The sequence below is a fragment of the Paramormyrops kingsleyae genome, chromosome 1, assembly GCF_048594095.1.
Source record: "Paramormyrops kingsleyae isolate MSU_618 chromosome 1, PKINGS_0.4, whole genome shotgun sequence".
Classification (NCBI taxonomy): Eukaryota; Metazoa; Chordata; class Actinopteri; order Osteoglossiformes; family Mormyridae; genus Paramormyrops; species Paramormyrops kingsleyae.
In genome coordinates this window covers 14,481,307-14,625,182 of record NC_132797.1, presented here as the reverse complement: position 1 = coordinate 14,625,182, position 143,876 = coordinate 14,481,307, and the positions used below count along the sequence as shown (strand labels likewise).

Below are 143,876 nucleotides of genomic sequence, written 5' to 3'. Positions count from 1 at the left end.
TGTTGACGTGCTTTTATATTCCCACGTGCCAGTCGGCGAAACAAAGGCCTTTTCAACCTTTGACAGTTATCGTTTCCACAGGGGGAAAGGAGCGCTCGTCTCTGTGTGGGAGGTGTCTCTGCCTAAACACATCACTGGGGAACGAGCCGCCGTGCATTGAAGTAACGGCACCCTCTGGCTCCGCTGAGGAGAGGCTGTAAGAGTGAATTACGGCAGAGCGACGGCGGTATCGGTAATATATATGCCGATTCGCATTGACGGCCGTATGTCCGAGTATCGTGGAATGTGGGGCCAGAATTTATGACTTTGTTGAAAATAATGCAGATCAGGAACACCTGCAGTGATACATGTTACTAACGGCATCATTAAATCACCAACTAACGCAAATGACATGTTTTCTTCTCTGGCGGGGAGATGATTTCAAAGAGCTTATAACTCTTCACCATGCAGGACACCAAATTAACCCAAATATTTGGCCCAAGACGTCTTTTCACTTAAAGCTAATTGGGGAACAATCATTCCTCCCTTTGCTAGTCACATTGCTTCACAATATGCTGAAGATGCACTTAATACCTCCCATACAACGAGAACTGAGGAATCTTTTCTGGGCTGTGACTGTAAACTGTGCACGCAATACGTTACTATTTATTGTCTATTTTTTGTTGCATTCTACTAATGTCTAAATGTCTTGTTAGTGTCTAAATGTGTGTATTGCGCTACTGTAAACTTGCAATTTCCTTCGAGATTAAGGAAAGGAAATTGTAATGAGTAAAAATGGGACATTCCTGGGGATTGAAAACCTGAGGAAATAACTAAAAGAGCAGCCAATACAATCCCCACTCTCTCTCTGCCCACAGCAACTCATGGTTTCCTTTCATATAAATCAGACCTTTTAATAATCCAACCAGGGGTACCCATCTAAATTTTACAAATGAAATTACATTTCTATGCATATAAATACACCAACAAACTGCATTTTGTTTGCTGGAATGTGGATATTTTCATGTTTTGAATTATTATTGCTTACTCGACGATCAGCAGATCTGCAATTACAAACGCTTTCAACTTTCATGGTCCAGATTCTGATTAGAAATTCTGGGTCATTACTCAATTCTTCTCTGTTGTACTTGGGAGGGGTAATTTAAGTGATGCTTTTCCTTTTCATATCGGAGTGAAAAGATGAATGCCATCGCCATGGATACGAAGCAGGGATTGATCACATTGGGATGGGGGGACTCGGCAGACAACGCACCGTTTAAGATGGCTGTATGAATCCAGGGCAGTGCAATTCGGCCTCGCGGGTGTCTCACTGCCGATGGGACAGGAAGTCTGACTATCTGTGTCATTCTCAGACCACATCTCTTCACTCCAACAGGTGTGTCTGCTCAGCGTTGCACATCCCTCTTCACTTTCATCCATCCATTCTCCATACCTGCTTATCAAGGAGTCACGAGGGTCCCGAGCCAATCCTGGAAGCTATGGGCACAAGGCGGGGAATACCCCAGGATGAGGGGAAACCCCACGATGACACGGGGAGAACATGCAAACTCCACACACATAGAGATGAGGGCAGAAATGCAAACCCTGGTCTCCAGAAGCAGGAGGTAACTGCTCTAAGTACCATGCAACGGTGTCCATACTCAGCTCCACTTACTGCTGAATATTTTTGCATCAAAAGTATTACAGGTGTGGGATTATACCATAAAAGTTAAGGCATTCTGACACAAAATGTTTGACGCTAAAACATTAATACCGGGTGTGACCTGAAACTAAAGATTTCAATTAATATTCAGAAAATGGATAAAATATACTTATTTTACGGAAACAAATATACTCGTTTTTAAAAATAAAACATAGGTGAAGTCAAATGCTTTGAACGTTTATCTGTCCTTTTTCCAACACTGGCTCCAAGTAAAAAAACCAAATTCACCATCTATCACCCCTCCAAATTTGAAAAATGCTGATCTGGTAGAGTTTTTGTGGTGAGCCTGGAGCCTGACCCAGCACATGAGGACGCAAGGCAGTGGATGGGACAGGCTGTCCAATCACACAATTAGCATCCTAGGCCTGGGGTTAGAACATATTGACAGATTAAGCACCAACAAGCCGATTAGACTTAGAATATAGATCATGTTACCAGACACCCTAATGTACACAATATACATGCTTTTCAGCAAAAACAGACTTTCTAGGAATAAGCACACAAAAGGAATATACAGTGAAACCTGTATATTGTACAGGCATACAAATGTTCTAGGATTTCAGAACAATTTTCAGAGATGCCGTACTGACTGATTAACAGCTTTTAATCAGCGATAGGCAGAAGCATTCTTTCTTCAGAATAAATCTGTCCTCGCCTGGATCACTTCATTATTCAATGCGCAATATGCACAGGGCTTCAGTACGTTGCTGCTTTCGCTGCCCCACCAGAAACGACAGCAGGTGCGATTCTTGGTTCTGAGGAATGGGTTTTTCTTCCTGGCCATCTGGTACACCTTTAAAAAAAACCTACAACCAAATGAAGCAGTAGCAGCCAGCTTTATCTTACACTGTTTTCAGAAGCTTCAAGTCAGATTTATTGTATGTACTGTACTTCATGGGGACGTTTGGAGACAGAAAACTGAGTTACAAAAGGCAAACATGCTAAATTAATCTATCAATAGGGAGACAGTGTGATTTATTTGTGAATAAAGAAAGAATTTGTTGATGTGTAAATAAATTTACGGGATCTCATGGGAGCAGATTTCATAATATTAAATATTTGCTTTGAACTTTTAGTAAACCAGGTACCTAAAACAAATCACACCACTAACTATAAAGTGTAACTATGTAACGCTGTGTAGCATCTGCTGAGAGATAAGAGGCAATAATGGAGAGTAATGGTGTCTAAATATGCTCTCAGCAGAGGCCCAGCTCTACCGTACCGTGAGCACAGCAGCTAATGTTGTGTAAATGACTCTCCCTATCCATACATTATCCATACTTTACCAGACTCTTTGTGCGCAGTTGGCAGGCACCACGGGTAATATGGTCAGGCATAATATTCTGCGTCTGTGTTGAGTTTTGGAGATGTGGGTGGCTGTAACACATCACTTTAGGACCAAAGTCCCCCCCCCCCCCCGCCCTCCCCGTTGACATGTGACGTGAGCACAGAGTGGCGGCTACAGTGCCTTTCACAAGTGGGTTTCCGTAACATCTGGTGCTCACGGGAGCACTGGCAGTCGAGGCCTCCAAGCAGCAGCTCTAAGTCATGTGATTCGATGTTGCCATGACGACCTCAAAAATAATAATTCACCAAGGCTGCTGACATCTTCATCTGGGGCAGGTCTGAAAGACAGCTGAGTATAGTGTGTGTGTGTGTGTGTGTGTTTTTTTTTTCATATTTACTTGTTTTTGTTTTCTAAAAACCACGCAGTCAGTTCTCTTTCCTCACCCAATCCCACCCTTCCACAACTGATCTTATTCAAACCCAACCAGCTTCCTGGGAGGGGAAATGTAATGGGAATGATTTCTTGGAAAAAGCCACACGCACCAATTCAAATTAACAAAGCTTCTTGTTTCTGAAAGGCGGTTTAATGTTTTTTTTTCCCCTCCCCATTCCTCATTTCATCTGTCTCCAATTGTCTCTGAGACACAGCTGTCCACAAAGCTTCCTTGTGGAAACTGGGAAAGTCTGATGGCACAGAGCAGACTCGAACCTGATGGACACCCATTTGTCACCTAACAATACCACGTGCGAGAGCTGTGGCCAACCAGCCAATGCTCAACATGCCCCCTAGGGGGATGTAGATGTAATAGCCACCTGAATAGTCTCGCTTAACACCTTTTTAACCTGCTATGGAGCAAAGAGCTTCAGCTGGGAGGGAACAAAAATGTGGACTATCTGTGGGCCTCTAAGGGCCAGGTTGGGAAACACTTCTCTAGAGATAAGTGTCATGATATTAAATTGAGCGGAGAAACGGGTACAGGTTAATTGACTTCCTCTATGAGCTTGCAGAGCTGGACTGGAGTGAAATCAGGGGTCACATTATGTGAAATCTTGGCTCATGCACTTTATGTGAATCTTCAGAGAGTGGTATGTATGCATTGCCAGTCCTCTGAAAATGATCTTTTATAAATGGGAGAAGGGATTTTTTTGTGAATGCCAGAAAGCCATCTGAAGACCCCAGATTTGCATCCTGAATTAAATTGGATGAATTTAAGGAAAGTGGGTAAGTATTCTGGGGAATGTGGACTACAAAACATGTCATATTTTTTGCAAGTAGAATCATGCAACAATTTGTGGCTTTTGTGGTGGAGAACATCATTCTAGCAGATATATTAAATCTGGATCTGTGTGGGGCTCGTTGGGTGACTCCTCTATACCCATGAAAGAAAGGTCACCAATTCAAACCCTGTAACTGGTAGAGTGATATCACTATTGTGCCCCAGAGTGAGGCCCTTAACCCCACCTGCTCCAGGCCTGACCCTGCTCTCTCAACTCACATCACATTAGATCTGGTAGATTAAAGTATACTACATGCTATATACCCTTATGTGACTTGCCTTGAATGAGAAGGCACTGGGATGGCAGCACGAAACAGAGAATTCACTGGGATTTTGCGGTTTAACCAACTTGGAGTGGGGGGTGAGGAGAAAACACAAAGGACAGCTGTTTCAGCTTTAGCCAATCAGAATACAGGAGCTAATCATGTGGTCAGGTCCATATGGGCCAACAGAGGAAACAGAAAGCTGTTTAATATCATTAGTTAAATGGCTTCAGATCACCTGCTGCAGGACATCCACTCCCTTTCCCCATATTACACTCATCTTATTGTTACCTGCATGAAGGGTGAGATAAGTGTAAATGATTAACAGAAACTGGACTCTAATACTGCATTAGCAAACACCAAACCTGCTCTGGAAGTCGTTATTTACCCCAAGGCTGAAAACGAGAGCCAGTTATTCTATGACCCTCCTCTCACACAAGCTAACGCAATGAACCAAGATAAGGGATAAGTCATTAGTGGGGCCTTTTCGTGACGCTCCCACAATACAGGCATCTATTCCAATGCATATCAGTGCAGGATCAGAGAGTTTCCATGTCTAGGATTTTTATGACACGCAAAACATTTGGTCGGATTAAACGGGAGATAAATACCAGTTCAAACAGAAAAACACTGCATGCACAAGTTTCTTTTTCCAGCAAATCAGCAACTTCTTCAGACCCTGAGTTTACCTTTCCGCCCCTCTTCCTTAACTGTGCGTGAGCAGCAGGCGACATCATCACAATTGGCCCAAGCGTTGCCCCTAACAACCGCATTGGTGTAAAGGTCACTTAGCAGCCGTTGCCCTCCTTGTCTTCTGTGGTACTTTACTTCATATAAAATATTTAATTAATATGAAAACTGCATTGCATCCATCTTCTGACCACATATCCAGCTCAGGGTTGCAGGTGGCCTGGAGTCCATCCCAGGCATCGCAGGGAGGCACCCTGTACCGGATCCGGCCCAAAACAAGGCCCATACTCACACACTATGGGCAATTCAGAGATGCCAGTTCACCTAATGGGAGGTCTTTGGATGACAGGAGGAAATCTGCACGAATCAAAGACACCAGGGAACCTAAACACAAAAAGGGTGTATTCACACCCCCACCCCAGATGTGTGAGGTAAGAACATCCAGTTATTTTTTGCATATTTAATACCAGTAACTGATAGTAACTAATAAACAACCTTTCACAGCATTTTGAGGCATTTTGGCTCCAATCACACTGAATCATACTTTCTTCCTCTTAATTCAGTGCAAATGTCCAATTCTCTCCCCCTTCCTAACTGTAGTGTCTTTGAGATGATACAGAGTGTTGTGGGTGGCTGGCCTCTGTCAGTTCCGTACACCATGACGGCAGCGAGACCATTTGGGTCCCACCTCAAGGGACACATCACAGGCCTGAGACAAGCAGATAGTCTCCTCTGGTGTCTGATGTCACACTGGACTTTGCTTCTACAATCTCAGAATAAGGGAATTTATTTTAAGTCACAGCTGAGTGAAAAGAAAGGTTCTTGCATAAGCTGGTAAACAGATCTTTGTTTTTTCCAAAGCTGAAATTGTTACAATGTGTTGCCTTGAAATTCAATGCAGGATGATCTGAATACCAAAAATGCATAATTATAGGTGCGCTGGATGTATTTAGCAATTACTGAGCCAACCCTGTCCCTTTAATCATAGCTTAATCCATGATCTCATTCTAGGACAACTCAGCCTAGATTCAGAAAAAAAAAGTTGTTATCCTGCCTTCTACTGAGCGACTTTAAAGAAATTCTCTACTGAAAAAGATAATGTAGATACACTGAAATGTCCACATTTTCCGTTATCAGTAATCAGCTCTTGAAGAACACAACGATGATTGGGATATATAAGGGCACGCATATCTAATCAAAGCTTTTTACAGGACGCAGCCTAAATCCTCACAGCCACCTCACTGTGGAATATTCTTTCTTAATGACTATATATATATATATATATATATATATATATATATATATATATATATATATATATATATATATATATCCCATTTCAGATAAAGTTTTACTGTCTGATGTGCTGTAATGTACCATAACCTACAAAAATGATCCCTCTTATGATCTGGTTGTACACATTTCATTCAGTGTACAGTAATTTTTCTGACTGAATTTTTATAGTGACATGTTTTTCGGACAGAGGGGGGCACAGAGGTCGGGTGCTCCTTGTTGCCATGGTTACGTAGCTCTGGCTTATGACCAGTGACGTAGCCAGAAAATAGAATCATTTCGGACAGATATAACTAACTAACTGTCTTGAACTATCAACACTAATACATTTGTTATAAGGAGGGGGGTATGACCTTCAGAAAATGACCCCAGCCATGCCCCCCTAAAAAGAAATACTGAACAATGGATCCAGAAAAGACTTAGTGTGCTGGAAACTTCCTGTTATTCAGTAGAAGTTTCATTTTGTATGTATTATAATTCTGCCGTATTTCCACACCATTGATTGCACAATAAGCACCATTACTTTGGAGTATTTGGAGTATTTATTTTACACAGTGGAGTTTTATTTTATTGTATTAACGCTGATATACGCGCCTCTATCTGGGGGCTGTTGCTGATACTGGTAAAGGCTCAGTGCAGAGGACTCTTATACTCTATTGGTTAATTTAGTAGTTTATGTTTTGATAAGCGGCTTCTTCTAAGGAGGCATTTCAAAGGCTACACTGTGTGCTGCCATGCGGTTGCTTAAAAGCCTTGTCGGGCGTCAGAATCTCCATTATGACGGACATGACCCTACTTCTGATACCTGTATTTGGAGAAAGTGCTGTACACCCTGACACAAAGAAGCTTTCACACACACGGCCTGAAATAGTCAGGCTACTTCTGCCTCATAATGCACTCTTACTTCTTCTAAGTTCAATGGGGGCCCTGGTTTTGAAATATCTTAACAAAACACGTGAAGGACCGCACACCAAACACACTTAAAGCCAAGAGGGTACGGAGGAAAACAACAGCAGAGCACATTGTTGATGCGTCCACTGTACTTCCTACTCACTGCGGGTCCTTATTTTCGTCCTTTATTGGACTTCACGGGCTGGATCATCTTTCAACGGGCCCATTGTGCAGGAGCGGCATTCGCGATTTCACACAAGGAGCACATGTGTGGGGACTGTCTGATTCCCTGAAACCGGGTATCTCTGGGACTCCGGGGAAACCCTTCAGCGGAGAGCCGCGTTTATAAAGAGGCCACCTAGTCACAGAGCTACGGCGGAGGTCTCCTTCCTGTCAACACGTGGGACGTGGCAGAAAGAAGCAGATGGAGTTAGAGAGGAAACAAGAATGAATAAGAGCCAAGCCCATTCAGGCAGGGAAGGGGTACATGATGTGGTCTGAATGTACCATGATTACTTATTTACTTACTTGGCAGACACATTTATCCAAAGCGATGTGCAATTGAGAAAGCAGTGCTCAAGCAGTCCCTGGAGCAAATGGGGATAAAGGGCCCGGAATACATTCCGCCATGGCGATGGTGCACGGCGACGATGGTGCACGGCGACGATGGTGCACGGCGCCGATGGTGCACGGCGCCGATGGTGCACTCTGAGAGGCTCTTCTCAGTAGGGAATGTGCAGTCCGGCTCCTAGGTACTGAATACCTCCCAGTACTGAGGCTGAGACCAGTTTATATACTGGGAGCTTGCGCATATATATATATATAGTACGCACGCTACACTTCTGCGCGGCGGGAGTAGCGTCCAGAAGTCGTACTACTCGGAATTGGTGCGCAGTAAAAAAAAACTGGAAATGGGAGCCCAATTAACACAATTTGGATTTACAGTCCTCTTCGTTCATATGTCTGAAAGTTCGTAAGTTGAAAGTTTGTAAGTAGAGGAGCGTCTTTATAAATATATATATATATATATATTTTTTACATTGTCTGGGTTTAGATTTACTATGATAAACTCTGACAAGACATTTTAATTTTCCTTTGGCAAGGAGAAACAGCTCTGTAGGTGAAACACTGTGGGCGTATGTGTCCCATTTCGAAAAATCTTTTTTAAATGACTCCCATATGATTTATTGCCGTTGGTGATTTGATCTGCTCTCAGCGGTAACAAGCAATCCTTCATGTGACTGCCCTGCAGTTTTTATTTAATTGGAAAGACTAGTTGCCTTGGGCTAATTGGCCTCTCCCATAATGCACCATTAATAATTATTATAATTCATTCCACTACAGCCATGTGACAAGGCTACAGAAATCTTTCCCCAGGCAGTATTGTCTAAACTTGGCAGGACAAATTGACTTTATGTTTACCAGATATACAATTCCATCGCTTACCTTGACTCTCATGTGTTAAGCTGTTTCTTCAGGTTCATTCTAAATAACTAGCAACCAAGCAATGTACCCAAAGTGCCTCCAGGTCATTTAAGTTATAGGACAACTAGATCTTGTGTTTTGGGCTCTGAGGCTCAACGTGAAGGTAAAGCATTCCCAACATTCATGTATGCTTTGGTTCATTGAAAGAAGCAGGACAGCCTAACCTCTTCTCCAGGAATGGGATCATTTCAAGGATTCAGAAGGAGGAGAGAGCCTGGATTTTCCTGGATAGCTAGATCTTGTTATGAGGAATCCCTTCACTCTAGGCTACTGGCATTTCTTTTTCAGCTGCTGGAGAATCTGACTCTATTTTTAGGTGCTTTAATCTATTATTATCTATTCTATATCTATATATATTAGTAGTTATTGCAATGTTTTCCTTCACAGCCTTTAATACCAGCTATTCCATGGGTGGCGTGTGACTGTGTGGGTTAGGACTCTGCATCTGTGATGGGAAGGTTGCTGACTCAAATCCTGTGGCAGCTATAGTGATGTCACCGCAGTGCCCTTGAGCAAGGCCTCTGCTCAAGACCCCCCATTGCTCCAGGGGGAGACTGAGCCTGCTTTCATAATCGTACATTGCTTTAGATAAAATAAATGTAAAATGTTATTCCAGGCAAGTGAGCAGATAGCAAAAAAAAAACGTGTGATGCTATGGAAGACGGCCCCTTTGATGGTCCCCACCCTCTCAGTCGTGTTCCCCAGTCCCCACCCTGCGGGGCCCATGACAGCAGCAGCAGAGAGGACCTCATGTTGCAGCCTCCCAGACTGGGCCACAGGCATCCTGGGCCCTGCCCTGAACCGGGCTGAGTGAAGGCGGTAACTGATACCACCTCCTCACGTAATTAACGCTGCACCCAGGGAAAGCTTTGAACCTCAGCAGGGACTGGGATTTTTTTTTCCGTTAAAAAAGGAGGGGGATACTATTTCTTTTATGCTCCTTTGTGAAGAAGTGAAATGCTTCGTGGACCCCTCCGGGGGCCGAATGGATTCAGCCTTGATGTTGATGGCGGTGTAATTGTTACGCATGATTCCGCCAGCCTCAGCATAAGCTTAGCTTTCTTATTCCCAGTGACCCTGCCTTAAAACTCAATCCTGTTAATGCTGGAACAAGATAAGTTAAAGAAGCACGGACTTTAGAATTATGCAAACAAACACGTTGCACATTGCCAGTTATATATAATACCAGGGGTTTCAAGCTGAGAGTTAAAAAACCTCCCACCAATTACAAAGTATAGCTTGTTTGGTGCTCAGATGGTAATTTATTAGCCACAAGCTAATGCTGCTTGATTTGAAACAGCAGCAAGGTTATAAATACAAATAGCACTCTAGATAAATGTATGTTACTCTCAATAGGACCTAAATCCAAATAGGATAATTACGAAGATATAAGTTACTGATCCCTGCTGGTATGGACTGTTGATGCTGATTGGATTTCAGCAGCACAGAGGAATGGGAAATGTGAACAGAGCAGGGGGAGGTTAGGCGTGATTGACCAGATGACTCTAAAGCAGAGTTTCCCAGTTCAGTCCTGAGGAACCCACAGACAATCCACGTTTTTGCTCCCTCCCAGCCCCCAACACTCTTGTAAAAGCTATTCGGCATTCCTGATTGTTTGGTTCAGCTGTGCTAGGAGCTGGGAGAGAGCAAAAATGTGGACTGTCTGAGGGACTCCAAGGACTGGGCTGAGAAACGGAGGGATAAGCAGATATATAAGAGGGATTGGTGGATATTGGTGAAGTTTTGAGGCCTGGGTAAATAACAGCAGCCCCCACCTGTGTATCTGCCTCCAGTGAAGCTCATGGGGAAGCCTGAGGCCCCCCCAGCAAAGTCACTCATCATTAGAGCCACATTCTCAGGTAGCCTTCCCCCGTTCGGCCGTGTGCAGTCCACTGTGTTCAGGATCATGTGACCTAAAGTGAAATTAACTGGATTAATGGCTATAAATGAAAGCATTTAATCAGATTTAGCTACGTTTGCTTGGGAAACTATCATACGTAAGAATGCTGTTAACCTAAGAAATTTAGCAGAGACACAAGACTACCGTACTGTCCGGTAGGGAGCTTGGTGGGAGCAAAAATACGGACTGTCTGCGGGTCCCCAAGAACCGGATTGGGAAACACTGGCCTAAAGGGTGTGTCAGAACTCTCAAGGGGCACACCAGTGAAGGAAATGGATTCTATACACACTACATCCCACACAAGGCTTTGTTCTGTCATAATAATGTATGGTTCTGGTTACCAGTAAACCATAACCTTGAACACAGGCATTGAGCCTAGCAGTTACACAAAAAACCTATCTGTAGAAAAAGACTTTCAGAGTGAATGTGAACGAGTCTGCAGCTTAGGTGTTGTAAAAGACTCCTTGGGAATAACATCGCAATCAATTGCTGTTCCGTAAAAATTAAATAGCAAAAAGATTAATTCATAACAAAGGAACTGCAAACCTAGAAATAACAGACACAAATATGAAATAAAACAGGAGAGAATTAGATGGCTGTATCAAACGTGGATTTAATGCTGCAGCAAATTTGTCTTTTCAGAATTTGTTCTACAGAGGGGAGGAGATGATGAAAAAATTCTCTCTACAGAAGACACACCGGAAACCTGTCGTTGCGAAAAGGACGGCCCAGTTAAGGTGCTGCTAGAGATTTGGGGCCCCAATCACACTGGCCCCCAAACCAGACCAATCCAGTTATGTTCCAAATCTTTCCAGGTCCCTGTGCTAACTTTCTGCACCTTTACGGCACCTCTGCAGTTTGGGCATTTTCCACTGCAGTACCTGTGGACAGGGGCCCCTCCTGGAGGATTGTGGGATGTCCCGTTCCATGCCACCCATTCCCCTGTCACCCATGCACACGGAGCATTCCGCACCACGTGCTGCTTTACTGAGGGCCACACTCAAGGTGGCAGCCACTACCCCTCAATCCCCACCAGTCAGTTAAGTTTCTACGGCAACTGAAGCGTGTGATGATGCGGCAGACTGACTTCAGTGAAATCTTCAGAAACTACATCTTCCTTCATCACTCCCCTAGTCTTTCTGTTTCAGTGACATCCCATGATGCACTGCTGGAAAACCCACAATAATTGATGAGTCCTGAGAATCGTGGGTGAAATATGTATATTTATCCAGTGGTGTGCTGTGAAACTGAACATACAGACACATAAATAAAACAAATGCATGGATATACCATTTTTCAAAGGGCATGCTTTGTCCCCCAATTATAGGGGAATGTTAATCCTTTCCTTTAATGTAATTAAGAGGACACGCCCTTTCATGCGTGCTGCCCTTGATCTCCCCGTGTGAAGGGAATAATCAGCATTTGCAGGATGTCTGGCGCTCTCACATGCATCTCACGTCACTTGCATACGAATGCGCTCCATGCCCGGGCACCCCTACCCTCCCGACCCTCTTCCCCCCCCCCCATTTTCCCACCACCTCCCTCACAGATGGGCCAGCGATCACTTTAATCGGCCCTTTGTGCAAACATTTAACTTAAACCGAAGCAGCATGACAGTTTGCGCTGAATCCCAAGTCTGCGGCTGTAGCCAAAAATTCAGTTTTCGCACCCTTGAGAGGAGACAAGATGAAACAGGTAGAAGAAATGCAATGAACTACAAGCAAAAATGCACAAATAATAATGTGACATGTGCCGGTTACGCAAATGCTACCTAAACAAAGAGGACTTTGAGGGTTTTCTGAGCAGGTGCAGACAGGGGCTTTGCGGCATGGTTCGTATCTTCATGCCCAGAGCAGCGGCCTGAAGAATGGATCTCTGTCTCCCGTATCGCCGAGATGGACGAGCCACGCTAGCGATGCCGCATGCGAGCCGGGGGACCGATATTCACACCCCCCTCTCCCCCTTACCGTGACGCCGGCGCTCGCTGCGTGAAGTCATTGAGAAACAACCGCGAAGTGGAAAATGCAGGCACTCTATTTCTGAGACGGACGACCGACAGCCCCCAAATGTGTGGAAGGAGAGATTCACGCGTGTGGGCGGCCCAGCTCCCGTGTGATTTTTCACGCAGCTCAACACTTGGAGTAGCAATACATCTACACTTTGTATATGTGCACAGCGATGCTTTCGGTTTTGTTCATTCATATGAAGTACTATAAATGCCCGTAGTGTCTCCAAACACTCAGGTTCTGAGTTCATAAGTGCGGGGAAGAGCGCTTAGCAGTGCCGTCTAAAGTGTCCCATAGGACAGCCAGGGGGAATCCACCAGCTTAAACCAGGTCTTTAAACATGTCTTTGCAGAATTTTGAAGAATCCTTCTGTAGGCAGATATAGGGGTGGTAAGGCATTTCTGATAAGCTTGTTCGGTCAGTGGACCAGAATCAGACAGTCTGACAACGTGAAGCCTCATGCCATAGAGGACATACTGAACGTTTCAATGGGCATATTCCTATATGGGATCAGTGGTTCTGCAAGACAGATGCGCTAAATTATCGGGACACTCCTCTTAATCATTTAATTCAGGTGTTTCATTCAGACCCATTGCCACGGGTGTATAAAATCAAGCACCTAGTCATGCAGAAAGGCCTAAAAACATTTCGGAAAGAATGGATTGTTCTGAAGAGCCCAGTGGACTTAAGCGTGGTACTGGCAAAGGATGCTACCTTTGCAATAAGTCAGTTCAAGAAATTTCTTCCCTGCTTGATATTCCACGGTAAACTGTAAGTGGTATTATTGTAGAGTGGAAGTGTTTACAGAAATTCAGCCACACAGCAGAGCAAACAACAAAGTGGCAGGACCACGTAAAGTAACAGAGCGGGGTCGCCGAGTGTGGAGGTGCATAGTGCATAAAAGGCAGCAACACTCTGCTGACTCAATAACTGCAAGTTCCAAGTGTCCTCTGGCATTAACCCCAGCACAACAACTGTGCGCGGGGAGCTTCATGGAATGGGCTTCCATGGTCAAGCAGCTGCATGCAAGGCTCACATCACCAAGCACAATGCCAAGAGTCAGACACACCGCCACTGGACTCTGATGGATGAATCTGGGTTTGCTGGATGCCAGGAGAACGTTACCTGTCTGACTGCATTGTGCCAACTGTAAAGTTTGGTGGGGGTACGGGGTTGGGCTTGGCCCCTTAGTTCCAGTGAAGAAAACTCTTAATGCTTCAGCATACCAAGACCCTTTGGGTGCTTCCAACTTCGTGGGATCAGTTTGGGGAAGAGCCTTCCTACACTACTGCACCCCCTTTGGTGTGGAAGAACTTGACTGGCCTGCACATCTTTGGGATGAACTAAAATGGAGATTGTGAGCCAGATCTTTACATCCAACATCAGTGCCTGACCTCACAGATGCTTTTCTGGATGAATGGGCAACAATTCTCACAGACACACTCCATAAACTTGTGGGAAGCCTTCCCAGAAGATGGGCAGTTGTTATAGCTGCAATGGGGGGACCAACTCCATATTTATGCCTTTGGATTTAGAATGAAACGTCATAAAGGTTCCTGTGGGTGTAATGGCCAGGTGTCCTGATACGTTTGTCCATATAATGTATATGGTGTGAGGATATACTGAGCATTGCCATTAGCGGGGGCATGTGATGTGATATGCCACAAAAATGGCCGAAATAAGGATTAAGGACTTTACTGTGCCCAAATGTGACTGGTAGCACCAGCAAGAAATGGGGGACAGTGGAAACCATGACACACAGCTAGATTGCCTGAATGAAAAATATGTGGGTCCCGTTCATGTACACGAAGGGATGGAAAGGCCCCAGGACAATTAAAAGAATCTTTAATCTTGGATTTGTGTGAGAAGATGCAAGTGCGGCTGTGCAGAAGTGACAGACAAGTTCAATGTTCCTGGGTGGAAAACGAGGCAGAAGGTCCTCATAGACCAGGGTGCAGGACGGCAGGGTGATGCTGCGTTACATTTACCTTGGAGGTCGATAGTCAGAGCTGGGAATGACGACGCCCATGAATTAACCACGTTCCAGTGCAACAAATCTGAAAGCCATGTAGCAATACCAGGGATCTGTTTAAAAAATTAGGATTTCTTGCTTAGTCTGACAACGTGTCAGATTGAATGTTCCCCCGTGTAAATGGCCTTTATTTTTGGTCACTTACATTTATCCCAGACTACCTTAAATCCAACATGTTATCCGGCTAAGCAACAAATCCTACTTTCTGACACAGGCCCCAGGTTCATTGTTAGCCATTGTTAGCAATATCAGCTGATAATAACGCTGTACACAGTGTTTTGCACTTACAAACACCGTAGTAACATGTCCATAGATAGTGGTTGGACAGTAATGTGTGTAAGACCGATTTAATGAAACACAAATAAGACATAAGTGTTAATAAATTCCATATATAATTACAGCTTTCGTTTCTGTTCATAAAGGGGGCAGCCATCTTGAATTGTGAGGTTGGGGTTACAGAGTTTAATCCCACTTTCCATGGTGGAATTTTGACTTCAGGGGGTGTTCGAGTTGAAATTTCCAACGAAGAACTTGGAATTTCTGACTTCCAAGTTTAAATAGAACATGATTAGATTGAAGTGTAGCAACAAGCTGAAGCAATAAAGAGGTGAGAGGAAAGCAGGGGGTGGAGCAGCTGGGAAGTAATAAAATACTCAGGATTGTCAAACATGGGAAGAGCCACTTCTTCACCAGTAAGACAGTAAGAAGTCCTTATGGATGGAAATGAGCAAACAAAACAGCTACACACCCAAACACCATTTCCACTCAAGAGGAAACACTCCAAGTGAGATTGTCTGTCCATCTGCCAAAGCATATCCAGTACAGGGTCACCTTGAGTTAGGACCCTATCCCAGAAGGCACATGGCATTTTGGATGCAAGTCCATAAAAGGGCATACCCACACAATTAATTGTATCTTTGTGGGGACTCTCCATTCATTTCTATGGGGAAAACTTGAATCCCAATATGAGGACCTTAGCCAGGCCCGTACCATAACCATAAGTAACCAAACAAGATATGAGACTTTTGGCATTTTTACTTTTTTGATTGCATCCACAGATCTTTGTGGGGACCTTAAAATGGTTCCCACAATGTCAAAAAGACAGGTTTTTATTACATTGTCGGGGACATTTGGTCACACACACACACACACACACACACACACATACAAACACATACAGACTATGGCCAATTTAGAGATGCCAGTTCACCTAACCATGTCACTGGACTGCAGGAGGAAACTCCCGCAAACATGGGAGAATTCCTCACACACAGAGCAAGGCGATGGAATCACACCCACAGCTCTGGAAGGTCACAGCGTTACCTGCTGAGCCACCACGCCACCTGGAGGCGCGATGATACTGTTTAGAGCTCTGCTGTGTGCTTTGGAATTTTTGGGCGTGCAAATCTCCCTCTCATTGACTTGCAAACCTCAGAGCGTCCGCACATGTGTCTGCCTGTGTCACAAAGGCAAGTCCCTTCCCTTACAAAAAAAACTGCTTCTGTCTTCAAATAAAAGCAAACGCTTCAAAATATGGAGAAAAGGGTCAAGCTGAACTGATTGCGTTCTTCTCCATTCCGCTCTGTCCCTCCTTCTTGTTAATGGCGCCAGCCCCCCACTGTTGCGTGAGCGTGAATTGCACCTGTGCCGGTTTATTTAATCGGGGGTATTCCCAGTGGAGGTCTCCATCTCGGCTCCTGCATGCCGCAGCATAGGAGACAATAATTGCCTCGACGCTCCGGTTCGGTTCACCGCCCTGGAGGCGACGTTCCCACTTCCCGGCTTCCCTGCCTGCCCGCCCGCTCCGCGTCGGAGGTGCCAGCCTGTAAATCCATCCCCCTGCCACAGCACTGGCAACCACCCCTCCCCCCCCCCCCCCCCGTCTATGCATGGAACTGAAATATTAATGGCTTGTTTTCAGAGGCGAGGGGGAACTGCAGTGCCGCACGTCGGGAATGCCAATGATAGCTGGAAGTTGGGCTACCCGCGTTACACCAGAAAGCCGGGAAAACCAGTGCAAACGCACTGAAATGAAAGTTTCACATGCATTTTCCTACATTTCTCAGTCATATATTGCAGTGTCACCACATTTTACATATTGAGTATGCATATAATTCGTATACTTCTGTGGACTTTATATAGGCTTTACTCTAAAGTGAATGTATCCGTCTCTAAGAATAAGCAATTGCCAGCAAGATCACAGTTTGTATGTTGAGATCAAGCTTCCTATTTTTCTCTGTAAAACAAGGTACACTACAATACTCACATGATCCCAGTACACAAGCTGAAATTTCACAAGATAAATGACTACGTTTAATCTGGGACTACAGTTATATTCTCACAAAGGCTTCTGTCGACCATACAAAGAAAGACTTGTTTGAAGCTTCAATTAATCAGGTCACAGTCTTATATACTGGGCAGAAAATAGGCTGACCATTAGGCCCACTGCCCTGTCATTCATCAGTGCTCCCCGGAGCAGATTGTCCCGCGGATTTCACAGCTCGAGACCCTCTGCTGTCATCCTCCACACTCCTTTATTGGGAGGAGAAAGAGAGGCCCAGCCTACTGCTCAGGAAGCTCACTGAATAGATGGTCTCCTTTTAACGCAAATGCCAGCTTCCACCCGGCAGAGGAAATGGGTGCCGTCTCACCGGACCTTACGGCCAGATTTGGTCTTTGAATGTTTGCGTGGGAGGGTGGCTTGGGCGGGGAGCAGCGTGGTGGCCAGAGTATCTCCTTTCACTTCGATTACAAGTCCAGCAAGCTCCCACACCAACCATATAATAAAACTGAAACACAGCAAGCTCTCCATGACCTCGTCCCGGCAGAGGGAGTGCAAACAGCGCCCCTCTTTATTCCACAGGGGTGTTCGGTTACAGAATAGAATGATCTCTGCATAGTGCTTCAGCTGTTTGAAACGCACATCCCCTGCACCCCTGACCGAACAGGTAGTTTATTATTCCAGCCCTTTCAGGGACAAGAAATGAAAGAACCCTGCCCCCCTCCTTTTCTATAGCGCACGTGCATCTCTGCAGAGAGCAAACTTTTACCCTGGCTGTTGGGGTTAGAGACCTACATGGACTCATTTAGAATATACATTTCTCCTCAGGGTCCTGAAGGGAGGGTGGGAGAGTTTATGAGGCCTTAGAGCAGCGGTGGCCAATCTTATCCGCAAAGGGCCGGTGTGTGTGCAGGTTTTTGGGATAACCTGTAGGTCAGCTGTTCAAACCCAGGTGTGAGGACTCTTCAGTCAATCAGTCCTCTAATTAGTAATCTAATTATGGAGTTGCAGCAAAAACCCACACACACACCGGCCCTTTGCGGATAAGATTGGCCACCACTGCCTTAGAGGAAAATCTCAGGTCCCCGGCACGGTGTCACATGTCTTGCAGGATGTGGCAAAGAGATTGGGCAAAAAGGCACGCCTAGTGACTGAGCATGACGATGAGGAGTCGCGGCCGTGACTCAAACAACGAGGTGTAACAATGGATCAGAGTAAAGGAAGCAGAGTTCTGAAAGCGATTCCGGTTGATATCTGGTAACCATGCGATCCTGAGACTGTTTAAGGCATTAGGGAAGAGCCACACCTTAATTCGGCGCATGGCAAACATTCTTAGATAAAACCCCCGACTATCATAAAAAGTGGTCATTCATCAAAGCGTCGGATCCGGCAGTCAGCAACGCGGCAAACGTCTGTGCTCCATCACCTCATTCTGAGTCAGCTTCAGTGAAACAGATTTATTGACGCAATGGATTTATGAATTTGAGTGCCGTATTACAAATCATTGGCCTGTTTCAGGGATGAATGTAGCCCGTCCAGTTGAGAAGTCAGTGCGATAGCTTTGTTAGTCATTCTCAGGAGCGGAACTCAGACGGTACAAGAAACACATGCCGCGTGTTTGACCGCTGCCTTGTAAACAGCTCCTCTGGTTCTGAAACACGTCACCTGAACAAAAGCTATAAAATCGGTACCACATTCCTTTCAGCCTAGCCCAGCTAGGGGCTGGTAACCATATGTGTTTCAAGAAAGAAAAAAGTAAAGTAAAAGTTTACCTACTTTAGTTTCAAGTAATTTATTTATATATGCTCCTTCACACTTGTAGGACTTTATCAGGGCATTCCATATATGAGAAAGGCTCAAACATTCGAAATGACTCTGGATGCACTTAAAATATAAGAAAAATGCTGAAATTAAAATATCCTCAATATGTTGTATTGTTTGCAAAATAAAATCAGACAAACGAAAAAAAAAATCAGACAAACAAAGAAAAAATCAGACGAAAGATGCCGGCACCCTGACAGAAGTAAGGTTCACCCGCCTTTCTGTTGTGCCGCTTTGCCAGGAAGGGGGTCCCGGGCAGAAGCGGGGGGGTCACCGCCTACTATTCGCTCTTCCCATGGAAAGCGGCGACATCACATCCGACGCAGCCTCAGGATGGGGCCAGAGCATCAGCTGCCGGATGCAGCTGCCAGGCCTCTCGCTGATAAGCGCCTCATTCAGCTGTTTACATTTCCCCTTAATTACCTGATAAGTTCCTCCCACATCAGGAAAAGTGCACACATACACACACACACACACACACACACACGCACACACATTTCTGCCTACATAAACGGATAGATAAAGAAGCAGGTAAAAGTCACAAGCGAGGTTTCACTCAAGAATAAAAAACCCCTGGGAGATGTTTGGATATTTGTGTGTGTGTGTGTGTGTGTGTTTATATATATATCATATATATAATATATCATATTTCTTTTTTTTGCCCAGAACAGGCTAGAATCCCTGTCTGTGTGCGTAGCAGGGTAGAATTTTCCAGGATGAATTTGCTTACAAAAGTAAAAAAAAAATAAAAAATGTGACTATTGTACGCTTCAATTACTTTTAACAATTCAATGATTCAATAATTAATACTTAAAACTAAATAATTCATAATGTCTTCCTCATGGTACAGCTTTCCCTTTGAAATACGAGAGCGTCTATCACGTGCGAGGATGTGTGTACACAAGAATGTCAAGTGAGAAGTCTTTCGGTTCCTGTTCCTGCTTTATTCACAGAAGCACATCTATAATTTAATAAATATTGTCATGTGACTGATATCCAACAGTGATATCTCAAAGCTCACCCCAGAGCTAAGCATGCAATAAAAATAACTTGCATTGAATTATTCACCAGGAATTTGTTTTTTTCTTCACTTTTTTCTCAAAGACCGACACTGGCTCCTTAGATATAAATCAGACAAACTGTGCCGAGTCCATCCACACCACCACTGCTCTTGATCTTCACCATGAATAAATTTTCTCTTGGGACAAGCCTTTTATCTTCATTACATTCTGAAAGTTTTATGAAGCTGCTGGTGGGAAAGAAAACACCAGCTTGAGATTGAATGGATGTTGTATGATTGTAATGTGGGGTTTTGATTCTTCTTTTAGTCAGCGATGGTAACGTCAAATCTCCCCCTTGCAAGTGATAAACATTGGGCTCAGAAACCTAGATTTTACTGTGGGCGGCATCCATGAAGACGGCATCCATGCAGGAAGTTACATCTCAAAAAGCTGAGCTGAGCTCAGCACTCGCGGTGGATTTTTCCATACCCCTGTACAGATTCATGCCTCCAGGATTGCGGGTTCGATTCCCAGTCTGTGTGTTTGCGTGTTCTCCCCACAGCTTCCATGCTACCTTGGAATCTCACTGGTATCATCCATAAGGTGCCTGCCAACAGTAGGGACGGAACCTCACTGAATACCCTTCAGTTTAGTGGGTCTGATTAATATTCATACCCACCCATTTCCAGCTCACTAAGATTTCCTCTCGCATAGCATGGATTATTATATTCTTGACACTCACCCTGATGTATATAGTCAAAGCTAGTGTGGGACAGAGCAAAAACATGGACTGTCTGTGGGTCCCTCAGAGCTGGAAGATGATGGGATGGAATCTTCTTCTTGCTGTATAAATGGGGCTGTTATGGACAGGTGGATGTGTGAGCATGGAGAGGACATCATTCATATGCGACACCGGATGACTTTGCATCCTAACGTGCAGGAAATGTAGCCAGAGCGATGTGGGACGCTCATCAAAGCTTCACTTGCAGCTGCCTAGGATGCAGGGAGAGCCAGCTTCCCCCCCCCCCCCCCCCCCCTTTCCACACACTTCAAACACCCCATAGTCTGTCCGCATGACCGTGGGAATTACAGGCCTTTTGTGAGGATGAATGGGCTGGTGTTAAGGCCAGAGAAGCCTTAACAAAGTGATCAGCCAGGTGAGACCGACCCTAATACGGTCACCACAGGTGTGCAATGTGCTAAGGCAGCATTATCCCTGAGCTGTACACAAATTGCTGGGGGTTAAATGAGATGTTTGTAGGTTATACAAACAATTGTCTGGATTGGATTACGCTTCCTGTCCTGTCTACTCCATCCCATGAGCATCAAGATGCCCACAGATGGAATTCCAGCCCCATGCGGCAGGACAGAACCCCTTCAAACATGCCATTGTCTTTCTTTGCTCGTTTCCATGGAGACCGCGGGCTGTAAGTATGAGGAGAGCAATCTTTTTTGAAGGGGGGGGGGGAGTGTAGGACGAGAACAGCTGGCCCAAATGAGACAAGCCCAGAAAAAAACATGTAGGGTGGGGGGCCTCCACTGTGGGTTTATGATGACAGACTGAATGAGCGAGATGACGGAACGTACCCCAGAATGCGGGTGTCCCGAAAAAACTTTTCCGCTCTGTCGTCATTGGGAACCACTCCTTTGCCCTTAAACCCCCCCCCCAAAGGAAGATCGATATCGGAGGAGCAGTCAGGAAGTATGGCTGCAGGAAGTTTGCCCTTTCACATTACAATAGGGAGCAGAGGATGTTCTACATCCCACAGCACATATGAGCTGACCTCTTGTTTATCTGAGCTGCTGTTGGAATAAGGAAGTTGACGGGAGCACATGTACAATCCATGGAATGCAATAAGGCTTGGCAAGGTTGGGTGGTCCTTGTGTTTATGGAAAGCCAGTGAGATATGGAGTGGGTGGCGGTCAGCTGGCTTCCACCTGGTTTTGCTCCGCTTCAGATCAGACCGCACAGGAGGTTACAGATTCCTTCCGCTCCCCAGGTCTGACTTCAGAGGCCCCCAGAGCAGGTGCTTGACAGACATCCCCAACTGCGTCGCCCTCTCCCGCCCTGCACTCCCGGCCCACACACTCCAGATGTCACATGAGCGCCCGTCTGCACTCAGAAGTGCCGCTAACATTTTTCCAGCGGGTACCGCATGAATAAGATCATTCAGTACTGCCGAGAAGCCCTGGGGTAGAGGGAGGGGCTTGGAGTAGGAACACTTTCCGGAACAGGGCAAGCGGTAACAGCAAGCGGATGTGCCTCTGTCAGGGAATTAGAGGAGCTAGGGGTCTCTGATCAATTTATACAGCTGTGCCATCCGATCTGGTCACTAGTGCAGGGATGAATATGGCCACACACTTAATTAACAATACATGTAATCCTCATGGATTTAGACTTTGGCTGAGGCTACAAGGGTGAGTTGGGGTGGAGCACATGCCTTACTTAAGTTTATTAGAAGGAAAACTTTTGAAAGTGAAATGTGGTATTTCTGACTCCAAGTCACACAGGGAAAGTCTTTCAGGACATATAAAAGCAAAGCTGTTTAATAGCAAACTACATACTGTAGAGATTCAACGATCCGATATTCGGATTGGTGTCGGCGCCGATCCAGACCTATTTGACGGATCGGATATCGGCCATGCGTGACCGATCCACGTCCTATTCTTACTTATTTCGTTCTTGGCAATCTCTAAAAAAAGAGCTCCTATTTCGTGTTAAATCTATTTGTATAACCAATCGCACGACAGCTCTTTCCCATTTCACACGTGTTTTTCTGCAGCATTCAAATCGATGGCTAACGCTGCACCTTAACCTTTTTTGCTACTCAGTGGGTGTGAGTACAGTGACTTCCGCCTGCTGTGACGTCATGCGCATACCCTTCGCAGTACAAGGAGCGTAAGATAAGTCGTGACGATCTGGGAGTATTTTACGCTTTTAACAGAAACCAGTAGCACGGCGATTTGCAATCTTTGTAAAATAAAGTTTTGAGAGGTGGGAATAGCGTTTAATGGACAATCCTACTTAACAAAGCGCACGCAACTGCGAGACAAAAAAAAAGCAATGGATGATTTGGGAGTCGCTAACCTGGACTCTCTTGCGAACTCGCTGCAGCTTGTGTTACAAGAGGGGCTGCCATCGCAACAAAGTGTAACTGAGCTGACGCCAATGGGAGAAACATCGTGTTAAAATTTTAAGCATTCGCCTGTTGTGTATACTTGTTTTGAAGATATTCATATTGAACTACAAATGCCTTAAAAACACTTAAAAGAAGATGTACAAACAAGGTGGAACAGTACGTTATGTATGTTTATAGTAGCCTAATAAAATATTTTTTGGCATACATTTTTCCATCTGTATTTACTAGCTTAAAAAGTCATATATAAAGTATAACAAAGTAAAAAGAGTTTTTGTATCAAAATCGGATCGGAACTGAAAAAATGTGGATTGGCCCATCCCTCATATACTATGTGTGAGCAGAATTTGGTGTATTACTGCAGAGTTATAAATGGCAACAAAGCTTGACAACCTTTTAAAAGAAATCAGAGCAAATAGAAACACAGTGACCAAGTTGTTAATAATAATAATTAATTAATAAATAAATAAACTATCCAAGAACCTGCCCCTTAAAACCTTCCACATGGCCCATCTCTAGCATCTACCAAGCTGGCTATTGTGTAACCCTAATATACACTAATGAGGTTAACGAGGAAGAGCTGGGTTTAATTAATAGGATTACCTGCAGGCCCAGAACTGGAGCACATTTCCCAAAAGCTCCCATTAACTTAGATCGGAACCATTGGGTTGCATGGTTCCGACTATGTAAGCTGCTAAGGTAGTTAGCGACTATGATTTTGGAAACGTACCCTTGGTTATCACTCGCCATGGCAACACAGGCATTTCCAAAACCTCTCTCTGGGCATTAGGATGTTAGAAAGCCTCCCACTTACTCACACCCACTCTGGACACTTTTGCACTTTATAATAATAATAAAGAACTGAATAAACAAATCGAATGAACGTAATTGAGGTTTCCAACAAATCCTTCAGTGGACTCTCAAAATCCTGAGACACAGCACACTTTGTACAAAGACCTTAACTTCAAAAACACTGTATTATAATCTGTTACAGTGGTTCTCAAAATCTTTGGACTGTGTACCACTTCAGATCAGGCTAAAGCAATCAAGTACCACATGAGTGAATAAATCACAGTAACCTGAATGCACATGCATGCAGACATAAAGAAAACAGAACTTACCGTTACAGTGAGCCATTTAGTGGTTCCTTTCAGCCATAGCAAAATACCTGAATCTCTGTGAGCCATTTGTTTTTGTTGTTTTTGGAAAATGTGGTGCTAATCGATGTCTCTGGAAGATAAAGATGTTAAAAGTTCCAGCACTGCTGTATGCAGTTTGCAGGCTGCCCCAAATGTGTCAAGACAGGGAACAAAAAGTATTTTAATCCAACCTGAAAGGTCTTTGTTTTTCTTTTTTTAATCTTGGGATTTTACATTGATTTCAATGTACAACAATTTTTCTTTTTCAACGCACACAAAAACTTACCGCCACCTTCTCACGTACCAGCTGGGCCGCTCTGAGGACCAGTGTTGGTGCATGCACGAGAACCACTGCTTCAGTATAATCAGTGATTGCCATACCATTGCAAACACTATTTCAGTTAACCAAACAGCTATATACTGTATAAATAGCCAAGATTGGCAACAGAAACAAAACCAATCCAGACCATATATACAATATTGCAGCATCATGTACAAAACTCAGTGTACAAGTATTCAAATACGTTTTGCTATCTAAAGTCAAAAACAAACCTGTGTCCACACCTGGGAGGCAAGCTGGTACTGTCTGTACATATTATGCTATGCTGAACAGGGCATCAGATACAGAGAAAGAATGTGTTTTGTCGCAGATTCCCAGTCAATCACAGCTGTCTGCAGCATTTCCCAAAGGGACCAGTGCTGGGCTGATGAAAGTCAGAAGCAAATGGAGTGAGACAGCTGACCAAACGCAAACTAGTGATAATATGCCATAGCGTTTATCCTCTTACCACCCAAATGGAACCATTTGCTGCAAAGAGCTCAATCTTCACCCAGCAGAAGAAAACGAAGACATTACTTTTGGCTGAAACACGTAAAAGAAGCTATTTTGTTGCATGAATTGACACGTGCTTGGGTGTGCAGAGCTACACAGAATTTTTAATGCTTACCAAAGTCTGATTGGTCTGATACCAAAGATTACATAAAAGCTGAAAAGGCTACCAGTGCTGACATTCAAGTCTGAAATAATGACTTTGACTTTGAGATACAACATATATAAGCTTTTCATACATCAACAGATGTTTGTTGGTTTAAAAAAACACTCCATCGATTGTAATGTTGCTTCAAATGTATTTAATTAGGGCATCAGATCGTGCACTGCGATGAAATGAAGTCTTTTAACCATTTACTGGTAATTAGCCATTTAATGAGTATCTTTCAACTCTGTGATGCTTTTGTGAGCTTGAATTTTCGGTCGAAATTGCCTTTAATACTTTCATAGAGGTTCCAGTTACTTTAGGAAATAAAGACCTAATTGAATGTCTGGTTTTCTCTAAGCAAGTACATTCAGTATATAAAATGTATGCAAGCAAAATATAGGTATGACGTGACAAACATGATATAGCGTCCTTTACCTGAAAAAATCTACACAGAGTGACCAAGAAATTCCAACCTTACGGTCTTGAATTTTCATTCTCAGCTTCCATGCCACTTTGGATTCTCACCGAGATATTCCACAAGGTGTCTGCCAACAGTAGGGGCAGAACCACAACAGAACCTCATTAAATATCCTTTAGTTCAGTAGATCTGATTAATATTCTTACCCACTCTTCTCTAGTTCACTAAGATTTCCTCTCGCGTAGCTTGGATTATTATATTCCTGACACTAACCCTGATGCATACAGTCTAAGCATTTCATGTCTGCCCTTGACATTTAATATTGTACGTTCTAAGAATCCAGCAATTGACCTTTCAGTCATAAATCAAATTTAATGACTTTTGCATTCTACGACCCAGAGGAGACCCTACACATGAAGCCCCTTATCTCGAGCAAAAAGCAGAAAGGCAGAGCTGCTGGGGATGGGGATATCAGTGGTCCTGCCAAAGCAGTCAGTCTCGTTATCAGTAACTCTGGGAACTGGGGGCACTTAGCTTGCTTTGGCAGGTGACTTGACCCAAATAGCACCTGCCTGTAAAGGCAGCTCATGGGAGCTTTATTTACACAAATATTTTCTGACGGCAGAAAGAAAAATTATTGGTTCAGAGAGATAACCAATCACATTGTAGAGGAAGTGGATCCAAGCAACTAGAGCAGGGTTCTTCAAATCTGGACCTCGATTCCAAATCCAGGCCTTGTTTTCAGTTCTCCCAGGTAGTTAGTTTAATAATTACTGATTCTGATTGGTCAGAGGCTTCACACCTGACTGACAGGTAAAGGAAGGCTGGAAAACCAGCAGTGCTCGGACCTCGAGGACCATAAATTACCCTGAACTAGAGGATGCAGGACCAACCAATCAGATGTCTTGGTCCCGTCTCATCTAGTTGCTTGGATCTACCTCATCTACAATCTGATTGGTTATCTCTCTGAACCAATCATTTTTCGTTCTGCCCTCAGAACATTTTTGTGTATGTGAAATTCCAATAAGCGTTGTGACTGCAGTACCAGAGGCATCATAAAACTGTCAGATGAAAGGATTCTCCCTTTTTTTAAAGAATATCACCACACCGAATTAGCCTCACAGACTCATTGGTTACTCTACAGACATAAAAAATAATAATTACACTTTATAGATCCCCATAGGGAAATTTTCTTTTTGCCTACCCCATCTTGCTCTCCATGACAACAGGTACATACACAGGTGAGAGCAAGCTTGGCAGTGAAGGGCAGTGAAGGGCAGTGAAGGGCAGCCACCTGCAGCGGTGCCCATGGAGCTGGGTGTTAAGGGCATTGCTCAAGGGCCCAGAGATGTGACTGTTCTGCTCCCGGGCTCAGAGCCCGCTGAGCCACACACTGCCTCCTTAATAAAAGGTCTTAATACGGGTAATTTTTCCATTTTCGCCATAGTAGAGTAGCTGTGTGCCCTGACAAAAGCTATGTATTCATTATGTATGCTTATACTTCACTGTATTGCCATGTTCAGACACTATGCTGTATAACAGAGAAGTGAATATTCGGTTGTTTCCCTCTTTGACATATAATTTCTTCTTATACACTAGAATATATTTTAATCCCCACTGTCAAGATGATTTAATTGTAGTTTGACAACAAATAATGTAAAGCAAGTTTATTCTCATAACTAATTCTGCTGAACAAAGACACATTGGAAGGGAATTCCTTAGTAATCCTGAGTATACATCATCATAACCATCTTTGTGAAATTTTAGTCATTAGAAGGTATTTCAGCATCAAATAACTTCCTGTGGTGTCACTTTCACCAGGGTGTCCCATTTTCACGTGTGCCACTGACGTTCTTGCATGATTTTCTGGGAAAGCAGAAGCTAAATTGACTGACTTACCCACAGTCTACACGGTCTATTGGTGGCTGCAGAGAGTTCCCCAGCTACCCAACACAGGTTTAATCTGTGTCCACTGGAGTGATCTTATTGCTCCCGCCAGGGGGCCAACTAAGCATCGGTCTATGTTCTGTTTTTGGAACATATTTAGGTTGGGGTGCAATATGATGTGCTTTCATGGAGCCCAAAATCACTAGCGATGTCCCTCCCCTCCCCCCCCCCTCTCCCAATACGGTTACATGGCAAGCAGTTAATTGCTTACCAAATCAACAAACTCCATGTTCAGTCATTGTATTTCATCTGTGGCTGAAAAGCCCCCCCCAGCCCACCTGCCAAAAGAGGAGGTGCTTCAGGTGTTTGATAGACAGTCCATTTGGCCACTGAGTTGCACCTGTTTGTGTAGGCAAGGGGGGTTACAACACAAGGTGCAGAGGTGTAAACAGGGGCGGGGCACCAGGCCCTAGCTGAAATCTGATTGGCTCCCGGAGTGCCTCCTCCTCTATCACTCACAGATTCAAAACATAATTGGCTAAAGATAAGGCTCGCCCTCTGTATAAATTATGGCCACCCTTATGTCCCCCTGCAATCGCCCCTCATACTTTGTCAGGGGGATCACACAACAAAGGTGACAATAACGAGAATCAAAGGTATTTCGGCATCAAATAATGATATATCCAAACAGAGCAGTGCGGGTTCCCTACTGGATATAATGATAATATAATGTTGCTTCTTTCAGCAGCAATATTTCCTGTAAAATCATCTCATATTATTCTCCATTTTCACCGTGACCCTGAACGGAGCTGGAAGATAGATGGCTTTTCTGTCATTTTGATAAAATTTTGGTTTTACAGCAAATTATTCCAACCAAAAATTAGCTTCATGCCTTTATTCCGGAATTCGTCTGACTCAGCAATTGAAGCAGGTAAGAATGCAGATCCCAAGCGGCTGGGCTTCATTCAAAGGCTGATTAACTGCTGTTTTCTCTCTCAGAAAAAAAACCACATCCTCGGTCCATAATCATAGCTTACAACTGTACCCTTTGCAAGAGACACATAACAGCACATATTCAGTCTCAATGAAAAAACATTTATTGCAATCACGGGTTTGAATTCTGTATGGATCGGTCTGCCTCCATCTCCACAAAAACAAATTGTGCTGAATTGTATTTGCTCCCAAATAAAGGAAACCCACGGTTGAGTCTGATGGGGGCACAGAAGCACAAGACTCCACACATAGAGCGGCTACTCCCAGACCGCTGTTGGCAAATGCTGAAAAGTCTTCAATACGCATGTGGAAACATAAACATCTGCGACTTAACTCTGCTGACTAGTTCTATGTGAGCACAGTTGGAGCAAATCATAATGCAATCACATATGGTGCCACCAAAATGGTTGCTCAGGGGGTGACACTGTTACCACTGAGGTTGGGGGTTTGAGTCCCACCTCTGCTCCGTGTCTTCGGAGTTTGCACGTTCTCCTCATCTCTCCCAAAGTTCCTTCGGATGCTCGGATTTTCTTCCACAGTCAAAAGACATGCAGTTAGGCATCTCTAAATATGCCCTAACTAATGAATGTAGGTGTAATGCTGCCTGGAATAGGGTTTTGTAACTCTTCCCAAGATAAGTGTGTTGAAGATGGTATAATGGTCACTATTGATCTTGGTTTTCCTTCTTTATTCAAGCGTATTTCCCCTCAAATATCAAAATCTTAGTAGTGTTTTTTCATATTGAGTCCCAGACATGCCCTCAGCCCCATTCAGAAATATTACTAAACGAGTGTCTGTCTACTAAATCAGTTCTGAGTCAGTCACTTAAGGGGGAGAATTTGCGTCTGATTATTTTCAGCAGAGCAAATGGTGAGTGTGACTCAGCCCATGGCTTCTGCCTTACCCTGTCCTCCCCCGCTGTCCCAGCGGCTGTCGGGCCCAAGCAGCCACCAGGGTCGAAGCCCTTGGAAGCATCCCTCCACCACACGCCTCTCACTCTTTTAATGATTTCTAGGCAATCTGAGCTACTTTTGTAGGATTAGCAAGAATATGGACAGGAAGGCTGGACACTGTTTCAACTTCATCCCCAACAAGTATGTCCCAGACATCAGGAATGGGGCAAATCCCCCTTGCATGCTCCCAAATAATCTACATCCATGGGTAGTGCTGACCTGGGCAGGTGGGCAGGCATGACGGCAGCTAGGCTGAGCACAATGCTGCCCCCTAGGGAGCACCTGGTGAACATTCACAGACCAGCACGGCCGTCTTGAGGCCTAGCACCATGCTACAGGTTCTGAGGAATATGATAACACTGCACCACCCTGATGAGACTGTGGGATGTGGGACTGGCATGAACATGCAGACGGGTGCATATGGTTCAATTTAATTGATCAATCTCAATTAAGAGTTGATTCAAACATCACATGACTGTTGTCATCACTTCTTAAAATTGCCTTTCTACAATTGCAATAATCAAAAAGGTTGAAAAGCTACCAAAAAAAAGGGAAGACAACTGTCTACTGCATCAGAGAGCAATACTTCAGCACATTCCCGACAGCCCACTTTTTTTTCTTCCAAATTTCGTCTAAAAATATTTTTTTTTTAAAAACTACACAAGAAGCAAAGTTCCAGTGAAATGGAATGTATTAAGAAGTATGAAAATACATCTCACATCAAAATAGGACTGAGACTCAACACTAATGCACAGCCATTTGACAAGAAAAGTCACAAAGTAACCCAAAGTAAACTGATAATTCTGTGCCCGTGAGCTACACTCCGTCATACAGAGCTCAGCAGTACACTTCCACTTTAACGGAATAAACGGCGAATTTAAGGCGCGAACTTCAACCAGTAACTTTCCTATAGTGACAGTACGGCTGCGCAGGTGAATGATTAAGGGTCTCTTTAATTACTACTTTGTGAGTAGACCTATAAAACATAATTTAAAAAATAATAATAAAAAAGCGAAAAAAAACAAAATCGTTTTTTTTAATCCAACTGTCTCAATAAAACATATAATTTATCAAAACTAAAATTGCATGGTATAAATTATGCTGTAACAAATTTATCTGAAGTTGTGCATTAGGTCTTTGGTTTAATTCAACAAGACAAATGGGAACAACGTGGTATTTTGATGAGCGCCTTTCCGGTTCACTGCGCTGCTTCGCCGGTGAGACGGCTTTCCTATGGGTACCTGGTTTTTGTGCTGTATAGCCAAGGGTTCAGATGTTGTACATCTTATTTAAAAAGTACACTGTGAAGCCACTGACGTCTTTCCACCTTTCTTCCGACATACATAACATCCATCGTCTCACATTCATAAATGTCAAACGCATGGGAAAATATTTACAAATAATAAATAAAATAAAAAAAACCCGCAAGGTGGATGTAAATATCTTCTTTTCTTCCTTCCTTCTTTTATAAGCGAAGGTCTGTTTTGTTCGTGGGAAAGTAAACGAAGAACAGAAAAAAAAAAAAAGTTTGAGGAAATGGGTGTTGTTCTGAATCAAACAAAAAGCGATTTACTGCGATCGGGTGGCCCCTGTTATCAGCTCGGCGAGGACGGCAGGAGCCGGTAGCGGCTGGGGAGCCTCGGTCGATGGTCCCATTGACCTGTGAATGCAGCAAATAATGCGAAGTCAGATGCCCAAACACGGAAATAACACGACTTACAAGGTTTTACGTTAAGATTGTATCACCCTGATACCCGGCACCGGCCAATAATTGCAGTGCAGATGTTACGTTCTCATACGTAATTCATATATAGGGAAAGCACAGATCTTAATATAATCCAAATATTAATCTGCACCCACTTACGGTATTTAAAGGTATGTGGGAAAAGATCTGTGCTCGTGGACGTAGAGTTTTTTGTATCCTACGTATCGTATGGTTAACTCATTTAAACATTTTGACGAAATTCTATTTGGCATATTACAATGTCTCATATTGTGTATATTTCCTGCATTGAGCAATATATAGATATAAAAAATTACTAATATGGATGAAAAATGCTGGTCGCAGATTTTCGTTTAAAGAGTTTTACTTCAGGTCCGTTTTTAACGGGTTTCAGAAAAGTTCAGGTGATAACTTATTAGTAGGCTACACTAAAGACATGTGGAGTAACTAACCTGGATGAATCGTGTTACACTCATCGTCAATAACGAAGCAAATTAAATGTAGCCTGCTGTAAATTGTACTGTTGTACGTGGCAATATTTTAAATTAACACTTGCTGGAGGTAATAAAGCCAAGGTTACAATGTTGAACCAAGCAGCCCGCACAGCGCGCTTGCTAGTCCGGTAATGCGAACCTCGTGGTTCTCAAATAGTTTTCGCTGGAGGTAGTTTCGTAAATAACTGTTAAATTAAAAACATCCTTTAATCTGATCTTACCCATCTCGAGCATCCATCACAGTTTACACCACATTTTGCGAATTCCTGATGCTTTTGTGCCCTGGAAGCTGCACGACGAGCAGCTGCTGTTTCTGCCTCGTGGACCGTACCGCCAGGATCGCCTGCCGGTTCTTGTACTGCACCATCTGCAAAGTTATTTCGGCGTTCCAGCCCTCGTCTTGCGGACACCTGAAGTCGATCTCTTTCCCTTCGGACATGACCACCGTGAAGTAAACATACTTGCCCTTCCGCTCGACGCAATCCACCGTCTTCATGTTGGAGAAATGCAACTCCTTCATTTTGCCCGGCTCCTTGACCTGCTGCTGTTGGTGATGCGGATTGTCGTGCTGCTTCGGGGGGTGCAAAAGGAGCCCCTCTTCCGTGAGGACGCAGTGCTTCTTCTTCCACAGTTGCAGCAAGCCGTCGCTTCTTTTCTCCATCAGCCCCTCCTTCAGTACCTTTCCGCTGCTATCCAACATAATGAAAAAAATCACCCTATGTCGCTAGTTGAAATACAATGCCAGTTTCTCTGTTGACCAGGAAGATCATGCACATCGGCTTCGGCTGTCTGTTATATGCAGGCAGCTTGCGTTTGCCGATCCACCGCAGCTCCGTACGAGCCCAGTCGGCAGCGCTGGTAAATTGACTAATTCCTTCAAGCCGACGTGACATGGGCTTTCCTCGGGACCTTCGTGTGGACCGCCCCCTTCGCCCTCCCCCGGCCGGCATCCAACGTAGAGCGCGCTCGGATCGAAGAGCTTCTTTAATACGCAGCGCGTCTGACTGAAAACCTGACGGGGTGACTAATGCCTTATAAAATTTAACATGACAGACGCGGAACTGAAAATAAACATTTTTAAACGAGACCCAAGTCATTAAACCAGAACTCGCATAACCTAGCCAAATCACGCGGTTCCTGTTAATGTCCATTGAACCGAATTGGTTGAACTTAACATTCCAGCTATACCACGTGGAAATTGAAAGACATCCCCTTTTCAAGTTGGTAAATTATACTACGAAATCATATTACAATAAAACGCAAAGAAAGTTTTTAAATCAACCGATCGATAGTGCAAGGCATTTTATGGCGCTCTCAGGAATCTGGCTGCCGCCTAGCGGTTGTCGGACATTATTTGACTAATGTCCTTCAAAGACAAAGAGCAGAGCTGACTGGTGTCGTTGGCAATCCGCAGAGGCAATGCTCCAGCTGAGTCCCTTCTCCCAAGCTGATTTAGCAGGTAGTTGCCCCTTTATCACCAGTATACAGTTAAAAAAAAAAAAAAAGAAAGTTTGTTTGCCCACATACTAACATTTCAACAAAAGGACCAGATTACACAGGTGCACATTTAACCAATTTATTCATGAATATACAATACACATACAATTGAGTACATTAGTTTTGTGTAGCATAGCATTATGCTTTGACAACAGCTGCACCAAAGGGACCCCTTCAGAATCCAGTTTTATAATGGGACTGCATCGATATCCCACATCACCTATGGTGTAGGTTACGTGCGTCAGTGGCAACTGCGGGAGCACTTTGCCCACAGTAAGTGGGCTATGTGTCGTGACCAACCAGGTGACCACGGCTCCTGTTAACCAAGTGCTGTTAATGATCCTACTGCAACCATCAGAGAAGGTCCAAGGACGAACTGGGAAAGCGGTCCTGAACATCGGGCAGAAACTGCCACTTCAGACCCCACACCCCATCTCCAGCTACAAAGGTAGGTTAAAAAAAAAAACAAAGTCATCCATTCACAGTGATAGTCTGGGAAAACCAGCTGGCAATTAGCCTGTGTTACTCTAATTTGTTTAACCACCTTTCCTTCCTGCTGAAAGTCAGGGCTGCTGGATTTCAAACCTTAGCCAGCTCGAAACACTCATGCGATATATGCCTTCCCCAAGATTATGTGCTGGACAAATTTACCCCCCCCCCCTCACCCCAATAAAACACTTTGTGGGCATCAGCAGACTGAAAGAGGATTCCAGTCAAACCACCCTTTGCAGCAACGTGATGGTACCACTCACTGAAGACACAAGTGCTCAGACTCCATCTAGGGAGATCAACACTTCACCAGCATAGAAATGTGGATAAGAATCCAATACTCACTGCTACCCATAGTGCTCTAACTTGCTACATAAAATTTGGAACGCATCAGACTGGGCCACATCAGCTCGGCAAAGTAAAGCCACAAACATGGCAACCCAAACAAGACTGGGGATTCAGCAGCTTTGACATGCAATTCATTTCACAAATCTAACCCAAAAGCAATCATGGCTGCCAATGAAATGAATTTATAAATGTCCCATCTGTACAACGGAATGTACTACACCCGGTGCCGGATACTCCAGACGCTCCTAACAGCCAAAGTGGTACCAACCAACACCACAGCGGTCAAAGCGGCCCAAATTTCACCCATTTACACTGGCTGGCGGTGTAAAAAGTGTGGGCAGACATGACTGAGCAGTGGCGTGAAGAACAAGGGTCGCGGCAGAACCACAAACATGAGGTCACCATCTCAGATTTACTATTTTTTTTTTATATATATATAAAAAGGGGCGGGGGGCAACCAGCTAGGTTACTCTGGTTGTTTAGAGTGAGGATTTGGTTTGTGAACACGGGCTATCACACACCACGAACTCGGTTGTCTTTCCACAGCTGTTGTCTGAGAGCAGCACAACAAGACTTCACAAAGAACCCAAAACTATCAAGCAGTGGAGAAATAAGTTCATGCTTTGAGTGAGTTACTGCATTCTATTTATCCTAAAACGAAAAAAAAAAAAAAAAAAAAAAAAAAACTAAAAATACTATGCAGAATGAGCCATGGCTTGGAATTGGCCCCCATTATACGAGTTTGGTAACAAAAATGTTGAAATTCCATAATTTCTACCAAGAAAATATATAAAACATTATAAGGCTGTAAGTAACTATGTTTTGTTTCAGAAGCTGTTACAGTGCAGTTACTCTCCAAGGCCACGGGCTCCGGCTTCACTGTTGGTTGCACTCTGCTGGTGGATTCGTGTCCTTCTGCGGAGACAGATACTGTGCTATCACTCATCACATCTGCTGCAAATCAGCACAATAAACTACTACTGCCTGACAAACATTAAGGCTGAGATTCTTAGATGGTCATTCACTATAGGTGTTCTGTCGTCCCAGGGGGGTGGACTGGGCCCGTAATTGGCTAGCAGAACCCCCCTCAAAGTTAACTATATTACATTGTTACTGCCCAGTGTCCGTTTATAACCCCTTTTAGGGTGTCTGAGCCTTAATAGGTTGACACATTAGCAACAATGTGAATAAGTAAATAAGTAATATGTAAATAAGTAATCCCACACCAATCACATTAGAAACACACACAAAAGGGGTTTTACTATCACATGGGGTGACACTTGCACAGGCAGTCACGCGAGTATTCTGGAAGGTTCCGGAATAGTGCTGTAGGGAAGGGAGGTATAGACTAGCAGGACAGGCACAAACAGTCCTTCCAGGATACGCAAGAAAGCAATCATCCTCCCCCCTATACAGAAACACTTATGAACAATCGAAGTAACTTCCACACTAAACCACACAATTGTGCCCTTCACTCCATGCCAAATGGTGTTGACAAACGGCAAAACGTCAATTTTGTAACAAACTGCAAATTTAGCCTCAACTTAGAGGGCATGAAACTGAATAGCATACAGTGGCAAGGGGTGAGGAGTAGCGTGCAAATGAGGAAAAAATGGAGGAGTGGGTGGAAGGCATTAAGGGGACAGTCTGCGGGCCGTACCTACCAGGAGAGGGCTATGCCTACAGACATCACTTAAACCTAGTGAGGAAAGATTTAGAGAGCAGCTGACAAGGGGCCAAGTGAGAGGAGCTGAAAACCATTTTTTTAAAAAGGTGCACAGTGCATCACATCGGAGGGGCAGACGGCTGGCAGACAGACAGGCAGTAAAAGCAAATTCATCCTCAATGGAAACACGTGTGTACTCATGGGGCAATACCAAGCCAATAAGCAAACTCCCAACTCTGCAGGAATGTGCCAGGAGCAAATCGGTTTTGGGGTGGTGGTGTGGGGGGGGGGGGGGGGGCAGGACCAATTCACATGCTGCGTCAGCCAGCAATTCAGCAGAAAGCTTGAAACCAAGTGGTACTAAACAACGGGGAGACCTTTCTAAAGCCAAGCCAGAACCAGTCAATCTGCACAACCACACCCACTCCAGCAAACAACGGGATATATATCCGAAAGTAGTAAAGGCAATTTCATTAGTATGAATTCAGTTCTCACAAGAAACTAAAACTGAGCATGTATGTATGCATAAATACATTGGCCAGAAAAGCAACAGAAATCGCTATAGTTACTCCATTAACGATCTGTAATGTGAAACATACCAACCTAGTTGTTGCATGCAAGTCTCAAAAAACAGAAAAGCACAGGTCCTAATACCAGAGGCTCTGCCTGAAATTTCTCATTGGGATCTGCATGTCTCCACCCTAGTGCTCTGAGGCTGGGTACACACCTTGGGCTCGTAATCTGGGTCGTTCTCCTCATCTGCTTCCTCTTCACCCTCCTAAATCATTGGGAAAAAAGGTCAGACCATATGATTGGGGGGGGGCAGACACCATCTATGCTACAGCTAAATGTTTCTTCAATTAACACAATCAGTAAAGGCTCCTACCTCATCATCAGCCTCCTCACCCTCTTCATCATACTGAAAGGAGAAATAAGTCCATTAGAACCAAGATGCATGGCAGGATCCCCAAAGGTTACCTGGGATGTTGATCTCAGTTCCCTGCAGAACAGTGAAGGTTCCCACCCACCCACCTCCTTTAATCTAATCGCACTGTCAGTTTAACTCCCACAACACTTCTTTGGGGCTGCCATCCCCCCCACATGCAGTGTTGCCAGGTAACACTAGCAATTTATATTTTGGGGGAGAAACCAATTTTAATCTAGTTCTGCTGGTCCAAACTAATTAAACCAGGGGAATTAATCTGAAACCAGCAATCAAAACAGGAGGGGGACCAACAGCCTTCGCAGGCTACAGAGGCACCTGCCTTCCTAGGCAAACTCACATCGTCATCGTCGTCCTCGATGGCCTCGCCAGTGAAGTACAACACCGCCCTTGGCACAATGCGCTCGCGGATGAAATGGCCGATCTCAAAGTCAGCGGCGAGGACGGCCTCAGAGTCCTCGTCCTGAAAGTCAATGCGCCAGATCAATCTTAGTCGCAATCATTGCATGCACAAGCTGTAAAATGAGCTGTTTGAGCTCAGAAGCAACAATAGGATGCTACTTAATATAGCAGATTTAAGACATGCGGGTATATTCAAAGCTCATAAGAGCTAACTTACCAGCTCTCCATTTTCAGGGACTGAAAAAGAAAAATAATCATTAATGACTTGCCAGCACTGAAAAAATAAGACCTTCTGTAGAGTCCAGGGTTGGTGCTGCTCCTACCTTCAGGGGGACTGAAGAAGTTGAAAAAGGAATCATTGGGCACAGTCTTGGTGACCGTCCTCACTGTGCCACGTCCCTTGTGCTTCTGCTTCTTCTTTATCGTCTTCAGGGTGACGTTTTTGCCCTTAGTCCAATCAATCTGGCAACTAACAAGAAAGTGCAAAAGCAAGCAACCTCAGTACCAAGCGACAATCCTTAACCATGTGACCAGAACAGAACGGGCCCTACCCAGTGCAGCCCATGATCTCCGGCCCGTCAAAGGAGAACGGATCCGCCTCATCAGGCTCTGACCGCATCTTGTAGGTTTTTGTCAACATTCGGTTTGTGAAGAAGTCATTGGGCTCAAAGTAGAACTCTAACGTGAAGCTCTGAGGACAGCAAAGGGCCAAGGGGACAAGTAACAGTGAAGGATACTGAACTCACTGATGAAAGGACACAGATGGTCAGCTTAAAGCAAGCAAAGTAAAGACAAACCATTGGCTGGTCGGGATCCGAAAACTTGACTTTAATGTCTTGTAAGTGCTTGAGAATGGGTTCATCGTGTTCCTGGAAGGAAGGAATTCGTATTAACACATGCTGTGGCAGGGTCTGGCAAAGGGCCGGCTTAGTCCATCTGCTTGCTGACCCAGCAGATGAACTTAACTGCACAGATCACTTACACTGCATAAGGCACAAACGAAGCAGATACAGCCAAACTTTACAGCTGAAATATCAGGACCCACCAGTAGGGGGAAGCAGCAGCCAGGCTTCCCAAATGGCAGGCGGGAAAGGCTCTGTGCAGCATGAAGGCGAACAAGCCCCCTTCCCGATTTGCTGGTAATACCTGCAGCATATCACTGAGCAAGTCGACGTTCTTGAACACTGTGAGCCAGAAATCTGGGACGCCCCTTGGGTCCTCCTTCTCCTCATCCTTTTTTTCTTCCTCCACTTTGGCTTTTTCCTTCATATCCTCCTGAAATAAAGGTATGGAACAGACATGCTTGAGGCAGGCTATTCACCTGCTTGTTTCATTCAGAATTTTAAAAGTCATGTAGACAGCCTATGCTCTTATCAGTAAATGTCAACAGACTGCCAGTGGTCTAAGGCACCAGAACCTGCATCTTAATCCATCAATTATAAAACAGGATCTATGCAACTATGACCCTTCACCATTGCCACACCATATGTCAAAGAGCACCAAAAGAGCCCTATGTGCCACAGTCACGAGGCATTTCAGCTGCCTCGAAAAGCCATTTCTTTCCACTGAGAGCCAGAAACCACCGTCCAATTACATATTTAACAATGGCTTAAATTAAGTACAGGGTTAGTAATGCTGCTTCCCGAGCTTGTTCCTGCAGGTCACTGAAAGTCAGATTAACAAGGATTAAATGTACAAGCACAAAGTGTCAACACACCATGCACGTTTACCCATATCTGAAAACAGCTTGTGCTAAAGTGCTAAAACAAAGAATCAAGTGTTGCCTGAGCATTACATCACATGACAACATGCACAACATCACATGGACAGAGGCGTCACCAGTACCTGCTTACTTACTGTAAGCTCTTCCTCCTCATCTGCCTTCCACTCGCATTCCTCGTCCGTAGGCTCATACGCCGCTTTGATGATATCGCTCCGCTGGATTGCGGAGAGGGACACATCAGTTCAGACTAAACAACCAGTCTAGACAACCAAAGGGTTACTGTGTCTACAGTGTAAGCAGCTATCACTTTACTGAACATCAGCGCGACGCTACGTAATGATTTAATGCTCGTGCTAAAGTACATATCCCAGATCACTAAATTTCCATCCTCAGCCTAATCAGACAATTTCCATCTTCTGAAGTTGGTGATGAAAGCTCTCTTTTAGAGAACCATCATAAAAATCAGAGTACTGAAGGAGCAATGGCAACCTGCCAATTCAGAAGTGAGGTGACAGCACACACACAACCTGATCAGCTCCTTTCACCATGTTGCATGGAGAAAAATGATAAATCCAAGGGCTTAAAGCAGGTAACCCCTTCACTCCTCCCCAAGAGTCTGGCACGCACGCTCACCTTCTCGAAGAGCGGCTGGTACAGGGCCGCGTACTTCCTTTCCAACTCGTGGACCTCTTCATAAAACTTGGCTTCGATGTGGGCACACTTCACTTGGAGGTTCTTGAGGGCATTGACACGCCTCTTGACAACCTTGGGTAAACTGAGAAGCAGAAAAAAAACAAAAGTAAACAAACCCTTGTGGTCAGCTGAAGGAAAGATGATAGGAATGCTGATGACAGGAGTCCATCCGACGGAGGGCGAGTGACACCCACAGCAGCTGCCGCCACTGCTATGGCCCAGCCTGGGGTCACCCTCCAGGGAACAGAAAATCCCTGGCATAGCTCCATGAGACACAGACCCCAGTGAACTCGGAGCCGCTCCAGCCTGCCACCACAGCCATTAAATCCTCGCTAAGGCTTCTGCTTGCTAATCCGCAGTGTTCCGCATATGGCTCTGTCATCTCCACATGGATGTTCTACGCTACGCTATCTAGGCGCCAGCATCTGGTCCCTGAAGCCAGCTTGCGGTTCAGCTATGGTTCCCTTCAACCCACAATGAAAGCACAGAATTCATTCACCACACCCATCTCACACAAAAAAATAAAAAATAAATAAATAATTCAAGAGACCAGATCCAGAAAATATTATTTTACTACTCTAGTGAGTTCTGGAGGTCTGAAATACAGGAGAAAACTGGCATCCAAGGTTGCATACATCAGCAGAAACTAACATGATTTGGGCACAATTACTGGTGGAATCTCCAGATCAGGGGTGTGACCTTCACTAAATGTCCCAGCACGACCCGTGCTGTGAGATGGAATAAGGGCAGAGGAAGAGAAGCCACCAGAACCAGCCCATGGAAACTGATCCGTCCTGAGTTTTGCAGAGTCATTCTGTGATCAACAGTACAGCTGGTAATTAACCCAAAGGCATTTCATACATCTGTTTTGATAGATGTATTGCGGAAGAGTTGGCAAGAACATTTTATGGGCGTTTGCAACATTTAACGGAAGATAAAAATCATAGGTTGTTAATACACACTTATGGGCTTAATATTGATCGCACCATTTTTATGCTATGGTAATGTAAGGCAGGGGGCAGAGAGACAAGTCATAGCTACGTATAAATCCAGCAGGAAGGACCATCGCTGCAACCATCAGAAAACCACAGTTGCAAGAAGCTGACCTCAGTGGCCAGCATTAAATACATCTGCAATATTCCTATACCTTCCAAAGCAACCTCCAGGAACGAAACGAGGATGAGGCTCACCTCTCCATGTAGCCTGATGGTGACCCGACCAAGCCATCCAGCCGCTCCTGTAGAGCCGCCAGCACCTGTGGGTTCCGCATCATCTGGACTGTGAGCTGGCAAGCTGCAGGCAGAGTGATCTGGCTGAACTCCAGCACGCTAAACCCAAAAATACCTAGACTACCCCCCAATCACTTAATGAAAAAGTAAACCATACCTACCTTTAGTGCCACATTTATCAGGAGACAGTTTTCAGGTTACCAAAACCCTAATTCAAAAATTAAGTTCTGGACCATAAATAATGCAGATCTCTAAGCTCAGTGGTGTCATTTTCTGTGAGATAAGGGAAAGTCTGAAGTCTGCATAACAATTTTGAAACATCAAAACGCAGCTGTCCTGCAGACACCTCCTCAGCCACAAGTCCCTCAGCACCAAACTACAGAGCAATACTTTAGTGATACTTTAACCATAAGATAGAAACAAGGCACAATTACCATGTGACCAGAGTCAAGTGCCATCTTCGAAAGGAGCAAGGCCAAGCAGAACTTACTCGATTAGACTATGTAATATTAGCACCTCTTTATAAAGATGTTACGATTACATGCCGCAGCTGAGAGCCATGTTAAGTGAATGATTGACTATGTTTGTCGGAAAAGGTTTCCCTGCTTCCTAACCCTATTGAGGATCTCTCTGACAAATAGGCAATTCATCAACCATCAGCAAGAATTAAACAGCAAAAAATACAATTTTGAACAAATCAATGGTTTTCAAGTGATATGGGACCAGCAACACGAGTCATGACCAGACTGAGAAGGTGCCTCATCAAGAACTGAATGAACTGGACACTCCACTTACCTTTGGTATTAACATCCTCCCCAGTCTCCTCATCGTCCACATCTTCCACATCCTCCACATCTGCAGGGTCCAGCTCGGTCTGGTCTTTACTGCATGATAAAGACGGGGCTCAATGTCATACGCACCCTGGTTCCACACAAACATACCCATGCATATTAAGCACAATAGGTGGCCACACACATTTCTGTCTTCACCTACAGAAAAAGCTCTGCATGGCTGTCAGCTAGCTCCAAGTATCGCTTTCTTAAGAGATGTGCACTTACCATTGTTTACGTAGCAAAAGGATTCCCTGCTTCCTAACCCTATTGAGGATCTACCTGACAGACAGGCAATTCATCTACCATCAACAAAAAGCACAAGCAACAGCCATAACTACCAGTGGCTCATGTGGCTAGGAGGGCTCCAGAAGTCCCTGACTGGGCGCCCCTTCACCACACAGGGCTTCGAGGCCTAGCAATCACACCCAGGGAAACTCAACCAGCTTAACAGCCACTCCCACTCATTCAAGGACAAGTGTTAGAGGGATGTGCTGGAGCCAGGAAACAGAGGCAGAGCGTACAAACCAGCTGTGGGCAAGCACAAGCATGAAACAGTCAATGCCACCTTTCATAGACCTTCATGTGCCATTATCCATGGCATGTTAATTCAAAACTGAGCATAAGACTCCCAAACCGGACTAAATTCATCAACTTGATTATGAGATGCTACAACACTAAACCTTAAATTTATACGGTCCTCAGGTACAGAAAACTTAATTATACTCTCAATCTTCAGCTTAGGTCAATCACACAACTCCACCAGGGAAAGTAAAATTGTATGAAGTGGTTTGAAATTGCAGTTTGATGTGAGGTGTCGATGCAGATTAAAGCACCACCACCATCCCAACCACGGTTATTCACCACAACTGGGGAAAGTGGCATCACCCAGAAATTTCAGCTTGGGCCCTGAGGTGAGCCCTCCACGTTCAGAACTGGGTTACGGCTCAAAGGTTAGGTGGCACATTAAGATAAGCCAATGACATGGGGCAGCACACCAGCTTAACAGTCTCTACACACCTGGAGGAGCAGGGGTCAAAATTAACCACAAGTCTGCAGGTAAAAGGCCTCAGGCCCAGGGTCACAGAAAGCAGCTCTCCATGCATGAACAAGCTCCATCCCGTTAAGATGGTAAGAACCAGTATTAAATACTGTAGTAGCATTTTGAGTGGGTGGAGAGAACATGGACAGCACAAAGAGGGGACAAAGACAGCAAATGCAGAGATGAAAAACACTGCCCCCTCGCCACAAAACTTACTTATCCATGTCAGCCATCTTTGTACAGTCCAGCAAAGTCCTAGAAGAGAAAAAGAAAAATAGAAAGTCATTATACATTAAATAGGCTAAACCTCAGCCACAGCTCTGGTTTTCCAGCTCAAAATCAATTCTCCTCTGAAGCAAACATTAACCTTTCCACACCGGAAGGGCCACACGCAGCCTTTGTTCGGCTGTCACCCCACCTCAAAGCAGGAGCTCGTGACAGCTGGTCCATACAGGCAGGAAGCTGTTGGGACTCAGAGGCCATATGCACAGTGGCTAACGCAACAAACATTTCAAATTGCTCTCACAAACCCTGCTTACAGCACAACAGCCACAAACAGCAAATCCAGCCTGCTACGAGTCAGGCAGTGGGTGGGGGGTAGGGGGCACTGGTTACAGTTTTTAAATTTCAGCTTATTCAGAAGTAAATGTTAAATAAGGAAGCACAGTTAAATTTACAAAAGCATATATTGTGCATGTCTGAATAAATACATATACAGTTAACAGACTGTTGGTAGAGTATCAGGCCTATTCAGATATGTGATCCATTAGTTTATTGGCAGAGCAGACTGGAGAGGCACTGTAGCACTAAGACTCAATCCAGCCACATGGTGCAAGCAGGATTATATATCACTAACATCCAAAGACCAAGCTCTGAGGTTCCAAGACCACAGGGCTGTTCCTGAACACACACAAGATTGTCAGGCCAATGTGTTCTACACACCAAACAAAATGACCCCATTACCCAACAAAACCGCTTCGACATCTTCACACAAGAGCCTTCAAATGGCACTTGATAGTAGTCAAAGTGGACAGATAGGGAGGGGTGAAATCTCCCACTTATAAAGTATGGCATGTTGCATGTGGACATTTATTACCCACAGGCCTTGCAATTTGTCAGCTTAAAATTCCAAAGAGTTCTGCTACAGTAGCCCAGCGGGCATTAACCTAAAGCTGTCTCTCCCAATCCAATCACCCATCTATGACAGGCAGGGGTCAGTTTTACATACATGCAGCTTTTCCAAGCCACCTTTCAAAACATTTAGAGGTACATGGATGAATTAATGAAACCTTCACCTTATACTTAACAGCACAGAACTATAAATTACGTCTTGGTCAGAAGTCATTTTGATTTTAAAACTGATCCTTGCTGGAATAAGTTACAAAGCTGACAGGATTGTGCTGTGAATAGCACTCAGTTAACCTGTGAAACAGAACTGTATACTTGCACAGAATGACTATATGCTCTTTGCTGGCCTGATAAGCTAAAGCTGGGTGAGATGCTTACATTTCTGTTTGGGGACAGCAACATCAATTGTGGAGGCACCTGGAGTCCAGCAGCCTTTTGCTATGGCACTGCACTAACAGCCGGGAAGCTGTCATCAGGCAGAATACCATGAAATATTTTAACACTCACGTTAAATCCGACAGCAAAGTGCTATAATGACTTATTTAAAACAAGCTTTTACAAAGATAACATGCAAGAAACAAAGGGAAACCAGACTAGGTCATTTTGCCTAGCAAGCATTAATTTCATTCATAAACACTATGCGTGCTGATAATTACTATAATTGAAAGTGAGACAGGCAGAATTTGACTGAGCCTCATTTTATATGTATTGGTGCTGGCAACCAAGCAAACATTGAGCAAACACCTGGAATCCACAGATTATCTAAATTTTGACCACACCAACGGCACGAAATTGGCTACTTTGCATCCTATGAAAACAATCCATTCACCTGGAGTGGGAAGAGGTCAGAAATGTACAATGAGCTGGGGGTATACAAAGTACAGCAACCCAATAGCCACGTAGATGTGCTGAGATGCCATAAAAGTATCTAAAATGTCAATGAGGCACAAAGTGATCAGCTGCCTGAGATGAGAACAGAACAGCGAAAAGGCACAGTTCCTATGCGTGCGATTGTTTACAGAAAGCTGAGCACAGGCGTCCAAACAAGGTGCTGGCCTTTAAACTGTATGCACAATAGCAAACGCCAGTGGCAGAGAAAGACCAAATCGATGCTGGAAAGGCACCACTCTTCCATCACTTAGCTGCTTAGTAGATATTTCCTCCCCAAAGGAAATAAGTACACGTGTTAAAAGGTTGAATCATCTGGTTTTTTTTGGTTTGTTATATTTTTGAGGTTATGTTTCAGGTGCATCATCCAGTATTGCAAGGATAGATTATTTAAATTAATCCCAGGTACACTGGGGGCAATCCCTGAGGCCCAAACATATCACTTATAGGTCCTGGGCCAAATGCATCAAGTACTAAGCTACCAGCTACACAATTTCCCAATATTCACTGAAAAGCAAAGCTTTTCTCTCACCTCCCTCAGGGCCAGAAATGACAGCACTTCCAGGATCTAGATAAAATAAGAGTGACAGGAAGACATCAGTAGTAAACCATACAGATGCCACTGCCAGAGAGCAGAGAGCAACTCAGGTCACAATCTTCGAGGTCACATATCCAACCTGGATCAAACCACACAGTGGGCAAAATAAACCCTACAAATAAGTCACAGCTGATGTCAGATGTGTGGGTTTATTAATTACCATGGATACAGTATTCTCACCAAGGTCGTTTATAAGTCATACAAGTAATCCATGTAAATAACCAAAACAATGAGTGCACAGACCGGTAACTCAAAATACCAAACAAAGCCATTGTCTGCAAGGATTTATGGTGTATATTTAGAAAGGCTGAAACTACTCAGTTCTCATTAAAACAAAGCATGCCATTAAAACATCAGTGAAAACTTAGGGATGCTCGGGGTGAGGAAAAAAAACCAGGATCAAGTTCACAGCACTCAGCCTTCATATTTTTAATGCCCAAAGGCCGGAGTCGCACGTCGAGCAGCACGCCGCAGAACATGCAACGTGACAACGTGCTCTTCTAGATCCCATTTCTGAGTAACTAACGTGCAGATTTAGCAACAGCGTTTAAGAAAACAGCACAGACACAAATAGCGCGAAGGGTGATCAATGCACCGAACCGTGCGGCGACCCTTGGATGGCAGCCAATCCCGGCCTGCTTAGCAGCGACGGCCGGCAGCTCACGCCTCCGGAGCAGCGGGACCCGCCGGTCGCCACGTGTTGAAGGCTAACAGCTAACAAAGCTAGCAGAAATGAAGCGACCGAGACAGCGGGTTTACAAAGCCAGCCCCTACGTGTACATCTGTGATCCAAAACATGATTAATCTGTTAACCATCAACGGTGCGCCTAACTAGTCACTCAAATCACAACGGCTATAGGCTGGACTGAGGATTACAGAGCAGGTTTCACGGTTAAGGAGAGTAGCGCTGAGGCTACGGCCAGGTGTAATACGGGAGACAGACACACTCTCCCGCTTCTCCGACGTGAAACCTCCGAGTAATTCGGAGTCGGAATTCCCGGTCTCATTCAAACACCAAAACTTAACTCTGGCTACCTCTCCCTCCAGTCTCACACACCATGCAGCCCCCCTTTCCTTCTCAACAAACGGGAGCAGCACTTCTTTCTCCACAGCATATGCGAACCGCCGTCTGACATTCACGCCTTTTTACATTTTTTTTTTTTTTTTTTTAATTAAGTTGCCCCCCACGCCGGACAGTAAATACCGCCGCGAAGACAGCCAGGGATCCGGGGCAGAGAAGTAACGCGGCGCCCCCACGGTTAGCACGAAGGCTAGCGTGCAGAACCTTTCAGTATTTCCGCGCCCGTCCTGGGGGAGTCTCGCTGTACGCGTCACACATTCACAATGATAAAAATAAAAGGAAAAAAGCACGAAATTGAGTACATTCAGGGCCCCGGACAGGACCGTAGCGGGGTGAGACTTGCTTTCGCCTACCTTCCTGTTGCCTCGGCTCGGCGTGTCTAGAAGTGCGCAGCGGAGCGACCACGGCCGGGAAAAACAGTCCGCTCTGAAGGCGGTAAAAGGGAGCGAGGCGCCGCCGCTCGCGCTCATATACATTAAGCGTCATCACGTAACCCGGCAGTCACCAGGGCAACGCTATCCCCGTGGCACGAGCTGAAAGTAACCCAATTCCGCTCGCTTTTCTCATGCCTTACTCAAAGCCATAGCCATGCCCCGTCTGATGTCGCACTTTTATTTTAATGTCGCTGAGCATGGACATGGTTGTCTTATTTGCAAAAATCACATTGTTCAGAAGTCTGGACTAATTATTTCATTGATGTGCAGACTCCCATTTTTCATTCCATAACTGTTTCCTATTACCTATAAAATTAAGATCCTTTTTCGGTACAGTGTTACAATTTGCATAACTGTAAACTATTTTACAGCATTTTTTCGGTCTATTCATAACATGTATGTACACACTGCATGAAAACAAGAAAGGCAGGACAGGGTGGGTCCATGTTTTGATGTCCCAGACGGCGTTTCACACTACACATTAGATTCACAAAGGCGTTCACAAAGGCACAGAGCTGATTTTATTAAGCAATACAAGGAACAAGTCCATAAACAATTGTCCATCAGACAGTTTGTCCTTGACATTTAAATCTGCCTTAGGCAAGATATGAGTAGTGTAATGGGACTTGGTCTTTTTCCAACACAGTGAATGTTAATGATCATACCTAACAATTTCATGCTTTTCAGGTGTTTTGGTCTTATGCCAGTTGTCTCCAGCTTGGTTCCTGATATGGTGCAAAAAGAAGTCTTACAACTACATGGGATTCCGATGTCTCCCCTAATCCAGCAGGCTGGAATTCTTGCTTGCAAAATCCTGTTACCGTTCTCTTACGCACCAGACACCTGGGCCTGGAAGTTGCGTACTTGTAATTAACAGGAGTCATTTAATATTTTTTTTATTTGGTGTGCTCTGACTGAAGCATGATACTTTTGTTAACAGACAGCTTGGGAGAGTTAGAGTTAGAAAGATACAAGTCCTAAAGTATTATCTTCTTGTATATTTTTGGTTGTGTTTGTTTCTACACTGCCCTCAGGCCAATAAACAGTATTAATGTATAGCTTGTTCAAAACTAATGGTGAAGCAGTTCAGTGGAAATCACCTCACTCGTCTCAAATGGGGCTCTCTGTCAGTCCCACTTCTAGTCTGTGTGCGGCTATTGCATGGTCTCCCTCTGTTATGATGAGTGGTCACTCAAGACCTATTCACTTAATTTGATTTACTCAGATTGCTTATCATGTACTTCAAGGAGTCACCAAAATCACAAATGGTCACTTTTTAGCACTTTTTTTTTGTTCAACCAATCTAGTGTCCACTATAGTATTCCTGCTCCTTTAGATGGTAATTTGGGAATGTTCTGAGCTAACTGTTCTTTTATCTATAAACTAAATATAAGCTTTCATTTCACACCACTGGCTTCCTATTCAGCAGTAAATATAAGATGTGTTAATGATGTACAGCAGAGGGGTTTTTTCTATACTTAAAACATTGTATTTTTCTGTTCCTAAAAGCTGAAGATGTTCTGTAAACAGCCAAAGTACAGCTGAGACCGCTGAGGTATAACAGAGTAAAAATAACAGCAAATCTGTTAGCCCTGCTGTGTCTGCTCCCTCTTTACTGCCCCTACTGTCTTTCCCAAGTGTTCAAGGGTATAGTTTTAAATTTGAATTTTAAGGGTTATATTTTACTCCACAGGTTTTCACCAGGTCAGATAGGATCCCTTACAAATGACAGCAGAGGACTTTCTCAGAGCAACCACAATAAACAGTCACATCGGTCACTTAGCATGCCAACAATAGCAGTAGCTAATATAGGAGTTTAATTCATAATATGACAAAGTAAACCATTAGAGGTAAATTAGTGGTGCCTTTAACAAAGTTGTTTTCAAAGTTGTCGGCATCACTCGTCATCTGCAAGGGGTTTAAAACTTTTTAAAAGGTTTTAAAAATCCAGATCAGGTTGTTTACATGGCTCATGTCCAACAGAAAAGATTTCTGTTTTTAAGTAATCTAAGTATGTTTAAGTAACTTCCTTCGCAAGCCTTAGATCCTATAACCAAACATGTCTGATGCTACCGTATTCACCAGCCAATGATTATTCATTGCAAATATCTTTCTTCTTTCCATTAAGAATAATTGCACCCGTAAATTTATCCAGCAGTGATAGTGTTTCTGTAGACCACCGTGCTATGTAATTTGCCGCAGTTAAAGATGACTGTTTGAAAATAAATAACAGCATGACCTGAAGCAGGCATTCACAAGCAGTATCCCCTGCTTTTATGTGACTTCCTCAACCTATTGTTTGCTTTGTATGCATGCATAAATTCAGCTATGAAATCTAAACAGCTGGGGGGGGGGGTGACAGTTTAAATGAGAAGAAATAATGGGGTGGCCCTCCTCCCTTCATATCCTGAGAGTGAAGTAGCTGAGATACCCTAGGATTTTACAGAATTTTCCCAGCAACAACATGACGTTGTACAAATGAATCGCATATTCTGTGAAATATTTGATCTGCTAATGTGTAATCTTCTTATGTACCTTATTTAAAAAAAACAAACAGGAGGCTGCATTGTGTCTCGCATTGTGTCTTAAGGACCAAGGGCTTAAGGGCAGGCGTTGTGGTGAAACAAAAGGGGTTTTATTAAACTCACAGAACATAAATGGTAAACAAGATTGCAACAGGGCAGGGCACAGGCAACATCAGAGTACAAAGTTAATGCCTGGACTGGGGAACACTGGATTGGGAAGCACTTATATACTAGAATAACGAGAGGCATCTGGGAGTGATTAATGCAAGGTTTAGGAACAAGAGGTAAGAAATGAGTAATAGTCGTGGCTTGTTAGGGTGACGCTAGAGAGGATACAGGAGGGTCAGGTGGACATGGCAGGCAGGACGTGATACCCCTCCCCCCTTCCACAAAGGATGAACAGAGGAGGGGACCACAGGGACTGAACGACAGGGCGGACCCACGGGGCTGGGGATGGATAGGATACCAGAACAGACAAGGTACAGCAGGACTGACTGGACTCACAGGACAGACACCAAAAAAGACTGGAGGGACAGATCCCCTGGACAGAACAGGTCAGAACACACACCACACCAGGGAATACCAGATGGACAATAACCCAGGACATGGGACAAGACACAGGACACTACTTAGGACTTGGAACAGATCTAGGCAAGACTAGGGACACCAAAGAGGACATCCAGCAAGACACACACCAGGACAGGGCAGACAGGTGGAGGAACCACAATGACAGAACCACAGGAAAGGACCACCGGGGACCACCCTGGAGAGCTGGGTAGCGAACTTGGTTCGTGGATACTCCTGGGCCTGTTCCTCAGTGAGGTGGGGCCTGTCCTGACCACAGTACTAAAGGGCCTAAGAAGGTCAGCAGGACTGAATGGCGCCAAGGGGATCTCCCTCTGGGCCTCAGCGGAAGGGTCACTCAGGTGGGCAACATTGGGCAAACAGCTACCATGAATGATGGGCCCCGACTCTCTCTCTCTGGGAGACGGAGAGTTGGCCAGCCCCTCCATTTGGTCCCAGCTGATACTGTGGCCATCCTGGGGCCCACTGAGTGGGACTCAGGGCAGGGCCTACAGGATCCTACTCTAAGTCTTCCAGAGTGGTATCCTCTGGACCTATCCCCTCTGGGCTGGTGGCATGCTGGAACCAGGAAACAAGCAGAAGCCCGGGACTCGGACGCAGCCTCCTTCTCTGGGTCAAGTGGAGTGTGGGTGGAGTGGACCTCTCCAGGCTGGGACCCTGTGCCAGGGTCTCCTGGGGAGTGGCAGAAGTGAAGACAGTCTCTGAAGGTGTGGCAGAGGAGGAGACAGGCTTTGGAGGCATAGCAGAGGTGGGGACGGCTCCTGATAGGCCGGATTCTGGAGACCCAGGAAGAGCAGCGTGTTCTCCTTGGTTGGACTCTGAAGGCTCAGGAGAAGTAGGTGTGGCCCCTTCTGGGCTGGACTTTGGAAGATCGGGTGGAGTGACAGCCCCTACTGGACCAGGCTCTGGAGGTGCGGTGGCCTCACCTAGGCTAGGTGCTGGAGGCATGGTGGCGACCTCTCCTGGGCAGAACTCTAGAGGCACTGGGTCAGGTGCGGTGACAGCCACAGGCACTGCTATCTTCCTTCACTTCTTCCTCCTGTGACTGGAATCAACAAAAAGAGCTATGGAGAGCTGCAAGGAGCCTGCAGACGGGACTGCGCAAGCTGTGGGAAGCAAGTGGACGAATCTGTTGTGAGCTAAGGGGAGCCAGCAGGCAGGGTGGCCTCAGTTCATGAGGAAGTATAGGCTTTGGAGAAGCGCCGTGCGGTGAGCCAGCAGTGGGCTTAGCCAGAGCAGGAGTCTCGAGCTGGATCAGCTCAGGCATTGCAACTCAAAGTGAGCCTTCCTCACAGAAGCTGTGGAACTGGTTCAGGTCATGAGTCCACTAGACTCTGCCCTCCATAGTGGGATTGGCCCTCAGATCTCTGGTCTCCTTCCCCAGTGCCGTAACCAGTACAGGGTCGGCACTGGTGGGGCAATCCAAATGGCGGGAGGCTCATCAAGATCATCTGGCTCGTCAGACTCCTCCAAATCGCGGTCTTCGAATGGGTCAACCAGTGGGTTGCCCTCAATCCAGTGAGGTGTGTGGACCAGAGGCTTGGGCTGAGGTAGATTTCTGGTTGCAGGGGAAAGGGTGCAAGTTGAAATGCATAGCAAGAGAGTGTCCCAGGGATAGCTGCTGGGTAATTTGTGGAGTCCAGTCATTCTGTCACAGCATGAAGGACTCGAGGGTACACCTTGTGGTGAAACAAAAAACTTGGTTTTCTTAAACTCACAGAACAAATGGGAAATGAAAAAGTTCATGGGGGACCAAAATGGGTGCGGGGCACAGGCAACTTGTGGGTACAATGTCAACAAATGGACTGGGAGACACAGGACTGGGAAGCACTTATACAGTATACTAGACTAATGAGGGCGCTAATGAGAGGCAGCTGGGAGTGATCAATACAAGGGTTAGGAAACAGAGGTAAGACAAGCAAGTAACAGGCGTAGCTTGTTAGAGCTAAGCTAGGGAGGAGACAGGAGGGTCAGGAGGACATGGCAGGCGGGCAGGATGTGAGACATTATAACTTGGTTGTTTTGTGCTTATTTGTTGTCAATTTTAGAAACCAACTTCAGAAATTATTGTATGGCCATTTGTCATGGCAGTGACCTCTGGTCTCAAACAGACATGGTTTTAGGAGGTGACATGTTGTTTTTTATTGCTTGCAACAGAGGGATTCTGTGTCCCACGCAGTGGCTTGGCATCAGATTGGATCACACCGGCACATGGTCCAAAGAAACACACACTGGGTCAATGAAAAAAATGCATGGCTCAGTGTTGAAATGAGGGGTGATGGTTTTGCTACATTTGGCTGCATTCCATACAGTCTCAAGATTCTGGTAAAAAAAGAAAAGAAAAGCTCATTCACATCAGGAGTAATTACACCTTCCAGTCTATGTCTGGTTGTAGTGAGATACTCTTTTCCGCCATTAAATCACAAAGAGCCCTACTGGATTTAACTCCTCTGGGAATAAACCTATGAAAATGAACCAAGGAACCACTGGAATGAATAAACGTATAGCCAGGAAACCGAGCGAAAAACAGCATCAAGCTAAAAGATGTTGCTCACTTACTTGGCAGCTTGTAAAGGTTCCTCTAACCTGACAAAGAAGATAACACCTCTTGGTATTTAATTGTGGCCTTGGGTCTTGAACCAAACAATGCTGGACCAAATGAAAATGAACATTCTATATTCACATCTGCTAGCCCTTGATTTGGTTGACAGTGTATGTTTCTTCTATGTCAAAACATCTGCTTAATTTCCTTGCAAATCTATTAGGCAAACCTTTTCAAATGTAAGGATCTGCTTAGATTAGTCTACTCAACCCGAGGCAGAACAGAACTCTAAATTAACTTCAAAATTAGCATTGTTCCACTAGCAATTATAACAGGCATAATGGGTGGTGTGTCGCTCAGTAGGTTAGGAATCTGTGTCTGGAAGGTCATGGGTTCAGATCCCATGGCTGACAGAGTAATCATACCAATCTCTGGAGCAAGACCCTTAACTGCTCCAGACTTGTTGGACAGTGGCTGACCCCACTGTCTAAGCTCAAACTTTCCTCACTCTGTTAAAATCAATAAATGTTACTTGATAATATCTCGTGTCAAGAAATTAGGAAATAAATGTAATTAGAAATAACTGATTGTTTTTTTTTTTAATTTTCAATGTAGGTTATTGAATTACATAAAATTGACTTTTATCTTTAGCACTGAGATTAAAAATGAGTCTAAGTAAAAAAAAAAAAACAAAAGAAAGTGTTGGTCATCTTGTCTTCTTAAGTTGTTCCGAGATTTTATTTTTACCTTCCGAAAAGGCAGCTTTATTTTTAACTATTTGGCAGCTATTAAGCTTCACAAGACTGTGTGATAAGATTGAAAAGAAGGAATTAATTCTAGATTGTAAATAAGACATTTATTTTTTGAAATTTCAAATTAAACAGCGGGATAAAGTAGAGCTCCAAAATGAATATTTAAATAACATTTTATTGCAAATACTGTTTATTAAAGTTATGTGTTTGGCAAAATGTGCTATGAGTTCAATTATTTTCTCCCCTTTCTGACAGTAATCAGCATCAAAAACAATCACGCCAGCTTTCATTTGTAAGACATTTCATATTATGAACAAGCACCCTCTAATGCTTTAGACTGGAGCAAAAGAAAAAAAAACAAGTGAATTTCTAATTTGTCTTCATTTATCAGCTTATAGGAAGTTTTTTTCTCTCTCTGCTATTCAGCTTCATTTCCTGACTTGATAGTACTATGTAACTGTTGTAATCATATGTACGGAGTTGCCTATGATGTCATTTTCCTGAGCAAGCATCCCATTACAAATCAAGCTCTTTTGTGAACCCTCTGCCCATTCTTTTGGACTCAAGGTCTCCTGCAGCTCTACAAGCAGAACCTTATACTCACAATACAAGGGTGGTGGATTCAAATCCTAGGCAGGACACAAATTGTAACTTTCCCCTCTACTGTAAGTTGCTAGATGAAAGAATAAAATGTGAGGTCTTTAAAATGAAGACCTGGATGCTTTAATCTAAGGCAAGGTTCTTCAGATCTGGACCTTGATTCCAAATCCAGGCCTTGTTTTCAGTTCTCCCAGGTAGTTAGTTTAATAATGACTGATTCTGATTGGCCACAGAGGCTTCATACCCGGCTCACAGGTTAAGGAAGGCTGGAAAATCAGCAGGGATCGGACCTTGAGGACCGTGATTTGAAGAGCCTTAATCTAAGACATCTTACAATGTTTATCAGTTTATACAGCTCACTGTTTAACTGAAGGAATTTAACAGAACTCACTGGAAGGTACTTGAGAAAGCAACTTTAGAATAATTCTGTTTAGAGAGTCAGCAGGGTAGGCTTGCTGCTTGCAGGCTATGAATCGATGTCTTTAAGTGCTGCGCCCCCTGTTGGATTGGTTGTATATGCTCATGACTCTCTTTTGGGTTCATCATTAACATTCACGTTCAAACATTAATTCGTCACGAGATAAAATTACTTCCAAAGAATCAGGCATTCAATGCTCCAAAAATTTGCTTTATAGTATTAACAGAATCAATTTCTGGAACGCTTACCTACCAACTATATAATAATCAGTGTAATGAATTCCTTCCATAAATATTGACCCTTCCTGCACCTCATTTTGAAGCTTCCTTAAATCCTTATATATGTTATTTTACTGTGGCCATCGGGTTTCACAAATGTGCTGCACTCCGTGAGTGTGACACTGACCCCAATATGCTACACAAGAGGCGTTCACCAGAGAGTTAACACAGAAGCATTCAGCCTGAAAATTAAAGCTGCTCTCCAGATTTGCATTTTTAACAGTGTTCCACAGTAAGACGAAATAATTACACGAAGGCTGGAATAATTATTTATCCAAAACGGCTCTTTTTTCCATCAATCTGGGTTGAAGGTATTAGCTTTGACGGTAAGTGAGAGAGATCAGCATGGCTCTCTGAGGCCTGACACGTTTAGCTTCCTGTATTTGGAGTGACTGGAGTCTGAGATCTCGATATGACTCGCCAGCACTGACAATGTGGCCCAGACCTTCAACCTTCCGCTGAACCCTAACCACGCTGCCTCAAAAGCAATCCAGATTCCAGTAAGGACTTTGATACTGGGACTAAAGCAGATGTCACAGCATTTCCTTTGGAAAGCAAAGAGCCTCAATGAGGGCTTTTGTTATTTTAGTCAAACTACACCCTCACATGAGTAAGCATGCAAAACTGCCCCTCTGCATACCTAATTCAATTCCAGTCAGTGTAACCAGTGCTTGTACATTAATGTTTAACAGACACAGGTAACTCCCTACTTTGTATACAGGTGTAAAATGCAACTAAGGAGCCAAAATCCATAGACATGTAATCAGGTGATCCCCACTTCTTCAGATCTTCCTACGCTTCCGATGGTGGAGAACTTCACATGCTCAGGAGGACTCAGGAGACGGAACGAGCAAAACTGTAAATTACTAAGAAGATATTACACTGGCGCATAATTATTAGACCTGTTGTAGTGGCATGCAAACGATGGGATCAGTCCAGACTTCATGGCACCTGGGTGTCAGATCGCAGCAGAAGCGTGTGACGGAGCAGCAGCAGCGGTGAAGGTGACCCCTTGCTTTGAAGTGCCTTCTGGGTAATCAAGGGAAGCTGCGACCAAAGGAGAATATCCCAGAGAGACAGGGCAACAGGAGAGCGGTGGGAGGGACCTGAACCATCGGATGAATCCGTTGCCAGATGTGAAAATGGGAATCAGAACAGATCTGGAGTCACAGGCGTTCTTATGTTGCACTTCCGGCCCTTGAATGTTATGTTTTTACTTTGTTTGATGCTGTTGTGTAGCTCCTGCTCCAATCCTGCTCACACTTGTACCTGGACTTTCATTGGAATCTCAGCCTAGCTGCACTTATGCCTAGTTGACTCCTTAACAATCAGGCATGTTTGCAATGAGCCCTTTGCCTCAGTTGTATGTCGCTCAATTGCTAAGTTTATAAAATGTAACTGCAAAATGCATGTTAGGGAACAGCCAATTGGTAACGCCCAGCAGTGTCTGCTATAGTGAGAGGGGCCCCCCGCAAGCCTCAGTGACACCATTCACTGGTGTTTTGCTGTATTCTAGGGCCCTCTGACAAGCTGTATGCTGACCTGTCAGAGGTGCCCCCAGCCCCGCCCTTACAAACTGCTGTCACTGCACTCTCCGTTACTGCTGTGTCCTCAGCCACCTCCAGCCTGCTTCCTGCTGGCCGTAAGCAGAGATGATATGGAGCTCCCAAACACGGTTAAATATTCATGTTCGACGCTGGCTCCGTTAACCCTTCATGGGATATTCTAGGCTCACTTCCTCAATGATCCCTGCATGCCTTCGAGGCGAGGGAACGAAGTCTGTCTTCAAAGTTCATGCCCAGAGAATGACAGTGTGTCACAGTGACATGTGACGATAAATTCTGTGCTTCTGAGGGAATACCCTCAGAAACCCAGACATCATCTCGCCGGATGTGTTTTTTATGATGTATTATTCATTACGAAGGTAAATTTACATGTGGGTTCCCTAGCTGTCTTTTTTTACACAAAAAGTCTTAAAACAACTGTTGTCTCTCTAGAAGGTATGACTTTGCATAGCGATTTCACAAATGACCTGGGGGGTATTCTCAGCTGAGAATACATTACTAGCCCCCCTCCCCCTGGGAAAAAGGAGCCATGTTTAATGTATAGCACACATTGTATGCAACCTGTAACACCTGCCAGAAACACAATATGCTGTTTTCTGTCACAAGGGCCACAATTTCCATGCTTCTTCACACAGTGAACTTTAGATCCATCTCAAGCTGGTGACACTTAGTAACATCACCCACATCACCATCTGAAGAACCAGGCTCCAGTCATTTGGAAAGGCATTCAGGGCCTGTTCTTAATGTAGGGGAATCTAACCTTTCTCCTAAAGGTTCCTGGGTTTGAGTGTGTGGTCATACCACACAGTAGCTATGGTGGTGGAGGGGCAGAACTGAATTCACCAGTTAGATATAGGGGTGCTTAGAAGGCTGGATTCGTTAGGGCCACAGTGGGCAGTTTGACCCAGGGCATCAGGATACCACCCCTATTCTTTCAAAAGCTGCCCAGGGATCTTTCATGACTTCAGAGAGTCAGGACCTTGGTTTTAAATATCATCCAAAGGACAACACCATTTTTACAGCACAGTGTCCCTGTCACTGCACTGGAATCCACACAGACCAGAGGATGGGCTCTGCTTTTGGCCACAACATCCTCATTCACTGCACTGGGATCCACACAGACTACAGGATGGGCTGAACTGCTGGTCATACCAACAGCAGCAGTCCAGCTTTCCTACTTGGTCTCCCATTCCACTACAGGCCAGGGCCAAACCTGCTTAGCTTTAGGTAGATTTCCTAGTCTGAACTGCAGGTGGTACAGCTACTGACGTTCCAATAAACCCATACTTGTGAAAATGACAAATAAAGCATCATTTAAAGAACGCATTAAAAATGCACCTTACAGGGAACCAATCGTGTGGCTCATTTATCTTGGGAGGGTAATGAAAACGAATGGCAACCACATGTTTTTCTTCGGTACCTAACTGAGATCAAACGATTGTAATAAGATGCATCCCAGATTGCTGCACACAATGAAGAGAGAGGCATAATTATCTCCAAAAGCCATCTTCATCTGAAAATGCGATGAAGGGAGAGGAAAAAAAACAGTGACCCCATTACAGATGGAGCTGAATCCAAACAAGAATTTCCTCCTCCTTATAGAAGTGCCAGATAAGGCAGAAACATCTGGAATGCTAGCAGGCAGGCAGATAGGCAGGCTGGCAGCCGCATCCTATCCCCATGGCAACGCTTCTCGCTTCTCGAATGATGGAACGGAGGAGGAGGCCAGCCCACAGACTAATCACGGTGAGAATGTGGCACCTATGTCATCCAAATTAAAAGCACACTACCACTCCTACCCCCACTCCTGAATAGTACGAAAATACATCAATAATAAAATTATACACGGTCACCATTCTCTTAATGTGTTTTCTTTTATCAAAGCCACAATCCTCTCCACAGACTGAGCTCAGTGCCAATATGTTGTGCTGGCACAGAAGAGACAATCTGTATGCTTGTACCCGTCGCAGTCTTTCCAGTTACATCATCCTTCCCTTCCCCAGAAGATGCAGTTTGGCTCATCATGAAGGTTGCCCGAAATGCCAGACACGTAATGGCACCCTTTGTTCATTTTAAGGCATTTGCTAATGATTTCTACTTTTGAATTTCTCTAAATGCCGGAGATACAACCCAACTTCTGTTTGGGAACCGTAAGCTGTCCAGACTCAGTTTCCCCCATAACCATGTATTCAGTACAGGGTCGTGGTGAGTTCAGTGCATATCCCAGAATGCAAAGGGTGCAAGGCAGGGGGACACCCTGAATGGCATGCCAGCCAATCAGAGGACCACATATTTATGGATGGAGATTCACTTGACCACGTGTTTATCCAGAGGAAAACCACAAACTCCACATTTGAGGGATTTGAATCCATAGCACAGGAAATATGAATTCACTTTGACCCCATAATTAATTATGATTAAGTGATATTCATATTTGAAAGCACGTTCAGGAAGTAAAATTGGTTTCCACTCACACTCTGAATATTTAATTATCAAAGGAATACCTGTGGATACGCTGAAGTTCAGTGACTGAACTGAAGACAATTTTTATATCATAATCAGTAGTACTACTTAATAATAAGCGTTTTAACTAGCTTATCAATAGTCAAGGCATGTAATCAGCATAGCTCAGTAAACACCAGATATAAACACATATTCGAGATCAAGGCCAGATTAGCTACCTGCTGGAAAGGAGCCAGGGAAATCGCTTCTCCGATAACCTGTACGCCACAGCTTTCCGGAGCCTTCTGCTGCCCTTTCTCAGGCGTATATGAAGGCGGCATTCAGCCCTTTCATCTGTGATGGCTTTGAGGAGGGAGCTCAGCACGGGGATACGGTGGGGAGTGGGCTTTCCCTGTGCACATGGCCTACTTCTGCTAATTCAGCTGGCAGGAACTCTTCCCACAGCAGAGGAAGGAAGCTATGCAAATATGTGGCACTGGGGTTCACGCCTTGGGGAGTCAGTTAGATATTTATTTGCTTAGTATGCATTTTCAGGCAAGTAGATGCACATCACCTGGTCTTTTGCAGCTGGATATTCATCAGGAGGGTCTGGATTAATCTCCCTTCCTCGTAGCGGAACAGCGACTGAAACCTCAAAATCATTGACTGTTATTGCTGTTACTGCCCCCTATGGGCCAGAGGCATGCCTAGCTGGGACCCTGAAACCCGGAAGGCCGACGCAGCCCTGACTTATGGTTTCTTTAGCTGCTTTCCGGAGACGGCGATTATTCTCCCCAGAGGCACCGTGGGAAGATCTCTTAGACGTCCTACCAGGAATCATTCATACAGATGGGAAAAAGACTATACGTAAAAAAAAACAAATTATATATCCATCTTCTAAGTGCCTCACTTGGGTAATTTTTAGGCACCAGCTCAAGCAAATCACATGTGTTTGGTCTGTAGGGGGGACTGACTGCAGTAACAGGAGACAACCCACACAAACTGAGCCATGGGCAGGAATTAAACCCACAACCCTGCAGATGTGATACTATAGTGCCACCCACTAAGCCGCCATACCACCCGTGCTGCTGGCTAGTCATTCAAAGCAGGCATTTTAAGTAGGGAGGAGGGTGTGGACGTTTCGGGAAGGGATCCAAGTTACAGGCCAATCCTCGTCACTCATTGGTCGAGCTGTAAAAATATTTCAAGGGGGGCGGTGGGGGTTAGGAACGACCCCGTTGTGACAATGGCACAGTCTGGATTAAATTTGATCTGACGTCTGCCAGTTGAGTACCCCCAATCCATTTAAATAGTTAGTAGGTTTACCTTCACGTGAGTGGGGGGATGTGGTATACCTTCAGAGGGGATGATTTTGGTTTTTTGATGAATGGATGGTTTAGTGGTTTTTTTTCCTACAGAGGGAGGGCATCCAGGTGCTTCATGATGACTTGAACCCTGCCTCTACTCACCTGTGATTAATTGTTGAGGGCATTTAGCTGGAGAGAATGGAGGTCTGGAAGAAGCCCTTGGTGCAAGTGTACAAGTTAGACAGCAAAAGCCGGACATCCTAAGGAGACAAATGAAAATGCCCTGATCCATTCTCCTGTGCTGGTTTGTAATAGCAGCGATTGAGCAGGACTTCAGAGGCAGACACATCTCCTGTCAGAGATCCTGGGCCCACTGCTTCTCTGATGAAGCTTCCGAGTGGAGGTCAGCTCTCATCACAGGGTGTGAGGTGGTGAGAGTCAGAAAGCAGACTCAGATAGCCTCCCTGGACCATTTGGGGTTCAGGGCCTTACTCCAGGGCCCAATAGCGATATCACTGCCCCAACCACGGGATTTGAACCAGCACCCTTCCGGTCACAGACAGAGAGGGCTAACCCACAGAGAAATACGCGGCCCACACAATCCCCATCCAGTCCTGCTGTCATTGAATCAACAAGAAGGAGACCAACTCTGAGCAACAGCTTTCCAGACATTTTAATCCACCTTCTTATGTGAATCTTATTCAAACTGACCGTGAAGCTCAGCACTCAGGGTGCTTTTCCATCGCACCAGGTGCAGTACTCTTGGTACTTTCAGTACTTTCCCGATTTCATTAACTTCCTGTCGAGTACCACTACCAAAAATACCTAAAGTGCTAAAGCAACTAGGGTACTTTTCTGGTACTCTGGGATTTGAAACGCATTCTAGATAATTGGTTCTGCAAATAACCTGCCTCTGAAACAAAATACAACCGGTGTTGTATTTCACTGCACTCTATAAAAAGAATAATCATTATAATTGCAAAACTTGGTACATTTTTTTTCCTATGACAGTAAAAATGTTTAACTACAGAATTGAAGGTAAGAAAAAGCCTGATTTTAATCTAGCTGACTAGCGATGTAAGAATTGGATTGTGCATAATATGCAATGTTGGTATTAATATTGCAGGTCATCCAGCCCTATAATATACTACAGCTATTTTTCGAATTCAGTACAAAATACCCTGCCTTATGCTGTAATGTCATTCAGCGCTGGTACTGGTTTTTACACCAGTGGAAAACCAACAACTTGAAGTACTGTACTTTTGGTAATTTCTTGAAGTATCAAAAGTAGGCCGGCAGTACCTGGTATGGTGGAAAAGCTCCCTCAGTCTGCGGTCTAGTTTTCAGGTTTAACCTGCTAGTGTTTCCTACCTGGGCTTTGTTGGTGTCTTTGCGGCTCTGTACGTCAGTGTCTGGATTCTCGGTTCACAGTGTTTAATTAGCCAGCACCTCGGTCAGTGTTTACAGCCTGGTGTGTCCTGCACCCAGCATCTTGCTTTAGGTTTGTTGTGGTTTGTCTTGTTTTTGTATTTCAACCGCATTTCCTGGTTCCCGTGTACTGGTTCTCCTTCCTGGTTCTCACAGTACTCTGTACTCTGTAGATCGATGGTACATGTAGGGGTGCCCTTTTACGCTAGTGGAAAACCAGCACCTTGAAGTACCAGAAGTACGTTACCTGGTGCGGTGGAAAAGCGCCCTCTCTCTTCAGGTTTCTGGGGCCCTTTTTTTGGACAGGTTTGTTCCAGACATCAATAAGTGCATTTTAACTGGTCACTCTGAATCCTGGTCATGATAGTGTTATCCTACAGAAATATGAAGTCCACAGACTGATACTACTTTATGTTTGATGTATCTTCGCTCGCAAACTGGTATTGCAGGTTAGAGCACTTCTGGGACCAGAGTTTGAGTCTCGAGGTTGGAGATTGTATGTTCTCCCCGTGTCATTGTCAGGTTTTCTCTGACCAGTGTGTGTGTGTGCACCCAGTGTTGGGTTGGAACCCCATCCTGGGTTGTTTTCTGCCTTGTGCAGGTAGCCTGCAAGATAGGTTTCGGACCAGTGTTAATTGTGTCAACAAAAATTTTGATGATAAGTATTTGTTAATGACGTTTTATTTCATGACAACATTGTAATGACAACATAAATGAAATAGTGTTTGAGAAACTTATGCCGAAATCTCGTTCGCTCATCGTTATGCTCTGACGAGTAAAGACAAGACTAAATTGCTGGCTCTGTTTGGGCAGACAACCTAGATCACAGTTGCCATCTCAAAGTATTGGTTGTTATCCTTTTTAACCAATCATTTACATGCATAAAGCTGCAAGTGAATGTTCAAATTCTCTCTGTCTCCATGCATCTATCTCATTGGATGATTTGTTTTTCCTGTTTGGTGCATGTCTACGCAAATGCCAGCTTCCAGTATAACTAAAATGACACTAATGTCCCCTTTTTTGTCGTTTGAACCATTTTACCGTATTATCTACTTTCTATTTTTGAAGAAGGGTTATTGTAAATTTTGCACATAGTTAAATGGATGTTTGATATGTGCTTTGCTGCCCTAATAATAAAAATTATTACAGTATTATATGGCCATGCAGTTAAATTTGATGGGTGTTTAATGCCCTAAAAACAAAAATGAAACAGGGAAAAGTATAAGTATGTCTTGTTGATGTATGCAGAAAATAAATACAACCTGAAAAGGAAATTTGTTTTTCTAATAAACTATAGGAGTTAGTTTTTATATATAAAAGAAGTGTGATAAGTCAATAACACATTCCCAGCTTAGATGACCACTTGTCGTCGGTCATGCTTCCGTATGAGGTATGCTTACTACTCAAGGGAATTTATACAACCAGGAGAAATATCCTTCAGCAAAATCCATTTCAGTATCATTGACCTGTCTGAGAAAAATATGATAAAAAAATTGACTAACATTAGACTAAAATTAAACCTGAGTCCCACTGACTAAATCTTAACTAAAACAAAACTAGACTAAAATGTGACTTTAATCCAACTGCAATTTTCAGTAAGTGACTAAGACTAAAACTAAATAAAAAATTCTTGCCAAAATTAACACTGTTCTGGACCCCCAGCGACCCTGAGTAGGACAATGATGGATGGATGATGGGTAGGTTGTTGATTCAAATCCCTTGGCTTGCAAAGCTTACTGTTAAGCCCTCAAGGAAGGCCTTTAACCCTGAACTGCTCCAGGAGCAGCAGATAAACAGCTTAACCTTCACTCTGACCACAAGCTTTGATCTTAGCCGTGTCTGTGTATCTCAGCGGAGAATAAGATGGGTTAGATGACAACCTATATCCCTGTACCTGTGAAAACGGTAAAATAAAGTATCACTCATGATTTGAAGTCACAATGAATGATGCCGTTGTTCACACAAAGGCGAAACCCTAACGGTCAGTGACGGACAGACGGCACCTGGCAGAGAGGCAGCGTTCCCAAAACCGGAGGGAATGAGGAAAATGAGAGGGGAGGGGCGGAGCAGGGGGGCCTCGGGTATCCATTGACGACAGTGCGGTTTTGGCCGAATGCGGCGGTCATGCTCAGCCGCTGGGTAGCGAATGCTCACTCTGTGGAGGGCGTGAGGGGGGACAGGGGGGTGGGGGGCTGGTAATGCCTGCCTAATCCCCATCTGAAAGGGAGCCTGGTAGCAGCATTTCCTTTATCCGCTTGCCGGCGATTCCGCACGGGGATGAACACACCGCTGAGTCAGCAGGCCGCCGCTCTCCGGTGACCCCCAGCCCCGTTTCTCCGTGTTAAGGGCATTCCTGTTTTCCTGGGGCGCAAGGTCCGCGGCCGCTGCCGGTGCACTTCTCATCGCTATTCGCTCCTCTAATGTCACATCTGCGCACTGATGTCATCAAAAAGAGCCAGACGGACAACCTGAAGATGAATACCTGAGTGAAACACCTGCAGCCCCTGACAGTGCATTATGGGAAGGCTGGCTTCCTGCCATTACAGACAGGAAACATGTTTCCAGTGGTCACAAAAACTTGCAGGGAGTCTTTCATTCATATCTATCCCTGTGTATTTCTATTTATCCCTATATATGCCTGTACTGATTCATAATACTGCCTCCCTTCTCTTCGCAGGCTTTGATTACAGAAACTGGTTTCATTTTGCATTCCATAAACATAACATTTGCATTGCATTATGGGTATCAGCTGCCCTACTTCCCTTTTAAAGTCTGTGGCAGAGTGCCAGGGTCTGAGAAATTCAAAAGAAACCTCGAGGTGTGGGGGATCTGTGGATCTTACGGCGGCTACCGTGGCAACGGCTGAGCCCAGGTGATTCGAGGCCAACACGGGTATCCGTGGAGGGGACGAGGGGAAGGGAGATTTAGGAATCCTCGCTACTCTGTTATGCCGCGTAAGCAGGTAGGAAGAAGCAACTGTAAGGCTGGGAAGTCCAGAAAGGTCCACAAACACAGCTACACACATTTCTCAGATTATAAGAAGAATAGGAAACGATTGCAGGTAACTCTCTTTAATTGAGCAAACGATTTGGGTCACATTTAGACACCAGTGACTTCCCTGGGCACACTTAAACAAATGAGCGCTTTACCGGCAGTGTTGACACATCATCAACGTGACGCTGCGGACAGCATGTAGCAGAAAGCCTGGCAGATTAAGGGCTGAGCAGTAAGATCGTTATGTGTGGTGCATAGCGGGACGTCGTTATGTGTGGGGCATAGCGGGACGTCGTTATGTGTGGGGCATAGCGGGACGTCGTTATGTGTGGGGCATAGCGGGACGTCGTTATGTGTGGGGCATAGCGGGACGTCGTTATGTGTGGGGCATAGCGGGACGTCGTTATGTGTGGGGCATAGCGGGACGTCGTTATGTGTGGGGCATAGCGGGACGTCGTTATGTGTGGGGCATAGCGGGACGTCGTTATGTGTGGGGCATAGCGGGACGTCGTTATGTGTGGGGCATAGCGGGACGTCGTTATGTGTGGGGCATAGCGGGACGTCGTTATGTGTGGGGCATAGCGGGACGCCATCTGCCTGCACACACTGGTGGAGCAGATTGGTCATGATTTATTGATGATCTGTTATGGAACATCGCGGTCGCAGGATGGGAGTCCCTCATAAGTGCCTGAAGGGGGTGGGGGATTTATGCCCACCCCCTACCCGGACCTTAGCAACCATGAGTGGCGACAGCACCGGGGGGGGGGGGGGGGGGGGGGTGAGGAGAGAAAGGCACCCTCCTTCTGTCCCTCCCCCTCCCGCTCATAACTGAAAAATACACACATGTTCCGTCATCGAGTGTAAGGAGTAGTGGGACCAGAGCCACACAGAACTGCAGAGATGGACACCCAAGTGATGCGTGATCAAATGCAGAGCACAAGATTAGTTAGGATGAGCAATTGGAAGATGGATGGATGGATGGATGGATGATGAATCGACCTCCCTGTCAATTGGTGGACATTTTGGTCAAAATGCAATTCTTACCAGGGACATGATATTTAAAAACGTAGCCTACAGAGTCATTTATTTCCATCAAAATAAGTCGAGTCTTGCTATAGACACATTTGTCAAAGTTACAGACAGGTCGATGATCTGTGGGATGGATGGATGGATGGATGGATAAATGTCAGGTCCAAAAACAAGCAAATTTCACTTCCCAATTCTTCTCATTACGAAACACTATGAAACAAAGAAGTCATTCATGATGCAGTGAGCAGCAACACGCCGGCGCATCTGCATTTAACCCGGTAGAGTCTGGCCCAGGTATCCCAGAATGCCGCGCTGCCCTGGCCCAGGTGTCCCAGAATGCCGCTCTGCCCTGGCCTGGCCTCACACCAGGGTGAAGCTGTGCTGTCTTCTGCATTATTAATCCGCTTATGGAGTGCAGTGCACAGTACTGCACACGCTATATTTAGAAACCGTTGCAAAGGCTTAAAATGCAGCATCTTTTGTTCGGCGACATGCCGGAGCCCCCAGGGGCAGAAGGGCCGGTCACGTTATAAGATGGAGCGACGGATGCAGACGACGGGAGCGACTCCTGGCCCCAGCGTGGAGGTTCCACGGGGTAGAGGAGGAAGACGAGAGCCTCCCATTACACGCCAGACGGACCTGGTGATTCGGGGCAGCCGCTCGACATCGGCAGGAAGGACACCGCAGGAAGAGTCGCTGGGAGATGGATCAGGTGGGATATCAATGATTCATGGGCTGGGGCGTGGGACAGCAAGGGGAGGCCCAAATCAGGAGTCAGACTTCTGCAATCTGACATCCCGGGAAGAGCCCTGCTCTTTTGTAAATGTATAAATGTAAAATACTTTTGCACAGTCAGATATGGGCAGCATGGCGGCCCCTCCTCTCTCTACACGCTGAGGACCGTGGCTTATTTTTACTAGCGGACTCAAACATTGAAATGGAAAAAAAAATGGGTAAGGTTTTACGTTTCAGTTCCAGGAATGATCACTAACACCAGGCAGCTTCCCAACCAGCACGCAAAAGTGAGCTTCTTCAAAAAATAGGAACAAGTCTTCTTGTAAATTTCACGGGATATGAAAATAATGATTAAAAATGGCTCCTGCTGACTCACTGAAGTGCAGATTCGTCCCTCCGCAGAAAATAATTGCCCGGGTTGGGGGGGGGGCTGAGTGCTGTCTTTCCTGTGAGTACGTGTCTTTCGGGGGTGTACCTCAGCCGTATGTCCTAAGCTGCCTGGGACCGCTTCCAGGTGACCCTGAACTGGATCAGTGGTTAGAAGACAGAATGACAGTTGGATAATTTACTAAAGTGATTCAGGTTAAGTGTCTCATTCAAGGGTATAACTGCTGAGCCCCTGCTGGGATATGAATCACCAACCTTATGGTTATGAATACACCGTCTTCACCACTCTGCTTGCACTATGCTATGGATAATATGTGAGAGGACTGGGTTCAGATTTTGCCCCCTGCCTGCGTAGGAGGCAGCATGGCCCCAGAGGCTATTCGATTGGCAGTGGATTGAGACACCCAAGCCAGCTCTAGCTGATCACACCCTCTGCCACTCTCTCCACCTCCACTTCCTGTTCCCACCGTATCCTCCATCGATCCTTGCTGAGTCAGTGCAGTCTTGGCAGGCCGGTGTGTCGTGTGCGTCTGAGACAGTGCATAAAAATAAGAAGGTGCCCTGTTACCTGAGCCCCTGAGCAGAGCTCCAGTTGCTCAGCAGAAACTTTCATTCTCATCTTCCAATCACAGATGGTACCTGTTTACTGATGCACAGGCCGAGAACCAACAACTGGCAGGTTCAAATCCCACACCCTTAATCTCTTCTCTTTGCTATTGCCTCCAGTAGCAGCCATATGTCTCACATTAACCGCAGCCATGTTATACAGTGTTTACTGATACTGAAGTCAAGTGTTTAGAACCAACAACCTGTAGGTTCAAATCCCATACCTTTAACCTCTTTTCTACTGCTTCTGATAGCACTGGTATATTTCACATTAACCACATCCAAGTGATGCAGCATTTACTAGCTCTGAACTCAAGGGTTTAGAACCAACAACCTGCAGTTCCCAATGTCACACCTTTAACCTCTCTGCTACTACCCCTGAAAGCAGCTGCATGTTTCACATATGTGTAGCCGTTTGCTACGCAGGATAGACATTGAATAGAATTAGTGTAAAAAGTCCAACCCTGGTACTGACTGGCCACTAGCGACAAAGGATCCATCCACATGGAACTGTTGGTGTTAGCATAGTGAAACTGCACATGTGCGGCTAGTCAGTCAAACGGTACTCATAGTGCAAGCTGGTCCTCCATCGCCAGGTAACAGCCCTGACATGGTCAAACGTCATCAATATATCTCAAATCACAGTGCTACATTCCCCACAGCCGGCAACATCTGAGCGACATCATTCCCTGAGGCGACATTACACTATGCCAGAAGATCTGGTGAGGTACCTCAGTGGGACCTCAGTATTTATCTCTTCGTCCAGGTTTTCCCAGGAGCTGCTGAGAGAGTTGGGATTCCAGCTGAAGGTTTGAGGGAATGTGATCAGGCTCTGTGCAGGATTTACCCGGATTTCCAGTTTTGGTAATGAGGTGAATACAGAGGGGACCTTACAGAGAGCACTGCCATTTCAGGGGGACTGAACCGATTCTGTCACCGGCGGTGGGAATGACGGCGATTGGGGTCCCAATTGCTCCATTACTTTACCTGAATATGGAATAATTAGATTAAAAAAAACCCAATGACAAGCAGGGAAAAAGATCACAGCCCACAGATGTGAGAGGTTCACGTTTCACTAAAAATCTTTGTAATCATTCTAAACTTCTCTGAGATCCCAGAGCTCACTGTGCAAATAAAACAGAAACACAAATGTAACAAAGTAAGGGGTGTTAGATGCTTTAAAACAGAACAAAATATAAAAGTGAGAGTGTACATAGGACTACAGAGGCGTCAGGCCACCCCCCACCCCACGGACATCCTCTCCTCAGCCTTTGAAGGCCCCGCTGAGTGCGGAGGTGTGATCAATGTCACCAGCAGGCAGAGCGGGGAGTGGATGCGTTTAAAACCCACTGAGACCCCCGTCAAACCTGCCCTGGCTGACTAGCTTCTGCCGGCTTGTTACCCCAGTATAGTGGGTCAGTCTGGGCATGCATGCAATGCCATCAGCTTCTAGTCTGACGCCTAGAGGCCTTGGTAGAGGTACTGAAAGAAGTGTCATTGGAGCACAAACTCAACAGCGCCCTCTGTGGCCACCATAGTCCAGGTAGCACGACCTGTGGACATCTGCATCTAGCAGTCCCTGAATTTCTACTAGGGGGGTCAGGAGGCACAGGCTGCCAGTTCTTCACGCGCCCAAGACCAGCCAACGAACACACCGTTCAACGCATTCTGGGAGGTAATAAAGAACTGATGTCTCTACGCGGTCTTGCACGCAGCTGTCGCAGAGGGTGTCACCTTGTCACCTCCCATCTGCCCCAGCATACTGCCCAGGGCCCCCGCTCCGGTGAAATGAACAGAGGAGAACTTCCTTCCTGTGTTAGTGTCCTTGGCTTAGAGGTGGGAATGTGTGGGGGGGGAAGGGGGGTAAATAGCTTGAGTCCCTCAAAGGAGCAGGTGGACATTTCCTTCACAAGACGCACCCCACACTCGGTGTAGGAGCTGCCAGCTCTCACTTCCTCTTTCAACCAACTAGTTGAGTACTCTGTGACTCTTTATGCTTATCTGGCTAGTTGAAACAAAATCTTGTCCACCTCTGTTCATGGACCAATAATATGCCTAGAGATGAATCTAAAGTACCCATCCTGAACCCATCCTCAAGTATAGAGATGCCATTTTAATGATATTTTAAAGTGGTCTGATATTGCTGTGGTCATTCACAGGCTCTAGTTTATGAAGCTGCAATTTACACATGACAATACAGCTCAGAGTAGAGAGCTATACCGACTCTACATGCCCATCTCATAACGAAGGTTTCCATTTCAAAGTTTTGCCAATGAATAAAGATTACCACATGGAGTCGGAAAGGAGGGAAGGAAGTTACCTGAACCTTTGAAGGGATGAAGTGATTAAAAATTGAGGGTTTTCTTTCTGCAAATAATTCGGAACACCCCGTCGTGAATCTGCAGGTTAGGAGGTCTAGGTGATCTTTTCCAGTTCTGTCTAATCAAAACCCACTGCTCAGCTCCATGGGCCCCATACCCACTGAGCTGAATAACCGGGAGACAAGCTTGAGTTTAAGGGAGAAGAGGAGAGGAAAAGCAAATAAAAATAAACTAAAGGAAGTGGCAGCGTACCCAGTTGTTTGATTGGGGGGGATCCTTTGCACATTGGTACTGACCCGCTAGCTTATTCACACACTTGGTGCCATAAATAACAACTATGGGACCGTAAGCTTGTGGCAAGGTTATGTAAGGATAAAGCCAGCGAGGAAACCAGCCCAGGCCTTGGTTAGAATGCAGGCGCGGTTACTGCAGTACATCATAAAGTGGGAGAATAGCGTTACCTTAACGTTTTTGCGTAACGTTAACACAGTTATTGCGATACACTGCAGCTCTTTCACACACTCAGCAGGTAGCTATATGGCCGAGTACCTATAGGGTCGGGAGTCCGATTCTGACGTTTTGACATTTATTCCAGCAGACCAAAAACACCTGAGGCTGGGTGCACTGGTAACTCTAAACGGCCCACATTGTGAGTGCGTGCCCTGTGATGTTTGGACTTCAGTCCGGGGACTTCTTGCCAAATGCCCAGTGCTTCCTGGGATAGGCTGTAGGCTCACCGCAACCGTGCACTGGAAAAGCGACCATGGAAGATGCATGGCTGGATGGATGCATATATAATTATAGTCACCTCAGTACCCCCCCCCCCCCCATTGGCCACAACAAAATCTCTCCACCGCTGACATGTTTTTAGAGATTCGTTTGAAATCTTTGTGATAAGACTTGTGACAGTTTAAATGAAAATGTTAACTTACTCATCAGCCCAGTAAGTTACCGCTGGGGCGAGTTTGCTGAGGACAGTGTAAGGCCTCCAAAAGCTAGGAGGGGAGCACCAGGGGGGAAATGGGGGGGCGTACCTTCGCAACTGTGATCCAGGAAACCAGGGACCTCGGAGCACATCCGAATGGGGGGGGGGGGCATGTGAGATCATGTACAGTTATCTGTATGCTTTAGAAAAACTGAGATGAAGTATTTTCTTTTAAAAAGGGACAAGATTCAGGCTTTTACTAATAAAGTTTTATCAATATGCATAGCATTTTTTGTACTTTTTTCGTGATCGTCCGTCACAGCATTCTTAATGATGCTCCTAAAGTGTGCTAACCCCCCCCCCCGCCTGCAGATTTCTTGGTCCGCGCAGACAATGCATCTCAGTGGAGAAGGTCAGTGACTTTGCTGTGTTGTATTTGGCCAGCTTTTATTTGTGCTGAACCCCAGTCAAAAACAAAAAAACAATCATACAGCAGAAGGGGGTTTCTGGAAATTTTAATTGAAAGTGGTTCTACAGCCCCGGCGCAGTGTTTAAGCAGCACAAGAGGACAGGCACACAAAACATCTACAAAGCCCACTGTCCTACTTTATCCCACAGATAAACAAGAAAATGGGCAACGATGCTGAGATTATGCAATTTCTCCAATTTATTTGACACGTCGAGACATACGGGGCCCTCTTAAATCATACAAATATAAATATTAAAAATATTAAAAGTACGGTGAGAGAGCCAAGAGAGAGGGACGGCGTTATGAATTGCTGTGTCACGTCCAGACAAGTTTCACCGAGCCTTGAGACCCTGGGCCGCTGCGTCGGGGAAATAAAGAGTGCTTTCACGACAAACGTGAAAAACAAAAAACAATTTAATAAAAATGGCTCTGCTCTCCTGGTACCCTGCTCAGAGACCGAGCGTGAACAGAAAGAACGAACAGGCTGAAACCGGTCGGGAGAGAGGTTAGGGGTCGCACGCTGGGGACACACAGGCGACGGCCCGCTAGTGGTGGCACATAAATACAACATCGCGATCCGAGTGGCCGTCCCTCCTAAAAACCCACCCTGGAAGGCACTATGAAGTCGATTCCTTTGCCATAGTCCATTCCTGCTTCCTGTGGTAAGCAGACAAAGGAGAGATGAGCAGTGACACAGAGGCTAGTGACCGGGAGACACAGATAGGCCTGCTTATGGGTATGGACGTGCTAACATGCTACCACTAGGACGCTCTACTCACTACTTACAATTTCTCTTCAAATGTGCTGCTTCTAATCTATGTACTGTATTACGTTTTCACATCAAATATTCTAACCAAGGGAAACAGCGAGGTCTCCTAACTACCTACATTAGATGCTACATGAAAATTTAATCTCCTTTATTCTCCTACTCAGTCAGCTATCAGTATTCTCCAGGGGGACCAAAACTCAAAAGAAAGCTTATTTTTCCACTTTAAGATCTCCCAATGCACGATGTTAGCATCCAAGCTTTCTATGAGAACTGGAAATGAGGTATGACTAATCTGTTATTTAAATTCTGATTCGCAATTAAGTTATGCCCTAATGTTTCTTTAAAAAGGTACACTGCTCACCAACACCCCCCATGAACAGCCCCCGAATCCCTTCCGCACGTACTGGTCTGCTCACAGAGCACCGTGTACTATAGAAACATAATGAAAAGCCCAAAAATGGAACATAAAAAATATCTTTAAAAAGGCAGAGGAAATAACTTAACGACGAGAAAATGAACCACCCTTTCTTCAGCAATTCAAAGGCTTTAACATCCTGAAACGGTGGGAGAAATCTGTTCCGAGACCAACATATGTCCTTTTTTTTTTAACAACCTATCATATGTGGAGGCTTCAAACAGATTCTATGCCACATGGACTCACTGCCATTTAGACGTTTAAAATACACAAAATGTTCAGATACTAGAACAATTGAAGTGTCTGCAAGCGTGTCAGGTGAGCTTTGCTGCCCCCTGGTGGCAATATGGTAGAATGCGCGTCAGTAGCGAGTGTGCAGTTTGGGCTCCCGGTCTTGAATGACGGCGGAGGAAGTTGCCGTGTAGCATGGCTCTCCTCCAGGTGCTGCTGCCATCACTTGAAGAGAAAGTTGACAATAACCTGGACGAGGACGAGGAAGATGATAATGACGTAGTCGCGATGGTGCAAGAGGCTGCCCTCTGGTGGCACTTGGTCACTGACGGCTCGGCTACGGAGTGTTGTGATGCTCCTGGGAGATAATACAGGAATATGATCACTATTCAACAAATTTATCGTTTATTGCCATCACTTTAACTGCAAGGAACTTAGACCCCATACTTTGTCATATATGGCTATTCAACTAAAGCAAGGCTCGGCGTACAACAGCGGAGGAATCACTGAAATGCAACCTTTAATGATCAGTCGGCAAAAGAACAGGCTATAGCTGTTTTTCTGCTACACAATGTTTCCATAACAACATGCTTTAAAAATCTCAGCTGATCCCAAAGGAAACATACCGTACATGCTCTTAAGCAATGGCATGAATTTAAAATATTTTTAAAAAACTGACTGCACACATACAATACATGTAATATATTTCCCAAAGAGGCTAAAGACTGAAGATGAACTGAATAATGTAGGAATAAAGTAGGAATCGAGTAAAGTTCATCATTCAGTGACTGATTACCGATTAATGTCCTCTTGTGTCTGCTTTATGGAGTCGATGGCACGCTGAAGTTCACTCAGGTCTGTGGCTTTTCTCCTCAACCGACCCCCCTGCTTGTTCTTATGCCCTGAAACGGAGGAGGGCGCCCCCAGTGGCATGTCAGCTACCTACACACGGCAAATTTTGGCACGTTGCTATGAGAAAAGTCTATACATTGTTTTAATGCGATGATGCTCCTCATTGGTGGGGATTAGAGCTGGGGCTGTGTGTAACCAATCAAAATCAGCGCTGTGGCCTTACTCTCGCTCCCGGAAGAGTCATGGCGGTCGGGCTCCGGTGAGGAGGCTCCGCTCTCGGGGCTCTTTGTCTGGTCACTCTGTTTGTGTTTCCGCTTGGGCACGGTGACCTGTGTTGGGGGAAGGTGCCAGGTCAATGGGGGGAGGGTGCAGGATGTCGGCGACATGACAGCACGCTGACAAATGCTGACGCTAATGGAGGCAAGGCTGCGAAGCGTGTGAGCATCACCAGGTGGCAGCCAGAGGGCGCTGTTGTGCATCTCAAAAACTCAAGCCACAGGTTATAAAAAGATAACCCGACATAAATGAGTAGTCTGACAAATCCTGATGGGCCATGTGTATGCCAGCTGTCATTCCAAAAAATCTAATAACTAACTGGTCCAATTAGCACATTAAATAACCATCACTTAATATATGCTACTATCTGAAGGTTGTCCTTAAAAAAAAAGGTGGTATAGGTGGTATGTGGAGCTACTCAAAAAGTCACTTTAAAACATAGTACTAAGTGAGTAATTAGATCTATGGACTGCAGATATACTGCCCTCCTAACAGCTGTGTTTGAGATGCTTAGTTTGAAGTGAAACACCAGACAAGAAAAGCTGCATCTCTTAATGGAGTAAAACATAAGATTCATAGAGTCGGCAAATGGAGAAGGGAAAAACAAAATATGAAAATCACAGAGGCCACATGAAGCAGCCAGGAGATGGCGCCAGTGAGCAGCAAGGTGGGACGAAGGCAGCACAGTGACCAAAGCAGGATGAACTCGGGGCGGCGAAGGGCCGACGTACCTGGCATTTGTAATGGTCTCTCCTGGAGCCCTGGTTACTGAGACTAATTACGCTGGCAGAACGTACCATAGGAGTGCGGTGGCAGACCTTGGTCTGGATGCAGCCGTCTTTCTCAAACTGAATGAGATCATTCAGGGGGTCCCATGGCCGTGTGCTGCAGGCGGAGGGGGGTGAGCTCTCGTTAGTGGGTGGGGCGCACCCTGACCAGCTCACATTATAAGTGGGGTCATTACTCACTGTTTCATAGGGTCATTTACTACTATTATCATTTATCACTCTCCCATCTGGAAAACGCTACGGAGCCTCTCACACACGGTCCTCGAGGCTCAGAGACAGTTTCATCCCAAGGGCTGTAAACGCCCTCAGTCGGTCCATGAAATGTCCCCGGTAGAACTGTTTGTACTCATAATTACCTCACTGTACTGTGCAAAGTTCTGCAATACAAGCGTAACATTGAATGATTTATGAACCATTTGGACTATAGGTTTGTGTACATTATATTCATGTCTTCATATTTTTACTGTTTTTATCAGACGTTTTTTCATTTTATACGGAGGAGTTACATATTGAATTTCATTGTGAATTCAAGTCAATTCAATTCAATTCAAATTTCAAAGGGTCATTTATCACCAGGGATATAGGATGAGGGGGACATTTACTCCCCAGTATTTCAGTTCAGTACAATTCATTTTATTTTTATGTAGCACCTCTCATAACAGAGTCGGCCCAAGGCACCTTGCATCATCATATTTCATTTGGCTTCATTCATTCCCCCAGCAAATAGACCTTTGTATTTAAATTAATAAGTTGTGTCCCACCCCCAGTCTCAAACTCTCTCCTACACTGTTGTATATCATTATTTCACTGGGTCATTTTTCACTGTTTTATAGAGTCATTTAACCATAACATTTACCTAATTCAGCATGGCAACCCATATAAATTACTTTTCAAAATAACAGTACTGCCATCAGGGAATGAACAAAAAAACGAATGAATGAATGATTGAATGAGTGAGTGGATGGATAAAATAGTACCAAAAAGTACATATTGCTACGTTTGAGTACAGAATCTCAAGACATATTAACCAGTTAAACTGACTGGGCATCTGTTTTTTCAAATTCCAGGCACCAGTATGACGTGGGAAGGAAGCTCCGAACAGTGGTCCAACATTGTCTACGAACACTCACACCACACCAAAAAGCCCAAGTGACCTTCAACCCCTTACGTACATGCATGCGGCCAGCAGAGGGCGCAATGTTGGGGAACACCCTTGTTGGTGCACCGGTCCATCTATGAGACACCGCTAAGCCTAACTTCATGTCTTTGGATTGAGGGAAAAAAGCAGAGTACCAAGAGGAAACAGACAAACTCCACACTGAGAGCTGGGGTGGGATTCAACCCCTCAGCCCAGGAAGCATGAGGCAACAGCGCCACCCACTGAGCCATTTATCCATCCATCTATTTTCTATACCCGCTTGTCCTATGCAGGGTTACATCATTTGAATAAAAATATTAGAGCATGATATCATTAAGTTTAAATTAATATTTCATTAACTAATTTCTTCATTCATTTTAAAAGCTATAAATAAACTTATACTGTCAGGAGCTAAATGGGAGTCAGAATGAATGACTGAGTAAATGGAGAGCTGGGCTGTCAGGGGCTGTGGAACATGTAGGCCAGTAGGGGGCGCCGTGTTGCGCCTGGCCTCGTACTCACTCGGCATAGCGATAGTGCCACTCCCCCGTGATGGGGTCCTGCTCAAAGAGCACTGGGCTCCAGGCCTCACACTTGGCCTTGCGCTCGCGAGCCGACTTCCTCTGGGCCTCTTCCAGCAGGAATTTTTCCTTGGTGGCTTCCGTCTGGTCCTTGTTGACGATGGCCCTGGTCACGTGCTGCCACAGCCTGGGGACATCGAATTGGTGGGGACAGGGTGTTGAGGGTGGGGGGTGGTGGGGACAGAGGAATCATGGTCTTTCAAGTCTGACCTGATTTTGGTCCAAGAAAGTGTTCCCAGGACAACACTGTGTAATAGCCAAGCTGGGAACTAGGTCCAGACTCACACGATGAGATATCCAGCCATCCGGAAAATACATACTAGTGATGGACAAAATGACGTTTCATGGACCATTTGCTGTATTTTTTGACCCCACTAGATGGTGCTCTTGGTATGCTTTGGTGCATGCTCTGTGCCTTTGTTTGAACAAAGAGCACCATCTAGTGGAGTCAAAAAATAAAGCAAATGGTTCATGAAGTATCATTTTGTCCATCATTACTACAAACATAAATAACTAAGACTGCAGTGAACATCAAAAAAGAAGCCTGATGATGTTCTGACTGACACCAATACATTTCGATCTCATGCTAGTTGCCACCGCTGTCTTGATGACAAATGGACCAGTTGGGCCCAGGACCTACTTCTCAGACTCAAAGCCCCCCTGCTCCTCGAGGGGCACCGTGCACCGGGTCAGCCGGCTCTGCCTCAGCTCCGGCGTCGGGTTCCAGAAGTTGTCCACCAGACCTGTCTTCTTGTCACTGATGAACACCTCACTGTCCTGGAAAGGGGGAGGGATACACAAAGATATGATAGGCCCTTTGCACCCTCAAGAGAGGAACAGTACAAGAATAACTCAGAGCAGACAAATGACCAGACGGGCAGGGGTGTATAAAGGGGCAGACCCTAGTAAGGAGGACCTTCAGGGCTTAGGAGTGTGGTTGGCTTGGAGGGTTTGAGTTGCCATAGGGAAACTGGTTTGCTGGAAGAACCTCATTTAAAGGCCCCATACTACAGCACTGTAAATACATAATTTGTGAATGTATGTCTCAATTTATATAATTTTAGCATATATTCTTCTTAAAAAGGCATTACCTTTGATAACATCATCATCATCATCATCATCATCATCATCACTGTGTTTGCCTCCAGATGAAGGTCTTACCCAGTGTCCCTCCAAGGTGGCCAGCACCTCCTTTCCCAGTTTGATCTTCCCACAGATCTGGTTCACACTGTCGTTGGATCCCAGAAAGGGCTGCAGAAGACAATACCAGCTTCATTAGAACGGTTCAGGGCAAACTCTGGGCCACACGTGACCGCTGTGTGTGACAGGTTTGAGGGACATTAGCATTAGCATTTCAGTGGATGACACTGTTGCATCACACCTCCTGTGTTGTGGGTTCAATTCCCGCCCTGATTGCGCATGTGTTGGCCCTTCTTATCTGCCGGGTACAGTTCCCTCCTACAGTCCAAAGACATGCTCTTAATGAGTGATTGTGTGTGCTTTGCAATGAACTGGCCACCAGGGGCGCCCTGCCTTGCATTCTACGCTTCCTGAGGCAGGTGATAGCCTCAGTATGGCCCTGCTGGTATGGAACATGGATGGATAGATACATTTTTGTTCTGTATTGTCAGATAACTTTCATATTTTTACATGATTAATGGCTACGTTAATCTACCCAGCCAATCGCATCAGCCAGCCTCCTATACCTAATCCTATACCTCCTATACCTAATCCACACTGGTCATTCAGCAGTGAGGCTTTTGACTCAAAGCGACAGCGGTTCCTGTAACCTCTGATTTAAATGTCATGCACATGGTCTGAATGAAAGACCAGCGGACCTTCAGCTTGAACTCCAGCTGGGCACTGTAGCCTGTCTTCTCGCAGGCGATCGAGATCTGCCCTGCCAGCTCCAGGGTCATGGTGCCGTAGAGGATACCTGCAGCATACAGGAAGTAAAGTCAGCCTCGGCCCCTTCCACATGCATCAAAAAGAGAAGGTAAACGGCTAAGGGTATATGCAGGGGCGGGACCACGGGCACACTCGCCCTAGCTAAATGCTGATTGGCCCCCAGGGTGCCCCATCTCCTGTCACTCATAAATTCAATACACCCCATTGGCTAATAATAAGGCTGGTCCATCTTTATGAATTAGGTCCTCTCTTGGGCCTCTCACTTTAAACAAATCCTATAATCACCCTCGCAAACAGCTGACTCACAAAAAAAAATCATTTCTATCGTCTACCATAGAAGACAGGCAGTCAGGTACCAGCCAAAATGCTCTGCCATTTTGTGTTGATAGCATTTTAATTGAGAGTATTTCCCACACACCAGTTGGGTAACTGATCCACAAACCCAAATAATGACCCCATAGTGTTCTTATTCACTTTGTAAACCAGTAACATCAGATGTGTGAAGGTATGCTATGCGAAGTCTGAGCCTGAACTGTCCCACCTTTACAGTGAGCATAAGGCATATTCATGACGTAATCCTCCCCACGGTTCAAAAAGCTGAGCCGTGCCTCTCCATCCAATATGGCTGATAATGAGTTCCCTGTGGACAGACAAGGATAGGTGACCTCATCGTGAAGACCAAGTGGAGCTCCAATGTCCAACAGAGTTGGGCTGTCTTCTTTTATTGGCATAGACTAAATTTTTAGAAAAATGGGATAAATGTGACATGCAATAACAGCTAGAGAACACAAGGGGGCGCTTTGTTCACCATAAAACTTGGACTTGGCCAGGATGCTGCCGCTGAGGCAGAAGCCATCCTTCCTGTTGCTCACATAGAAGGCCGACACTGGTGGATGATGGGATACCTGGCCAGGAGAAAAGACCAGTACGTGGAGGCATCTCATAGGCTTGCAACAGGGTTACAGTGGGTTAGAATCCCAGCACAGTCCTGCCGTTGTACCTTCAAATCAGGTACCTGACGCCACCAAGCACTATAAGGAAACTGATTACTCACTTTGCCTTAGTGACGGCTGTCAACGATCTAAGCTAGGGGTGTCAAACTGCAGTCCTGGGGGGCTGGAGCCCTGCACAGTTTTTGGTTTACTCTTATTTAACACACCTTATTCTACTCCTTGGCTAATTACCACACAGCTCTTGAGCTGAATCATTTGTGCTGGAACAGGGAAAGAACTAAGTTACACAGGGCTCCGGCCTCCCAGGACTGGAGTTTGACACCCCTGATCTAAGCTCTTGGGTATGACATATGCAGAGTATCGTATGCAGTATCTATCTGCCCCGCATCGAGCCACTGATAAAACAGACTGATAAACCTCCGGCCTGACTATACCTGCTCTGCGATGTAGAAGGTCTTGCTGTTGGTCCTGGGATGAATCCACATGCAACGGAAGGTCTCGCCAATAATGGGATTGTACGGTTTCTTTAAACCCTGAGTTTGGAATAATAATTAAAAAAAAACAACCACATGTCAGATATGCTAGATTCACATTTATTTGTTTAGCAGATGGTTTTGTTCAAAGTGACAGAGCAGGACAGATAATACATCACAAGGAGCCAATTTAGACATAAGTGCAGCTAAGATGAAGTTCTAATGAGAAATGCAAGGCAGCGCTGGAGCTATATTATACGATACAGAACACTGTAAGAATCCAACAGAAGAGCTGTTCAAATCAGAACATCGTGAGCACCCGGTTCCTATCAGACAAGGGTAATACAGGAGCATCCAGTGTTGCCTAGAGACCATAACTAAGGGATGGCCAATGATGGAGCAGGTGAGTGGCTGGAAGAAAAGAATAGAAAGGTTGGGATGACGAAGCGGCAAATGCGTCACCTTTGGTTTTTTGTAGAATCCAGAGATGTACCATTTCACCACCTTCTTCATGCGGTTGTAGGCATTTTCCTCGACTGCCGCCCTGCGCAACAGAAAGCAGAATGTCATGAATGTAACAGGCGCGTAATCAGATCAGTAGCAGCTACAGGCTCATTACCAGCTCATTATTAGCTGCAACCTCATTACGAGCTCATCGCCAGCCCATTTCCATGTACAGCATCATCGCCAGGCCTGATTACTATGAATGGACTTCAGAAGTAAGGCGGCTGCTACACAGACCGGCGTGAGGATCTATGCTGTTCTGCCAGTCGTAAACAGTGATTTGTGGTCTGATGTGACCAAAAGTGCCTGAAGCTGTTTGGCAGGGTGCTCACCATGGGTTGACACTCCTTCCTTTAACAGAGGACTCACTTCCCTCCCTCAGCCCAGAGCCCAGGCCCATTAGTGATACACATTTAGTGATACCCATTTAGTGATACCCATTTAGTGATACCCATTTACTGTATCCCTCTGATCACAGTTTTTCTTGATTGCTTTGGAACATTTGATGAAACGTACTTAAAATTCTCAAGCCTATAATGGTATTTCTCAAAACAATTCATGCATACAGCACAACATTATGGTTTAGGCACAAAAGTCTGTAACTTACCCAAAACAATTAACTCACGTCTCAGAAGCAAAGAGTACCACCAATGAATTAGTCAGCGCTATCAAAATGTACAATCTGCATTGTTTTAACCACGAGAGTCAAAATGCTTAGATACTGTATATTATCAAGAACCCAGTGTAAGTATACTTCTGAGCTGCACAATTCTACAAGATAATCAGTTTCCACTTTCTCATTGTCACTCACAAATCATTTTTCTTTAAAAACTGATACTTATTCATGTCAAAGACACCGGTTTCTGCATTGGAAGGCTCTACATTACAGTATATAAAGTTCACTGGCAAGAGAAAGCACTTGCATGCACGTGTAGCTTCTACACATCTCAAGACACAGTGCAATAGCAAACAAAAAAGTCACATAGAACTGTTTAACAAAAAAACATTTGTTATTTGGCAATACAAGAACAACAAAACGGCAACAAAATCATGTACTATGGGAACCAAAAACACAACAGTGCTGTATCAGTGCTGTATTGGGGCAGTGTGTGGCTCAGTGGGCTAAGCCTCTGTACCAAGTAATCAGAAGGTTGCTGGTTCAAGGCCAGCCTCAGCACGTCTGTGGGTCCCTGAGCAAGGCCCTTAACCCCCAGCTCCCTGGGTCCTGCTATGGGCGGCTGCCCTTCATGGACAACTTGCTTCATAAAATAGAGCAAGTTGAGGGAGGCGTAAAGACAATTTCCCCAAGGGGATCAATAAAGTATCTATTATTATCACTGAAATTTATGGAATATATCATGTTGACACCTTAGCTGTTTTGCATGTGGAGGCTAACACCATGATCATGCACATATATAGTTTTGGGTGTGAAGTGATATTCTGCTGTGCAGAAGTGACATTGTGGTGTGGGGATTACACTTATTGTTTTGCAAATGTTAATTGTCATTTGAGAAATGCTCCAAAGCAATCGAGGAAAGCTGTAATGTCCCCTCCCCCATCTCCACTCCCATACCCAAATAAAGTAGCTATTCCTTCCTCCCATCCCCGTGTCACATGACTCCCTATGCCAGGAGACGGCCTTACAAAGGGAAATCAGATTCGCCCAATGGTTGCTCATGCGAATCCACAAACAATGAGGCCCATGGGTGTGAGTGCCAGTGAGGCTTGTCGGGACGCCACAGGCAGGAGCCACAAATAAGCTGGGTATAGAAGTAGCTCAGTGATAGTGCGAGTTCCTCTGCTTTAATTATAAACACACAAACCAAACATTCATCCAGTATAAAGCTTCATTAACAGAGCGGCATGATGGAATTCTAGACTGAACTCACCATTGTCTTGATTTACCCAACCCTCCTTCCAATCAGGAGGATCTTTGTCAGCTGTCCACGTCTAATGAGCCAATCAAAATTGACAGGGCAATAAAGAAGGAAGTGCACTCACTCTGAGAGGAAGTCCGCATGGTAGTAGTAGTCAGAGAGCTTATCCAGGAAAGATCGTGGCTCCAGGATGAATGTGGGTAGAACCACCTTGGACAGGTCCATCCCGGGCCTGACCTGCTTCAGTAGGGTCCACATCAGAGACTTGTTCTCCTCTGACACGGTCTCTGTCTGAGAGGCCTCGCCAGCCTTTACAACAGAGAAACATACTGGGGAATGAGCAGCTGTGTGGATTTGCCCTTTGCTTTCCAGAATAATCTACTTATGTAATAAAGCCGATGTAATGTATAGAACCTAAGCAGTACATAATCACTAATGTTTTTTTTTCCCAGGGTAAAGCAGATAGATAGATAGATAGATAGATAGATAGATAGATAGATGGATGGATAGATGGATAGATGGATGGATAGATAGATAGATCTATCGCATCACACGCATGCTTCACACGCATTCACCTCCCCCAGCTCCTCGTGGGACTGCTCCATGTAGTGCGTCTCCTGCAGGCCCTCCCCCGGCTCCATGCCCACACAGGAGTCGTCCTGCTGCTCCGACGTATCGCTGTCACTCTCCTCGCTCTTCTCCGGGCCCTCATTTTCCGACTCCTGGTCCTGCTCGTTCTCCCGGTCCGACTTGTCCGAGTACAGGTCCGGGTCCTTGAAATGCTCGCTGTCGTTGAACCTGGAGGAGATTTCAGACCCCTGAAAATCAACTTCACAAGCATCACAGGCCACCAAGATAATGTCTCAACACGTAGCCAACAAAATAACATAGGGCTTGCTAACAACAAACTTCAGACGGAAGCATGTCTCTCGCTTTGCCCCCGTTGAAATGCCCAACACCCACGGGCACAAAACTACAAGGCGTTCCGGAAGGGCCATCTGCAGTTACATAACGACAGCATGTGAAATTGGGCTACAGTGCTGTTTTTCCAGACTTTGATGTGAAAAGTGTCAAAAAGACATTATTCCTCCCACACGGCTGCACGACACATTCCCCTGGCAGGGGATCTGCTGTGGGACCTTTGAATAACATACTTAACATGAAGTTAAGCAGTAAATAGAACCAGCGGTGTAAAAGAGCTGAAAGTTATGGACTGTTAAAGCAAAGAAATAGTAACATTAGTAATGAAGAGGCTGATCACCTCCAGCTAGAGCCGCAGCACTAACTTGCTAATGCTAGTGGAATGTAGGTCAGACGTTGGCGGTGCTCACTGGAAGCCTTCGGGCCCTTGTAGGTTGTGGGTTCGCAGCAGGTGGTAGAAGTTGACATGGGAGTGTTCGGACACAGACCCCTGCTCTTGATCTTTGCCCTCCCGGATCATGGTACGCTTCAGCAGACCGGAGCACTTCAGAGCCAGCTCAAGGGCGTCCATCCAGCAGCGGCCTGGACACAGTAAGCACTGTCATCACTACCCAGAATCCATTGCTCAAGGGCGTCCATCCAGCAGCGGCCTGGACACAGTAAGCACTGTCATCACTACCCAGAATCCATTGCTCAAGGGCATCCATCCAGCAGCTGTCTGGATACAGTAATACATGTAGTTCACTTCCCAGAATCCACTGCTCCAGGGCATTCATCCAGTAGTGGCCTGGACACAGTAAGCCATGTCTTCACTTCCCAGAGCCCATTGCTCCAGGGCATCCATCCAGCTGCGGCCTGGACACAGTAAGCCTTGAATTGACTACCCAGAGCCCATTGCTTAAGAGCGTCCATCCAGGAGCAGCTTGGACACAGTAAGCCTTGTCATTATTACCCAGAATCCGTTGCTCCAGCCCAGACATGCAGCAGCACTCTGGACACAGTAAGCAATGATATCGCTACCCAGAATCCAATGCTCTAGGCTGGCCATCCAGCAGCAGCCTAGACACAGTAAGCCATGTCATCACTACCCAGAATCCAATGCTCTAGGCTGGCCATCCAGCAGCAGCCTAGACACAGTAAGCTATGTCATCACTACCCAGAATCCAATGCTCTAGGCTGGCCATCCAGCAGCGGCCTAGACACAGTAAGCCATGTCATCACTACCCATAGCAATGGATCTGAAACTTCCTCCATATAAGACAGGGAGATTTTAGAACTGGTCTTAATGTGAGCCTCATTCTCAGCCCTGACATATACACCAGGAAGGATCCCCTTTGCCTCAGGAGCCACAGGAAGGGTTAATGTCTTTCTGCACACTACAGCTGTAGTGAGCTGTTATTTTTGCACTTGTGACCTTCCTGTTCGATTTAATGAGTCTGGCTGTTCTCCTCTGACCTCTCTCAATAACAAGGTGTTTTCTGCCACAGAACTGCAGTGGGCTGATTCTAAGGTGCGGAGCCACCATATCCGGCGCAAAAAAATCACAGGATGTTAATAATGACTTACATCACATGTCTTAGCTGGTATAATGTGTAGCTGTGGAGTAGATGAACTCCTTGACCCTGCCTGCAGCCAGCTGACAGATGAGCAGACTCCCCAGAATGCCTCACGCTGAACCTTAGACCTACACCCTCTCTTACCGTCGGACTCAGAGGCGGCGCGGAAGATCAGGTGGCTGCTGGGTAACGGCTGCGTGATGGAGCCCACGGCCTCCCCCTTGGGGCCCTGCAACAGAAGTGAATGGGCAATCAGCACTGACAGGTAGGGGGCGCTGGTGAGCCAGGTGGGGGTGGGTCACTGCGACAGAAGTGAATGGGCAATCAGCACTGACAGGTAGGGGGCGCTGGTGAGCCAGATGGGGGTGGGTCACTGCGACAGAAGTGAATGGGCAATCAGCACTGACAGGTAGGGGGCGCTGGTGAGCCAGGTGGGGCTGGGTCACTGCGACAGCTGGCTCATGCTCAAACTGACCTCTTAATTATTTCAACTTGAGGAGCTTATTAATTGAAAAAAAACTGTGCATTTCAATTTAGTTTAAAGGTTACAGAAATTAGGTCTTACTTTTTGGATGTGTTATGCTAAAATTGTGCAAGATTACAAATGGCAGAGCTTCATTAAAAATGTATGAACCTAGATCGACAGTGCTACTACAGTCCATACTACCTGTATTTAAAGTACTAAACAAAAAAACAGAAAAGAGTCATATTACATTAGCTGTGTCACTGCATCCATAATAACTCCAACGGAATATAAAAATAACAATCATAACTGAAAATTAAGACAGTTCCTCAAACAGCAATTTAGCGAAAATGGTTCAACACGTCGATCCAGTCTAAGTCATTAAGAGGTTTGTTATAATAGAAGCATAAATCCCACCTGTAGCGGCAGCAGCAGCAATGACTGTCCCACAGAAGGCCAGGCTCATTCTGGGGGCCTTTATTATGCACTGTTCTGGTACACAGTTCGTTGTTTGCTTTGTGAGTCATGCGGACGACGATGCTCACGACGGCACGTCCTGTTTTTATGTTTAATGCCGAAATAAAAAGCCATTCTCTTCCCTATTGAGAGGCTTCGTGGCCTGATGGGTCGATAGGAAGCGTTCCCACACGGCGTCGGTTAGCATGGTGACGAGAGAACACAAGTCACCTCTTTGTATAAACGCCTTGATGGATCGGACAGGCAATTCCGAGAAAAATGAAAGCATAAAAAGATAATTTCCATGTGAAAAGCCATTGTCAACTGGCGTTTAATGGCAGATATGCAGTCGTCAAATTCCTAAATAAAACCAAAGAAGCCAAAAAATGTCAAGATCAACTACAGTGAGTCGTTTAACTGATGGCAGACGTGTGGTCTCACTGGGAGAAGAGGCATGTTCTCACCCTGACAGAGAGCAGACATGTGGTCTCACTGGGAGAACAGGCATGTTCTCACCCTGACAGAGAGCAGACATGTGGTCTCACTGGGAGAACAGGCATGTTCTCACCCTGACAGAGAGCAGACATGTGGTCTCACTGGGAGAAGAGGCATGTTCTCACCCTGACAGAGAGCAGACGTGTGGTCTCACTGGGAGAAGAGGCATGTTCTCACCCTGACAGAGAGCAGACATGTGGTCTCACTGGGAGAAGAGGCACGTTCTCACCCTGACAGAAAGCAGATGTGTGGTCTCACCAACAGAAGAACCACGTTCTCACCCTGACAGATAGCAGACATGTGGTCTCACTGACAGAAGAACCACGTTCTCACCCTGACAGAGAGCAGACATGTGGTCTCACTGACAGAAGAACCTCTTTCTCACCCTGACAGATAGCAGACATGTGGTCTCACTGACAGAAGAACCACGTTCTCACCCTGACAGATAGCAGACATGTGGTCTCACTGGGAGAAGAGGCACGTTCTCACCCTGACACGTGTGGTTTCCCACCCCACTGCAGACATACCCCCCCACCCACCCCCACGCACACAATCCTCAGAGACGAGCTGAGGGGTGGGGCGTCACCTTGACGGCCCAGATGGACTGCTCCAGCGGGTGGAAGAGCTTGAAGCAGAAGCCGTCCTTCTTGGAGGGTCTCTCGATGAGCTCGCAGGCGCTCAGCAGTACGGTGCCCACCCACTGGTCGCTCTTGTGCGTCTTGTAGATGAGCAGCACGCCCGGCTTCAGGACACACCACAGCTTGGTCCAGCTCTTCAGAGTGCCCCGGATCTGCAGCGGCGGGCAGCACAGGTCGTTTAAAGTGTGGAACAGCGACACAAGCAGCACGAAGGCGTGAGCGCAGAGGCCTAACCAATAACATTAATAACGAATGAGAAACATAAAACATCCTCTGTTCTCAAAGGATAAAAGAAGCAGAATGATGTATGGACAGTGGCTCAGGGTGTGTGAGCTTCCAAATGGGTACTTCCCATACAGTTCTCCTTATTTATTTAGCACAGTGTTTCCCAAACCGGTCCTTGGAGACCCACAGCTGGTCCACGAGGGAGCAAAACGGTGGACTGTTTGTGGGTCTCCAAGAACCGAATTGAGAAACACTGATTTAGCAGATGCTTTTATCCAAAGCAATAGACATTTTTGAAAGAAAGTGTCAAATAATTGGTGTAATTGAGGGTTAAGGGCCTTCTTCAAATGCCTGACAGTGAAATCACTCTGCTGACCCAAGGATATGAACCAGCAACCAACTAATCACAGGTACAGCACCCTAGCAACACAATAATCCAGTTCAAACTGCACCCTTGGGAAAGTAAGGACTACCCAATGAGCCACTATGCAAAATAATATTGCAGACCCACTCTGTTCAAAGGCATCAATGTGTCTCTCTGTTAGTACGTGTGAAGGCCTTGTGATGCACTGGCTTCCTGTCTAAGGTGGACCACGCCCTACTCTCTATGCATCCAGAGAAACATATCAGTGACTATTACTGAGGTATAGGTTATAGTAATAGATTGGAACGGCTGGAATTTCACACTCAGCTAATATAATAAAGGTATAGTTTGCTTTGCATTTGTGCAGTGGCCTTGTTAGTTAAAAGTGAAGCCGTAGTTCAGCAGAAACTAGCTGACAACATAGATCGTAAGGTGACCCTTGACCTTTAGCCAGTCGGACATAACGATGACAGAGGGGTCCGTGATGGTGCTCAGCAGCTCCTTGGTGGCGCGCTTCTTCTCCTCCCTGTAGTTCTTCTTCTGTACCTATTGGGGGCGCAAACACTGGCATGTGACTCATGTGGAAGGGGCACACTGTCCTAACCACACAGTGCATTAGCTTACCGGCCATTAGTGCTGCTCGGGAAAGCCGAACACATTCGAGAAGCATAAGAAAAGAAACTGGAAAAGGGATAAGCAGGGTTATAGATAGTAAGACCACTAGGAATCAGTATTCCATATATCAAAAAAATGGACTTATGTAAAGTTGCAGGGAGAAACCTTAAATCTGCAAGGCCAAGTCATAGATAAAAATGTCTCCGTGTGCCATAGATGGATAGATGCATGGCTGGGCATGGATGGGCACAGATGGGCATGGATGGACATGGATGGGCAGGGATGGGCATGGATGCGCACGGATGGGCATGACTGGGTATGGATGGATACGGATGAGCAGGGATGGGCATGGATGGACATGGATGGGCACGACTGGGCATGGCTGGGCACGGCTGGGCATGGCTGGTCACGAATGGGCATGGCTGGGTATGGATGGATACGGATGGGCACGAATGGGCATGGCTGGTCACGAATGGGCACGACTGGGTATGGATGGGCATGGCTGGGTATGGATGGGTATGGCTGGGTATGGATGGGCATGGCTGGGTATGGATGGATATGGCTGGGTATGGATGGGCATGGCTGGGTATGGATGGGCATGGCTGGTCACGGCTGGGCAGCATGCAGGCAGATGGGGCCTTAGCCTAACCTTCGTGACGTCAGGTAATATAATATATCTGCCATTTCCAAATGCCATTCAGCTCCCGCTTCTCCGGAAGCAGGCCTGCAAAGGCTTAGCTGACGGCCGCCTGTAATTAGCAGAGATGACTGCAGCACCTTCCTGTCCTGAAAATGATGGGTGACGTGGCAGTGGCCAGGGGCTTGGTGCTCATCTGCCAGGAGCGAAAGGCTAATGGTCCTCCCTAAAATGTGATCTATCAACCCTCCCCAATAGTGGCACAGGCAGCAGCCAGACCAGAGAAGGCTTGCCAGCCGGACAGCCATAAATCAGATCCTGGGGCAGCCATGGGTGACTGGCTCCCAGTCAGATTTATGCTCTATTGTCAAAGAGATGCCGCTTCTCAATTGAAATCAACTGGCTTGCAACAATGCCATTTAAAGCTATGTGACCTACAGGACCAATCAGCATGCGGTGATCGTGTCACATGACTCTGCAGGTTTACCTTGAGGGACTCCTTCTTGTTGAGTTTGCTCCCAGCCACGGACACGTCTTTGTCGGACCCATTGTAGAGCTTAGACTCGGACTGTGGAAACAAGGAGGGTTCATTGTCTGACAGGTCAGCAAAGTGCAAAATGGCACTGCAGCAGAGCCCCACACACACAAAGCCGGCACCCAGACAAAAGAAAGAAGCTGAACTGTGGTCTGTATCACTGGCATGGACTGATTACAGAGATATGCAGTGCAACCATCCTTGATAGCAGACAGCCAAAACCCAGGGGCTTGGTGGGGCGGCTCATTGGCTGATTGACTGTCAGTCTGGAAAATGGGACAAAGTGTGAGCACTTGGGACAGAGCCCAGCTCAGCTCAGGCTGTCCCCCCTTCAGTCCAGAATGCGGCATCAAAGGCCAGAGTGAGTCATGTGGCCAAAATGCATGTCTGATACATGAGCGGAACACTGGCATTTACGCTGAAACTTGCATCTCTCTCTGCGGATGTACATGATCAAAATAATCCACGTAAAGTATAACCCACCTTAATTCAGGTTAGTTTTAGTCTAGATCAGGGCTATTCAATTCACGGTCCTCAATGTTCTGAGCACTGCTGCATTTCCAGCCTTCCTTTACCAGTGTGCCAGATGAGAAACCTCTGTGGCCAATCAGAATCAGTAATTATTAAGCTAAGTTCCAGAAAAACTGGAAAAGAAGGCCTGGATTTGGAATCGAGGGCCAGATTCGAAGATCCCTGGTCTAGAGGCCATCCGGCTAAAGACACGTGTCAAACACAGAAACTGGAAGCCTCTGTATGCACAGCATGAAGCCAGGCTCAGTCAGTGCCTTGGACTCTGACTCCCTGTTACATAAATAGCTGGTCAGTCTGTTAGTTGGGGGGGGGGGCAGCTCCTGCTGAAAACTTCACCCTAAGCTGACTAATTTTCCTAAATTGGGAGAAAACCCACTGTGCTACCAGCTCTGGGATCTCTCGCGTATCTATGCATCGAAAATGCCAGAATTCAGAGTAAGGTAACTCGCTCTGTACTTTATTAATATGAATATTTAATTACACGTCTGGGAGGGGGGGTGAGGGGGGACAGCAAAGACTGTGGTGAAATAAAGCTGCCGTCACACCGAGGCTGCAAAGGAGAGGAACGCGGAGATGTGAAGAAGTCTGCCTGAAGCGGGGTTCGGGTCGCGGCCGCCTCAGATATCGCCGCGGATCTACTGCCAAACACCGCGTGCGTCGCATTTATAACGATCTCATCAGAGACCCGTTAACATGGTCAGAGGCCCTCAGGCTATCTGAGTTGTGAGAGACCCCTACTATTTTATTTAAAGTTTTCGACCTGTGGTCGGCAGCTGGCAGTAAGAGTGGCCAAAGGCGGTGGGGGTATGGTAAGAGTTGTCCAAAGAGGGTGGGGGGACCACATTAAAAGGTCTGGGGGGGTAGGAATTTTATTAAACAAGGTTAGCTGGAGCTGCTTTTTAGCGGAGGCCGGGTAAAATGCGTTAAAGCCCCTCTGGACCTCATATCTAACCATGGACAGCCTCAGATGGACTGACTAATTGGGGTTTGAAATGGCGCCTCCCTCCTTCAGACAGCACATGGTATGCTCCACTCTGAGTCCGGGTGCCTCCCTCCTTCAGGCAGCACATGGTATGGTCCGCTCCAAGCCCGGGCGGCAACACCAGGAGGGGGAAGGGGAGGAGGAGCATTTAACCAACTTTTGCAAATTGGTCAAGAGGCGCAAATGATAAGGAAGATGCGGTGAGAGTGGAAATTTATAAGGAGCCTGTCGGGAAAGCGTCTGACAGTCTCCTGTGTGCTGCTGCAGCCTCTGAGCAGAGCATTACCAAGCGGTACAAGGCGGTGCTTCTCAGCGCTACCTGGGCTGCAGTTCAGTGCATAGCCGTGCAAACCTGAGCTGCAGTTCAGTGCATAGCCGTGCAAACCTGAGCTGCAGTTCAGTGCATAGCCGTGCAAACCTGAGCTGCAGTTCAGTGCATAGCCGTGCAAACCTGTGCTGCAGTTCAGTGCATAGCCGTGCAAACCTGGGCTGCAGTTCAGTGCATAGCCGTGCAAACCTGAGCTGCAGTTCAGTGCATAGCCGTGCAAACCTGAGCTGCAGTTCAGTGCATAGCCGTGCAAATAGTATCACTAAACCGAAAAAAGGCCGAAAGCCACAGCAAGAGATTATGATGCAAAAACAGATAGACTGCAATAAGCTGTGTAACTCAGCATTTTAATTTCCTGATAAGAGTTTCGGCGGGGTGATGGCGGCCTGTCGTACCTTACTTTTGGAGATGGAATGGGCGGAGTCTTCCCTGAGTGGCAGGACGTCATCCCTCACCCTGTCGAACCCTGCGGAGACAAGCTGCTGTCAATCAAAGGGAGTGAGTCACCGCCCCCCCACCGCTCGATCCACCGTGGCGACTGGCAGAGCAGCGATATGGAGGCTTCCAGTTAATTACGTCCCCAGGGCAAAGACAGGGGAGAACAGGGGGCAGGGATCTGTGGGTGGTGGTGGGGGGGGGGGGGGGGGGGCTGTGTCACTATAGGCACAGAATTCATTATAAGTTCACCGCCTCCACCATTGTCAGGACCAGTGTCACTCCTCCGGAGCATAAATAAATAATAATGTCATTTGGAGAATCGCATCGCAGCAGAGTATAATCAAGCGTATACAGGAAGCTGCCCTTTCAACCATTATAACTGAAAGTCCACAGCAGAGATGGGGACAAGTCGCATATGATCAAGTCCAAGCAAGTTTCAAGTGTTAACCATCAAGTCTCGAGTCAAGTCTCAAGTCACAGTTAAGACAAATCAAGCAAGTCAAGTCAAGTCAAGGGTTCACCCTAAGCAAGTCAAGTCGAGTCCTGATAAGTTTCAAGCCAAGTCAAGTCAAGTTGCAGTACTAAAACAGAGGTTAAATTTTCGATACATGTTTATTTTTGCACAGAAAAATTTTTACAGAAAAGATGAACTTATATACATATATTATGTATCTTATTTAGTGATGAATCACGTTAATTAAAATGAACGGATCTTTTTCATTTCAGCAGAATATAAATATAATGTATGTTAATATAGCCCAGTGATGAAGTTATGAAGCTTAATCGTCATCTCTGCGGTGGACGCGCAATATACACGTTTCATACATAATATATAATCTGATATATTTGTTTTCTATTTGAACTGGTTTCATTGTTATACAGCACACAACATTTTGTTGTTATTGTGAGTGTACACAAAAAAATTATAGACACTTAACGTAACCGATTCGAACGATGAAATTATTCTTGTCTGTATGACCAAAAAGTTTTGAACGAGTTATTGAAGGAGAAGTGATTGCACCGACGCTTTCATCTTTAGATTTTCATGCAGTATAACGTTACACGAGCTGCCATTCAACTAACCACACGCAGTCAGTCCATACAAACGCTTGAAAATGCGCACATTTAATATAGACATTATAGTTTACATGTAATATCGAGAAGCCCTTTCATTTCAAGTTGCACTCAACATTAAAATGTGGCTACGCCACTGGTAACGTTATAGCGTTTTATTTATGAGATGATCATCACATTTCTGATAAAAAAAAAAACATGCAACCAAGGCCAAATTATGACAAACAGAAAAGATTAATTTAATTAATTAGTAATCGTTTTATTAAATTGACTATAAAGAATTTGACTTTCTTACCTTTCCTTGTGGTTTTTGAAGTGCCGGATGAAATTTGATGTTGTGGTTGTCGTGTCTGATATTCTCGCGTTGCATTCTCTGCATCTGGCAAATCTTTTTTTGTTAGTACGGTCTAGTTCAAAGTCTTTATAGCCAAAACGTGACTATATGAGGAGCTCGACTATTGTCTGCCATAATTGGCGCGGTTTGAGTTGTGCAGCGTTCTTCTTCTTCTTCTTCTTGGTAACGTTAAGAGTTGTGCAGCGTTAAGGGCGCAGGCGCCAATTATGGTGCTGCTGAGTCATAATTATTTTATTAAATTATTTTATTTTATTAAACGAATTATATTTAAAAGTTCAAGTCATTGTCGAGTCTTCCACTTTAAGTCAAGTCAAGTCTCAAGTCACTTACTCTCAAGTCAAAGTCAAGTCAAGTCATTTTCTTACTTCAATCAAGCAAGTCTCAAGTCCTGAAAATTGTGACTCGAGTCTGACTCGAGTCAAGTCATGTGACTCGAGTCCCCCATCTCTGGTCCACAGTATGCGTGTGGTATAATCGTTAACGAGTCATGGGAATTTCTGTAGCATCGATCCAACTGATGCCAGCATCTTTAGCTCTTAATTACATTTAGGGCCCTGGACCGTCCGAGGGCCACAGGTGGGTTTGCCCCACGGGTGCGGGAGGGGGGGCCCTTAACCTGGCATGAAGAGACAGAATTAACCTGTTAACCTGAGGCCGGGCTCCTAATGGATGAAGGAAACCTGGAAGCTTTTCCAGCAAATTTCATTACTCAGAAACAGCGTTGCACATCAGGGGAGAGTTTTCAGACGACAGCTGCAGCAGTGATAGAGTGGGCAGGCTCCGAGCTCCTTCCAGACGCAGTAGATTAGCTTTCCAAAAGAAAGCGGGTATCTATGAATCAATAAGTTCTCAGTGTCACCCAGCAAAGTGCTGGCTTTCTCTGCAGCACCCACTAAAGGCTTGTCTGTGGTCTGTGATGCTGCTAGGCTGTGATAAACCACTCATTTACATGTCTTTGCTTACCTGCACCAGTCAAGTGTGCAAACAAAATTTATATTCCTATCAGACAAATTCAGATATCCCTGAAATCTTTGCCGTTGATAAACGAACGGCCTTCATTATGACCAAGTAAACTGGCACGGACAGGTGCAGATGGCAGAGAGCAGATCACCCGTGTAACCATGACACTCTGAAAACAGGGCAGGTCATTTTCTGAAAAACATATTTACTTATTAGTTTATGGTTCTGTAACCAGATATGAAGCCCAGAACTCTATGTGGTTCAAGTGAGAAAGAATGCTCAGACAGTCCCTACTCACTGGAGCAACTGGGGTTAAGGGGCTTGCACAAGGGGCCCAACGATGAATCACTTTGCCGACCACGGGATTTGAACCAACACCCTTCCAGACACAGAGCCATGCGCGGTAAACAAAAGACCGAGAAGCCAGGGGAGCAAAACAGAACCGATGGGGCCAATTGCCAGCTTCAACCAGGGCCTCTCAGCACCTCAGCAGAATCAAAAAAACACATTTGTAAATTCTGAACACTATTGTGATTAAATGGATGTAACCAATAACTGTGCTGGACAATGTCAGGTTGCATTTTCAGGTACTATTAAGGAAACTATTAAGGAAACTACAGTTATGTCCACAGCAGAAACACAGTTGACACAGGTGCAGTGCTTGTTTCTGCTACATATAGCCCATTTATACATACACACACACAAACACACACACACACAGACATGTTTGTACTCATATATTTGTGGGGACCATGTCTTCATTTCTATGGGAAAAACCCCAACAATGACAACCTTAACCCCTACCCAGCCCTAACCTTAACCATAAGTAATCAGACAAAATACAGGACTTTTGGCTTTTTTACTATTTTAGTTGCAGTCACAGATTTTTATAACACTGAGGTTTCTCTTTTGAGGACCGAAAAAATGGTCCCAACAACATCAAAATAACAGGATTTATATTTATGTGGGGAGACACAATGTAATATATACGTAACCCACACACATACACGCACACACACACACACACACACACACACACACCACCACCACCACGTGATAAAAAGCAAACACACACAAACACACACAGAAGCCATTCCCTTGTTGATCTCAGATTATCCCCTGACCCAGGACCTAAACACACAGTTTATGAGAAGCACAGAGAGGCTCTGCCGCCCCTGCATGACGACCGGGAGGGACACAGCCTGCCCCCACCTCAATGACACTCGAAACCCCTCCCTGAGCACTAAAGACTGTGTAAACACAACCCCGCTCGACAGCCCTCGTGCTGCTCATTACAATAACAAACAGCTGATGCGGGCAGGGCGGGGGGGGGGGGCGGTCTCTTCATGATCAGGCAGACTCTTCGTGATCACCTGACCCTCACGGCCCCCTGTACGCTGGGGGCCACACCATTCATGCAGTAAAAATGAAGGCTGAACTCACAGCACCCAGTACACACGTCACTCCAAAGACACCATTGTGCGGAATGTCTCTAACAATAAGACTGCATTTTAACCATTTCAATGATCCCATTCATCCAGCTCAACAACTGCTGCCCTGTTTTGTATATAGTCCAGTGGGTTGTAACAATCTATATAAACAAGAAAAAGAACAAATCACAAAGATGGCATTTTCTTTCTTTACTGCATTCATGTTTATGTCCAAGATCAACCTCTTCTCCTAAACAAAAACTTCCCTATTCCCAGACAGTCATGCAGATGGGTCATGGAGGGAACTGAGTATTCACAGAACTGCCAGCAAAGGCTTCCATACACCTCATCCCGAACTTTTATCCGGAACAATCCATGCAAGTGTAGCCAAGATCAGGGTCAGCGATGGTCCGGTGTCCCCCCATGGAGCCACGCTGCCTACACATCTGCCGACGGTGGCCCCTAGCCAAACTACACTGGAATAAGCACCGGCAGTACAGGCGGACGGCCACCATGGAGACTGAGAGTTCACCAGAGATCAGCATGAAAGCCCTCATGTCAAGATGATCCACTCGCAAAGCAGGACTGCAGCTATGGTGGCCAGAGAACGGAACATTCATCCCGGAAACAAAAAAACACAAATCCATGTTCGAGACGAGTGGCTCTCAAAGTTTTTGGACCAAGTACCACTTCAGATCAAAGCAAAGCAGTCAAACACCACATGGGGGGGAAAATCACAGTAAAAACTACCGCAGTTTTTGCCATGTACTGCCTGGGGACGCTCTGAGTACCACTAATGTTTTGCACAAGTCTCTTGTTCCAGATGTTTTATCACAATATTCATATGATAGATGAGACTTTGTGATTAAGCAGTTCTTCTTCTGTCTTTCTTAGCGCAGTGGTGCTGGACATGTCTTTGATGGCTTTTTTCTAAAATAAAGGTTCTTGATGCTGGCAGGTTCTGTCCGGCCCGGACTGACTCTCGGACAATGCTCTGCTCGGGTGGCACCGGGTCCAGATTACAGCAAGATGGGGCTTAGAGGGGTGAGCGCAAGGCGAGGGGCTGACCGAGCACCTTAAGAGGACTGAGAAGCGTCTGAGAAGCTCGGCTGAGGAGCAGTCTTTCTGGGAGCCGCAGACGTACATGGACAAAAAGCTGCCATTACAATGTTCTCCCAGATACAGACAGAGAAGGCCGAGATGCTGCATAAGGACACCCCCAAGGTTTTCAAACAGCTTTGGCTGACTTTCTGAGGGACCTGATTGAGGCAGGGCGTCCATAGCCTCGACCTTCATCTTCCGATGAGAAGCGAATGTGAGATCACGAGGCTTAGGCCTTCTCGTTATCAGCAGTGAGGCTAGTTAAAGGGGGACAAATCTATCACTGGGCACACATTTACAAGTTGAGGGACAATACAGAGACACCGATCAGCCTTGTTAACGACATACCCTTACTGGATTTAATCCAGAGGAGACCTGTTTGGCACAGGAAAAACATGCTAACTCCGCACACATACAGTGGATGGTGAATTTGAGCCCCCAATCCAAGGGGTGTCAGGCTGCAGTGATGTCCACCAAGCCACCAACTGCACTACACTGTGACTCAGAACCATAAACTCTCTTATTTGATGCAGCTTCTAAAAGATCATCACAGTCCAGTCAATGTGACAAACCACCCACTTCAAAGTGGAACTTGCAAACCATCCTCAACACAAAATAGCTTGCTGACGTCACTCAGCAGGCCTGGTCTCTTCAGGCTCACTGAGCTGATGCTGCTCTTGGAGAAACCTTGGTTCTCCCAGGAAGGAGAAGGGGGGGAGAAGAGGGGGTAGATAATCTAAGATGACCTGGGAGCAAGTCTATCCAAATGATGAGAGGAAGACACAGCCCCAGGTCGATAAGAACCACAGCTGTGATTAGAGAGTTACCGCAACAGAAGCATTTGGCTGCTCAACCACAAGCTGACTCCCCAAGCTGGATATTTAATGGGACCAGCCTTTTTGAACAGGAAATGCTGCAATCGATCGCCTTCCTAAGTGGAGGTTACTGTGATTACTGCTTCTAAGACTAGTTTGCTCTGTCAACTATTTCACCTCTTTGTGTGTTCTTCATACTTCAGGCATGAACCACATGGGTCTGCACCCAAATCAACATTACACTGAAACATGTTCGATGGGTGTCCAGGAGGGACAGGATCCTTCTAGAACAGCGTTTCCCAATCTGGTCCTCAGTGACCACAAGTTGGTCTATGTTCCCTCCCAGCTCCCTGCCTGCCAGACAGTCCACATTTTTGCTCCGTCCCAGTTCCCTACCAGACAGTCCACATTCTGCTCCCTCCCAGCTCCCTATCAGACTGTCCACATTTTTGCTCCGTCCCAGTTCCCTACCAGACCGTCCACATTTTTGCTCCCTCCCAGCTTCCTATCAGACATTCCACATTTTTGCTCCCTCCCAGCTTCCTATCAGATATTCCACATTTTTGCTCCCTCCCAGCTTCCTATCAGACATTCCACATTTTTGCTCCCTCCCAGCTTCCTATCAGACAGTCCACATTTTGCTCATTCCCAGCTTCCTGCCAGACAGTCTATATTTTGCTTCCTCCCAGCTCTCTACCAGACAGTCTTGAGAACAAGAAACCCCTCCTCAATGGTTCTGGATGTAGATGAATGAAGAGCACCAGCCATTGTAAAAGGAGAACATCAAGTAAAAAATGACTGACCAACAATAAATTAAGTGGTCACCAAAGTTGACCAAATCCAAACTTTCACTCTAGTGAGCTGGCAGCAACTCTGAATGTGAATGCGGTGCCCTTGAAAGAGACATGCAGCCCAAATCTCTGGCTCCGAGATGAGCGCACACATTATTATGATGCACTGCATCTATTGGTGAGATTATACCTTCATTTTAATATGAATGGTAATCAACTAAAATACCTCATATAATATAAAAAAAAGGATTTTGCTATTGCATTAGATGGACTGAGTGTAATAAACATCAAATGAATGAACCAGGAAAACGGTGTGAGTACAAACAGCCTTAAGTGCCACATCAGTCAGACACAACAACAGGAATACTGAGGAGAATGGCTGTAGTAAAATCAACCGCGGGGGCCAATACAAGAAACCTCAAACAGCCCACAGGGGGCCCTTTCTGTGCAAATTCATTTCCTTCTCCAATCCCTTGAGACGTTCTTTTGACAAGAATCATGACAACTCAGGAACTACTTCGAAACAGGAGCTACTTCTCCTTGGCTGGGTACAGAGCAAAGTGTATGTTTGATCAACAAATCATCAGAGAAGGGTGCTCAAGGGTCGTCTGGGTTCCCGTTCAAAGACGGGGGGCAGAGATACATACGGCTCATACAGGCTCACAGCCACACTACAGTCTTGGAGGAACTGGGAGATCAGGTGCCACTGGTACGTGGTGAATCTGGAGGCACAGGGTTATGGGAGAAATGGTTTGCTCTCTCGAAGCATCATCATCTTCAGTGCCTCGGGGAAGGGTGTCACAGCAGGATGAGATAGGGCCCTTGTGTTAGAAAGCACTGCATCTAACAAGGCCGGACAAAACGGAAAAAAAAAATCTGCCTTCTGAGGCCGGGTTTGGAACCATCGCAAAATCTCGCAAACACTGGGCGTCTTTGAGACCTATCAGGTTTTGGTGAGAGAGCATTGTGACAGATCCCTGAGCTTGATTTGTTCTCACCTCCCCCCCCATCGTCAAGTGGACATGCTTCAGAGCTCACCGTGACTTTCCTGCAATGCCGCAAGACAGGTGTTACGGCCAAACTATGCAGTCAGTCTGCACTAAAACAGGGCAATGCGCAGACATAAAAAAGAACCCCCAAGTGGTAACGTGGGCCTGGGGTCTATTTATGAGAGCCAGCAGTCTGCAGAGTCAGAGTCCCCAGAGTCCCAAGCTGACCCCCCCCCCCCCCAGGCATGGCAGCACCTGCAGAGGGCCGTGGAGAGGTGCAGAGTGACGTCAGCCTAACATCCCACAATCCTCTGGGGGGGTACAGCATCCGGCTGAATGCACCGTAATAGGCTTGTCATGTGAACAGTCAAAATATTCATAACACTGTTAAAAACAAAGTAAAATCTGCTGATGTGTTGTAGGGTCATGCATCATCGGGTCGCCGGTTCGATTCCCAGCCCCGGCTCTGTGTGTGTGAGTTTGCATCTCTTTCCCATGGCTTCCAGTCCGGCTTCCTCCTACATGCGGGTTAGGTGAGCGAAACCTATGATGAACTGGCGTCCCACCCAGTGTGTCCCCCATTGGGTTTCCCCGGACAGGTTATAGACTCCGTGTTGCCCCGTACTAAAGAAGCAGCTATGGCAGATGGACGGATGGACTTTTACAACAGAGCAGCTAGACAGAATCATTGCTACATGAAAGGAGAGATTTAAGACATACAGTCAGGTACAAACAGTAAACCTTACCAGAGGAAAAAAGACCACACAAAAACAAAAAACAGTTATCAAATGCTTTCTGGCCCAGAAGAACAGAACAGAATATTAGTCATGTGCTAAATATTTAATCACTCAAGATCAGTATCGATACCCATTACCACAAATCACTAGTGCACACTGCTAATAGAGCAAACCCAGTCTGCTATTTTTTACAACCAATTTAGGTAGACTTTTTTTTTGTATTGCTGCTTGATAACAAAGAGTGCGATTTTTTCACATTCATCTACACTTAAATTATCATTGTGGCAATCAAACTGAGAAACTCACACTCCACTTGGTCGGAGGCTAAACTCCACCACCTCACCCTCTCCCAAGTCCTTTGGTAAAGGCAATATTTTGTCTACTTTTCGATGAAATGTTTTTCTCGAGTATGTCAGCCAGCAAACCTGGCTGCTTTTAGTCTGAGCCTGCGGGTCTCAGGAAAATCAATTTCAGAAAATAGATGGTCACTATGATCTCAGGACAGAACCCACAGTCCGTGTGGACATCCTTCAGAAAGCGGTGCTTGCTCAGTCAGCCTGCTATCTAATCGCTGTAGGACGGGCTGCCCAGAGAACGGAGCCCGAGGTTAACACGTAGCGCAAGGTGGACAGCAGCCCCTGGGAGAAGAACAGGGAACCCGTCCCAAAAACACAGCCTGGGGGCTCGGAGCCAGAGCAGGACGGGGTCCGTACCCACCTGGCAGGATGGGCTTGAGCTCGTTGTAGCCCCCGAAGGACGCGTTGCGGATGAGCCGGCGTCCATCGGGCCGAGGGGGGAAGGCTCCCGAGACCCCCCCACACGTGGAGAAGCGGCGGCGGCTCAGGACTCCCTCCTCTCTCATCATGGGGGCGGCCAGGCCCCGGCAGGGGTGTAGGGGGATTTGTGTGTGTGGCCAGTGAGTGGGGGGTGGGGGTGGGGGTGGTGCTGTCGGTCTTAGAGGGGTCTGAGGTGTCGGGGTTGCGGCAGGATCGAGGGGGTAGGCAGAGGCTGCTGAGAGTTTGCTCTGTCCCGTGGGGGCGACCTGGCCTTCTGACAGTCCACCCGCACGCCTTCGTGTCCTCTCCTTTCTCCACCTCCCTCTCTCTCGCTCTCTCGCTCGCTCTCTGTGTGTCTCTGGTTGTGAGTGGCCGCCGGATCCTCCGCAGGCCAATCAGCGGGTAGCCTCCCCCCCGCTCCCTCCCGCTCACAGCCTACCCAAGCACGACATCGCTCTCTCTCTCTCTCTCTCTCTCTCTCTACTCTCACTTGCATTCCCCCCTCCCACCTTTGGGGGCCACCTGCTTTTTCCCGCCACCTGGCCCCCGGACTCCACATACTCCTGCCGCAGGAACCACAACTTGACTTAATCGTCTCAGCTGGAGGATGGCTGAACCGCCCCCCCCCCTCCCCCCCCATTCTGCTAACTGCCCGGCAGGGCAGATCCACTCCACCTGCCCAACTCCACTCTCCCACAGCACTGGCTATAACAGGATTGGCCTGTTTTTGCCACACCAAGAACCTTTTCACACTGACCTTTATCACCCAGGAGATCTACCTGATTAATGGTCAAAGTTACATTAGAGGACCTGCATAGTACCCAGCTCAGAGTCAATAGCAAGCCAGCATCTCCGCCCCCAGAAGAGTTCATTTATCAGTGTCAGCACAGGAGAACTGTCAGTTACAAGCTCTACAAGGATTACACCCCCCCACCCCCCAAAGCTCGCCACTGTGATCTTGTTAGGAGGATTTCAGGACTTTAAAGCAGGTTAGGGTGACCCCCGCACGTTTTGCAGTCAGTCAAAATCAGCCTATTCATCCATGGGGCCATTTTAACCCAAAGGCACGGCGCCTGGCAAAGGAAAGGCTTCGTCAGGCAAACGTCGAATGTTCACGGGCTGCCTTTTTTGCCCGACACATCGCACACGCAGCTGTTACCCCGTCCGCCGAGACTGACGGCGTCTCGGACTCCGGCGCGGATTTAAATCGCACCTGAACTCCCCAGGATGATTCAGCCTTCACGGAAAAACCTGCAGCCCCCCGGGAAAGCAGACCTTCACTCACGGCTCCTCGAAATTTCCTTTAATGCTTTCGCACCGTTTCCACTCTTGCCGTTTTTTTCTCAGCAACGCGAGCGACAGAAAACTTCCTCTCGCTGACATCAGGGGGGGTTTCTAGCTCCACGGTTTGCAGAGGGCAGACGCATTTGTCTCTCTGGTAACCACTCCTGGTCTGGGTTGCTTGGCAACCAGACCAATTTTAAAGATTAAACAGATGGCCTTGAGGAATGGTCCAGACTTATCAGGTCTAATTTTGTAGCACAGATAATTAAAATACCTCCAGTACACCCACATTATTCCTACTTTAAAAATAGTCCAAACATTAGTGGCATGACATGTGAACTCCTTTCAACCTCGTAAACTATAATAAAATAAACCACGCATGAAAATGTAGTTTTATAGGGCAAAAATGATACCCTTTATCCATACAATTAAACCTGAAATATGTGAATTAATCAGGTGGATCAAAAAAACCCATTACGACATTCATTAGTCACTTTGTTTTGTTATTCATTGATTACTATGTCATTGCAAGGCCAAAAAAGTTTTGTCTTAAGAAGATTTATGTAGAGCTGACCACAATGGACTGACGCTATTCACTGACCTCATCAAAGGTCATTAAATAAACAGCCAGGGGTAAAATCAGACAAACGTAAGATATTAACCATGTGCCCCAACTGTATCAGAAACAGTCAAGGTTAGGATGCTATGCTTATGATCAGATGGTTGCAAGTTCAAATCCCAGGTTCGGCGAAGTTGACCCGCTGAGCAAGGCCCTTAACCCCCAACTGTTCCAGGAAACGTCTGACCCGGCTCGCTGAAAAACTGCTTGGATGAAAGCCTCAGCTAAATAAAGTGAAATGTTTAAGTGGTGGTAATGGAAAGTATGGGGTAATCAGCCCATCTCTATGCAGACAGAGGCTGCGGAGTGGAAGCCAGGCATGGGATCCAGTTCCACATTATGACTTTATCGCAAACGGGCTGCTTTATTTGGGAGAACCGGAGCGGAGAAACACCAGCAGCCTGCTTTTGTTTTTGGGGTATCGCTTCTGGCACCAAGTAAGCCCAACCCCCCCCCCATCACCCCCACCACAGGCAAGATAAGGAGAAATTACTTATTCATGCAGCAGGACACAGTGCCCCAGCTCCCCAGTGACGGAGCAGGAGCACCGGTGGGCGTGCTGGGGTACGCGGGGGGGGACCTCAGCAACACGCCACTTTAATCTCCATTAAGGGGGGAGGACCTAAATATGGGAGAAGCTATCAGTATCCGCCTCCCCATCTCTGCTCCACGCCACGTTCCCCTCACCCTGCCTAGCTCACCCATCCCGAATCACCCTGTTGTCACCCTCCCATCGACCACACCCTCCGTTACATCTGCCTGTAACTGTGGTCCAGAGAAGTGTGGCTCAGTGGGTCAGGGTGCTGTGCCGGTGAGGTTGTGGGCTCTAATCCCGCAGTCGGCAGACTGATTTCACCTTTTAACCGGCGAGCTTTTAGGGCCCCTGTGCGGTGGCATTAGTGGGAAGACCTCGCTGGAAAGGCCTCTTTGGGGGCCAGCAACTCGCTGAAGAGGAAGTCAAGACACCGAAGACTTTCCTTCTATTATCTAAATGGTATAAGGGACAAATCTTTGAAATGTCGAGAAGTGAATGGGCCTATTAAACAGCTTAATTAAAGGAACAGGTAACCAAATGGGAAAGAAAAATCCCCCCCCCCCCACCCCAAACAGTTCTCTCGTCGATGGGGACGCAGCGCTGGGGACAGAATTTGATGGGTGACAGTTTTCCTTTTTTATCACCCGCCAGCATCTTCTACAAAGGTGCTGGCAACGGTTATGGAACATGATGAAACTGTCACGGAAGGGTGCAGAGGGTAATCAGACAAACACTGATAGCTACACAACTGTACAAGGAAAGTGAAACTATGTATCCATACAGACATCCATCCAAACACATCCATCCAAACACACATCGCTACAGACATCCATGCATACAGACATCCATCCAAACACACATCGCTACAGACATCCATGCTTACAGACATCCATGCATACAGACATCCATGTATACAGACATCCATCCAAACACACATCGCTACAGACATCCATGCATACAGACATCCATCCAAACACACATCGCTACAGACATCCATGCATACAGACATCCATGTTTACAGACATCCACGCATACAGACATCCATCCAAACACACATCGCTACAGACATCCATGCATACAGACATCCATGCATACAGACATCCACCCATATAGACATCCATCCAAACACACATCGCTAGACATCCACACATAGTCATCCACCCATACTTACATCTAACCAAAATCCATACATGCATTCATTTATCAAAACTGCTAATGAATCACGTTTATGAAATACAGTACAAACAGGTATAGTAAAATCCAACCATTTTGCTTTCTGACATTAAGATTACGTAACAATATGTCAGGCGTCATTAACCAACGGTGTGCAGACACCCGACTGCGAGATGGTTTCGGGTCACGTGACCCATGCTGGTCAAGTCACGACTGAAAGGCTTCTGTTGCCAACTCCTGTCATCGTCTGGCCGGTCGCTATGGAGACGGGGGTCGGTTGATAGCGTTGGTGCTGATAGGCGGACACACGTCAAGCGGTTCTGCCCCAAATGACCACTGACACAAAGAGGGTGAAAACGTGCTGTCGCTCAGCCTTTCAGGGGATTTAACCAATCAATGGGTGGCTCATTTGGTAGAATAGCACAGACCGGCTGTCTGGAATCAGAGGTAAACTCTGACAAAAAGGACGACACTCACTGAAGCAGAATGGAAATCTCTGCCTGTCCCCGTGGCAAAGCCTCTCCCAACATCACATCCCCCAAAGAACAAAACTGGCTGCATTAACAACAAAACAAAAACGGGGAACGCAAGGATAGGTGCTGAGAAACAACCAAAAGTCCCTTCAGCCTAATCCACATGGGTCTGGAGGTGACAGTTAAGTACCATGAGACTGTCTGAGCAGGATAAGGTGAGAAGGTGGACAGATGAGTAGATCAGAATCAGATACAAGTGTCAGGAGAGTACTGAGAAGCCTTGGCTGACACTGATCACTTTTCTGCACTGATAGTTGACTCTGTAACTTAAGAATGGGACCAATGTACCTTTGGAGTAGGATTTAAATTTTACTGTGATTTTGGAGGTCTTTGGTCCTTCTCTTCCACAGAAGGTGGAGTTTTTCAGTCGACGGAGCTATGCAGATTTTCTACAGGATGACAATGATCATGCTTTTTATTTATCAATACCTTAAAAGCCAGAAGCGATATTCTGTTTTGCATTACTAATTTCCTAAATTTACTAAATATGGGTTTGATGGGCACTGGCAAATCTACAGCAGAGGATTAATGTTCAGTGTGACGGTTGATGACTCACAACCAGCAAAGACATCTAAAGACCCAAAGTGTCCTTGGATCATGCCTAAAAATGACCTGCAGGGGGTGGCAGTGAGCAACAAATAAAGAGAGTGTTTCCTTAAATAGTACATTTACACCTGAAGAGCCAGGCACCCCTCACTTCTTCATTACATAATTCCAGGCCAATAACCACTGACCTATCCCTAGAGAGAGGCTTTCCAATCCAGTCTCCTGAGCAAAGTGTTTATTTGAAGTGTATAGTTCTGCAATAAACAACAGGAAGCGGCACAGATGCTTCTGTGGAAAATGGCAGCGTCAAGGTACTAGAAGGGAAACAAGTCTGGCATTTTCACCTTGATTTGCATTGCAGGCCAGCTGTCACATCACTCTGCCGTCCAACGCATGATGTAACACGACGAGCCAAGGATCCCAGCGAAGGGGAAAGGGCAGCTCAGCACAGTACCCACTGATGACATTAATACTACCAGCAAGACTCCAGCTCCCCTCTTACCCACTTATCCATCCTTAAGTGACCTCATAAGTGACACCATTCTTGAAGTCCGAGTGCCTGAAGTCCAGTCCGTCAGCACTGATGTTGTGTGTTCTCAGCTGCCAACTCTAGGCTTCCCGGCAGAGGACCAAACTCCCAAAAACCACTGCCAGAAGCCCTTGCTGTCCCAAATCCTGAAGAAGCAGGTCACCATACGGAGGTTCCACTACTGGTTTCCCCGCCTCAAAAAGCAGGTTCCACACTGGGGTGAGGTCAGGGGCTTAGTGGAAACCACAAACCGGCTGGCTGCGACTGGAATTGAGTTTTTTAATACTGCTCAGTGGGGCATAATTCCAGGTATGGCCCCTTCCACCAGGCCCAGCTGACCTCAACTACTTCTTACAGGAAAAAAAAAGGTGATAGTAGACTCCGAGGAATTTATACCATGTTTTAAACCTGGTTCAGCTGTGTTGCTCATACCTGGACTATTCAAAATTCTGCTCTATAAATCGAGACTTTCTCATTTGGGACTTCCTCTGCCGCCCCCTGCAGGATGAGTTCCTCCATTGAGTCTGGTTCCTCCCAAGGTTTTGGGCGGGGAAAGCGCTTTGAGACAATCTAATGTAAAAAAGCGCTATACAAAATAAATTTAATTGAACTGCTTAGTGTGACACAACAACCTGTGTATTGTGCCTTTAGCTCCCTCTAGAGGTAAAATAAGGAATGTGGACACTAGACTATAGGCAGCGGAAATCAATTGGATGTGCTGTGGAACTAAAAATCTGTAAAACTGTATTTTGAAAGTGAATGCTCACACAGCAATACATTATCCATCCATCACCATAACCACTAAATCCCAACTGAGGTCACGGGGGGGGGGGGGGGTGCCTACCCCAGGTACAGGCGGGAAACAACCCTAGGCTGGCACCAACACAACACAGGGTGCACACACAGTCACAAGCACAGGGCCAACTTAGATTTGCCAATCAATCGATTGTGCACACTTTTGGACTGTGGGAGGAAACCGGAGCCCCCAACGGAAATCCAAGCAAACACCACACAGAAGGGTTCTATGCCCGACCCGGGAACCAAACTCAGGACCGTCTTGCTGGGAGGCAGCAGCACTAACCACCATGCCACCTGCAACCCATTACCTAATTCATAATTTCACAATTTCATGAATTTCAATGTAAAATGTTCAACACATCACTATTCAACACTATGTAACACATCTTCAGCTCTTCAAAACATTTGCAAGCAAAAATGAGAACCATACCCGAGTTTCATATAGCACAGTTACCACTCTATGCCTCTAAGGGGCACACTCTTACCGTAACAGTAACCGGAGGGACTGAGGAGGACATCTCTGCCTGGGACCTGCAGGCTCTCCTTCCCCTGTCGTTGGCTCATTCTGCCCGGGGTCAAAAGCTGGGCATCATCACTGGGCATTAAGGCAACTGAAAGCGAGAAAGAAAAGCACTAATTCATTCATTCGTTCATTAATTCATCATTCATCCTGTCCATGGAGTATAGGCTCCAGCCCACCCCTAGAACCCTGCCCAGGATAAGCAGACACACAATGGATGGATTAAGGCCCCAGTAAAACCAGCTGCAGCAGAGGACATCTTCCTCTATAAACAAGGGTAAGCACTTTGTTCAATGGAGCAGCAAATGCCGTGCTGAGACTGATACCAGCGCGTGACGTCGTAGAAGCACTATGCAGAGATGGGGATGAAGAGCTGCCTGAATTCTCCATTAACGCGGTAATGCCATGAAGACGCTGGTAAGGTAAAAGACCTAAGCGGGTCCGACTGAGCCCGAAAGCCCAGAGCACTCTGAAAACCCAAATTTACTCATTATTACAATGAATACTGGCTCATAGAGGTTACCTGGTTCTCGAAAGACAAACAGGAGAAAACATATAATAACCTGGTAGTAAAAAAATTTGGATCAACTTCAGAGTGAGTTGGTCTTTTTGCTGACTTTAATGCTCGGTCAATACTTGTTGTGCTACACTGACCTCTAGTGGTACAGTGAAGTCAATGCTACGATACTTACGACGATTTGTTTTTTGGCTTTTGCGCTGCAAACTGCTAATGCTGTTGGTTTCGCAGGGTTGCCAACTTTGGTCAGCTGGATAGAGTGAGATTTTCAATTCAAGACAAGTCTTCACACACAACTGCATGTATGTAACAGATTTATTACCTCGTAAATAGCCCGTAGGGTTTGCAAACTACCCCAGTAATTTTAGGTTTATAATGGAATATTATAGATTTGCCATAAGATTTCTTGCGTGAGTGTGAGAGTCTGAAAGCATGAGTTTTATGCCAGATGTGTGAGTTGGCAGCCCTGGTTTTTGTGAGGTTTGTATAGACGACCCCACATGCCAGTATCTGATAACCGTACGACACGAGCGATACTCTACTGCAGCCCAGTTATTCAACAGTTTCACATAGACCACAATGCACCTAAAGTAACAAGTTTCTCATAAATAGTTATGAAGCAGCAACAGTCATTATTCTCATGTAATAAAGTGAATTGAAGGGATGCCAGCATGGTTAACGAGTCCAGAACTATCAACGTATGCCAGAGTGACATGACACAGGTCTCAGGTCAGTTCAACTCTAACCAAAGATGTTTCTAAAAAATTCCACTCTAACAACCAAAGAATACGATAACATCAATTCAGCAGCAGGACATTTTTTTAAAGCTAGCAATGCTGGACACGGTCGGCTAGTCTGTCAGAAAGAGAACTTCATTAGAGCGAGCCAGTACCCTGGATTTAGCCTCACGAATTTTCAGCTGCAAAATAGCCCACATATGTGTCAAAATCACCCATATGTACTTCGTATCCATAATAAACAATTATCAACTGATGTAAGCAGGGCATTTCATACAGAAATCACTCTGCCTCTGTGTCATCTTGCAGGTTGGGCATGTCCGCTCCATGCCCTCGTGTGGATAATGGTAACAGGGCCAGGTCGGACCACGCCTACTCAACCAAACAGGCTCTGTGATGACAGGACCACTCAGGTCCTACACAACCAAACAGGTCACACAAAACTTTATCTTTCCCCCCAGTGGAAATCAGCTGAGATCCAAAAATTCCTGGCAAATCAGGAAGCTCAACTTCATTTCCAATATAATGCTACTAAAACAAGTTCAAAGGTGGTACTGTACCGGATACAGGACTACAACATCTCATCCATAACGTCGATAATAACGGGAAATAAAAAAAGCTGTCGATGAATTTTTGAGGTCTGCCGCATAAATTGCGTATAACGACATCACCACCTAGTAACCTTAACGTTGGTGTGTTAAGCAAAGTTCATACTTAACTGTTCCGTATGCCATTACATGTGGACTCTTGGGTACGTATAGGTGATGTGCAATGAACGAACAAACTAGTTATTTTGTACTTGTCTTGGTTCCTGAAAGAATGTATTGATGCAATGACATTAAAGAATGAATGTCGACGAATGCGCCGTGCATGCTACACGGTAGACTGCATTCCACCATAGTTCGGAGCCATCACCTTAACTTCACTTCAGTGACTACTTATCTGAAGTACAGAATGTTCTCATCACTGACCCTACAAACTAACTGTAGACAAGAGATTTGCGCACACACTACAACAGGACGTCAAACTAGTTCAATAGAATCAATTCATTCAGCGAATGAACGAACAGCCGAACTGCAGACACACGCGGTACACTGAATCTCAGTTCACTAACTGGACCACGCATTTTTACGTAACAACTTTCATAAACATAAAATTATTTTACGAACAATACAACTTTCACTGAATCAGTGATTCAAAGATTCGAGTGATTCAAGGATTTGAATAATTTTGGTGAGCTGAATGAAATTAATCACTAAACAAAGTCGTTTTCCACATCACTAGTATGTACTAACACTTGTCCATGGATGCAGACGGTCAGCCGATATGTACAGCAATGATATTCCACCAGACCAGCAGAGGGCAGATGTACTGCAGCAAACAGAAATATAAGAAGGTAGTGAAATGAGCAAACTCTTCTCAACTGTTTTACTGTTGTTACTAGCCAAGGGCAGTATTATGGTAACATGGTATATCACGGTATGTTGAAATATTGGCAACAAAATTAGCTAAGAATCTCCCCACTCCGCAAACTCAAAATGTCTTGGCTCTGCAGTGAGCACCATTTAAACACCATGGTATGAAGTACAACTGTTTGCACACTAAGTATGGTGGAGGCAGCTGATCTTTGTTTCTATGCCACCTTCTCACTTTACACCAGTGTTTCTCAAACCAGTCCTTGGAGACCCCCAGTAAGTCGATGTTCTGCTCTCTCCCAGCTCCCATGGATTGTCAGGGGTCCCAGAGAACTGGCTAGAGAAACACTGCTTTAAACAGAGATCAGAAATTCTCTACACTCTGTAAAGTTTTAACTATGACTTTACAAAAAAATCCTCTAGGTGTTTTTTTAACATGTTTTCTAACATTTGCACTAAACCCCGTGTTTTGGCCCAACTAATCGATTAATTAATTGCCTGGTCACATAATTAACCGATTATCAAAATAATCAGCCCTAATTGGGCACATCTATTACAATTTAAAATAGATTTATGTAGTATTACCATGGTGACCAGAGCGGAAATGTCTTCGAGGACTTCTATAACACAATTGATGTGAACCTAAATAATTGACGTGAATGTAGTTCTCTAAGGTCGAATACTTGCAGTATCAAGATCGACCATGCTGATCTGCACCCACGGTGGATGTTCGATGTGTGTGCGGGCCTGAGCAGCTCCATGTCCGGGGCAGGTGTGGATGTGCACACACACCTTTACCAATGACAAATTTGATAAACTTGATAGGAAAGGTTTTGGCATTTGGTCTTGAATAGATAAATTACTCATGTTTGTTTAATAGAACAAGAGGAATAAAAGCAGAAATTAAAATCATAGCATCTATAAAATCAAATTAATCACTGAGTTTGAACTGGATGAATTATTCCCATTTTTCCTTAATTTATGTGCCTTCAAAGTTCTGTGGCCCGTATTATAAAAGTAATTCTGGATACAAAACTTATTCTAGTCATGAAAATCTAATAATCTTCAGATTATATATTTTTTCAAAGCATTTTTCATTTATGTCTACGCTTATAAAGCTTATTTCCATGATCCATGATCCACTCTTACCGTCAGAGACTCACTGTTTCCGTCAGGGATGCCCCTATTGCGTTTCCATGGCTACAGATCTGCACACAGAGGGACAGCCCTATCTCGGGTGCAAACGCAGCACTTCTGTTTATGGTCTCACCCACCCCGCTCCTGTGACTGTCACATTAGCAACCATCCAAACCCCCAGAGAGACCAGGAGTAAAACCAGCAGTAAATATTTACCTAGGGACGTCCAGCTAGATCCATGGGGACAGCCACTGAAATGTGGTTCTTTGCTCTGGACACAGCGTCAGGTGAAGGCGATCGATGGTATGCTCTGTCTCGGTTCTGAACCAGTGTTACGTACCTTTTACTGCCGTTTCAGCCAGCGGAACATTAACTGCGCTGGTTCAGGCCAAACACCTGGCTACGGCGTCCGGAGGGCCCAGACCCAGCAGCAGTACGGCGTGGTGAGGTCATGTGTCCTCAGTCCAGCCTAGTGTCGTGCACAGAGCTTTTCCGTGGTGAGCCGATATGACAGTGGCCTTACAGAGCCAGTCAGAAGATGGAGACAGGAGACTGTAGGGTTGGTAAAACGGGACAGGAGTCTGACTTCTATTGTGACACTGACCGGAAGGTTGCCGGTTCACATCCCATGGCTGATAAAATAGCCATATCACTATTGGGCTTTTGCGTAAGGCCCATAATTCCCAAAACTGGATAAACTAGCTGACCCTGTGGTATGGCTCCAAGCTTCACTGTCACCTGGAAATATGAGTTTGTTTCACAGGACAGAGAGATGGCATTCCTGAAAACTGAACCATGTTGTACTTGATTTCAGCTGTACAATGACAACAAAGGTATTTTATTCCATGCTGCATCTCCTAACCCCCACCCCGCACCACCTCCCCCCCTCCCCGCACATTCAGAGCCAGAGGAGGCTGAGTGCTGATGCGTTTCTGCAAAACAGTATCAGGCAAGGAGTTGGTGTCACAGAAAAGAATCACCACTTAGAACAGGAAATGCCCTCATTACCATGGACACGAGATATTAACATTTATAAATGCCCGTGTAAAAATAGCTAAATCAGAAACACCTCACACAAAAAATGCCACAAGGCAATGTGGAATACATAAAAATAGCAGCATATTCCAGAGCATGCAGGACTAAGAAGGAAGTTATACTATTTTGTACTTATCTGTTGCTTCTACCCTAGGAGTAACGAGCGGTGGGGGCCTAGTTGGGAGTGGGACATGTTGCCGATGAGGGTGGGTTGAATCCTTAATGGTGCTTTTCCACTGGCATACAGTAATCGAGCTGTACCCGAGCCGTACTGTGAAGAGAGTTCAGTTACAGCACAGTTCCAGCTGGCTCCAGTTTTCCACTGCAGAAGGGGCGGCTTGGTAAAGGCGTTGCTGGGTTTGGACGGCAACAGTGATGTACTTCCTTACTGTTCAAACGTTGTACATCATGATTTACTATGTGCTAATTCCTGTGAGCGTCTCCGTCTTATGCTAGCAGAGAATTTGCATTACGAATCTATTTCGTTCAGCTGTTCACAGAACTTGCATACTTTGCGTACTTGCTTACTTATGTACTTTGTAACTAGGTGTGGTAAGGAATGCATCAATACATCATGTGAGATACTACAAATAATGAATAATTTATATAATATGTCCTTTTTTCTTTCAGATAATCCATGCATATCGACGTTGAATACCGGCCCCTCTCTGCATTAAGACTAATCAGATGGTGGTGATGCAACCAGCTCGATCTGGTCAGGCTTTTAGCCCTGATAGTAAGCAGGCCCATGGCAGCGCAGGTGCGGCTCTGTCACAATGCGGCTCGGTTCTTAGAAATGCGCCATTAGAGGTACTCTGCCATGCCCACAAAAACAGAAAAAGAAGGCAAATCTAACTTGGATGTGAGCTTTAATCCATCTGGGTGAAGAATTTGGATTAATGGAAGTGAGAAGCAAGACCGTGGAATGATTGGCATCGAAAAGGGCCAATGAGGACATTGCATGTGCCCCCCTCCCCCCCCCCAAAGATTCAGTGACAGTACGTTGACAAGCTGTGTGGTTCTTATGGGTGTTTGAGTGCCTTCTGTCGACATAACGACTGGTAGTTTAAGGCTACAAGGTAGGTTGCTCATTTGCTTTGTTAATAATAGTAATAAATCTTAAAAGGCAACGGATTAGCTGTGCTGCATAACTACAGCCAGAAATGACATTCTGCTCCACCCACCACGAGAGGTGGAGGCTCTGAGTTCCACTGAAAACTTCACCCCCCCCCTTCACCCTTAAACCGGCTTACATACTTTGTATTTTGACACTTATACAGCAGATTATCTTAAAGAAGTAGCTCAGTTTTAGCTTTATGAATGACAGCAGCACTGTTTAATCTCCTCAACCTGAACCACTTAGGCTCTACCGTATCTTAAGGTACCATCTGTCATTCTGATGATTTAAAATCTATTCAAGGGTTCTGCACTCAATGGCATCAGAAAGAATTTGATATTTGGGGGTGGGGGGGGCACAACTTAATTTTAATACAAAGGTATGTTAATGGGGTGGCATGGGGGTGCAGTGGTTAGCACTGTTTACCTCACACCCCTGAGTCTCTGCCATGGCTTCATGTGTGTGGGATCTGCATGTTCTCCCTGTGTCGTCATGTGGTTTCATGCCTGCAGACGAGGCCATTAGCGAACGTGCCAATATGTAGCGGTTAGCCACTTTCACGCTTGGTCGGCCGAGCGCGTCACGCGTGATAAAGACGCCTGCTTCCCCCTCGCTGGGTGCATCAGATTGGTCCTGAGCAGCTGCACCTTCCTACGTGTGTGGGCAGGGAGACTCTAGTAGTAAACACAGATGTAAAGCAGTAAGTCAACATATTTTCTTTAAAAAGGTGTTGAAAAGCCAACTTTTCAGATCGAGTGCAAGTATTGATGCTCTCTTTCTGGTACTCACCAATACTGATACCAATCAGGGCTGCGTAATGTCAAAAAAACAATATGCAATATTTAAATCTTAAAATATTAGGGTACCATAGCACCAAGCGAGAAAAGTGCCCAGGCCCACCTCTTCAAGCAAACACGGTACGGAGCGACCACACTCATCAAATCAACTGGACTTTGAGGGTCAAACGTGCTCTGGCACGGTACAGATCGCCTAGTGTGAGGACACCCTTAGTCTCTGTGGAAAACAATGGTTAATTATGATTTAAAAACATGTCACTCTAAAACCTCGAAAGCAGTGGTTCCTAAACTTTTTATACTTCATACCATCTCAGAAAGTACCGCACTGTCTGCATGCCACTATTACAGCACTGTGCCTGATCAATACTGGGTAAGAGCTTCCATTATTTTCACTGCACAAGGTTTATCTTTTGACATTTTCACTCTCTGTGCTAATGTTTGCTGCATGCTTGGTTGTGAGTGTTGCTGCTGATTTTGCTTTTAGATGTTTTATAAGATTACTAATGTTACTTCCTCTTGATAGTTCAGCAGAGCGCAGTGCGCAGTCTGCTATGCTTTGGATTTCGTTGTTACCTGGAGGATACCCCGCGACGACACGGGGAGAACATGCAAACTCCACACACATGTGATCCAGGCGGAGACTCGAACCCAGGCACCAGAGGTGCGAAGCAACAGTGCTAACCAATGCACCACCATGCCGCCCCCACATTCATCTCATTCACAGTATTTTGCTTGTTAATGATATCGCTGATACGTCATTATGTATTGGCATCAGCACATTGTCATGAGTACGAGTACATGAGTACGAGTACATGAGTACGAATACATGAGTACGAGTACATGAGTACGAGTACATGAGTACGAGTACATGAGTACTGTATCGGACCTGTATCAGCACATCCCTACTAAATGTTAAGCAGAAGATGGGGACAGGAGCACCATGAAGTAGTTTTGGGAGCAGTGGGCGGGTTTTGTGTTTCAAAACTTCAGACTTCAGCCCAATGGGAGACAAGAGAATCGACCAATAGGACATAGGTTAATCTAGCCTGTGACTGAAAGGAGACAATAATCCCACCCACTGTTGCTTTAGCCTGATTTCTCCGAACAGAGGAAACATCATCCTGTTTTAAGGGCTGCCGTCCGCGCCAGACGGAGACCTCAGTGACCTAACCCAACATCCACCCCAAATCTCAAACTGCAGAAGCTCAATTACTGCCACTCTCTTCACAGCTGGGGACAGTGCACTGAGTGAAGGCTGCTATTTTTACCAATGAGCCTGACAGCAAATTGTTTTTAACACCTTTTAAAGAAAACGGTGGGTAAACTAAAATAGGTGTGTATGTGGGTGTCATACTTTCCAGTGATTTACTCAGGCAGCTAGACCAACACCGCAATCAAGACTAAGAATAAAAATGGTCATTCTCCCTCAGATGAGGCCATGTGCAGAGCACAGCCGTGCCCAGCACAGCCCACTGCAGATCTACACAGCTGGAATCCACAGCACAGCTGGAATCAAAACCGCACAACCAGAGAATGAGGCAGATAAATGAGTCAAAAAAGGATCAGTCCTCTAGAGATTCTGTTACACAAAATCAATCGGGGGGAAGCAGTCGATCGGAGAGGCAGGTCTGGTCCATCTGCTCGCGACTGCAAGGCTCCATGCCACAGCTAAACTCCCAGTGCTTTTGTAAATTAATTCAGTCAGAGCGTGACAGAAGGAAACAGGGAGGCCGACGTCCCACCCGAACCATAAGCTAAGCGCTTACCAAACGCACCTTCTCACATGTTTATTTTTTTCACCTCCCAGTTACTCTGAACAATTCTATAGCAGTGTAAGTATTCAATCACAGAGTAAGTTCTATAACAGATGGTAAATTCACATCTTCCACAAAAGTGCGAGTCTGTAGTGTCCGAAAAGATCTGAGGAGACCCGTGACGGGAGGGGAAAGGCCTCCTGGTAGCTGATGGTCATTATCAGTGACACGAGCTTCTCCTTGAAATTCCCCTCTAATCTCCCCTTTGATGTTGAGAAACTGCAGCGTGTTTCCTGAGGCAAGCCTGTAACATGTACAATAAGACAGTAACACTGCATTTATACGTTACTTCTGCAGATTCCATGTTTTTTGCCATCAGAGCAGGGGGGCAGGGGGTGTTCCAGAGACAGGGGGCATGGTAGCTGAGCCATGTACCACAGGCGGGACTTCCTGTCTCCAGGTCTCTGGTCGCTAGGAGACTGCAGCATCCTCAGGGTTCACCACTGTGGAGGCTCTGGGGACACCCAAAGGATTGTGGGTGCCTTTCATCGGGGTTCCCTCACACAGTGCGTTAGTAATGGTGACCAGGGCCCAGGGTCATGCAGAGGCTTTTCGGGGGGTGCCTGAGTGGGGGGGTCCCCCTCACTGAAAATAGGGAGGGGTCTGAGTGACCATAAAGGGGCACTTGATAAAATTTGCCCACTGGTGGGTAGGTAATGACGGTTCTCAGTTAATTTTATAATTAAGTTACCAGTGATCAAAAAAGGGGCACTCAGTAAAATTTGTTGACTTGCGGCTTGGGAGGAGGGGGGGTGTCTCCTTTGTTCAGGCACAGCTGCCAGGGCCGACAGCTCTGTAACCCCCCGTGCTGCCAGTTAATCCGAGCCGCAACCACCGGGCTCTACGGTGGCGAGCCGCTTACTGGGCTGCGGTTCCTCGCACTTACACAGAGGTGCGATGGCTTTCCCGCCGCCACCAGATCCAAGGAGCATGAGCTCCGCTCTGAAGCAGCCAGGCCAGTCTGGCACATCATGAATGAACAGAGCAGACAGCGTCGTATAACATTTCTGAGAGAAATTCGCAGGAGCCACATGTATAACCTGCCGCCCTCCACAACAGCTCCTCACCAAATTATTATTTTTTTGCATTGTAAAAATATTAATTTTTGCTATCCATACCCTCTGTCTTTAAACTGTATTTAGGTAATCTATGCTTTTAAAAAGTATAATTTACACTAACAACACACACACACGATATTCTGTATCTATTTCCTTGAATAGTTCTGCTGAGTACATTTTGTATCAATAACGTCATTCGTCAAGGTCTGTTGCGTTGCCAGAGAAACCAGAAACAACTAAATCTGATTAAACTTCTCGATGTGAACACTACAAAAATGTCTTCTGTGACTCACTTTTAGCTCTTTAACACTGACTGAACTTCTGTGATCTAACGACCTGGCTGCATTTGAATGGAGGCTACTGCTTTGCACACAAGTTTAACATAGTCAAAACTAACCGGGGGGATGTATGTTTCTATTCTAGACTGTAAATAATGATAAAGGGAGAAGAGGGAGGGCTTCTCTACATCCATCCATCCATCCAACCATCCATCCATCCTGAGGGGGTGAGTTGAGTGACCTGGGGGGGGGTCACATACTTTGTTTCCTTTACCCAGTTAATCCTAAGAAACCCTTATTAATTAAGGTAATCCTTATGGAGTGTGTGTGTGTCTATGTGTGTGTGTGTGTGTGTGTGTATATATATATATTATATATATATATATATCTATAATATCATGAGATATATATAGAGATATATTTCGCTAGACCCAGCCCACTCTAAGGTTTTTCCGTAACCTAACACAAATTTACCTTTATTTCTTTTTTAAGACCCCCCCCCTCCCCTGCTGACTCTGACATTCCTCACCCTTCCTCCCCCACCCATCTCCGCTCCCATCCCCATCTTCCTTCCTCGCGTCCCAGTGTCACGGGGCCCTGATCCCCATTCCTCCCTAAGAGAGTGTTAGTGTGTCTCTGCTTCCAGACATGTGACAAGCCACACCATGAGAATCTCAAACAGGGCCGCAACAGACGCACCGCACAACGATCAGTAAGCATTTATCGAATCTCCCAGAAATTTGGTTTAATCTATAATATATAACAAAATGCTTGAAGCTCCACAAACTCGAACATAGACTGAAGGCTTTGGGAATAAATGAATTTGCTGATTTGAATCCTGAGGCCAACAGAATGATGTCACTGTTGGACCCTTTAGCAAGGCCCTTAACCCCAAGCTCCGGGGGGGGGGGGGGGGGGTTCTCTGACCTTGCACTGTGACCCCCCAAGCTTGCTCTCACCAGCATAAGTCTCATGGGGAGCAAAATGGGGTAGCCAAAAAAACAATTTCCCCCTGATATGAATAAATACTCTCTATTCTATTCTATTACAAACAAACCCAGCCTCGACGCATTTTAAGACTGTGACATCCAATGTAATGTAACTCTAAGAACCTGATTTGGATCTGACGAGTCCCATATGACAGGAAACAAACAACTTTTAATGCAATGTTACACAAGGGCTGAGACTGGTGGTATTAAAATACCTCCAGGCAACACAAAAATCAGTGAACCTCTGCCCAAGAGTGCCCCGACTGTACATTATTGACTGAATCAATCCCACAATCCCTTGCTTCTGTCACTCTGCATTGTGGGGCGTGTCCTCTACATGCCAAGAGCTCAATATGAACAAACCCAGAAACTGCTCCTCATATCAGAAAATGCTTTTAGAACAAAAATATTCAACTAATGGTTTTCAATTCAATTACACTACCCTGTGGACCTCTAAAGCTGTAGCTCAGAAAAATTAAGCAATCAAACACAGAACATCATGTACGACATCATCAACTCTACATTACTCAACAGCTTTAGAAACTGAGCCAAGAGAGATTATGGACAGTCTCAGGGGGTTGTTCATGGGTTTCCAGTAGCTAGCCTGCAGTCAACGGGAAATGCATAGGGCCAGACCCATCAAATGCGACATATAAATGGTAAAAGCCAGAAGGCTCTATTCTGAGTCCACTTTCCGCCCATGTTCTCACCCTCCAGGTCCCTTTCCTGTGTAATTTGAACCATTAAATGCAGCTCTTGTACAGAAATAATTGAGACCCCCCCCCCCCTGTGGTGTTTAAATCAGGTTACACGACCTTCTGATCTGATGCAATTTCATCAGACTTTTATTTAGTTATTTCTGTGAATGGTAGATGTTTCCAGATCTTCCACAAGAAAAAGCAAAGTAGCCTACTTTAACTGAATTTGTCTACCAAACAGCAGTAGATAATATTTTTCAAAGTGTGGACGTTAAAGAAGAATCTCTGGAATTACCCCTTTAGAGAAACAGAATACCACCCACTTCACCAACCACCTAAAGATCTAAAGCATTGACCCATAACTTTACCACACAACACTCTGTACCTACAAGAGCACACACTGCAGAACCCACCAGACCTCGGGCAGCAGTCCTGTGCAGGGGTGCGTGAGGTGACAGTATGTGAGGAGGTTCTAATGATGCATCGCCTGCACGGAGCCTTAAACAGGAAACAAAAATAAAACATCCGCACAACGGACAAGCTGTTACTGCAGACTCAGAAGAAAAGGAAACCAACATTAACTCTTTAAAAGGCATTCAGAGAACAAAATGGCTTGTGGATGTTAAGGTGCTGAACAAATACAGAAAGAAGCACCATTAGGATGTGTTGTGGAATAAATGAACCATGGAATTCGCTGTAACTTTGGGCTCAACTGCAGACAGAGCCAAGAAGAGAAATGGCATTTAATTGAACTCTTTGAAGTGTCTCCAAATGACTGAGCGCTTGCAGGATGACGCTTCAAGATGACAGGATTACTCGATTTGGCGGGGGCAGGCCACTTGATGAGAGGGCAACTGATGGATTGTCCATTCCCTATCTGCTTTCGGCTGTTCTTGCTTGGGACCTTCAAAAGATTAGATGATTCACCATTGTCCTCAACAATGTCAGGCCCAGATAAGTACATCAGAAGTCTGCTGTACTGCACTGCCTATCAGCAGTGGAGAAATTTGAGCCCCAAGTAGACATTTTGCACTGAGAAGAGAAAACGGCTGGTGACAACGGGGGAGTGTCAGACAGCGAGATGGATAAGAGCAAGGTCAGACAGGCGCAGGACCATGGATGACATCTTGGGAGAACGAAGACAAGACATAAAAGTGGACCTGAGGATCAGGATATGAGAGAAAACTGAGTTCAGATACTTTCATTATCTAAGACACGTTTCCCCCATGGAGTGATAGCGTTCTTTCTGAGGGTCTGAGATGGATCCAAACATGAGTAGGAGACCCATGCTTCCTCCCTTCAGGTTCTCCTCAATCCTCCACTGAAGAAAGAAGCCCACTGTCTCCTCACACAGATCAACCATGATGCCATGTGTCAATTCACCATCTGCACATGCTCAACGTCACATACAAGAAAAATAAATGTAAAAAGAGATAGACATACCTCAGCAAGCAAAAAAGACATTGTGAAAACGCGATGATCACGTTTAGCAGCATGAAAAAAACAACAATAACAAACCCACTCCAATGTCCCCTTGCCACTTGTTTGATTGACATACAGACTATGAAATTAATGCAAGACAAGACATCAGCAATCACCAACAATAAACTAATAAAGGGAGCTTATTTATGGAAATGATGGTTCATGGATCAACAACCAGCTGTCAGATTTATCAAAGCTCATTCTTGTCATGCAGGGCCCAGTTAGTCATAGGAAGTCTGCATGTTGTTTAACTCCCACAGAAACACCACAGACAGACAAATGTCAATCTGCTCGCCTGTCACTGAATTAATTCTGCAGGAAGAGTCCACATGGGAACAAGGTGAGGAGAAGAGCCTTTCTCCTTCCAACGGCCACCCCACCCCAGAAGATCTTGCTCCTGAAGGGGGCCCCACCACTCAAGTTATGTACTATTGTTTTGTCCTGAGAAATCGGACCCCCCCCACTACAGGGAATGGACCGGTCTCAGGTGCTCATGCCAAGACGATCAGGGCCCTAAGATTCATCTGCCACTTCAAATCTCACACAAACAAAAACTTACGACTTAAGGAAGTCAGAAAGCAGCATCCAAACAGAATCTGTCACACAACGCATCCCACAAATAAGGTACAGGAAGCAAAGCCAAAACAAGAAACCGCCAAAGGTCACATCGACACAAGAAAAGCTACAAACCTAACCGTTTAAACCCCAGTGGGCTGAGGTTAACCTGACCTCCTCAGGGTCGCCGTGATGCACCCTTATCGTTCCTTCGGTTAGGAGCGTCTGGCTTCTTTCACCACACATACGTACCACAGCGGCGTAAAGAAGGGCGACGCAGGAAATGCTCCGGGGAGGCTGCCGGGCCGTGGCGTCGCGCTGATCTGCGCCGCTGCGCCTGACGCTGGCAGACAGACCACTGTGGAGCCCGACGAGCCGCGCCTCCTTCACACGCGCCCCACACCTCCCTCCCCGGTGCTCCTACTGCTCTCTTTCCTCTTTACTCATCCACTTCCCCCCCCGTCTCTCTCTCTCTCTCTCTCTCTCTCGCTGTTATTCCCTCTCCCCTGTTCACATTTCCCTCCTCTGTTTATTCGCAGAGGCTCCAGCTCTTTTTCTTGCCATTCCCTCCCCCCCCCTCGCCCTCTCTCTACCTCGCTCTCATCGTTTCACACACACACACACACACACACACACACACACACATCTTTTGATACTGCCCATTCCACACCAATAAATAGAGCCCTTTCATTTCCTTTCCCATCACAGCAAACACACCACCCAAAAAACATAAAAAAGCAGACAGTTCTGAGTAATTTTATTTTTCACCCACACAATTTCCAGGCACTTATCATTGACAGGGCTGCGGGGGGCGGGGGACGGGAGGGCCTACCCCAGGCAATATAGGGCACAAGGTGGTGGGCACACCCTGCACTGGATTCCAATCCATCACAGGCACACACAGGCACTCTGAATGCCTTTAGACTGCGGAAGGAAACCCACGCAGGGCACAGCTACTAATTCTGGGCCCCCTGAAAAAATGCCACCTTAGGACCCCATTACATTATACAGTTTTAGATATTAAAGGGCCCTTGCTTCTTGCAGTGGATCCAGCCACTCCTGCACCCCTAGACACGTGTAACATCTACACACATGGAGTAGAGACCGGATTCAAAGCACCAGCCCAGCACACGATGCTATTTCGCAATGTGCTGCCCAAAGCAGAAATATTTCAGATATATGGACAAGTGCAGGTGTTCACTTCAAGAAATCGTCTTCTGAATATTATATGAAGGCTGCAACCACTGTGACCCATAAATAAATCAGTGGTATTATACCCCCCACCCATACAACAAATCAAGTGTAAAGATCAGAACATTCTCACACACACCCAACTGAAGAGATAACATGATAAGATGCAGAGCCAGTCTTTTTAAACGTTTTCCTGTGAGATGCCCCCATTGGCTCACAGAACACGTGTCATTACATCGTACAAAATCTCAGCGAAAGCGACCTGCGAACACCACTTAGCCATGTTCACCCTGATCATGTGATTATGTGATTTGTGACAGTGAGAGGTCTGACTATCAAATTATACCATTTTATTCCATTCCATTATATGCTAACAATTATTCAAGGCCAAGTAGTCCATCCATCCATCCATCCACTCATCCATCTTCCACCTACTTATTCAGGTCTTGGTGGTTCGGAGCCCATCCCAGGGGGGCACACCCTGAAAAGGGCATCATGCCATCCCAAAGGGGTGGCATGTGGCTCAGTGGACTTTGATCAGATGTTTGCTGGTTTGAGCCTGACCTCAACACAATAGTCATAAGTCTATGGGCCCCTGAGTAAGGCCCTCAATCCCTAGCTCCCTGCGTGCCGCAAGGCGGCTCCCCCTCCCCTGTGACCCCAAGCTTCCTCTCAACTGTATGGAGAGCAAGATGGGGCAAAAAAAAAAACAGAATTTCCCCTTATTAATAAAGTGTAACTATTCTGTTCTACACATATACACAATGGGCAGTTAGGAGACACCAATTAACCTTACTGCATGTCTTTGGTCTGCAGGAGGACATTTCTGTGCCAACTACTGCTGTCTGTGAGATCGAGGTGGACAAGGTTACTGATTCTTAATGTTAATACAGCAATTACAGCAGGCGTATCAGTGTCAACCCATGTCTCAGAGGGCAGATGGAGAACACAGGCCTGTTCCGATTGAGCATGAGAGAAAGCAGCCTGTGCCCCAATCTTCTGTCAGAGCTGTGATTACCTGCCATCAAGAACATGGCTGGTGACATTACCTTCAGCTTACTCCAACAGGTCACCACCACGCTGCAAGCAGGATAAAGTCGCCTCGATGCACCTTAAAACTGACCCCAATATCTTGCAAATTCCACCAAGACAGTTAAAGCTTCAAATACAGCCTTGAGAAAGAGTTATTCTTGAGACAGAGATGAGGGAAAAGATTAAACACAAATAAGAATGTGCAGTATCACTTTCAAAATGAGTGTCTTGCTGCTCGAGTTATTTTTAATAAGTGTTTATTGCAGACGCGTCTTAATCTGCATAACGAGGTTAATTTCAGAGGACAGATGGACGAAGATATTTTCTCAAGGATAATTTGTTGTCCTGCAGAAAGAGGCAATTTTTGGCACAAGTCTAGCACCAAAATTACTACACCATTCACTCGCTGACAAATTGTTACTTAGAAGCCAGTGATGCTCAAGATTATTTTTATTTTAATGCAATGTGACAGTTTCACAGCTCTGCTGGAAACATTTGTCTTCTGTGGTTCATGTTAGTCTAGGCAGAAGGCAGCTTGTTGCTTAGAGAAGCTCAACACAATGCATCTAAAACTATTGTGGAAGGAAATGGAATTATTACAAATAATGCATTAACATGAAAACACAATATTACAGTCAACAAATGATCATGTACATTAGCTGTTCTAAGACACTGTTGGTTCACCCCCCCCCCTACCTTTTGCCCTATGTTGCCGGGGACAGACTCCAAACCCCCATAACAACCATGTACTGGCTTAGGTTGCATGGACAGGATTGATGGATGAATAGGGTGACCAGATAATCCATGTCAGGGAGGACACTTTGAGCTAGCACAGTGTTTATAAACTACCATTTCAATTAAAAGGACCTGGATTTCACTTAGGCACTGAGTTCTTGCTGTGTGCTGATTGGTCAGTCTCCTATAACCATGCATGTGTCACTAATGTTAATGTGAAAAGTCTCCCAATCGAGAAAACAAACCAGTCAAAGCAAAATAATAACTGAACCTTTTAGCCAAGCACAGGAGCCTTTCAGTTTGAAAGTATTTTGTTTTCCCTGACATGGATTATCCGGTCACTCTACGGATGGATTAATTATTCTTGATCAAGAAACACAATGTAAGAAGAATGCAATGCAAGTTTCTAGATTATGGCTTTGTAAACCACTTGAGTGGCTCATTCAGGTACGACAACATTATGGCTCCTGATCAAAAACGATATGCATGATTTCCCGCCAATCTCCTGCTAGTACTGACAACATTACTAAAGATCTTCCCTAACTATTGGCACGTTCACGCTGGAGCCTGTGGGGATTCCGCGGTTCAGTCGCTAACTACCGCGCAGCACCGACGACCCTGCGGTTAGCTGCAGGAACCCATTTGGACGACCAGCAGCCCCTCATCTTCTCAATCCCCACGCTGCCTGTGACGTCCAGCAGCATCGTGCTTGAAGGAAATGGGACTCATTCTCGAAGGAGCACTGGTTTGGGTTTACCTGAAGGCAACATAGTTCTCCCACAGTACAGTAGAATGTAGAACGTTAAAGGAGTAAGGATCACTCAGGCTTAACAAAAAAAAATCCAACATTAACTATTCATTAAAATAGCCTGACCAGAACTCAAGTATCTTGGCAGGCTAGAAAAAAATGCTGGCAAGGCATTCGCTTCTGGTGGAAAATAAAGGCACTCTCCCACATCATTTCTTGCGGCCGTTATATAATTTAGCAACGGGTCACAATGTCGCGCTTAATCCCTGTTGCACATATGCAAAGCGCTATTGCCTCTTTGACAAGAAACAGAGCAGAGGTACTCTTGGATAAATATGCAAATATAAACACAGGAGCAGCAGAATAGCTACGGACATAAACCTTGTAGCTGTAAGGTTGCAGGTTCAAGGCTGGGTAGGACTAGGCTGATGAGTCAAAGGAAGGAAAGCAGAAGGTTAATTGTGATCGCTTTGCACACTGCAGCAATCACTACGTTCTCTCACATACAGTATGCATGAGAATTTTTTTCTTCTTCCCAAAACTCTGGCATCTACTTCCTATATTTTTCACCTAGAATCTCCATTCCACGTCCACTCAAATGTTCAGTCCATCAAGGAGAAGTGTTTCTGTATTTCTCTTTTAGATATTCCACCTGCATCCCTCTTCTAAATCCTAATTTCTATCAAATGTTTTCCAATGGAAAAAACAACAAAATAGAGTGATGAAAAAGAAGGGATGAAGAGGGGTTAAACAGATGAAAGTTGATTGAATACTTTTGAGCTTTTATGCAAATAGCAGTCACGCATTTTCTTCAGGAAATGGCCTTTCTAGCTATGCTCAACATCAAAAAATAAAAAAACCTTAAAGTTTAAATCAATTTAAAGCATTAAAGGGCTCCTATTCAGCTGACATTCTCTGAGTCTGTAATACTTGTTGCTAAATCACACCTACAGACATGCTCACCATCGTAAAAAAAAAACAGCTACACCATGAGCATTAGCACATTCACCGGACGTTTATTAAACCTGTCTGTCAGAACAAACTATAGCAACAAATCGCCCAGGTCCCAGGATACATTGAGAATCAAACAAAGTGTTCTGAAGATCTATACCCTCAGGATTGGGGGGGGGGGGTTGGTGGTGTACAAGTGATGCCACAAGGCAGCAGGCATGGTTCTGAACTTGCTTGCAGGCAAACCAGCTCCACCCTTATTTCATGTGAGGGTCACCCTAGAGGACACCAAGGCTCCGAGACGGAGGCAGATCAGATGACTGACGGAGGCCCATCAAATTACTGAGTGTGAGTAGCATCGATGTAGGATGGCGCTGTCGTTTGTGCCGCAGGCTTTCCCAGCACATCAGCCCCTAGCCAGGCACTACACCCCGTCACAAAGCCGACACCTACGGCCACTCCTCTTCAGAAGCTCTTCATGCGTCTGAAGTACCGGGGGGCACGATGCCAAAAAGTCCTCATTATTAGCTACACACAAAGCGGAGCCCCAATAAAGAGTCCTGGAGGAGTCACATCGGCATTTCTTCGCATGTTGCAGTATGTGCCATACAATTGCCTTGAGCTCTCACCCCAATCTAAGAACTTTCAAATTCCTCATTAGGCAACAAAATTCCACCTCTGTAGCCAATTCCTCAGCCATTTTGCCATGTAATTAAGTGACAACCACTTGAAGCGGGTGGATAAAGAAGCAACGCCGATGGTCTCTTCACCCTAGAGGATGGAGCGTTTTTTTTTCTACTACTCACAATTTATCCACTTCATGGCAGTTAACCCCAAGTGAAGGAAAGGCAGCTTGGTTATCACCTTAATCATCATGAGCTATAATTGCCCTCATACCTGCAGCAACAGTCTGGAAGGATTACAGCAGAGCATTTTGACAGCGTCTGGCCCATGGCCAGCATTAGCTAAGCATCACAAGGGAATTATTTTCAATTGAGATGCAGGGGACAGCAAACGGTAAACTAACTGCAAAACCGACCATTTTTCTGTACTGTTATGAAAGGGCGAACAGCTAGCTAAAGTTACGAGCAATTGGAGACACAGTTGCACTACACCCCCAGAAAGGGAACAAGATCGTGCGAGAATGAGATGCTTGTCTATGCTAACCTGTGGCTTAGCTTCAAACACATCGTGTTGAACTCAATGGAAACAGATCTCAACAGAAACATTTTCATTATTAATATAATACACAGGATGGTATGGGAGAGCAGAGTGTACTGCAAGGATTGGTTGCCCAATAGGTTCAACCAACCCAACTAATTTTACAGGGCCCACTTTTTGAGCGGTATGGCAGCTCAGTGGGCAAAACCAAGACCTCCGACCTGCGATCCCTTGCTTTTGGTGATATACTGGAAACCTAGCTGCCCACGGCAGCCCCTACCTTGATTCTTTTTCCTAGGATAAGTTCCAGACTTACAACGACCCTAGAACTCTAAAAGAAGGTTGGAAACCTGAGACATTTTAGTTCCCTTTGCTCAAAATATTTAGGTACCTGGGACATCAATGGTCGTTGTTCTGTACAAAAATCCCAGAGTGGCAGGCTTGGACAGATACCGGCAGAATCGGAGTGCCAAGCTTGGTTTGCTGTGATGAAGTGTCATACATGCAAAACCCCTTCTCTTCATTAAGTGCCGAGTGACTGTTTCTCACTATCACCTTCCAACGAGGAAGACGTTGACAAGTGCAAGTGCTACAGAGTGAGACAGAAGGTCCAAGTGCGATTTTGGTCTATTGATGTTGCGGATAACAAAAGCTCCTCTATACAAAACTCCAAATCCAGAAGAGCGGCGATGATGGCAGTAAAAATAAACAAAAACAGAAACTGGAGTAGCATTGTGCTTTAAATCAGAGCAAACAGATCCAGGTGTGGAATAAGCGGGATTACTGGGTGACTATGCCAGCTTCTGAAAGCTATCGCTACGACTAGATAGCGTGCTACGACTGGATAACGTGGTACGACTAGCAAGACTGAACAACTTCTGGCTATTTCTACCTCCTCCGGGTAGCCCTAGGCCCCGGTAACACCGAGGTAGGGCGTGGCCCCATGGGTCAACTCCTCCCTCTACGGGGAACCCCAGAAGGATGTGGAACAACTGGACAGCTGACAACAGGTCATTATAAAACCAGCAGGGGAAGCTTCTCCCTTTACTGTATAATGAGGAGGAGCTCAATCTTAATGTTGCCTTAAACAAGAACAGCCTTGAACTTGCAAGGAAAAAGGCATTGACTTCCTCTGCATTCTCCAGCTTCCCTTCAAAGTATATGGCATGAACAAGTTTTGGTTGGTCTTGAGTGTGAAATGCTAATATTAGCCTCCATAGATTAAACTCATTCTAGGAAATCTGATTCAGGTGAATTTGAATTGTTACCCTCTAATGTGTGATCGGTATCTGAATATTCGCTCCCATGACGGGTTTCCTGTTGAGCAGTTTCATGTGCATTTCTGTATCGAAACTACTAGCAGACTGAAATGAGATTAGCCAGCCACGCTAACAGGAACCTCACAAGTGAGCAGGGTAGCGATACCGTACGCCATAGTGGGGGTGCTTCCGTGCCCTCCGCCCAGCCAGTTCACCTGACTTTGGACAAGCTTTACCAGAACCTCAGCATGTGCCTCCATGACTCCTCAGTGTCACTCAGAGGCTCGCATTTCTCTATCACCGGAACCTGGGAGTCTGTCGGTGCACCATGCGAACTCCAGGCAGACTCAATCAACACTAGAGCAAACCAAGGGCACGCAGCCAATGCCTGAGCATTTGACGTAAAGGCACACCTGGTACAGAGTCCCCAAAAGTCCCCTAGAAGCAGGAATTAGGGAACGATAATAAAAGCCCAGGATACATTTGATGCTTTCAACACAGGAGCTCAGGAAGACCACAGTTAATGCGACAGGCAGGTAACCTCAACAAGTCATGACAGTGTCACAAGGCCTTGAGAGATGGGCGACAATAAAAGAGCCTAAAATATCGATCTGCCACGTTCATAGAGCCCCCCCCTAATCACCTCTCCATGACTCCTTCTTGACGTTACTGCTTCTCAAACTGAGTAGGAATGAATCCAGCAGGGGAGAAGGGGAGCGTGAAAATTGAACTGGGTAATATGAGGGCAGACAATACCTTCGCACCTTCTGATGAACAGGGTGCTGCTGTGTGCATCCTGAATCGCGAGGAGGAGGAAAATAATAATAATATTAATAAATAAAAGGCATCTCACTAATCATTAATTAACAGTGGTTCTTATTTTAGCTCTGTGCTTGTCTTGGACCCCTATTAAACTGATTTGCTGAAGTGGAAATCAAAAATGAATGAATGAAACAACAGCTGACAGTACAAAAAGAATCTAACATGGCTCAAAGGAGCAAGAAACTCCTTGACGTAAAACGCAGAGCGTTTGTAGCCAAGGACTGCTAACACAAACTGGTGGGTTTATCTCTCCGGCACTGATTCACACTAAATATTTCACTCCGTTCCTTCAGCTGAATTTGACGCAAGGGCTACAGAAAAAGTCTCAACAGCCCCAGATGAAAGTAATAAAATTTTATAATGAAGCACAGTTTGTCAGCCCAAACAGATTTTATTCTCTTGATATGTACTGCACTGTGTATGAATGTTTTCTGCTGTAGGGCCTGGAGGCTCAGCCAAGCAGACAAGAAGAATCCCGGCTGACTGCTAATCATCCACAGCACCCAGACTAACGCTTGTTTTCAGCAGATGATAGACAGCATACCGCTTCCACACCCATCCTCCCTCTCTCCCACAAAGGTCAACGCCTACTCCCACACCTCCACCGTCGACGTCACGCCGGCTTTAACTCTCCTGCCAAAAAGTGTGCAGAAAAACCTCACAGTCCTATTGAATTTATATACCTGCGATTCACTTAGCATTTGAGAATCGATGACTTTAGCAGGACGTCAGCACACAGCCTGACTGAGTGACGCAGCGGCCCTGACGGAAAGTTTACAAAACGAGTTAGACGTGAAACACAAATGCGCCGCCGCCACCTGCGCATTCTAACATCTGTCGCATGTCAGGACGAGAAGAAAGAAATCATTATCTCTGGCAGCACAACCATCGCAGGCCATAACTGGATACTTCACAATGGATAACATAACAACAACCGCTACTGGACGCAAAGTCAAGAACTTTCACGCAGTTTCCAACTGACGTAATTCGTTAGTTCTGCAAAGCCTTACGTGAACCAGATTTGATGTAAATTGGATTTACCCCTAACTATACCATTCAAGACATCTTAGAGCAAAAAACACATAAGCCGAAAATATACTAGTAATATTAAAGGATGCATATGTAATAAATGAAATGTTCAAATACTGAATTTTCACTTTAAATTTACTTACAGGCATATGTTTTAGCATTAGTGCTTCCATAACCTCTACGCATCTTCGATGCATTTGCATAAGTCTGAATTTACCTAAGTCAGGAAAAGCTGGCAAAGTTTTAACCTGTGTATCTGTGTAACCCGTACTGCAGTGCATTTTGAATTAAGTAAATAACTCAAAAAAAAGCTGACTGCTAATGTAGCTTGGACATTTTTGATGCCGTATATCCTCCTGAGACCCCACCCATTCATTTATGTCCATTGTAGTGGACATTTTGTTTTTGCATCTATCTTTTCACTGATGTAAGGAAACATATTTATTCCTGTTGTACACTAAAGAGGAAATTAAAAATAAAAATAAATTTGTGAAAAAATATCTAAATTGTAAGATGTCTTATTTCCTCTAAAGACAAAAAAAACCTAAAATTGAAGGACACTTTCTTCCTTGGGTCTCAGGAGGATATGGTGAAGGCCACAAACCTGAGCCGCCCTGTCTTTCACCTAAAATTTCTCATTTGATGCCTTGTACTACGCAGCAGAGAAAAGGGATGGGAGAATTAAACCCATAAGCAATTCTACCGGATATCAGGTGTAGTTATGACCAAGGACGGCCGCCTGTGGAGGAACAAAACCATCTCAGAGGCGCCTCAGTTACATACGTTGGCTCAGCTGTCTGCGGCAAATGCCAAACCGCTTTCGATTGGCAGCCATGGGACCCTGCAGCTCACGGCCAATTTTAGGAGAAGAAACAGAAAGTTCCATGGCTGACCTATGGATAATCCAAGGCTGATGCATGGATAATCCAAGGCTGGTGCATGGATAATACAAGGCTGGTGCATGGATAATCCAAGGCTGGTGCATGGATAATCCAAGGCTGGTGCATGGATAATCCAAGACTGGTGCATGGATAATCCAAGGCTGGTGCATGGATAATCCAAGGCTGGTGCATGGATAATCCAAGTCTGATTCAGGTGGCACATTACACAGCAGCTTTGAAAAATCAAGGAAGAGATGAAACACTACAAAAAATCCTCACAGGTCTCTGCTTTTGAGGATAGAGTTATATAAATATTGCAAATGTCAGAACCAATAATCAAAGGTTCCTTTTTGCATTTATGTAGATTTTTTGAGCACTCTTCCGTGAATATTATACATTTGTAACCTCCTGAGATCCTGCAATTCATTTTTGTTCTCCGCAGAGGACGTTATGTTTTAGCTCGTATCCAATGGCACAGGAGTCTGATATTGAGGGGTCCCTCCCAGTTATTGTGCCTGTGCTCATATTTCTCATACTGGCACTCTATTAAGTCCCATTGTTCCTTACAGTGGACAGTTAGGGCTTTACAATGACATCACACGTGTGACCTTGGCAAACCCCTCTTCCTGTCAATGAAAATTTTAGACAATAATAAAAATCTTTTTTACCCTGGATCTCAGTAGGATATAGATTTACAGTTCAAATTCTGTGGATTTTATCAGTCAATGCGGTATCAGTTTTGCAGCCTAACAGAGCTGCTGATAACTGCTGAAAATGTGTTTTTTTCCCCACATTTTACTATTATGAACTCAAATGAAGGTCTGTGGTGTGTGTGCTTCTCCAGGGCCAGAATCGACACCACCGTGGAGGCGTCTGACATGAATGAGCAGCACCTATGAATTAGCAAGCCATCGACATACCAAAAAGAGCTATTCCCAGCTGGGACTCACAGTACATACTCAGTGGTACCATTGTCAGAAGGATTCTTGGAATAGCTGGTCAATCTATGTAATGCTCCTCTTTCCCCCAGCCTTAGCCCATCCTCATAGTGAGCAGATCTAGTGACAATGGGTTTGCATCCCAAAGGCGTGGCCACAGGCTGTGGCTACATGCGGGTAATTGTCTGCCTGTCCACGAGGACGCACCAACCTGATGACCAGCATGAAGACTCCACACAAACAATTGCATGGAATGACCAATCAGAGGGCTCAGGGAGCACTCAATGAAGAGTAGGGGTTTTGCACGTATGACTTTCATCAGTAGACAAAACAAGTCACATGCCACAATTCTACATAATTACAGGACCATGAATGAACACCACGTTGTAGATAAATTTACTACAGTTTCTTGGAGGTCCCTCCTTTCATGTGCCTCACATGATCGTTTACTCCTGCTCCACAAAACAAAGATCTGCACAACGTCTATCATTCATAATTTCAGAGGGCGTCACGTCAGCTGCAGCCTTTGGGCTTCAGGAGATTTTCTGGACCAGCGATGCCCCAGCAGCAGCTACTGCCACGGCGACGGACGGATGGCACACACGCACATAAGCAGGGCACACATGAAAGACCTACCTCATGCGTGGCACCGGGCAGAAGCAGTCTCTCCCGGCAACACCACAGTCAGCCTGCCAGTGAGAGAGATGGAGGTAGAGAGAGAGAGGGGAGAGGAGGAGGAGTGACATCACATGGCTTCATTCTCGCTATCACGGGGCCTGCCAGAGGGCATTATTACAGTCATGCTGATGGAGACGAGCTACAGGTTGAATGTTTCCAACGCATGTCAATAAACAGCTTCGGTGCTATTCTTTGCGTTTGTGTGTGTGAGGGTAATTTGGTGCTCCAACCATCCTGCCTTCACATTAAACTTCCGTTCTTTAATCTTCTTTTGCTGTGGTCTACACTGGAACACATAGAGGTCGCAAATGGCCTTTTGCAGGGGCAAAGGTGGAGAGACAGGAATGTAAGAGAGGGAAATTGGCACTGAGGCTTCCAGATGGACTTAAAAATGAAAGAACCACACGTGTAACATACAACCGTTAATTGCAGGTATAACTAAATCCTCCCTCTCGGCACAATAATCTTCTCCCAGCACTGACATGCTTCTGGAAGCCGTAGATCTCCATCTGTTTAAAATCGAGGTGGGAGGAAGGGGGGCATCTCACACCCTCATGCTTTCTGTCGTTTCAAGTCGCAAATTCACCCATTTCAAGCTAAAAAAAAAAAGATGCTACCTTCTCACTAATTAGGACGTAGCTGATGAGAGAGGCAAGCAGACAGCGAAAGCGAGAGCGCCCAAAAGATCCTTCATGACGATGAGTCATTTTACACTGGCTAGGAAGCGGCTCAGCGTAACACATGTCCACGTTATTTATTTATTTGTTGGGCATGGCCGGTAATGAAGGGACAGCTTCTCAGGTTCTGCTGCTGCCCACCATGACGGAAGCCAAAGAGCATCTGACTGATGGAGGGTCGCATTAGAAGCCAGTTCCAGTTGGCCTGTTTCTGCTGCTATAGTCGCTCCAACTTTCCCCCCGGCCCTCCCCAGCTGGACAGCCATACCCCACCGGCCGCAGACAAACAGACCCGCGGCCTCACCGCGGAATCAGGACGGAAGGCGGCTCAGTTGAGAAACTGCATATTTAAAACCTCTTGACAGTGCCAATATTCGGAGCACGTTCCCCTGGGGATTCCTGCTAACTGCAATGCAGAGATGATATCCAGCAAAAAGGGGAACTCATGAATGGCAGATCTTTAATCACAGCTGCTCATAATAAAGGTAAAGGTGCTATAAATCTTGATCCTGGGTCACGGTTAGATAGAGGCCATCCCAGCAGGTACAGGCCATGAGGTAAGCGACACCACACGTGGTCACTGGGAGGAAACGTAACACCCACATACAGCTGTAATCAAACCGGCATGTACCCAGCAGTGCTGCATGGGGGGAACAGCTGATTCCTTAACAGAGATGCTTCTCCTGTTGTAAAACGCTGTTTACAGTCCATCTGCTATGTGCATGTTTGTGTGTAAACACCTATAACATAGCAGCAATGAAAAACGTGCTTAGAGACCATCGTCCTGCACCACTACTCACCGGAATCTACTCGTTTAGAGTTCATTATATCTACATCTGATTCATAAATGGGCTTCTGTTAACTCCAGACAGAATAAAGGTGGTTTCATAACCCAGAGCCGGGATTACCAAGAGTGGTTAATGATGGTTTTTATGGTTTTCACCAAGAGGATATGGGATGGCAAAAATGTTACCGATAGGAAGTAGCTGAAACCAGTCAGTGGTCTGGGGCAGATGACTGAGCCAGCCACTACAGGTTCCATCAAAGCCTGCTTCCTCCTGTTACTGCCAGGAACATGGCGCTCTTTGGTGTCCATGATAAATGCTGGATTATTTGGTTACAAAAGACCGGGAAGTTGAGCTAATGATGTGAAGCAAGCCCACAGGCCTGGACATGCTACTGAAGCACATATGCAGGGAGACTTGTCAGCATCTCGGTAATGAGGAGATGCAGGACGGGGGAGGGAGGTATTAGCACTGAGGGTTGTTTATTGGTGGCCCCTAAGGACAGCTGAGCAGAATTCACCTGCACTAAACTCTCAAATGATCAAGTGGCCACAGAATCACCAATCTGTCAATTCATCATTATTTTAAAAAACCCAACATTTCTGTCCCTAACAATGAGCAATTTCAGTTGGTGTTCAGGTTAAGTGCTGTGCTCAGGTCATTAAGGCACATAGTCACAGACCTTTCGGTAGAACAATCCGGACTGACAGTCTGAGACTAACGCCAAACCCCTGCCCCAGGGGTGCTACTCAAACCAGCTCCGCCTCCCTGACGGGATTTGCTGACAAACTGCAGCACAATTTTGTCTTTCCATCCAAATAAAAATAAATGAACACTGAGACTCAGAGACTCACTAATCAACAGTATCAAACGCCCTTTTATCCTTTAACGCTTAACACTTCTAAGTGGCAGTGACCCTAACGTGGAGCACAGAGGTGAAGGAACAATTTCTGTTTGCGTCAAAAGATTCAAAGACATTTCTAACACAAAACGGAAAAAGGCAAGATATACACACAAGGCAAGATATACGTGCCACAACACAGCCTACCAATACCACCACCCTACAAGCAGCTGCTCCGTCACCTTTTCCATCCCTCTGGTTCCCGGAGGCTGGTGTTGCCTCGCCAAGGTGACGCTCGTTACCGAGGGCAACCGTCAGAGCGCACAGCACATGTGTAAGCATAGCATACAGATCACGGGACGGACGTCAGGCCATTGAGACGGTTCAAAAGCGCTCCCTGGGCAACCCCAGGAGGACTCCCTACATGACGAGATGAGCAGCCCAGACGACCAGACAGCATCCGTAGACATGCTGTCAACCAGATTGTTGCCAGTACTGGGACACAGGAAGAACAAGTTACTGTTTCCCAACTGCCATTATACCTGGCGACTGGATTCAGTTACATGCCAAAATGAGGCGATCTGACCATAACAAAAGCCGATGGTGTGCGAATGCTGTGTAACTGAGAACTTTTCATCCACACCATATTGACTGCGTGGACGTCAGTGTAATCAGGTTAATAATATTTACCGTGGTGCATCCTTTGAGATGTATGGGCATACATACATTCATGTATCACTCATTTAAGATTCAGACAGTACTGTCGCAAGGAATTGGTGGACTTGGGTCAATGCCAGCCTCTTTCTGTCAGAATTCCATCTGTGTCTAATGATAGCATTTCCTGTGAACCTTTATAAAAGTGAAGAGGTAGTCCTCGTACTTCTGGCAGAAGAAAAAGGCAGCCTGGAAGCAAATCATGATGCCTATTTGACATGAGTCTCAGCCCACAGACACCAACTAAACTAAGCTGCAAATGGCTAATGCGAGAAAAACTCTTACTGTCTCCATCCTAACCTTTACACAATTCATTTCTTATTGGTAATTGATCCAAAACAAAAGTAGTTTGGCTCTGAATTATACAGCAGCGATGAATCAACAGACACACAGTAAGGAGATTCTACACACATCTGAATCAATCTTTATAAGACAATATCAGAAAGAGCTCAGAACTTTTCATTCCTCTTTATTTGAGCTAAGCTGTATTGACCTCACTAGTCATCAAACCTTCAAGGGAACCAGAAACATAGAAAGTGGTTTGTGCCAGTGAAATAGTCACTGTTACTGCTAGGGGTTAGGTCAAAATCCAATCAAACACTGACCTTGCTTCTACTTCTAGGATTTGAAGTCAAAATCCAATCAAATATTGACCTTAATTCCAGGGTTTGAAGACAAATTTCAATCAAGCACTGACCTTGACTACAATGTTGGAGATTAATATCCCAACAGGCCTGTATAGGTCCCATGAACTCACCATCTAATTTTGGATTGTTTTCAGTCTCTCAGTTTTCCAGTGTTTCATGCACCTGAGACAAATTAAAACTTAAAGTAAAATGTATTTCTTATTCCAAATTGACATCACGCCACCAATGTTATGCGTAAGCGCCATTTTATATAGAATGGTGTATTTTCTGTTTAAGTAAATGCTTAGCATATTTTGTGTTAAACCTGCCATTATAATTTGAGTTTTATTAGTGTATCTTACAAGAAAGTGCTTCTCCGGTTAGTTTTTTGGTTTGTGACTGCTGTAAGGGATATGTATCAGAGGAGCAATAAAGTTTGCTTTTTTTGAATGTAAAAAAATAAAGAAGTGGACGTCGGGAGCCACACGGTTGTTTTAGCGTGATCAGTAACCTGTGTACCAGTTTAATGCGTAAACAGTCTACTGCCGTTCATTTCATAGAAGTGGTCAATTGTTTTAGATTGCCGACATAAAGAATAATGTTTTCGACCTAAGATGACCACTACATTATGTTTCCTGTCACGAATCCTTTTTTGCTCTGACTTGACCAACCAAAAATTTGCCCTACAGAAGATGTGAACAAATTGGTAAGTCAACAGGAAACGAAAGTCAGAATCGTTCAAGGCTGGCAGAGGTGCGAATCACTACCCTCTCTGTGACTAACACACCTGAACTTTTTTTTTTTACAACATGTCTTGCCATCTGCTAAAGTAGTAAAAATGCTGATTAAGGAATAATGATGCCCCAAAGAAAACTAATCAAAGTTCAATAGATGGTGGACAAGAAGTACAATCCAACAGATAAAATGAAACAGTAGATAAAAAGGGGTTTCAGAGCTGAGAATCGATAGATATACAGACAGACAGACAAACAGACAGATAGATAGATAGACAGAACGATTGATCAATTGATTACATGGAGCACCAGAAAACCCAATGGGATGCACCAGTAGTTTACAAAACCCAGTCAGAGCTCATAGCACAACTTCAGTACTTAGCGTGTCCCAACGGCGAGGACCTTCTTCCCTACAGGAGGCCCCGGTCTGCTGATCTGGGTCACCTGATAGCCCTACAGATTTAATTAGGTGACCCATCTGCAGGCCAAAGCTCTGGAGGCATCCATTGAAGTGTGCTGGCCCAGCAAACTATTACTCCCTTGGCACGGAGAGCAGCAAACTCGAGGCATAATTAGCTTGGGAAGGGGGCTCACCGAGAGGCCTTCGCCATAATGAACCCAACACACCTGATAGGTGCAACTGAAAATAACGAAGGTGACATTTCGCTTTTTGCAGCAGGTGTTAATTAACACCCTGGATGCTTTTTTTTCCATAGTAAGGAGGTCCACAAATTCTGTTATACACCCCCTCCCCCCCGCCATAAAATCAGTGAGACAATATGTAGAATTATCAAAAGAAATGTGAACCTAAGCCGATTCAGAAAACAAAAGAACGCTGCTTCTTACTTCGACATTAGCATATCAAATACATAATTTTCTTCTCAACAAGACTTTCCATAGCAACAGTGCTGAAAATGAAAAGAGCCTTATCTAAACCTATAAATAACTTTCTGTGATACCAAGCCAGGCTTTAAAAGGGAACTCCAGCCAAAAACCAATAACAAATGTTATTTGCTCACAATCCCAGGGTGCAGTTGAACCACTGGCCTGACTTTATAACCGAGTTGCCCAGAAACTTACAGGATACACGTGGTTTACACTCCAGAGGAGCTTCCCCACTTTATATTTCCTACGAGCAAACCTTCTGTCATGACCTGCTCATCCGAGCCTCCTGTGTGCCACGCCCCCTCATTTACCTCGTGTGGAACCCTGGCTGTAATCAGCTGTTTCTTGTTGTTTCATTCAGTTCTGTGTATTTAGTCTGCGTTCAAGTCTGTTTACCCGAGTCCGCTCTTTGAAGTGTTGTAACGTGTTCTCCGTATTGCTGTGCTCTACCTGCAATAAACCCCAGTTTCGGGATCTCTGTCTACCTGACCCTGATTCCCGACTCCCTGCTCGCTTGTTCTGCGCACGGACCTAACCGAGCATCACACCTTCAGTACGAGAGATATCTACTGTAGAAGTGATTTTACACAAATTCAGGGAGATTCCTCACCAATTCGACACCATTAGATCACAAACAGGCTACCAGACAAACCACAGGAGCCCATCCTATTAAAACATTCCTGGCACATTACCATCAATACCTACTTTGCCGTAAATGTTCTGCCGAAATTAGCATCTCAGTTACAGCTTAGATAGAAAGTTTATCTAAATGAGGGTATTTAAGCGCACTAGTGATACACGTTGCCTGAATCATCCCCGCAGCATTGAGGCAGGAGGTTCCGATGACAAGACACAGTATCTGCTGCTGTAATTTATTCCCCATGTCATTGGTGTCCCCCTCATGCCAGGACACCCCTTGCTTGAGCACTATCTCTAATGATGATGTTTACATAAGCTCTCGCCTGGGCTCACTACGTCAGTCTCGCTCCATGTCACCAGGCTCTATTGCAGGGGATGGTTTTCACTTGCTCATGAGTGCCAAGCTTCAAGGGGTTGCTTGCGTAGGTGGAGGCGCAAACCCTGAACTACCGAGAGATGCAACCCATAAATGGAAACAAGTTTCTGGCTCCTCTTTCTATGCGTTATACTACAGAAGACTAATACGTCACTGATAAGATAGGAACAAGTTATAAAAGCTAGGATTATTAAGGAATTGTGACCTGCGACTGTACAGTTTCATTTTCAGGCAAAAATACCCAACCTTTAATGTTGAAAGACTATTCCTGGACTGAGGAAGTGAAAGTGATAAAAAAAAAAAGGTGCAATGAAAACTATTCTGTTTGCTCGACGTGTTCAATCTTCCGTTCATGCAGAGAATCGGTCACATCAGAAAATGCAGAAGTGATTAAGGTTATCACCTTTTAGAAATAAAAAAGGATCCTTTCTATGGCCGCAGGCACCTTAGGATGGGGTTAGACGCTAGGAATTCACCACGCTGTGTGTCTGTCTGCTCCAAAGTGGAGTATAGATTCCTTTTGAGTGAGGAACTTGGCCAGTCCCAGGGAGGGTGCCTGTCAGATATCTGAATTTCCCCCCAGGGTAGGATGTCCGGCAGCTGGAGATCACTCCAGCTACGTGTGGGGGGGACTGAGGGTACATGACCACCTGCCCCTTTTGTGTGAATTATTCAAGATGCCCCCCTACTTTGAGGTTCTAATGGTGCGTTCGTTTTTCTCTCGGAAGTCGGAAATTCCGAGTTGAGTGACATCACGTCTGACAATCTCCCGTTCGAGCTACCACATCTCTGAACAAACATGGCTGCCTCCATGAACACGTTGCTGTGTGTTGTTGCTTTATATTTTAGCAGATTTGGAGTTTTCCAAATAGAGAAAATGGAGAATTTTCCGAGAGACAAACAAGAAACACGAACTAGTCAAACCACATTAAAAGCTTTATAAAATATTTTAGTACATTCATAGCGATACTCTTTTTTCGAACGGCAAACAAACTACAAACAAACCAAGTCGCCATGTTGAAATTACGTCACAGGGGCAACTCAGACAACAAAATCTTGTCCGACTTCAAAGTCATAAAAGAGGCGTGTTTCCGACGGGAAGTGACGTTTTTCGTGACGTTCCGACTTGGAGAGAAATAATCGAACGCACTATTAGTGACCCTTTTTGATTTGCAGAAGGGGACTCCCTCCCTCCAGCCAGCAAAATTTACCCTAATCCAGGAAACCCCCCCCCCCCACCCCATTCAAGCACCTCAGAAATAACCATTTAACAGTTAGGGCCTGTTACAGGTCAGGGATGTTGGATTTTCTCATTGCATCGTATTTACTTTAGCCGAAATTTACCTGCATGTCCAAGGTTGCCACTTCACCAGACTTTTTATCATCGCTGACAAGTTTCTGAAAACACAAATCATTCCATAGTACAGCAACCTGTGGGAAGGTCTGATAAGGTCCTGCTGAGACGGTTAACCCTTCCACTACGGCTGCAGCACCATCTTTGGCTGACAATATGGCCTATCAGGTTTTCCTGTCACCATTACGGTATGTTCAGGAAATCACTTGAGTGGGTATGGATAAACCCATAATCCATCATCTTAAATTTTTAAAGCAGGGTTTTTGCCAACGTGTATTAAGATGCAAGGTGCAGCCAACTAGAATCTTCATAGAAAGCAGTTGTGCTGGACCCATGTTTAACTTTACGTTCAGGAACCCACAAGAGTACAACACAATACAGGCAAAAACAAAATCAATTACTTTGACATGGAAATTAAGTTGTTTCAAAGTACTTACGCCATAAGGGATGAGTTTTATTATAGAAATCAACTGCATTCTAAATTATGCAAGGCTAAACAACTGACAATGTTAAACATGGGCCTTAACAGACATCTGTTCAAAGTCAATTAAAATTCAGCATATTCAAACCTCCTGAATATCTTATCCGGAGGGAGAGACCGGAATATGAAGCCTGTTTCCGAGAATCAGCATGCGCAGCTGCATTAACATTAAACGTCCATTTTTGATCCTGTGGTAAACTCTGGACACTTAACTGTCAAATTAACTCAGTTTCAAAGGAGGCCACGCTAAATTACTTGTCGAAAGTCTCCTTTCAAGATGAATTGCCAAGTAACTGCACTTAGAAAAACGAGGACAACGTTAACAGTCCCCCCACCCCTCCCTCACCAGATGTTAACACCGGCAGGTCCAGACGAAGGAATCTGATTTCCAGCCAAGGTCCTGACCCTTCCTGCTTTTGGATCAGGTCCCAAGGACTGGGTTACTTTCGCAATAGCTGTGACTGATAGATGCAGGCATCCAGATCTTTGCTAATACAAATAAAAAAGAATAAATAAAGATGGACACTTTCCCAGAGGTGTTTCTTTTACCTGCAGTAGGCGACAGCATCGCTTTCCTGGGGCTCAGAGCGTCACAGGAGGCTGTATTACGGCACAAAACGATAGGGCAACAAGCCCAACACCTTTAGGGGTTCATGCATGTGGCTTTGAAAAAAACTTGTCCATCTCCCCCCCAAATGTAACCATTCAAACGCAGACCACGTAATAATTTTGCGCAAAAAACTCATATAGTCGTTTCTTACGTTTAACTATTTCGTTTTGACGTTTCATTATGGTTATGCTTATTCTGTGAAAATATCCGCTGTCATCCATGCAACATTTGACAATACATGGTTGTCGAAAAGTAAATAGCCTACCGTTAACAGGACGCCGTTACATATCCAGGAAAGACTTTTGAAGAGAAAGACAGGACACACAGTATGCGACGAAAAGCCAAATAAGTTTGTAAATGCATTTGATGATAAATTAAATATCCCCTTCCCAATCATGAGCTCAATCATCGTGTGCACCCAAATGATCACGCTCGTGCCCAGAAACATATGTGATAATCCGTGGAGTGTGAACCAGCACCTTTCGCAAGGAAGAACAAAAACCATGACATACTCAGATGTCCCTTGTAAGCTCAGATGTAGAAACGCATGGACACCAGACCTACCATGTTGTCGTATTTCACATTGTCTCACATCTGGTGCCAAATATAGATCGCCAAAAACAGCTGGGTGGTCGCGCTGTCCAGGTAGATCACCTCCTTGAATGCTGTTTGTCAATGAGGTATATTTCTTGGTACAGTTCTCACTAGCGGCGTAGTTAACTTTGCAAAGCACTTACTGTATGCACGTATTGATTGACTACGAGTATTCGAGTTAATGGTCATCACTGAATATGCTGATCATTCATGCAGCCGATATAACGTCTAACACCAGTCGAAACATGCGCTTCTACGTGAAATCTAACGTCTTCCTTGGCCCTCACTATGCCCTCGCATCCATCTGTTGAAAGGCACATCTCCGTCGGTTCAGTTCAGTTCGGCTCTGACTTCGTGTGGTCTCGTTTCCTTGGAGTAGATATCCACTCGGCAATCAATTAATGCGCCTTGCGAGTTGAGTTGAAGGAATCGCTAATCGATTTATTGTAACACAATAAGCATATTAAATCTATTTTCGTAAAGTAAGAATAACAAAATTAAATATATATAATAAGATTATCAAATTTTGCGTGTACGACGTGATTTATCATAGTATCGTTATATGTTTAATGGTTGTATATTAAATATAAAAAATACCACTTTCACAAATATAAATGAAGTGCGACATCTGTTGGTAAAACACAAAAATAGGTTCATATAATCCATCCATCTAAATCACATGTGTCAAACATCCGGCCCGGCGTACAATTATACCCGGCCCGCAAGATCATTGAATATCCTGAATATCTTTTTTTTTTAATGGCCCGGCGATATGAAGCACCGATAACATACAAACTACAAATCCCATAATGCAGCGCAACAGTTGCCATACCGAACGATAGGCTACCTGCAATCATTCCCGCGTCAATTACGTCAGATCAATCAAGCGTCTGTTGATGTATACAACACTAATTGCAAGTCAAAGCTAGCTCCAAACAATGGCCAAGAGAAAAGCTGATTCTGAAAACACAGCCTTTCAAAACCGGTGGGAGGCTGAGTATATGTTTAGTATATGGCTGAGAGAGAACTTGTTGCCAAGAAAAGATGCCAACCATACAGCTGTGACAGAATAGCATAATTGATTTGTTATTATTTTAACTTTCACTTAAAAGCACAATTTTTATTTATATTTTCACTTTTTTTGCAGCATAATCATATTTTGAATTTGTATAATTTTGACAGGAGATATTTTTATGGAGAGCAAAATATTCTAAGTAATTTTAAGTTTGTTTGTTTATTTTATTTTATTATTTATTTTTGGAATAATATTGTATCCTGTCTTTTTCAATTCATTTTATGTTCAAAAAACGTTTAGTTTTAGTCTGTTCAATAAATGTTTATCCTGTTCGGCCTGCAACCTCAAGTGTGCATTGAGTTCTGGCCCCCTGTGTGATTGAGTTTGACACCCCTGATCTAAATCGATCCATCAATTCATCTTCCAGCTGCCTATCTTGGCGAGGGTCACGGGGGCCAAATTTAACTGAATTGAATGCATTTGGACTGCGGAAGGAAATTCATTAGGAAATTATATCAGCACAACAGTTCGCAACAAGTCTGCATGCACATGCATATATATTTACATGTAAGTCTATGTAACAGTTTCATTACAATGTAAATAATCTGTAGAGTTTGCAAGGTCCCACAATGGTTTTGATGTAGCTAATTTTAGGTTTATAATGGAATAATAAAGATTTGCCATAAGATTTCTTGTCCGAAAGCGTGTCACTCAGATGCATGACAGTGGGCAGCTCTGACAAACACCCATGAGTTTTTCTGCCCAGTGATGATGGACTAGCATCCCTGGTCACCGTCCCGTGACCCTGATGAGGAGACGCAGCTGGGTGATGGATGATGGTACAATGGAACATGAACTTAATGTTCAGCTGTGGCTGTAAAACTTTAGTGGAGCAGTATATTACAAAAGGAAGTGTGAATGAATGGAACTGAATTCTTCTGTTGTATTTGCCAAATGGCAGGCTTACAAAAATGCACGGCTTGGGATCATTCACAATGCTGTCTGACAAAGCAGGCAAAACTGAAGTCCATTGTACATTAGTCGCAATCCTTCCCAAGTTTCAAGTGACTCAAACCCAGCCTGAGATGTGTCAAACATATCTGAATGACCTGAACCATAGAATACAGTTGTGCTGGAATCAATGTCTGGCTCTTTTTTTGGGGTCCTCCTTGGCAACGCACTGTAATCAGTGCATGCTCCTTACCTCCTAGTCAACGCACTGTAACCAGTGCATACTCTTTATCTCGTGGGTAACGCACTGTAATCAGTGCCTGCTTCTTACCTCATGGGCAACGCACTGTAATCAGTGCATGCTCCTTACCTCCTGGGCAACTGGCTCTCTACTGATGTCAGCTTTAGTTGGGGCATGGGGAGGGGGGGTGGAACTCTTGAGGCCTGGGGGGGTGAAGCTCTCAGTGATTTCAATCCTCTCCTTGGATCCAGCTGATTCCAGCAGATCTGGGCAGCAGGGTGCTTCCCACAGATGTTTGATTCAACAATTTTTACCATCAGGGACGTATATATCTTCAGACTGAATCTGGTCATGGGGGTGTCATAAAGCGGGGGGAAGTTAGGATGATTCCAAGGGCCCCTGGAGCGACTGCGGCCTAAGAAATTGGAACATAATCTGAATGATCTGGGTTGGGGGACCAAAATATTATGCTTTCATGGGGCCCAAAATCCTTAGCTGCACCCCTGAAAGTGGTAGCCTGACTTGGGGGGCCAAAGTGACATTTTGTCAGGGCCCCATACACCCCCAGTGACAGAGCGGTACATTGAGTGGTACCATAATCAGCAGCTCAGCCACTGCAGTAGCCCAAAGAGCCTCAACATCAATGGGCCCAAGGTCAGGACATACTGCAGCATTTTTGACATCCTTCTCACACAGGAACACCTGTCTAGTGACTGTCACCCTCACTGCAAGGTCAAATTAGCAACAGGTTGTCATATAAATGATCAGTGCGCAAGATTCAAGATTTTTATTTGTCACATGCGTAAATTGGACTGGAACACCAATACTGAAATGCTGGTACTCCAGACTGTTGAATAAACAAGGTAGAAGGTAGGCCTTGCCTGACAATGATATACAGTAGTTAAGGCTTGAGTCACAGTATTCTGAAATCCACCAATCACATTTCAATTTGTAGTGTTCTTCAAATTTTCTACAATTCCTGCATGGGGGGATATTTAGAAAATATCTAAGTCTATGCCAATCTCTAACAACCTGCAGAGGTGAGCCTCCTTCTTTTTGTGGGGGGGGGGCTACCTTTTCTACCCAACCCCTTCCCTTCTGACCCTGTGAGCCAGGAGATGTTGCAATACAAACACTTTCACACTCTTGAACAGCTTGGATTCACTCATCTGACATCAAACCTCATTCTAAATCCCAAACCTCAGAAAGGGACATTCTCTGCACCATCGGTTCAAC

At 45.4% G+C, this 143,876-nt stretch overlaps 3 protein-coding genes across 17 annotated transcripts; all 3 read right to left on the bottom strand.

The window, feature by feature from the left end:
• Positions 1-31,894: 31,894 nt before the first annotated feature.
• Positions 31,895-32,350, bottom strand: phlda1 (pleckstrin homology-like domain, family A, member 1). Its single transcript, XM_023836776.2, has one exon. It carries the CDS (start codon positions 32,348-32,350, stop codon positions 31,895-31,897), a length of 456 nt encoding a protein of 151 aa, XP_023692544.1.
• An 862-nt stretch (positions 32,351-33,212) lies between these two features.
• nap1l1 (nucleosome assembly protein 1-like 1) lies at positions 33,213-46,713 on the bottom strand. Of its 7 annotated transcripts, none has more exons than XM_023836773.2 (16): positions 46,561-46,678; positions 45,061-45,096; positions 42,729-42,767; positions 41,436-41,524; positions 40,602-40,704; positions 39,352-39,493; positions 38,841-38,933; positions 38,142-38,270; positions 37,793-37,864; positions 37,547-37,686; positions 37,319-37,464; positions 37,213-37,232; positions 36,934-37,056; positions 36,537-36,569; positions 36,378-36,428; positions 33,213-34,899 (listed from the first exon to the last, which is right to left on the bottom strand). In XM_023836773.2, exons 3-16 carry the CDS (start codon positions 42,743-42,745, stop codon positions 34,861-34,863), a joined length of 1,197 nt encoding a protein of 398 aa, XP_023692541.1. In that variant the 5' UTR covers positions 42,746-42,767; positions 45,061-45,096; positions 46,561-46,678; the 3' UTR covers positions 33,213-34,860. The 7 variants fall into 7 exon arrangements, with proteins under 7 accessions (XP_023692541.1, XP_023692538.1, XP_023692540.1 ...); XM_023836770.2 differs by lacking the exons at positions 45,061-45,096; positions 46,561-46,678 and adding exons at positions 35,649-35,683; positions 42,880-43,010; XM_023836772.2 differs by lacking the exon at positions 45,061-45,096 and having other exon boundaries at positions 46,561-46,713.
• A 23,865-nt stretch (positions 46,714-70,578) lies between these two features.
• osbpl8 (oxysterol binding protein-like 8) lies at positions 70,579-140,806 on the bottom strand. Of its 9 annotated transcripts, XM_023836780.2 has the most exons (23): positions 140,404-140,806; positions 131,076-131,128; positions 106,029-106,154; positions 90,456-90,526; positions 88,172-88,252; positions 86,877-86,978; positions 85,792-85,995; positions 83,936-84,020; positions 82,646-82,817; positions 81,890-82,112; positions 81,439-81,623; positions 79,396-79,477; positions 78,895-78,993; positions 78,316-78,412; positions 78,049-78,147; positions 77,438-77,535; positions 76,761-76,850; positions 76,240-76,376; positions 75,541-75,726; positions 73,824-73,977; positions 73,040-73,145; positions 72,761-72,866; positions 70,579-72,322 (listed from the first exon to the last, which is right to left on the bottom strand). In XM_023836780.2, exons 3-23 carry the CDS (start codon positions 106,144-106,146, stop codon positions 72,187-72,189), a joined length of 2,631 nt encoding a protein of 876 aa, XP_023692548.1. In that variant the 5' UTR covers positions 106,147-106,154; positions 131,076-131,128; positions 140,404-140,806; the 3' UTR covers positions 70,579-72,186. The 9 variants fall into 9 exon arrangements, with proteins under 9 accessions (XP_023692548.1, XP_023692547.1, XP_023692555.1 ...); XM_023836779.2 differs by lacking the exon at positions 131,076-131,128; XM_023836787.2 differs by lacking the exons at positions 131,076-131,128; positions 140,404-140,806 and adding an exon at positions 119,945-120,049.
• Between the last annotated feature and the right edge of the window lie 3,070 nt (positions 140,807-143,876).

What these genes read in the sequence shown, in the direction of transcription:
- osbpl8 (XM_023836777.2), bottom strand. Translation starts at nt 99,615, where the DNA reads ATGATGAGAGAGGAGGGAGTCCTGAGCCGCCGCCGCTTCTCCACGTGT. An exon ending in GATTCTACAAAAAACCAAAG is followed by an intron (nt 78,994 to 79,395) that starts GTGACGCATTTG and finishes TTCCAAACTCAG; the next exon opens with GGTTTAAAGAAACCGTACAA. An exon ending in TGGCACTATCGCTATGCCGA is followed by an intron (nt 73,978 to 75,540) that starts GTGAGTACGAGG and finishes CTCCGCCTGCAG; the next exon opens with CACACGGCCATGGGACCCCC.
- nap1l1 (XM_023836767.2), bottom strand. Translation starts at nt 42,995, where the DNA reads ATGGCCTCTGAGTCCCAACAGCTTCCTGCCTGTATGGACCAGCTGTCA. An exon ending in ACCAGCCGCTCTTCGAGAAG is followed by an intron (nt 38,934 to 39,351) that starts GTGAGCGTGCGT and finishes TCCGCAATCCAG; the next exon opens with CGGAGCGATATCATCAAAGC. An exon ending in ACCCAGATTACGAGCCCAAG is followed by an intron (nt 34,900 to 36,377) that starts GTGTGTACCCAG and finishes CTGTCTCCGCAG; the next exon opens with AAGGACACGAATCCACCAGC.
- phlda1 (XM_023836776.2), bottom strand. Translation starts at nt 32,350, where the DNA reads ATGTTGGATAGCAGCGGAAAGGTACTGAAGGAGGGGCTGATGGAGAAA.